General features: G+C 38.4%; 10 protein-coding genes, 1 long non-coding RNA gene, 1 other non-coding gene and 1 pseudogene across 18 annotated transcripts in view; 9 read left to right on the forward strand and 4 right to left on the reverse strand.

Moving 5' to 3' along the window:
• The window catches only part of arsib (arylsulfatase family, member Ib), a 14,210-nt gene extending 8,307 nt beyond the window's left edge, over positions 1–5,903 (reverse strand). The window contains exon 1 of the mRNA XM_088604387.1: positions 5,035–5,903. Within this exon, the coding sequence (XP_088460513.1) occupies positions 5,035–5,357 (323 nt within the window). The 5' untranslated portion in view covers positions 5,358–5,903. The remainder of the gene's footprint in view (positions 1–5,034) is intronic.
• On the forward strand, positions 139–233 carry LOC148650517 (U6 spliceosomal RNA; annotated as a pseudogene).
• A 20,303-nt stretch (positions 5,904–26,206) lies between the features above and the next one.
• Positions 26,207–37,901, forward strand: LOC148650518 (uncharacterized). 5 transcript variants are annotated; one of them, XM_088604391.1, is made up of 21 exons: positions 26,207–27,018; positions 27,596–27,651; positions 28,010–28,146; positions 28,224–28,391; positions 28,700–28,794; positions 29,187–29,378; positions 29,480–29,695; positions 30,343–30,534; positions 30,626–30,841; positions 31,409–31,609; positions 31,717–31,885; positions 32,089–32,213; positions 32,797–33,061; positions 33,712–33,806; positions 34,183–34,405; positions 34,735–34,832; positions 35,169–35,403; positions 36,019–36,660; positions 36,978–37,111; positions 37,324–37,381; positions 37,652–37,901. In XM_088604391.1, exons 1-20 carry the CDS (start codon positions 26,893–26,895, stop codon positions 37,348–37,350), a joined length of 3,612 nt encoding a protein of 1,203 aa, XP_088460517.1. In that variant the 5' UTR covers positions 26,207–26,892; the 3' UTR covers positions 37,351–37,381; positions 37,652–37,901. The 5 variants fall into 5 exon arrangements, with proteins under 5 accessions (XP_088460517.1, XP_088460516.1, XP_088460515.1 ...); XM_088604390.1 differs by having other exon boundaries at positions 32,092–32,213; positions 34,732–34,832; XM_088604389.1 differs by having other exon boundaries at positions 26,209–27,018; positions 34,732–34,832; positions 37,324–37,371; positions 37,643–37,901.
• Positions 37,902–40,586: 2,685 nt separating this feature from the next.
• tmco6 (transmembrane and coiled-coil domains 6) lies at positions 40,587–48,430 on the forward strand. The gene is made up of 14 exons (XM_088604393.1): positions 40,587–40,727; positions 41,302–41,413; positions 41,800–41,909; positions 42,175–42,284; positions 42,655–42,838; positions 43,124–43,228; positions 43,803–43,888; positions 44,212–44,328; positions 44,710–44,824; positions 46,047–46,227; positions 46,680–46,774; positions 46,858–47,025; positions 47,354–47,479; positions 47,736–48,430. Exons 2-14 carry the CDS (start codon positions 41,323–41,325, stop codon positions 47,754–47,756), a joined length of 1,509 nt encoding a protein of 502 aa, XP_088460519.1. The 5' UTR covers positions 40,587–40,727; positions 41,302–41,322; the 3' UTR covers positions 47,757–48,430.
• A 58-nt stretch (positions 48,431–48,488) lies between these two features.
• Positions 48,489–50,067, reverse strand: ndufa2 (NADH:ubiquinone oxidoreductase subunit A2). The gene is made up of 3 exons (XM_088604395.1): positions 49,909–50,067; positions 49,369–49,475; positions 48,489–48,711 (listed from the first exon to the last, which is right to left on the reverse strand). Exons 1-3 carry the CDS (start codon positions 50,007–50,009, stop codon positions 48,620–48,622), a joined length of 300 nt encoding a protein of 99 aa, XP_088460521.1. The 5' UTR covers positions 50,010–50,067; the 3' UTR covers positions 48,489–48,619.
• A 219-nt stretch (positions 50,068–50,286) lies between these two features.
• ik (IK cytokine) lies at positions 50,287–60,175 on the forward strand. Its single transcript, XM_088604396.1, has 20 exons — positions 50,287–50,481; positions 51,383–51,449; positions 52,112–52,204; positions 52,470–52,529; positions 52,729–52,896; positions 53,214–53,328; positions 53,929–53,999; positions 54,441–54,487; positions 54,618–54,781; positions 55,448–55,556; positions 55,768–55,807; positions 56,003–56,210; positions 56,716–56,734; positions 57,128–57,204; positions 57,719–57,804; positions 58,262–58,319; positions 58,566–58,654; positions 59,080–59,188; positions 59,384–59,418; positions 59,865–60,175. Exons 1-20 carry the CDS (start codon positions 50,466–50,468, stop codon positions 59,890–59,892), a joined length of 1,659 nt encoding a protein of 552 aa, XP_088460522.1. The 5' UTR covers positions 50,287–50,465; the 3' UTR covers positions 59,893–60,175.
• Positions 60,176–61,780: 1,605 nt separating this feature from the next.
• On the forward strand, positions 61,781–61,853 carry trnam-cau (transfer RNA methionine (anticodon CAU)). Its single transcript has one exon. It is a non-coding gene; the product is annotated as a tRNA-Met (tRNA).
• A 1,036-nt stretch (positions 61,854–62,889) lies between these two features.
• wdr55 (WD repeat domain 55) lies at positions 62,890–72,203 on the forward strand. The gene is made up of 9 exons (XM_088604397.1): positions 62,890–62,936; positions 63,238–63,309; positions 63,491–63,624; positions 63,902–64,002; positions 64,354–64,441; positions 65,446–65,625; positions 66,107–66,206; positions 66,672–66,841; positions 67,553–72,203. The coding sequence occupies exons 1-9, from the start codon at positions 62,922–62,924 to the stop codon at positions 67,875–67,877; spliced, it is 1,185 nt and encodes a 394-aa protein (XP_088460523.1). The 5' UTR covers positions 62,890–62,921; the 3' UTR covers positions 67,878–72,203.
• A 5,415-nt stretch (positions 72,204–77,618) lies between these two features.
• On the forward strand, positions 77,619–91,863 carry LOC148650524 (UDP-glucose 6-dehydrogenase-like). The gene is made up of 12 exons (XM_088604398.1): positions 77,619–77,770; positions 82,483–82,660; positions 82,995–83,096; positions 83,435–83,635; positions 84,084–84,281; positions 85,137–85,284; positions 86,060–86,154; positions 86,843–86,973; positions 88,260–88,399; positions 88,874–88,965; positions 89,083–89,193; positions 89,928–91,863. Exons 2-12 carry the CDS (start codon positions 82,493–82,495, stop codon positions 90,030–90,032), a joined length of 1,491 nt encoding a protein of 496 aa, XP_088460524.1. The 5' UTR covers positions 77,619–77,770; positions 82,483–82,492; the 3' UTR covers positions 90,033–91,863.
• A 1,025-nt stretch (positions 91,864–92,888) lies between these two features.
• LOC148650525 (uncharacterized) lies at positions 92,889–94,969 on the reverse strand. Its single transcript, XR_015925843.1, has 3 exons — positions 94,808–94,969; positions 94,035–94,119; positions 92,889–93,626 (listed from the first exon to the last, which is right to left on the reverse strand). It is a non-coding gene; the product is annotated as an uncharacterized LOC148650525 (long non-coding RNA).
• Positions 94,970–96,958: 1,989 nt separating this feature from the next.
• hars (histidyl-tRNA synthetase) lies at positions 96,959–105,904 on the forward strand. 2 transcript variants are annotated; one of them, XM_088604399.1, is made up of 14 exons: positions 96,971–97,119; positions 98,040–98,370; positions 99,260–99,349; positions 99,457–99,576; positions 99,669–99,764; positions 100,508–100,633; positions 101,244–101,351; positions 101,483–101,581; positions 102,356–102,449; positions 102,921–103,048; positions 103,493–103,759; positions 103,984–104,100; positions 104,729–104,875; positions 105,565–105,904. In XM_088604399.1, the coding sequence occupies exons 2-14, from the start codon at positions 98,260–98,262 to the stop codon at positions 105,622–105,624; spliced, it is 1,563 nt and encodes a 520-aa protein (XP_088460525.1). In that variant the 5' UTR covers positions 96,971–97,119; positions 98,040–98,259; the 3' UTR covers positions 105,625–105,904. The 2 variants fall into 2 exon arrangements, with proteins under 2 accessions (XP_088460526.1, XP_088460525.1); XM_088604400.1 differs by lacking the exon at positions 98,040–98,370 and having other exon boundaries at positions 96,959–97,119.
• Positions 105,905–106,433: 529 nt separating this feature from the next.
• On the reverse strand, positions 106,434–112,655 carry dnd1 (DND microRNA-mediated repression inhibitor 1). 2 transcript variants are annotated; one of them, XM_088604403.1, is made up of 5 exons: positions 110,762–112,655; positions 109,195–109,324; positions 108,114–108,150; positions 107,469–107,930; positions 106,434–107,033 (listed from the first exon to the last, which is right to left on the reverse strand). In XM_088604403.1, the coding sequence occupies exons 2-5, from the start codon at positions 109,225–109,227 to the stop codon at positions 106,774–106,776; spliced, it is 792 nt and encodes a 263-aa protein (XP_088460529.1). In that variant the 5' UTR covers positions 109,228–109,324; positions 110,762–112,655; the 3' UTR covers positions 106,434–106,773. The 2 variants fall into 2 exon arrangements, with proteins under 2 accessions (XP_088460529.1, XP_088460527.1); XM_088604401.1 differs by lacking the exon at positions 108,114–108,150 and having other exon boundaries at positions 110,762–112,647.
• A 514-nt stretch (positions 112,656–113,169) lies between these two features.
• zmat2 (zinc finger, matrin-type 2) lies at positions 113,170–118,822 on the forward strand. Its single transcript, XM_088604404.1, has 6 exons — positions 113,170–113,265; positions 113,934–114,024; positions 114,671–114,794; positions 115,275–115,348; positions 115,712–115,857; positions 117,502–118,822. The coding sequence occupies exons 1-6, from the start codon at positions 113,191–113,193 to the stop codon at positions 117,643–117,645; spliced, it is 654 nt and encodes a 217-aa protein (XP_088460530.1). The 5' UTR covers positions 113,170–113,190; the 3' UTR covers positions 117,646–118,822.
• Positions 118,823–142,030: the final 23,208 nt, after the last annotated feature.

A 142,030-nucleotide genomic window follows, 5' to 3' on the forward strand; every position in this document is an offset into this window, starting at 1 on the left:
GAGGAAGAAATTGCTTTCCTGAGAATCTTAAAAATGGCAGCACCATTATGGTGATGCTGATTGATGTGCAGTGTCTACTGAAAATTTCTACAATCTCTCCAAAGCGTCTGGTTTATGTTAGAACTATAACTTGTTTTTATGCTTCGCCAGCATATATACTAAAATTGGAAAGATACACAGAAGATTAGTATGGCCTCTTAGCAAGGATGACATGGAACTTTGTGAAGGTTCTTGGTCTGGAACATATATTCATATTCTGAGAGTAACATTTACACTATAAAACCTGACTGGAATCAATCCCTTTGTCCTTCTCATTCCTGAAAGATTTGTGTTTTGTGTAATCTGAGCTAAAATCATTTAAACACACTGTTATGACAGCTTTCAAAGACTTTCTTTGAAGACAGAAAGTAACTTTCTGGTCTATCACCTGTTAGCTAGGATTTACCTTTAGTATCAGAGGCCAAGAGAGGTATGTAATCGAATTTGAATGCCAGCGATTTTTATTGAATTTAGTTTTATAGATTACTGATAATCATTTGTAGATTCTTCACATCAAAAGCAAAATGCTCTAACATTTGCACTATTAAAGGAAACCCCCTTAAACTTCCTGCCCTGTATATAATAAGAAACTAAAGAGTTACACAACATATAATCAGTTTTAATATAAACCAGTTATATATTCAGTTATTTAAGTTTGTGTTAACTGTTTTTCCTATCCTATATATTAATGTGCTTCCCTTGAGCAGATTGGTCTTGTCATGCCTCTTCAGAAGCTGCTTTTAATTAAACATTGGGTTAGTCAGGCGAACAACAGTCTGAGGAGAAACAGTACTGAGAATCAAGTGGAACACACAGTAAGACACGCAAAACTAAATAAATGCAACAATGGGAAAAGGTGGATGATATACACTTGTCTGTTAATTATGTTCCCAATTCCCTCTCCAAGGTTTGTCCACTGACAGTCACTTCAATTTACAAATGATTGATTCATTGATTAATTAAATAAACCCAGCAGGAGTCTTTGAAAAACAACTCCACATCCATTCAACTGAGATAAAGGAAAAGGATTAAAACAAACTGCTCCGTTTTAAAGTGAACACTAGAATAGTCAGTTCATTTTAGTTGCTGCAACAAAACAATTCCTGGCACAATGGCTGTTGATATGTTGCCAATTTATATGATTACATTGAAGTGCCTTTTGATGGAAAGTACTGCCAACAGCTATTTCTCAAGTAATTTAAATATTAAGGAAGATCCACTTTTTTTTTTCACAATATTTAAAGTATGTGTGGTTTAAACTCAGTCCTTGTATTAAAATATGGTTCATTTACAAAGTTGTATCAATGCTATGCTTTCCTGCGTAGTTTGTCAAGGATAGATACTATTCAGTGGACTTAATTCTAACCACACCTAAAAGACAAAAATTTTAATCTAATTTAAATGCCCTGACTGTTGCCAGTTTAGAAATTTTATGTCTGGCTACCCAGGTTCATATCCAGTTTGGGTACATGAAATGTTTTTGAAAGGATAGTGGTAAGTAGAGATTTTGTGAAGAATGTATTTCAAGTGTAAAAACAATAGTTTTTTTTTTTTAGAGATTTCTACCATACCAAAAAATTATGGGTTTACATTTTAATGTCTGTGGGAATTATGCCCGTCCCAAATTACTCTGACTTCCAAATTGAAAATGTTAAAGATTAGAACCAACACCATCATCTCCACTGGTTGAATCTCAAGAGTGTAGGGCACAAACGTCTCAGGTCTCATTGATATTGCTTGGAGAAAGTCATTAGCATATTAGTCTGAATAAAAACAACAATGCCTTCGATAGCCTTAACAAATGTTAACATAGCAAATAGATAAACTAATATGATCAACATGCACATTTTCTCACTTACTTCTTCTGTAATAATACTTTTTAGGTCTTTAACGGCATGGCAGAAATAAGAATTTAAGATGTTCACTGTCACTTGGATTGGGTCCATGCTATTTAACAGGCAATCTCAGAAATGCATTCATCTTTTAGGGACTTCTGTTCTTAATGCTCAAATCTGCATGTTGGTTTCAATCCTCTCCTCTTCAATGCCTTATTCGTGCTTTTTTATACTTCATGTTGTTTCACTGTTGTAACAAGCGACTCAAGTGTTTTCCAACTTCCCAATTTGTTCACTTGCACTACAATCTACCCTCCTTTAATTGGTATGTCTATTTTTTGGGGCTTCTAAGTGCAATGAAATGAATTTTACATTCCTACCATCTCATCCCATACTCTTTTCCCACGCACTTCATTCTGTGCCACATACACGCATCTGTCATGAGTTTTCTATTACTCTTATGGCCATTCATTTTTTTCTTTGCATAAACACAGTGTGTGTAGGTCCTCCTCTTCCGGTCATGGTATGGACAACCTGCTTGTACACCCATCTGCATTTTACTGAGCAGCACTTCTGAAGATTTTCTGAAGGAAATGGTGGTCTTGGGTGGGTGGGGGGGGGGTGTTGGGAGTCATTAAACCTTCCTTAATTTAGTTTAGAGATTTCATGAGGAGGCACACAAACATGCAGTACCTAATTTCAAGGAAACTCAAGTTTGCATGTCAAAGATTTGAGAAGAATGTTAATGCTCATTGGGTCACCATCATGGTGATGTCCTGTAAGTGGGATGAGATTTCACGAAGACAGAAGATTATGTGACTATTTAGTTTGGGGTTTTTTGACTAAATGTTTAAAGAATTCTGCAAACAACTATAACAAATAAAGTTAGAATTTTCATGACAGAAATTTCTGAATTGCATTGATAGTACTGTAATAGCTTTGATAGTGTTTAAATAATACCTCAGCTGTTATAATGTAGTGAATAACTGAATGAATAACTGCTAACAAACTAACTTCAATAGTTTATGTCTTACTTTGCCAAAGTAAGCTCTGATTATGATGTGTCTGTGGTGTTGCCTTGATCTTTTTCACACTGTTAACACCAAAGTAATGTCTGGAAGTATTGCTCTAGAGATAAATGGTGATACTCCTGACATTTTCAGGTAAACTGTGAAAGAGCTTCTCTTCATACGTCAGTCACTTTTACATCTGGTGCCAAGAGGATTATCACTTACCACACATTTTGAAAAGCAGTCAAATTCCATTCAAAATAACAATCTCACAGTACCATGCTTATCTCTGGGCTTTTTCAAATTTAAAAGACAGAATCTTCTGCTAACTACAGCCAAAATTAAATTTTGCTGTTCCTGAATCTCTTGTCCTTGCCAAGAAATTAGAAGCTATGAAACGATGTTGTTTTTCAGCTAAATGTACCATACAATTCATCTTTCTAGTGATGAGGCTGTTTTTCTTCAGTGAAACTGCTGCCAGTGAATGTATTTTAAATGTGTATCCAGGCATGCTTTTCTTTTGCAGCGAGAGAAAGCAATATATTGTTGGTGTCCATATCAGGGATCTTTTTGGAATTTTAGTTTCCACCTGAGGATTTTCCATTCTTAATGACATACAGTGCAGTCCGATGTTATTTTGCCCTGATGCAATTAATTCACGGTTTGACAAAATGAATTAACTTCACAGTCTGGGGAGAACACAAGCCTGAAATAGACAGGAATTTCCCTTTAAGCAGCAGCTGGAAAAATTAAGCTTAAAAATATCTACCTGATGCAGACATTTTATGCAAGAATAAAACAATTGCCCAGAAACCATGAGATATGTCAAAATCCTTTCCCTGTAAATCTTTGAAAAATGGGTAAAATGTTTTATGTGATGATGATACTAGAATGCCCTGCTATAGGAAAGGCTATAAAAAGAAACACTGAAAAACAAACGGTTTGCTTGGAAATAAAAAAAAAATAGCAAAAAGTATCACTGTTATACATTACATATGCCATAGCATGATACAAAAAACAAAGAAACGAAAACAAAGTAAAAAAATGTAAAATAAAAATAAACATAAATGAATAACATATTCCAAATAAATTATATAATTTGATATTTTTCTTGGACTATTTTGGTGAGTAATAACTTCTGATTATATTGTCCTTGGCTTTATAACGTAAGACATATGTAAACAGTGATGTAGAAGCATTGTTTAAAATCCCACTTAAGTCTATTAAGTGGAATTTGGCACAGCCTTTTGAATGTCATTATGGACTGCTTTAAAGCTCTTTCAATTCTAAGTCAAAAGGTATTCACTAGGTTAATATGCACCACTGATAAGTTGCAGCGTATTTTCTGAGAAAACACTCCTGCCAAGAGGCGCTTCCAACATCATCTTGGTTTATGACAAGAGATGAAACACATGCCAGGATGCATAGTTTGGGAGAACTGTTTGCATACATAGTTTATTCATATGAGGAGATCCACCAGATAATTACATTTACAAATAAAGTTCAGTGTTTAGTGTTCAGGCAATTACTAGATCATGTGAGACAGGCACGGAGATATTTGTAAAGTAGCTGAAACCTAGATCATCATGGCTTCAGGGCTTTTTTAGCTTGGCAAAGAGTAATAAGTAATGTGAGAAACTGCTGATTCAAACAATGACATTTTTAACCTTTTATGGACAGAAAAAGGAAAAGCCAAGCCTGTTTTTCCTTTACAGAAATGTCATGTGTCTAGCCATTATTTTCCAATGCATATTAAGCCTATTTTAGCATCACCATTACATTGTACTTCATAATTTGGAAGGGGTGCACCAAATTCAAATATTTTGACCCTGGCGATACAATATTCTTTTTTTACCGTACTCACTTTTTTTCCCCCCTGAATCATGTCCATGAAAAATACTATTGAAGGTCATGACTGTTATCGTTTCAACTGTTATTTTGCAACGTTATATTTGAAACTGTGTGTACCGGTACTGCATTCCGACTTTATAACAGGCTATATAAAAAGACACTTGGATATACTTACACTGAAATGTAAACGTGCACAATCACATCTAGTTTTCTCGGTTTCCTGCACATTTACAGTTGTTAAATCTTTGTGTACCTGTTCGTGAGTAAATATAAAAGGACCTGGAAAGGTTAACCCTTACCTGCCCGTGATCAGCTGACTTCGCGAAGGAGTACAAATGGGTTGGATGTAGTAGTTCTCCAGTTTGACACCTTCGGAAGCCAGTTTATCCAGAGTCGGAGTTTGAATATCCGACCCGTGGTAACCAACGTCATGAAACCCCTGGTCATCGGTCAGTATAAAAATAATATGGGGTTGTTTTCCTGTTGTTGTTAAGGTCGAGCTTTTGTCGTAGTCTGGTGCCGGCTCGTTCTCTACTATGCTGGGTTTCATCCAGTCCCAGGACAAATAGCCAAAACTCAACAGACTCACCAGAGAGAATCCGGTGAGGGCATGCACTGCCATGGCTCTTTATATTGATTTTTTGAAAATAAACGTTAAAGACAAATCATTGTAAAAACGCTATAATTCCCTCGTTAATTTGTGTAAATCAATAATTAAAGATTAATAAATTATAAAATATAAATAAAACATACATAAATGATCTATAATATTGAATACGTGGATACTTGTGAAATTAGGCATAGATTCAAAGGCCTTTTTAACTTAAAAACAGAAGTAACCATTTTAGTAGATAAATGGGAACGGCTGTTATAGTTGTTTCCAACAAAAAGGTATCAGTGCATTCATATAATGTTATGTCATTCAATATAATAATAATAATAATGTATTTTTATTCTAAGTAGAAGACGATTTGAAAAAAAAAAGTCAATGATTCAATTCACCCATGATGATGCGTCCAGAAAAACGCTGTCATTTACAACAGATTCTGATGCAGAAAGCTGATCTGGCTACCTCTAAGGCGTCCATTGCCGTCTGGACTAACTTTTATAACTTTTTAAAAGCTGCTCAAAAGTTTCTTCCCTCTGCGATTCTGTTAACCCCGCCCGCTTGTCTTCGGAATAACCAATGGAAATACTGTGTTGAACGCCCTCGGGATTTAAGAGCAAATGAAGCTCAAGAGCAGGAAAGCGTGAGTCTTCAGAATTCTTGAGGACTAAGCAGCAGCTGTTGCACATGCAGAGCGCGCAGATGCATTCATTACAGAACATTCCACAAACACAGAGGACCTGCACAACGCCTACAGGTTATATAAACTGAGCACTGTGCACAGAACTGTTCTTTATCATTGTAATTGTTATTTACGAAGACACTGTTGAAAATAGATTGTAAAATAGATATGATATATAGACACTATTATTTATCTTCATACACTATCTGTAAAGTCAGAAAAAAATGCAAATATTTAAAGGATTCCTTCAATTGAAAAATGGATCAAATAATTATTGCGGCTGCAGAATACTGTTTGAAAGATGCGTAGAATCTAATTCCAAGGGGTTACATCTGTTGTTGTCAACCATACTTTAGTTACCTTATCTCCTTTTTTAATCTGTTTTGCAAACAACTGGGTCGGCTTCTTCCAAAGTGATTATCTCTTGCCAACAGAAAGAGTCGAGCAGTCTGGCAAGGACAGACGCAGTAATTTCCTGATGGCTTGTGTTTTTGGTGTGCGTGTGCTCTGCATTTGCATCGACTGGCAGGAACGCGTAGTTCATGAAGGTCAACACAACCACATGAGACGTTTTGTGCGTGAAAGACTAACTTTCCATTTAAGGTTATTTTACTTGTAACAGGGAACAGAATATCTGGTTTTAAGGTATAGTAATTATGTATTAAATTCAGCAGCTTCAGTTATAACTCGAGAGACCTCCTGTGTACATATAACAACTGTCTTGGCACCACTGCACTGGTTACATGAGAATTTCAATCTTGATTTTTAATGTCTTTTGGTGTTTATAATGCAGCCATGATGGTACAGCATATGTATGGAAATTATGGAGATAGTTATTCCTTGAATTTACTTGAACTCAGATTTTTCTAATCTCTTGAATTTATGTGTGACAAAAGCATTTTCCAGCGCAACCCCATGTAGAACAGAGAAAACATTCTCTATACAGCTCATCCATAATCTCAGACGATCTTAAATTTGCCCTGCTAAAAACTCAACCCTGTGCCCTAAGGGTCATACTCACAACTGTATCTACATCGACACTACAGCTAAATGCTCTCCAGATCTGCTAAGTACAAGGAGCCATTTATTGTTGTTTATTTGTACAGGAACAGACTAAGCACTAAAGACCAGACCGCAAACACAGGCATTCCTATTAAAAGCTTACATTTTCACAAGCACTTCAGATGACACTGAAACAAAATGTCAAAGTGCATCCTGTAAATCACCAGAATGGCATTTTTATCACTAGTTTGTTACACAGAACATTACATTGAAGTGAATTTACACATTTTATTGGATAGCACTTACAACCCAGGTGTCTTTAACAACTTTAGAGATATGTGATATCTGCACAGAATAGGATTTAAATTAGAATGCATTCATCTGCTGCTGAACAAAGCTGGTATCTGTTCTGTAATTTATGCAGCAATTTTTCAAGCTTTCAGTGGAAGTACAATAATTTTGTAGGCATCTCTTTGTTTCTTGTTAAAAGTGCAAAGTTCAAGGTAACAACACATTTTAACTGAAGTATTCCAAGTTATAATCTTAACAAATTTCGTGAAAGGGTGCTGGAACATTCAATCTCAGAACAGATTATATTTAATTTAAAGAGAGAGATGTTTACTCATAGCTGTATCCACATCAACATTTAAAAATGTTAACATACCTACAGTACATACCTAAATTGACAATTAACTAAAATATTTTTTATTATTTTCTTGATAGGGAGAGACAATACCCCAAAAGTAAAGATTTAAAGGTTTAAAAACTTGGCACAGAAACAGAAAAGTTGCTGAAATATTTTCATTCATGTGAAAGGTGTGTTTTGGGAACTGTAAGTCATCCTTGTTCATTCATCTTATTTTTACAGAGTAAATACTTGACAATTAGGGTTTAAACCAAAGAGCAGAAATGAAAAACAAAAGCCACTTAAACCTACTGTAAATTTAAAAGGAGTTAAAATTTAAGGAAAATTAAAAGGTTAAAAGGTAAGGAAATTAACAATTGTAATATAAAGAATCAAGCTGGTTAAAAAAATCAGATTCTCTTCAGAATGAGAGTGAGACGTGTCCTTAGCAGCTGGTGAACCTGCAACACATGATTGCGACTGCACACAAGAAACCAGAATAATATTCAGCAGTTTAGTAGTATATATTAGTAATTTCCTTAAGGTTTATGAATAAAAACAACAATTTGTCCTCATTCATGATTAAATCAATTAGTACAACACTTTCATTATATACTAAGTGACAGTAATTCATATTAAATTATGTTATTTTACAGTATCCTACATGTTGCTTGTTTGAGCATCTCTGGCTCATTACTTGTGTATTGAACTCTTTCACTTTACTGTAAGGTCTATAAAGTAACACTGAATAATTCTAAAGGCCTTCATGGGCTCCCTTAAAATAAGACAAGGCTTCCGCAGACACCATCACCCAAACGCCCTCCTGATAAACTCATAATTTCTCAGCTAAAAGTAACATATCCATCATGATTGATGTAAGTATTTTAAACAATAGTTATCCTTAAAGAGATCTTTTTGAAAGCTCCTAGTGTCATGAAAACATCCTGATTTATAAGGAATAAGGTACAGAGAAAGCAGAAAATTGATGTTGTTTAAATATGCCAGATTTGGTGGCATATCTGGAAAAGGTGCTCGGCTGAAGACCTGGCAGCTGGTTTCATGATTTTGAAACATCTTTTATCTCTCTGTTATGTGGAGGAAGAAAGTATATTTATGTCTGACTAGTATAAATAATTGAAAGTGAATGGAATTAAACTGGAATTTCAATCTTTCTTACAGATTAGACTGCTGTAAATCTTTTTAAAGTGCTTTAAAATGTCATAAACTACTCTATGTAGTGCATATGTACTATGGCCACTCGTGTCGTAAATCTGTCAGAATTTACTAGCTTAACTCTGTTGAGAAAACAAAGCTCTGGCAGCCTTTTCCTTTTCCGTGTGTTTATGCCTCTTTAGCAGTCTGCAAAGTGCATTGGTAACTGTAAATTATGACATTATGTATGAAAAAACTACTGTGGAAACTCAGTTTACTATTAATTAAAAATTCCTTAGATACTGTAACCTGAAACTGTAAAGCATTAACTTTTAAAAGCAATTGTTCCCAATACTAGAACCAGTGATAATTAGCTTAAGAGGTTGCATCTCTTCATGTATTGATCGTTCTACTCTTAAATTTAGACTCATATTTTGACCATAACAATAATCAAAAGAGAAAAGGAAACTTAAGTAGTTTTCAAATGTGTCTCTTCAGCACAAACAAAAAGGTTGAAAAGTAGCTGAAAGTCCAAATAATTATTTACATTACAATATCATTATACCCCAGACACAGGTCTCATATGAGATATGGTGCTTTTACTTCATGTCTGACACTAGCTGTTCAATGTAGTCCATTCCAGTTTTTCTTGCACCTTTTATTGAAATATTCAATATTACAGTATAATAATTTGCTCAATATAATAACAATAAAAGGTCCAAAAACTGGAATGGCCTTAGTTGAAAAGGCTTTTCTGTAGATATTGTTTTATGAAGTTGAAAGTTAGAGTGCCTTTTCCAGACTTTCAAGATTAACAACATTGATTTAAAGATGTTACCTCCCCACTCTCTACTCAGGATGGGACATTTATTGGCCAAGATGGCAGGCTTATGACCATAAAAATAGCATTTAAAATGTACAGCTAGATACTTAAAATACATTTCTCAATTTGTAAAATCTAATTATATCACTTGCAGATCTTTGCAAAAGTTTGATTTTACATTTTATGTGTTTTTTCCGGAATTTAGTGACGCAAAGCCAAAGGTGTTGGTTAATTACACTTGAGTATCATTTTTCTGCAATTAACATAAACCTTCATTAGCCCACCTGGTTACTGTAAAAGGGTTTTTGCAAAGTACTCTAATAATCATTAAATGGGACACTGAAGTTCCATCAAGGCTACTTTTCAATAATTATAGAAACAGAGCAAAAGAGGCAGCTACACTTCTCATTAAAAATCTGTCTTTTATACCTCCCAAAGGACCCTAATTTTGTCATCTTTTTAAATCTTTGTCATGTAGTGAAAATGTGCTAGGGTTTTTAGCAGATAATTGTATACCTTCTTTTCTTGAAAGGGACCAGGGATATAGTTGTTTATGACAGTATAGGAGCTTTGCCAGTGATAAATGATCATGATTTTTCTTTTAAATTTTCTTTTCCCCTCAACATAAAAGCAAAACTCAGGCTTATTTGCCATATAAATTATAAATGCACCTTATGTTGCCAGAATTGAGCAGATTTGACAGACTGTTACAAAATGAAAACTATTTATATCTAAAGCAAGAATGAAGATGCATGCTTTTCAAATGGGTATATTTTTATTTGGCATATTTCATAAGATAAGCATAGTTTTGTTCACTAGGATCCATCCATTCATTTCCTAACCACTTTATCCAGAACAGGAATATGGGGGAACTCACAAGCACCCCACACAAGGTGGGAGACACCCTGGATGGAAACCGAGCCCGTCACAGGTTTTGTTGACTACCTGATTTAAATTCCAAGATGTCTGTTTATAAATGTACCATTATAATTAAAAATATATCTTAAAATCATAATAATAACAGGGCAATGACCGGTTTTATTTCAAGTCACAGCTATAAAGTTTATTTTACTAAGAAAGGATGTCAGAGCACTTACAGTACAGTGCAGTACCTGGCCAAACCACCAATAATCCACTAAAGAGCATCGACATTTGTGGTACAAGATGACAGCCCAGTCAACACCACAGAAACCCCTGCCCACAAATACACACAATGAGAAATAGAACAGCTAGAATTAGCCAGGATATGGGCAGTTTGGGCAGGCCACAATTTATTGAGCCTGAATGCAGTTTAGCAGGTGCAAGAATGATATAAAAGAAGGAGCGGTTTCATAGAAACTGGCCTTTTCCCAACATTTTTTCTCTCTTATTCATAGCTATAAATCATTGGCACTGGTGAAGCATGCTAATGCATTCCCACTGGTATGTAAACAGTGACATTCAGACACCAAGATGATCTCAGAGTCATTCGTTCATTCCACGCTTGGTATCATTTACTGGAAATGTAAAATAATTTCAGTTACTTTTTTCGTGCAGGGTTTTTTTTTGTTTTTTTTTACAAACATCCACTTTCAACACATCGTGATTTTTTCTAAACAAATGTCTCCAGAGGAATATTTTTAGTTATAACTATATGCGTTATAATTCTGAAATATACTTTGTGGAAAATAACTGAATTGTTTTCCAAATTATATCAATTCCATATATTGAAGTTGATCACATACAGTGGCATCCTGTATAATAAATGTTGCTTCAGCTGACTATTTTATGATCTTTTCTGCAATTAACAAAATGAAAGAATCTTGAGTTACAAGTTTCAGGAGTACCCTACATTACTTTCCAGTCACTAATAGATGACTTTATTATTAGCCCTTTACAATTTCTTGCATTAGGAATTTCTTTTCACCTACCCCAGCTTGCTCTCCATGAGACACACAGACAGGGAGAGAAACACCTGGGGTCAGAGCGCAGGATCAGCCATTGTACAGTGTCCCTGGAGCAGTTGGAGTTAAGGGCCTTGCTCAGGGGCCCAATGGAGTAGGATTCCTCTGCCAGCTGTGGGATTTGAACCAGCAACCTTCCAGCTACAGGTGCAGATCTTTAGCCACCACTCCGCCCTAATCAGGTTACACACAACCTCCAGACATCTTCTATGCTAAGGACTGTGCTTATTAAAACCAGAAAGCCACATGAGGTATTTCATACCCCAAGCTTATTGTTGATTTTAACAGTTAATGGTGAGAGGTTTGACTGAGCTCAGGGATCTGGTTTAAATCAGCACTGGTTTTATTACCTTTTACTTGAATTTTATTCCTTTTTTTGTGCATAGCCTGCATACATTGCAGTAAATGGCTGCCAAAACACTGCAATCAATTAATCACTCAGCAAGTGACTCCTCCATTATTTCCAGAAAGATTTCTTTGTGGGAGAGTACGTGAACTTAAAATATGAACTGGTACTTTACAATAGAGGAAGCTTTTCAGAATAAAACAATTCTTTGCTTTACTTGTAAAATGGATGGTTAAATGATATGTTGGAGTGCAAATTGAAGTTCCTTCTGATAACAAAAATGTACAGTACTGCAATACAGTAAAACTGCTCTTCAGTATTAAAATTTCAAACTTTAAAATGATATAGTTCAAGTAGGTAGCTGCGTCAGCATGCGTAGGCTGCAAAGGAACAGGTAGCGGGTTTATTCCATGCTGAGAAGAAAAGAAAGGAAACACAACGTTTCGGCTCTGGAGAAGGCTCGTTTCAATAAAAACACAATTACAATATACAGAGGAGGCTGTGGATGGTGGTACTAAGAAAAGTAGAAGCAGAGGGGTAAAGAACGGAACCAATTAAGTAAATCCTGTTCTAAAGAAGAAGGTTTTGAGTCTGGATTTGAAGGAGTTTAGAGAAGGTGACTCTCTGATATCCTTGGGCAGAGTTCCAGAGCTTGGGGCCATAAAATGAGAAGGCCCTGTCACCCATACAATGTACACAGGCTTGGGGGACAGTTAGGAGACCAGAATTAGAAGAGCGAAGGTTGCGAGGTGGGGAGTAGGGCAATAATAGTTCAGACAGGTACTGAGGTGCCAAGCCATGCAGAGCCTTATAGATGAGCATGAGGATTTTAAAGTCCACACGGAATTTGACAGGAAGGCAGTGCAAGGACTCCAGGATAGGAGTAATGTGATCACTTGCACTAGACCTGGTCAGGATTCTGGCTGCCAAATTCGGACATACTGCAGTTTGTTCAGAGTAGATTTAGATACCCCAGCGAGTAGAGCATTACAGTAGTCAATTCGAGAGAACACAAATGTGTTGATGAGCTTTTCAGCCACAGTTAGTGATAATATAGGGCGTAGTGTAGCGATATTTCTGAGATTAAAAAAAAGATGTTTTGACAATGTGCTGCACATATGGGTCGAATGTTAAGCCAGAATCGAATATCACCCCAAGGTTTTTCAAGTACAGAGGTTCAAGTACAGAACCATCTACAGATAGGGTTACAGGACTGGCTTTACGAAGTTGATGGGGGGTGCCAATAAGCATGACTTATTGTCTTGTCACAGTTAAGATGAAGGAAATTTTAAGTCATCCAAGTTTTTATGTCAGAGTTGGTATGGATGTATATTTGAGTATCATCTGCATAGAAATTATAGCTGAGGCCATGTGAACTTAAAAGCTGACCAAGTGGAAACATGTAAATGCCGAAGTGCAAGGGGCCCAGTATTGAGCCCTGAGGAACACCAGACTTAACAAGACCAATTTCAGCCCTGTACCCATTAAGACAGACAAAGTGACAGTGATCAGTGAAGTAAGACTTGAACCATTTGAGAGCAGTGTCAGAAACTCCCAACATAGTCTCAAGACGAGAAAGTAAGATGTCATGGTGTCATGTTAAGATGTCAACAGTGTCAAAAACAGCACTGAGATCAAGAAAGATGAGTATAGAAAGAGAACCAGAATCAGAAGCTATTAGAATATCATTAGTGACTTTGACCAGGGCAGTTTCTGTGCTGTGAAGCTGACGGAAGCCAGATTGGAGGGGTTCAAAAAGGTTTTTTCCATGAGATGGTGATGTTACTGAAATGTGACAGCACGGTTTAGAATTTTTGCAAGAAAGGGTAAGTTGGAGATAGGGCAAAAATTTGTTTTTGATTGATTGTCGAGAGCCATGTTAGGCTTTTTTGGCACGGGGGTAATGGCAGCAGTTTTGAGGACTGCTGGTACAACGCCAGTGCTCAAGGATTCATTTATAATATTGAGGACAATGGGACAGAATAGAACAGGACTGAAATAAAGTGGTGGGAATGGGATCTAAAAATGATGTGGTGGGTTTCATGTATGTAACTAGTTTATTGAGGGATGCTAAGTCAAGAAGAGAGAGGTTGGAGAGAAGGGAACCAGAAAACTTGGATAAGGAGGGAGGAGGTATGGAAATGATATGCGTAGTGGAAAGAATGTGATGCCGGATGTTAAGAGATAAAGAAATCTAAGAATGTGTTGCAAAGTTGCAATGAGGCAGGTAATTTGGTGGGGCAGTTTGGCTTTAGCAAGCTGTTGATGGTGGAGAAAAGATGTCTGGGGTTGTTATGGTAATTTTCAATTACGTGAGAGAAGTAGGTAAAAAATCAGAACAAAATAGCAATATTCTTTTCTCTCATGATTCTTGCTGAAAAACATTCAGAATAGTTGTTAATGCCTGAAGAAAAAAACACATCTTCAGCACTGGGATCTATAAGGTTAGGGTTAGGGTTTGTGAATCACTGATCCCAGCTGGCTATAATTGTCGTTAATGCATTTAAAGTCCATGGAGAATTAAGAATTGAATGGAAATTTTGAGTTTCATTAACGTTTTTATTTTTTTACTTTTTCCTGATAGTGAGGTTAAGTAATATGTTATGCTCTGCTACAAAAACACCAGATCAAAATTTTCCTTTTGTGTGCATAAATACAATAAAAGTCTATAAATTTGGACCCATTGAAATACTTTATTCAGATTATTTTCATTCAGACATTACTAGAAATATAATCTCGACCTAGGTAGACCCTACCTCTTTTACTACTATCACTAATGTGATCACAATGATTTGTGTGCCAGGACCTGCAGAGAGTGAAATCTTGAAACTTCTTTCACATTATTCATAATGTTGTGCTTGTAGCAATGTGACTTCCCTGAAACCTGGATAATATGTATTTTGTCAGCAGTATGATGTTATATATCACTTTTTCATGCCAACATTAATATTGTGGGGGAGAATACTTCTTGATATGGAAAATAAATCTTGATATTTCTGGCTGAAGTTTAAATCATTTTTTTAATGCTTTCCTTTTATATGTCTTTTCTTATACAATGTATTCTTCAATTACATAAGCTGTCCACTTGTTTGGACATTAAAATCATTGCTAGTGTTAAAACCTTAAGAAATATTTATTTAAAAATACTGTACATGTATTTTGCATTTGATGTGTTGGCTAACAAAATATTAATATAACTATTTTCATTGATAATTAGCTTCATGTATTACTCTATTGTACTCCGTTGTCCTAGTTTTGTGGACTACCCATGTGAACAGCTTTTATTAATAAAATGAACATTTTTAAGATAGAATGGTGATATTCATCAAATTTAATTTATTTCCATCCTTTTATAATGGTTTCCTCAAATCTTTCCTTTAGTACGGTTTTACTTCCATGTTTAACTCTCCTTCTGTATACTGTCCACTTTAAAACACCACTGCAATTGACCATCAGCATTCTCACCTACGGTAGCATCATTTCTATAAAATACTGTGATTATGTTTTCAGTTTGTCAAATTACAAGTCGTATGAGTATATTATAAAAAAAGATGTATATTTGTGTAATATATGTGCCAGTATCAAATCATATATCAAAATAATCTGCTTTGCTTGTTGACAAGGACGAGTGCAGTGGGTTTATGGCCATTTTTAATAATTGTGCACAAACAGTATTTAGTGCTCACACCTGGATTTCTCTGTCTGTTTTAACTACCTCTTAAAAAGCCAAACAAGTCATGCTAAAATGATTTGGTCAGTTTTGTGGAAATATTGTTTGTATAATGGACTTCATCAACTGTCTCTCTTTTAAAATAATTCCCAATTTGGAACTGCCAAATGTTAATCAACATTGTTTACTACTGTGACCCAATACCAGTAATTGAAACATACTCTTGTCAGAGTCATCTGCTATTTCTCATGTTGTGAGTCGCACAGTGCCTATGGGTGTGTATGAGTGCTGTGACTACATTGAAAGCTAACAGGTATCTCAGAAGTCTCAGGGGTAAGTCATTGCAGCCAACTGACACTATGCTGATTGACTCAAGCCCCGAGCTTATTTAGTAACATATTTTGCTGTTGACTCTTAAAAAGTCAACAATATTATCTTTTGTCAAATCTGTTACTACAAGATTATAACAGTGCTGACTAGTGTCAGACCTTACACATACAACAAAACATGACCTCTATGTTCTCTGATTTGTACAGTGCATGAGAATATCTTTTGTTTTTGGCAAAAGTCTCTGCAAAATAAAAAAACTAAATATAAAATCTGTGGAAAAAAAGGCTGCCCAATGTCCAACTGTGGACACTCTTGTATTTGTTCCCTGATTTCTGCAAGATAAGTGAGTTTTAGAAATGAAAGAAAAGAAATGCTGGGAGTACTGTATTTGATACATTGTCTGTTCGTCAGAATTAAGGGTAAGCAAGCTGGGTAGAGGCTGCTAGAAGACCTACAGTATATTCTGAAGGTGTTGAAAACAGTACATTTGAAGTAAAATATTTTTTAAAACTTAGCACAGAGCACAGAAACAAGTTAACCAAAGGCCTAAATAAGCATGCAGATCAATTAAAATCACCAATTAGCACTCAAAATTTAGAGCTCAGCTGAATGAAAACCAGCAGATACAGCAGCCCCTTAGGAATGAGGTTGAAAACCACTGCTTTATGGAAATCATTGGGTGATTATATTGAATCAAGGATTATTTAAAGCATACCTCCTAGGTTTTACAATGAGCTCTCTGTGAACAAAAATCAGGATATTGCACAATTCGCTAAGTATTTCCCCCACTGCTGGTGAAAAGAAAACAGAGCAAACGTATTCCCCAAAAAAACTGTGTACATGCTTAGCGTCCCTCCTAGTAGAATGTGTGGGGAGCGGAGAGGGGGAGCTTTCAGCTAGAATACAATCTGGAGATGAAGAGTGGAGAAAAATCAACGTTGTGCACTTCATGATGTCCTCCTACATGAAGTAACCATGGCAACAACCATAGGTTATTATAACTACCACCCCAACTTGATTTCAGTGTAGTTTTGGCTCAGATAACATTGTATAGTCCCACTGTAATTTAATAAAGTCATATTATCTTATTTGAGAGCTACAGAAAGGAACGATCACCACTCCGGTCTATATAAAATTATATAGTACCAATATATATTAAATAGATAAGACATTGGTTATTACATTCAAAAGTGTATATATGATTACATAGTAATTGGATTGGAATAATGTCTTGACAAAAAACTACAACACTGGAATATATGTGAGACACATCCCTTGAATTCCTGAATTCCTCTATTTCTGAGTTATGTGGAATAATTTGAAGAGAGTAGGACTGAGCTGGAACATAATCCTTCGGATTATTGGTTTCCTAAAGCTGAGTCCCTATATTAACAAAGCCCATACAAAGTGCTTTGTGTTAAGCACTTTGGACTTGTAAAAGCGATTCATTGCTGTGGGGAACTTGAGGTATTTTAACTATAGTAGAGGGATGGTAAAGCAAACTGTATTAAGTTCTACATTCAATCACATGGATGAACATTTTTAGATTAATTGCAGCAAAAGTAGAAGTAAAACCAAATCTGCTTGCTGCTGTCCCTAAATGAACAATGGAGTCTTTGGAACCCACAACCAACAGACCCTTCTGAGGCACAGTATGTGTTCCTCTGTTAATAAGATAAGATCAGATCACTTTATTGCCCATATACAATTTCTTGCATTAGGAATTTGTCTTTTCACATATCCCAGCTTGCTCTCCATGAGACACACAGGGATGGAGAAAGAAGCTTGGGGTCAGAGCACAGGGTCAGCCATTTACACAGCACCCCTGGAGCAGTTGGGGTTAAGGGCCTTGCTCAGGGCCCAACAGAGTAGAATTCCTCTGCCAGCTGCAGGGTTTGAACTGGCAACCTTCCAACCACAGGCACAGATCCTTAGCCACAGTGCCACTACTCCCCCTCTGGCTCTGGCTGACAATGATTGTCAGCCTCAAAAAACATTTACCATTGTTCCAATCCATTATTGTGAAACATGCAAGTACATTGGTTTAAATAAACACAGAAACATACAACTGTAATATTTTTCATTTATCTGCCAACCAATCCGTGCATTTCCTTTTAAATACTCGCAACAGGAGATTTCTCTGAAAATAAGCAATAAAGCATGAAAGATCTGACTACATAAAAGCCCAAAAGAAGTCAACAGTGCGTCTGCACCAGATGTTGCATTTGGCAGAAGTAAAGACCTCTCAGTTAAAACTAAGCTGTCAGACACTGCCCCTTTCTAAACACAAGTAAACTTCCAGTAAAGCACTACACTGCTTACATTTCTTGCACACATTGTTTGCACTCTGAAAGTCAGTGAAGTTTACCTGGTTGAATGCCAAGTTTTACAATTCAGTGATCTGTTTATCGCAAGTTCAGCTTCATTTGGTCAGCGATTCATCTTTCACCAAGTGTTCTAATTAAACTTACTTTGAACCTAATGAACTGGATTCTTTTTCTCAGAAAGCTGTGGGCGAGCATTAATCTAGTGTTCCTGTGCAAGAGTAAAAAAGGTGTTTGCCAAATCAATCAATGATTTATTATTTTTTATTTCAAAAGATATACATTTCCTTAAGGTTTTAAAATGCGAAACAGGAGGTAATTTCTCATTTACGCACGGTTTTGAAAGCATGCTTTCAGTTCTCAGTCTGTACTTACTCAAATAACTGAAAGCAAACTAGCAACAGCATAACATTAAAGAAAAGTTCTGTAGTGTTAGGAACCATAAAACAGACAACCACCATAGCTGTTTTTATAGGAAACTGGTCATAAGGAAGGTAATATACTGCACCTTCAGGAGATGTTCACCAGCCTCCATTCAAAAGAAAGGTTTTCTTTTATATACCTTTCAAATGGCTTCTTGAAAAGTCAAATACATCTGAATACATACAGTATATTAAAAAATCTTCCCCCACCACATGCTGATTCCTCAGCTTGCACCTCCTAAATGCAGCAATGACTGTTCCCAAACACGTCCAGAAAGAAGAATCAATGTCCACCATGCCTCTCAGTACTGAGGTAATAATAAATAATCAATTACTATTACTTCATACTTTTAAAGTCACATTCAACAGCATCTATCTACATCATGTCCACACGCAACTGAAAGCGAATTGTAAAGACTGAATTCTGAATTATATTAATGCACAAAGATATTGTATATCTAAAGCTTCTAAGTGAACTTAAAATTTAAATATCTATGGGGGTTCTCGGGCTTTCCAAATCCCTTCACTTACACTAGTTGGGTTTCATTTAAAATATTTCTGGATTTTGATTTTATTTTTATTTTTATTCCAACAAACAGGTCAGGATCCTCTAAGCATTATTTCTGTGTTTTTCAAACTAAAGTTAATAAAAGCTCTAGATCCCAGAGACCTCATACGCAGATGTGAAACAGCATTGACAGCACTGAACAAGGATGTAGCATTCAGTTTCTGTTTGAATTGGCAATGATTTAATATTTACAACACGCCTGGGCATTGGGGCTAGACATTAACCAAGCTACTACTATGTTCTTGGATCACTGACTGTTTGAAACTTGGAGCATTACATATACTGTAGGAGACTGTATGCACCACTCCGTTTCAGCAGGTGTTTTGCGAAATGAGGTGTTAATTTTTGCTTATTCAGTGTTTGATCTCTAACCACTTTCTCTCCAGATGAAGAACATTTAAGAGGAATGGTTTAGCCATTTCAGCTGCCCATCTGCAAATAATTATTTACAGACAGGACTTGAGTCATTTGGTTTTCATTTTTGTGTCACAAGGTGTCAGGAGCACCAGTAGTATTTAACAACAGTTCTGTGAATCTTCATAACATCGATTGAAAGCGGCAGTGAATGTTCAGTACAACGTACTCTTTCTATTAGATATTCCACAAGCTTATATGACTGATCAATACTCTTTATGTAATGTCTACATTAAAGAAAGAAAGCTGCTTTCTAAGGGGAATAATATATTTTACAGGACACTGTTACATTATCATATTGTAAAGATTTAGAACACAAGTGAGATTTGATCAATTTGGTTACTTAATTGTTTCAGTTAAATTATGAATGGTCAGTTCTGGTCCATCGAAGCTACAGAATGTTTTCATTTCAAATAATCCCTACACTAATTGAAACAATTACTTGCTTAAGTGATCAGAACAAAATTATTCAATATGTTTAGAAACGAATGAGTTATGAGTATCCTATTGTATATGACCTACAGGACTCTGGGTACACTGCATTTTATCACATTAAAATATTAATAATAAAAACAAAGTTCCTAACAGATATTAAATATACAGTATAAAGCCCTATTTACAGGACAACAGAAATAGTAATAAGATATTGTGTGATCTAATGATTAATATTAAAAAAATATGTGATAAAGTATGCTCTACAGTACAAAAATAAATTTAGTCTGGCAGTTAAAGCTGAATACATAAAAATAAACCAGCCTTAAATGCTGACCAGTTATGATTTTTTTTTACCTGAGATGATTTCAAAGTGGAATTAAAAGCCTTGGGAGGACAAATTGGAAGTAAAACAGAAACACAAATCTGAAACTCACATTCCAGAACGGATTTTGTCAAAGTATAGGTTTCTGAAATCAAGGAGTGTTAGGCGAGTTTATTTTTGAGAAACAAGCCATCCATTCTGAGTTAATTTAACCTAAATAAATACCTCTAACCTCCTCTTAAAATCACTGTTCCTTGAAGTATTTCCCAAAAGGATAAAATGAATTGCAATGGTTCTATTTTCAGGGCGCTATCAAATCGGAAGCAAACAACATTTTTGTGTCAGAAATAGTCAGCTTTCTTCCCTGTTTTCACTTGAAATATTATGAGAAGATTTTTTTTTAATGTGTGTGCCCTCTTTAAAGAACATTTTTCAGATTTGTTTTTTCAAACATTTTAAAAACTAAATATGACCTGGTTACACTAACAACATTATTCATTTGCATAGATTAAAGGATGATTTCTTATTCCTGAAAGGTCCTGAAATAAATACTTCTAGTTACTCACTCAAAGATTAAAATCACAGAAATGTACATAACTATAAATATAAGGTGGTTGCTAGACTTCCTAACTAACAGGTCTCAACAGGTCAGATTGGGGGAAGTGCTTATTTGACATTCGCTACACATCCGTTGGATCTCAATCTCCAAAGGGCTGTGTTTTGTCCCCTCTTCTGTACATTTTGTACACTAATGATTGCATAAGCAGACACACAGATAGACATCTCATTAAGATTGCGGATGACACAGCCCTGGTCATTTTATTAAAGGACACAGAATACCATCATGGGCCCACTCTAAATGATTTTACTAACTGGTGCAACAAGTTCTCCCTAAAGTTAAATGTTTCAAAAACAAAGGAACTGGTTATTGATTTTAGGAAAATACCGCACCCCCTCAACCCACTAAAACTGATGGTCAGCCTGTTGAAATTGTCGATGACTATAAGTACTTAGGACTGGTCATTGACAAAAACCTAAAATGGGACAAATGTTGTGATGCTATCTATAAACAAAGGCCAACAGAGACTCTTCTTTCTTAGGAAACTCAGCTACTTTAAAGTAGATAAAACTATCCTTACACTTTTCTTTAAATCATTCATGGAAAGTGTCTTAACATACAGCACTGCTTCACTTGCTGGTCTGGCAACATAAGTAGCGGTAATTGTAATAAGCTGGGTAAATTAGTGAATATAAGTGGCAAAATAATCAGGAATAATCAAATCAACTTAACTAAAAGCATGTAAAAAATCTCATTAAAAAGTCCTTGCGTGTAGGAGAAGATTTGGTAAATATATATTGATACAAAGAACTCCAATTGTGTTGTTTGTTTCTCAAACTGAACTCTCATTTTCATGTTTTTTTTTTATTTTAAGAACTACTGGACATATTTTTTGACCACTGGACTGAATCCATCTACCACCAACAAATTAAGAGACAAAACTAATAGGATATTAGGACATTTACCTCGCAAGAAAAGTCAATCTCATGAGGAAAAGCATATTTTCTGCCCGGGAGTAATTGGAAACATTTCAGAGAGGTGATGAAATAAATACTCAGCAAGCACTATAAAATGATGTACACAAGCCAATGTTAATTATTCTCTTCGTGGACTATGGTGATGTGATTGAAATGATCTCACAGCTTCCCTACTAGAATAAAAGTACTGTTCTCCACTGTTCCTTTCTGATCTTTACAATTTGATGTTATTTCCTCAGCAATTATTGAATTAATAATAATTGGAGCAAATGTTATTAAATAATGTTTATACATAATAAGTGGTATATTAAATTATATTACTAAAAATTATAATTTCAGCTCAGTTTCCATTAGTTTTCAATATTATTTTTATTTTGAGCCCATTTTATGCCTCCATGCCAATTTTTATATTGTCTTGAGCCATTAACTTTACTGTGGCAGACTTTACATCATGTTTGTTGGACAGCCGAGAGTGTTTATGAATGTTCCACTGTTCACAATTGCCTTAACAGCCTAACCTAACGCATTCGACGTACTGTCAAAGTTGAGAGACGGCATAGGCTGCCATTGAAAACCTCTGAAACGAAACATTGCATAACTTGTAGGGTTAAACTAGACTGACATGCATACCATTAGTCCTCAAACTGAAAAGACTGGGCATTGAATTTGGAATAAATACTGTTATTCTTTCTGGTTTCTTAGATGAATGCTCCCTTTTAGAGAAGCACATCGATGCTGCCTTCTCAGACCTCCAGGACTGCTGTTACATGAATCCAGGCTACTCTTACGCCTGTTGCTCTCTTCAGATTAGGTTCCAAAAAGCATACATGCTCCTTATGGCCACAGCACACTGAATGACTTGTGCATATCCGCAACCTTTCGTCCTCTGTTTTCACCAGAGCAATTCCAAACACACCTGCTCCTTTAAAAGTGGCTGCTCTTTCTCCTTCTCAGAGTCTGTGTTTGTCCGGAGCTTGGAGGGATTTTTTTTTCTCTGCGGTTCTACTTCCACCATTTTCATGTGACACAGTATCTGCCTGAAGAATGTATCTGTAACCAGAGATCACAATTTAAGCAATGTTTTTGTTAATATGTTTTCAAACATCTTTAAATCTTCTTGTCGATTAATTTCATCCTTCTGATAAGTAGTCACTGCATGCTGTCCACACAAACCAGCATACGTTTGGAGATTTGGTGAAGGGCTGCAGTCTCTTTTTACCTTTTCTCTTCTAGATTTTGACAGAAAAAGTTTAAAATTCGCATTTTACTGCTCTTGTTCAGCACAAACTGCAAGACATCTTGCTTTGGAGTGTTTTGTTGTTGTTTTTTTTGTGCACATACAGAAAGCTAACTGAAATAAAATAAAGGCAATGGATTTAGCTCATGATAGTTGCTGTTTTCACACTGCAGCCTGCCCAAGATTTGCCAAAGATTGGGAAAGGGCTGTAAGAATAGAGAGATAGAACTGGACTTTACAGCTGGACTAAATTATTGTCGAGGAAGGCACTCTGGGAGATATGCCAAATTTATAAGCCCAGTTCACCTAATAGCGCAGAGCTTGTGGCATAATTACTTACAGATGGCCTTACAAAAGTCTTTCACTTCTAAAAGTCTGTCAAAAACCTCTATACTGGAGGAGAAAAAAATGAAAGAAAAAAATCAGGTAGGGCCAGACTGCACTATTTCAAGATCTGTATTGTTCTGCCGTTCTCTTCCTAATTACTGTAGGTTTTCTTTTGGAAGAGTAGTTCAGATTATTTTTTAGGAACCAGATGTTTTGTGAATGTTTTCAAGCCAGTTAACAATTGGAGCTGTACTTTCTAATAAATATAGATGTTAGGATAGATTAAAAAACTACCTTTATTCATGAAAGTAGCAGTATCCAGTAGCTCCAAACTCTTACTCCTAACAATTCATCAAGAAAAAAGCTGTGAACATAATTATTTAATGATGCCCTTCTTTAAAATAATGACATCATATGGTAAAAATGTTTAATTAACAAAGATTATCAGCCACAGGGTTAAAATGAACTGTGTTGGAGCTTTGCGACTACAAAACGAATGTGTAGAATATGGTAGAGTCACAGCAAAGAAGATCTCTAACCCCAGAAACACAGACCTCAAGTTAAATGTGAATCTGCGGTGTAGATGGAATTTAAACTCATTTAGACAGGGATGCAAGTGATAAAATCCTATACTGTTACGATATAATATCATTAGTATCATCTACGCGATATGTTCATTTTAGTTTTGTTCTCAAACTCATTCCCAAGAAATTAAGCAAGCTGAGTCTGCACTCAGATGGGAGCTGTTACCACAGAATCTGGTAAACATCCCATCACCACCTCCCTTGTCAAGAATGATATTTGTAAATTCATTAGCTTTGTAGTCTCTCTCTCCCTGGTACTATTTCTGTTTCCGTGTCTTATATTGAGTGTCTCTTTTTATTTTGTTGCTCTCCGCACTTGCTCGTGCCTAATTTCCATCCGAATTTTCATCTGAGCAAGGGGAGTTACTTACTTGTAGGTCAGACTAGTCCACCGTTAATACAAATAACAGAGCTTCCAAAATTCTGCACTGGAGTGGAATTCGGAAGGCCATATAATTGTGTACTGCTTGTCAATTAGAGTTCTGTTCTCTAATCACCAATCTTTCCAAACTATGGAAAGACACTGTTTAAGCTAGTGCCTGAATTTCACTGGGGCCCTGCTGAAGATGAGTTTCCTAGACCCTCCGAAGTGTGTCAGAGTGGACATCTGTTGCCAACGTACAGTAGCTGCCCTTGTGAGATCTTCAAATGGGTGAGACGAGTACTGTACATACAGTACAGGACAGTTCTCTTTCAAGAAACACCCTTTTATTCAATCGGTATGATAAGAAAGTTTAACATGATCTTCATTTATGAATAACAGATTTGTTAAGACTTTACTGGCCTTTAGTCATACTGTTGATTTGCTTTATCGATAGTTTGATCTCCCAGTCAATGTGAAGGTGGAGGGGGTAGTAGTAGCAAAACCATTAGTTATTCACTGTGGAGTAAATATCAGCTTCCTGTGCTGGCTTGTTTTTGCTGGCAGATTTCCACCATCTCCCCACTCAGGTATTAGGTGTTGAATTCAGGGAGGCAGATTTAGAAATTTGAGTACACAGTGTTCCATAAAGATATTTAATTCTGTGCACAGAGCTGCACTCTTTTTCAACTCTTATATTTGTTTGCTGCTAGAGCCCTCTCGGATACCAAACGCAAAGTGAACTCAGAGACAATTAAATGAGATTTCCATCTATGAATATCTCCAAGACAGCATCATGTTAAATACATATAAAGTATTTTATTAAATAAACCGTGACACTGTGAGTAATAATAAATGTAACAAATGATAAGAATGTAATAAACATTTGCAACAAGAAGTGTTTAATAAAATCCATCTGTAGGTAAAAATGTTCTGTGAACCATTTATTAAAAATAACCAGTCCTCTAAAATGATTTAGTTAGGCTGCAATTTCATTACAGTGACATTTCTAACGCAATATCACCTTTAAATAAAGTGCAAGTGAAAACATTTATATGCTATACACAATCCTAATAAAATTCAAGACGTTTAAGTCCCTTTATAGACTTTTATACATCTAATGCATCGAAATATTGAATTGGTTTAAGTAAGCTCAAAAATATAAATTATATGTTCAATTGGCAATGTTAGTGCACAGCTGCAAAAACAAAAACCTTGAGGCCTGTAGATGTGCACACCTGTATTAACATTTGTACAGCGTTTTATCTTGGAATTTAATCTAAATTTTCTCAGAGCAAGTGGCTCTGATTCATTCAAGTCTTTTAAGATGATCTGAAAAGTATTATAAGAATGACATGCAAATAATATTGCCATCACCAAACAGTCATAAAAAACCCGTTTTCTCAGACATTTCAAATATTAGCCGATGACAACTTGTCAACCTTTTACACAAATGCTACTAAAGCAGAGGTTATATACAGTAGCTTTTCTTTTCACAGTGAATAACCTTTTAACCATTGTCAATCAGAATAAAAAACTTGTTTTTTTCCTTGTGTTTCCTTCATTGTCTTAATTATTTCCTTTATTATCTCTTATCTTAAAAGTGAATTATTTACCAGATTGTACTTTTCAAATGTGCATTTGGTTTGTATATAAAGCGACAAAACGTAGCTCCCGTCAGTTTCAGTGTAAACGGAATAGTGAGTGACTAGCGCCACCTATTGGGCCTTTACCTGCATGTCAAAGGAAATCGTTTGTTGTAAAATAGTGCGTTGTAATACTGTACATATGAAAGTATAGAAAGCAAGGTACTATGTCGAGAGCTTATGTCGAATAGGGTGTGTAGGAATGGTTATGTGGTAATGTGATGATTCGGTGAAGTTCGACGTACGTATATTCTCAGTGTTTCACAAGTGTTAAAGTATAGTTTCTGTTTTCTATATTTTTTCGTTATTAAGCACTTGCAGTTAGACTGTTGATAAATTTCATTTATCGAAGGAAGAAGTATTTACAGGGAGAAGCGCTACGTCTCCCCAACAAGTAAATTAAATTCAGACATCTATAGTTTACTATAATGATGACGTTTTTACCTTATACTGTACATGAGAGTGTGAGCGCCTAGTATGGAATAGGTTTTGCAAAAATAACGTTGTTATAGACAACGTATTCGTATATTTGCACGTAACTCCTTTCCTGATTCAGCCAGGGCTCTGGGAGTTTGAACTTGTTTGGGAAAAAAGACATAAAGCTCACTTTTTACTTGTTTAAATCGTTAATAATCAACGTTAGTAATACGCAAGACTACATTTCCCAGGATGCACACTGATAAAGGAGCGGAATAGTTTTTTCGGTCAAAGGTGAAAGTGGAATGCGTGGAGTTTTACGAGAATGCATGATGAGAGTTTAATAATTTTATTCAGATTTTCTTAATATTTGAGTTATTACTGATGCCCAACATGTCTTCAAAAGACAAAGATTCGTTAAAAAATGAGTTGTTGTATTTGATTTATCAACATCTTAGTGAAAACGGTTACAAAAAGGCTGCGAATGAAGTCAAAAAACATGTTTTACAGGTAATACGTTACAGTATACATATGTAGATTTCTTGCAATAATACTTTAAAGTAATCTCAAATAAAGCTATTAAATACATTTATTTGAAATTGTTGATGTATGGTTTACGTTTATTAACTTCACTGAATCGCAGTTTCCTAGTACTAAAAGCTCTGTGATCTCGTGTGAAATATTTGCATATTTCTGTGGATCATCTTTAACATTGTCTTTCTTTAGTTACTATTGGTGTATGGTAGTAACAAATTTAGCAGATCTAATATGTATAACTACTATATCGACATAATGTATTATATGGCCATAGAAGTTAAGGAGATTTTGTGCTGTTTCGCACCATCAAAACACTTGAAAAGTGTTTTCTCCATGTCTCGCAGGCGGTTTTGAGAAACCTAAGCAAACTTCACAAATCGCCACGTTCAAAAGATAAAAAAAATATTTTAACAATTAACTAAGTATTTTTAAGATGAGCTTCTTTGTTAATTGGTGCCGTGTACTGTTTTCTATTTTAGTGCACGTTAAGGGGTTTATAATTTTGTTTTTCAATCACTGGCACTGTATCTCGTTTTTTTTTTCCCTACAGAAGGGCAGTCCTGTACTGTCGACATCGCTACAAGATATCTACACGTCTTGGATTAAGTAAGTGCCGCACCTTTTCAATATGCACCCATGTGGTCCAGTGGAAATTTAAAAAGACACGTGCTCACCCAAATTAGACAAAGTTTTACTTTTTAATCATTGTAAAAAAAAATACGTCCGTTTAAAAGAAAAATAACCCCCCTTATTTAAATCATGAAGCAAGGCTGTTGGCAAATTATACGAGTTTGGTCTTTGTAATTAGGATCATTATGCGTTTATAGAATATTTTTATGGAAGGGACTGTAATTTTGCTTTTCACAATATTTTTTTTTAAATCAAAGTAGTTGGAAGACATACTGTAGCTGACTGAGGGCAAGCCGGAATTGTGACAGATCAAAAAGAAAATCGTTCATTCCAGAGCCCCCGAGAACCTAAATAAGAGAAAGTCGGAGGAAGGCGCCCTTGGATCACCAGTTAAGAGGCCTCGACAATCAGATCCCGTGAGCAGCAGTGAGAGTTCAGAAGACGAGAAAACTGATAAGAAACCTGTTAAAGGTATTGACAGGCGTCTCTTCTCTTCATGTATTGTACTGTTTACTGGGCAATCACAATTGATGTTTTTTTTTTAATAGAAACAAATCTTACCAAGAACGCTTCAGGAAAAGTTCATCTTTCCAGTCCTGGAAAGCCTGCAAAAAAGCCTCCCAGTCCTGGAAAGAAAACTCTGAGTTCGGAAAGCAGCGACACTTCTGACAGTGAAGCTGAGCAGAAACCACCTGGAAAAGCATCAGACAAGCCTGGTAAGATGACATGGAGCCTTATTTGTAAGGGAAACTTGGCTCACTGGGTTGGAGTTTTGAAAACTGCTGATTTAAAAATATGTAGTGGTTTGTAATTTTATGTATTCCTTTTGATTTTGAAAGCACTTGTGAACAAAGCCCGTGTCTGTCTTTCCTTTGAGGAGTTTGGATGCTTGATCCACGTGCTGTTGTTGTCTTTGCACAAGACTGGAAAGATTAATTACATTTCATGGAGCTGAAAATGCAGCAGTGAAAAAGTGTAATGTGTTCTTTAGAGGATGTCCATTATTACTTTTTGCTCTTTTTAGCTCCTGTACTTTCTGCTTCTAAAGCCACAAAAGACTCAAGCAGCAGCAGTAGTGAGGAAACAGACTCAGAAGAGGAACTTCAGAAGGTGCCCCAGGTCTGGTCCTTTAAAGTTGAGGAGATATCCTAATCACAGCAAATAATAGTTCAATGAATGTGGGGGTCTTTTGCCAAACTTATCAAATTTGCACATAAAGTTATATGTATATTACATATTACAACGTGACTCCAAAAATGCCTTTGGTATGAAGAGTTTTCCATATGCATTTTACCATGTTAATGTTGTAAAAACCAGCTTCATTTTTATGTACTGCGTTCGAGGAACTTTAAGATTTAAGTAGCTAAATAAATGTAGTTTTTTTCTTAAGGCTTATTTTTGAATAAATTCTTTTAGATTATAACTTTTCTGTACTGTGCTTAACAGTAGATTAGTAGCAGTTTGATAAAGATAAATCGTTGTGCTCACTGAAAGATTGGCCTGTGTTACAGAAAGCTGTGGGCACCTCAAAGACAAGCGCTCCATCAGCAACACCAGCTAAGACAGTGAAGGCTGGGCTGGGTAAGACGCTCTCTGCTAAGCCCACTCCCACCCAGGCCAAAGCCACACCTGTGGGGAAGCAGCCTGAGAGCTCAGAGACTGACAGTGGTTCTTCAGACAGCGAGGATGAAGCCCCTGCACAGGTTGGTCAAATGGCAGGATTTCACTGTGTTTGTTCTGTTAAAACTATTTTCTTTATTTATTTAATTCAGCTGTGAACTGGACTGTTTTGTTTTGTTTTCAGAAAGCTGCCTGGGATTCGAAGGCTAACTCGGTGTCTAGAGTCCCAGCTAAGCTGGACAGTACCAAGACAGCCCTTGGGAAAATGTCTTCTCCGGGCCTAGTGAAATCAGCCCGTCCAGCTCCCAGTCTGGCTCAAGCTACGCCCAAGACCCCAGAGAGTTCAGGCAGTGACAGCGAGTCCTCGTCAGAGAGTGAGCAGGAGGCCCCAGCTCCACAGGTGTGTTCTTAAAGTGTGTTAAGTGAGTCTGTTTCCTTGGTTTTCAGAAAACAGGCCTCAGACTGAGATTTTCAAATTATTACTGTGTTATTAATGAGCTGATGGTTCATGGTGTACTCAAAGAGGTATATAAAACTGTGATGCTTTTTTCTCATGTACATAAACGATTGTTTAAATAACAACACCTAATTATTATATCATCTTAAATGAAAATCTTCCGTTTGGTATTGCAGAAACCAGTTTTCGTCTCAAAGGCTGGCACAGGGCCAATGAGACTTCCCGCCAATTCGAAGACGATAGTCATTTTTATCATTCTGTTTGTATTTATTAGGTAAACTGCCTTTCAGGATTTACATATTGAAACACACAAAACCTATCTCTTTTGAAATGCAAAGGTCTATGCTACCTAACAAGTTAAGTGGTCAGGGCTTTTCATATTAAACAGTTTCCATTTTTGTCATCTCTTTACTATTTTCTCCTTTACACGAAATCTGAGTCGTGAAACACATATGTAGTTTTTTCAAGGTATTTTTTAAAGAAATTATTTTAGATGCTGAGCTTTTCTGTGCTGTGCTTTACAAGTAGTTTAGTAGCAATTTGATAATTGTTAATCGTTGTGTTCACTGAAAGATTGGCCTGTGTTACAGAAAACTGTGAGCACCTCAAAGACAACCGCTCCATCAGCCACACCAGCTAAGACAGTGAAGGCTGGGCTGGGTAAGACGCTCTCTGCTAAACCCACTCCCACCCAGGCCAAAGCCACGCCTGTGGGGAAGCAGCCTGAGAGCTCAGAGACTGACAGTGGTTCTTCAGACAGCGAGGATGAAGCCCCTGCACAGGTTGGTCAAATGGCAGGATTCCACTGTGTTTGTTCTGTTAAAACTATTTTATTTATTTCTTTAATTAAACAGCCCACTGTTTTGTTTTCAGAAAGCTGCTCGGGATTCGAAGGCTAACTCGGTGCCTGCAGTCCTCGCTAAGCTGGACGGTACCAAGACAGCCCTTGGAAAAATGTCTTCTCCGGGCTTAGTGAAATCAGCCCGTCCAGCTCCCAGCCTGGCTCAAGCTACGCCCAAGACCCCAGAGAGTTCAGGCAGTGACAGCGAGTCCTCGTCAGAGAGTGAGCAGGAGGCCCCAGCTCCACAGGTGTGTCCTTAAATGTGACGGTAGACATTCACAGTACTTAGTGAAAGCTCAAATCTATTTCTTTACAATGCGGTGTGCCAAGTGTGTTAAGTGTTTTCAGAAACCCAGCCACAGACTGAGATATTCAGGTTATATTCAGGTGTTAATAAAGAGCTGGTAAATCATCTCCTGTATACAAAGAGATATATAAAACCAGATGTATCCATTCTGTGATGCATTTTGTGTGTAACTGATAATTTAAATAATAACACCCATTTACTGTATCATCTTAAATGAAAGGGTTCTATTTGCTATTGTAGAGACCAGTTCTCATCCCAAAGGCTGGCACAGAACCAATGAGACTCCCATTCAAACCAAAGACAATGATCATTTTTATAATTCCATTTGTATTTATTAGCTAAACTGCCTTTCAGGATTTACAGATTAAGGCGACAAAAGATGTCTCTTTTGAAATGTGAAGTTCTTTGCCACCTAAGAAGTTAATAGGTCAGGACTTTTAATCTATCCCTCTATCCTGTATCCTGTGATGTCATTACTAGCGATCTTTATTGTAACATTCTTTCACAGAAAACTCTGGGTTGCTTAAGTGCTAAGTCTCAAAGCTCATCGAAACCAGTTCCAGGAAAAGTGTCCACTTTAAAATCCCCCTTAAAATCCACGAAACCAACTTCCAGCCTGGCCAAACTTGCATCTGCAGTGGAGAAGAAGCCTGACAGCACAGAGAGTGACAGTGGATCCTCAGAGACAGAGGAAGAGGCTCCCAAACAGGTAACTGCAAATCTCTCGAAAGGAGATCCATTGTCTATTGTCCGTTCCGGCTCAACTCAGTATGTATTAACCTGTAAACCATGCTGATCTGATCTTTTGACTTCCAGAAAGCCTTTCGAACTCCAGTACCCAGCTTTACATCAGGGTCCCCAGCTAAAGCGACGCCCAAGACACCTTGGGTGGACAAGGAGGTCAAAAGCACAGAAAGCGGCAGCAGTGACTCTTCTTTGGAAAGTGAGGAGGAGAAGCCAGCTGCCAAAACGCAACAGAAGCTTGGTATGGATGGTCCTTTACTTTTTCAGATAACTTGAGATTTTATTGCTGTCGGTGCTAGAGCCCATTCCACTACAAATACACCAGAAATCACACTGCAAGTCATCATACGGCCTAATCTAGCCATGCAAGCAAATGTCAGGTTCTTGGTTGTCTTGTACTACCTAAAACTGAAGGAATATTTTTTATTATTGATCTGTCTTCAGCAGTGAAGAATTCCACGACCAAGTCACCAGCTGTAAAACCAGCTGCTGTCACCCCAGAGCTGACAGGCTCTGAGAGTGAGGAGTCCAGTGACACAGAGCAGAATGTCTCACAGAAGACTCTCCAGGTAAACCGAAGATAGAGATTGTTATTGTCCTCAATTTTAATACAATTTTGGCTTATACTATTTGCCTTGCTTTCCTGTGCAGAAAAATAGTGAGTCGGGGAAAACAACAAAATTTTGTCAAGCCAGGATCAGAGTGTTATGAATCATCCAGCTGATTTTGCTCAGCAGATGTGTTCAGTCTCTGGTCAGACCGGTCTATGGCTGATAGGTTTCGTCTCTATTGAAGGTAACTGCAGAGCTTGCCAATGTTTCAGTCCAGACAGCCTGAGGGGTTTACAGGCAGTGGTTGGAAGATAAATCCACCAAAAGCTGAATTTTTCAGCAAGAAGTAGCTGAACTGTTACCCCTGAAGAGCTGCATCAATTGTCTGAGTGTTCTCATATGTCCACACACATCTAATGAATCAGTGCTGTGACACGTTGCAAATGAAATTGTTGCTGGAAGTCGACCAACAGACTGTAAGGAAAATTCTCAGATTTTGTGGTATTGTATCTTCCAGTGACTCCTTGACATGGATTAGTATTACCTGATGTTTGCTAGTATTTGTCAACAGTGAGGGATATGTGTTTTTTTACAACGACAGAAAGCACAAGCAGTGAAGACTCCTGCTCCTGTTCCCAAAACTGCTCTGAAAACATCCACCAAGAGCACTCTGGGTAAGCCAGAAGCAGTGAAGGCACACCTAGGCAAGGTTTCAAAAGCCACAGACATGAAGGCCCCAGCAAACCTGCTCAAGGCAACTGCAAAGTCTGCCGTTCAGAAACAGAGCTCAGAAAGTGTGAGCAGTGACTCATCGGAGAGTGAAGATGAGGAAAAGACATCACTACTGAAGACTCCCCAGAAAACGGGTAACCTTCTCTTTTCTAAGTGGTATTTTTTGTTTGTGCGTTCATGAGGCATTGGGCATCATTTGTCAGAGGGGATTTTCCAGTTTCTACTTACCATGAATAATTAAGTCGATTCTGGTTCCCAATATTTGCCATAGGTTTTTAAAGAAGTGCATTTGCCTCTTTATCATATCATACTTGTTGTATCGTCTGTTAATGCTAACGTGACAACATGAGGGGCTGATCAGCGCTTTTTGTCTTGTGATCTAGCATCACACCCGAAGAAGGCTCCACAGCCGAAACGTTATGTTTCCTTTCTTCACTTTTCAGAATGGAAAAAGCCTATTACTTGTTCCTTTGCAGCCCTTAATGACTGCTTATGCTTGCTTATACTATGCTTAAAACACCTAAGTTAAATGACTCTACACATTAGGATTTTTTCATAGTTACCTGAATTATGACATCAAATTCATAGTTACAGTTTTATCTAGCAAGACTTACAATATCCACCTATGATTATTTAATATAAATCCATTTCCAATTCATTTTGAGATTTTCCCCTCAGTATCTTCACTGATATTAGTTTAGATTAGCAAATTTGATCATCTTTCTTCTATGTATAGAACAAAATGTCTGAAGCTCAGCATTGAATTTTGGCTCTTTTTATTTAGCGATAACTCCAAAGCAGTCAGACACATCTCGTGCTCTTCCAGTGAAGGCTTCAGCTGAAAGTGACAGCAGTTCCAGTGAAGACGAGCCTTCGCAGGTAAGCAGGTCACATTAAATTAATTTGAATTAAGTATATCCTTAGTATTGGAAACATGTACAAGCATATGCTCATATATGACACTTCTCTGTCTGTTGTGCAAGCAGTCAAAAAATACAGTGCTGCAGCAGCTCTAGTAGGCTAGAAAATCGTCTCTGGTGTCAGTTCGTCAGTATCATACATGAAGCAGTATCAATACAATTTTAATCACATGTACTATCTGCTAATCCTTACTAGCGCTCTGTAACAGTTCATGAGATTTGACTGTTATTGTGTGAAACCTGTTATAATCTGATAAAAACGAGTTGCATATAAGGTTCACACTTGCTGTGGAACTTTGTTTTGGATTTGCTGCTAACTAAAACATATATCTTAGTCTCTTCTAGCCTCATATCCTTTGGCTGTTAATCCTGTGGCAAAATCGACTTTGTTAAAACGTCCTGCAACACAAGCGAAGAGAAAGAAAGCAGGCACTGCAGAAGAGAGCAAGAGTAAAGATCCTGACCCACCTGCTTCAGCCAAAGCAAAGAGTGAGGACAGCACCACGGACAGCAGCACTGACCTTGAACACCGGCAGCCTCCAGCGAAGATGCCCAAAGGTATTGTAAACACAGAGAGGAGATAAATGTGTGAGTGATTACTCTACAAGAAATGATCAGGTATACTGCAGTACGCAATTGGGTTAATAAATGTGATGTATGAAATAAGACTGGATCTGATCAAATACTGTACAAGATACTTTAACAACCCCAAAATTTCTTGAAAACCTTTCTTTAAAAACAGAATCAAATGCATAAAGGACATGGATTATATGTACTTGATCTCTGTTTTTTCTGCACACAAAAAAGAATAGAATCATTCTTCTGTCATTGTACTGTCTGGATGATCTGTCCTAACTTAAGAATGTGCTTTTCTGTTGGTTTAGTAGCTACTCCAAAGAAGATATCTTCCCCTGCCGTTCCCAAAAAGAAAAATACATCCAAGAGCGACAGCAGTTCAGAGGACTCCAGTGACGACGAGGAACAGGTGAAGGCAAACTGAAATTAGACAGAATCTGTTAATACTTATGGAAAGACTTTTGTACTCTTACTTGAGAGTGTGAAGTTTTAAAAACCTGATTTTATGAAATCTCAGAATTTGAGCCAAACTGAAACATTTTTAATGACAGAATAGTCATAGTCACCACTAGCTGTGGTGGTTCATAGTTTTATCACAGAGTATACAATGGTAGTATTCCTTGTGGTTTAGGTATTGAATTCCAACTCAACATGGACAGTAAATTCCCAAGATCCTCAGCAATCCATATTGACAAGTTATAGCTTTTTATTGTTAACTGATATTTATTTGTCTGTTGATTTCTAGCCCGTTTTGACGCAAGTTACTGTCCAACCTTCTGTACAAAGCAAGCTGACACTGAAATCCTCTCTGTCAAGAAACCCGGCAGCAAAAGCAGGGCATAAGAAAACTGCTACTGCGGCCAAGGGCACGAAGAAGCCTTCCCCACTGGCGGTGCCAGTCCCGCCAAACAATGAGTCTGACTCCGACAGCAGCGGCCCTGATGTGGAGAAGTGGAAACTACTGGCAAGAACACTCACAGGTACTTTAAATGGCAAACAAAGAGAAAGGGGGTTTAGGCATTTGCTATTACAAAATCGAACTTCAGTAACTTTACTGACCAAGATTTAGCAAACTCCAAGCCAAGGTGATTGCTGTAATTACAATCCGATATTGAACTTAAATAAGTAGTCATTCTGAAGCAAAATGTTTGCTTGAACATGGAAAGTGTTCAATCTATAGTAGACGCTAATTAAGTGTTGATACTGTGTATATGCAATTAAATATGAAGTGAATTTTTTTTATAGACAGGAGACTTTCTGCAAGAAAGAGGTATAATTGCATTAAGAGGATTTTGCAGACAAGACATTAAGCTCTTGACTTCAAACTACTCTTACACCACCTCTTTGAATATGTTTCCTGAAGTTAATGAGCTATAATATAATACCTTAACCCTCATTAACTGCATCAAAGAAATGAGTGCAGGCTGGAGTAGGGGAACATCTAAAGTGGTCTGAAATGCAAAACTATAGTGACTATAACAGTTAGAAAGGTGCTTGGTTTCCCTTTGAAAACTGTGTTTTTGTACACCCGTGACCTTTCTTTCCTGTCTTTTGTTTTACATTTGAAACCTTGGGGCGGTCAACTATTTACACAGAAAAAGTCATTCAAGCGGATGGATATGTGAAATTAATTCCGAACTGTTGGTCGTTCACAGACAGTGACATCTCAGTAATGGCCTCCTTCCAAGAGCCTGCCGTCACCACTGTAACGGGGGCTGCAGAGACGCAGAAGAAAAAGGAGAAAGAGAAGGCCATGTCTAATGCATCTGGGCAAAAAGCGAAACAGACGCCAAAACAGAAAGCCCCCAAGCCTTCGGCGAGCAAAGCCAAGAAGACTGAGCCACCCGCGACCATCGAGGACCTCCTGTCGCTCGTGGACCACCATTCGTCCTCGTCCGAGAGCAACGCAGAGGACACGCTGGTGACCACCGCCTCCAAGGCCCAGGAGAAAAAGAAAGTGCTTTTGGCAGAGCGGCCTAGGAGTGCGTCTTCGGAGGAGGAGGAGGAGGAGGAGGAGCAGCGAAGGGTAGTGGAAAAGAGGAAAGCAGCAGCTGACGTGGGAGCAGCTACGCCGGGCAAGGACCCCGTGGCCAAAAAGAAGAAGAAGAAGAAAGACAAAAAAGAGAAGAAGGAGAAAAAACTGAAAACGGCCAGTGAGAACGGCGGCCCTGTGGTGCCTATCATCACGAAATCAAGCCCAAGGGCAGACAAGGAGAAGAGAAAGGAAAATAAAAAAAGTAAGTCTTAGCACAAGTATCCAAAGAAAGACAGACATACTGTAATGTATTTCTAGCCAGCTGGGGGAAGATTAATAAGGAGTCCGTCATTAAAAGCTCTCCACTAACTGATTGGTATTATGGGAATTTTGTGGGTTTTTTTTGGGAGAGGATACGTCTATTAAATACTTCCAAAGGCTTTAACCTCAAATATATTGGAAATTTACTTCAGGGGAAATCAACATTAAGTACATTCTTAGATATGACATGTTTCTTGTTATTCTGTTTTTTTTTTATTATTATTATTATTATTATTATTATTATTATTTACCGTACAGGTAAAAGTAAATTGAAAGGCAAAAGGAAGACAAAAATCAAGAAGACCCCTTTCCGTCCTTCTCAAGGGATTCCTTTTGACACGCCCTCCTCCATGGGAACCAGCCCGGCACTGGTCAGTGCTGTGTCGGACAAGGTGACCACTGGTTTCAATGTGCAATGTAGTCCCATGTGTGCTTTTATTTTCACAACTATATCTATAATCTTGTCTTTTTTTTTGGTACTGCTACATTTTCTACAGCTGTTCGGTACTTCTAGTGTTATCTGTAGGACTAGGTTGATTAGAAGTGCAAAATGCAGTTTTGTTTTGTACTGGTGAATGAAGCAACTTTTTTTTTTTGCTTTCAGAAAAAGAAGTCTTCGAAGAACAAATAGCTCATTCGAAGTGAAATGCTGGTGAGTGAGTCTATATAAAAGCCAAATCCTGAAATTCTGATAGGAGCTCTTGCAGAAGAAGGTGTTGAGATTGAGACACTTTCACACTTGAATCTCTTTTTTGTAGTTCTTATATGTTCATGTGGTTTTATGCTTTTACATCCATCTGTTACTGACAAGGTATTGACTATTCTGCAAATATTTACTTTGAAATGATGACAACACCTTATTTCTCGGAATAGTTGCTTGTGCAGACTTTTATATAAAATACTTTTATTTTTATTTTTTATAGGTGAGGTACTTTTTATGCATCTCATGGAACAACAAATTTGAAAGAAAGGAGAATCCCATCCAACAACTGCTCTTAATGCCATTTTCATTTAAGAAGGAAATCTGTTCAGATCATTGAGAAAAATATTTTATCCTTCTGTGATTTTTTTTTTCAGTTTTGTAAATTACATTGAGAAAGCTGATGTCAGGTGTCTATATTGGATTTTATAAATGTATTTAAACAACATGAAATAGAAAATAAAGATTTACTTAATGTGTAATAGTGGCTGGAATCTGTTTGTCTAAAGATGTTTACATTGACAATGATATTTAATATTAAATATATTTTACTTGGGACTCTATGCATTTACAAAAAAAAATTAAACAATTTTCAGCCTAGCACTTAATTTTCATTGACTGAAGATGATTTTTTTACATTACCTTATTCATCATTAATAAACTCAGCAGCTATTTTTGTAAAAAAATAATTTGTCAGTTTCAATATCTGTCTTGTTTTTTCCTTATAAAATGTTTTAATAAATATTTTTTCAGAATATTTTTTGAGTTTTTTTATTTCAGTTGAGAAAGGTAGAGAATACACACAGGGAAGTGGAGATCTATTTTGAATTTGGTTTACATTTGAAGATGAATTGAAATAAATTTAAGTGAAGATTAGGCACCTGGCGGCTAAATTGGGAGTCTGTTTTCTTAACATTAAGTTCTTATTTTTACAACAGTAAGAACATTTTCAAATTTACCTCATATATAAATTATAAAAAATCAAGACACAACTACGTAATTTCTGTGTCATTGTGATGCAAAGTAATATTTTAATTGTTTTAAAAGGAATATGTAACACATACCATTCACTAATTGTATTGGGCATGTTGTTTAGTAAGAATTCTCAGTTCTCGGTTCAGTTCTATTGTCACAGCCACAAGTGCAGTTAAAAACATAAACACAGAACAGCAGCTGCAGCCACATGTTATATAACATACTGTACAACTTAAAAAAAACATCAGTGTGAGCCAGTGGTAGGGGTTAAATTCAGTAATCTGACAGTTTGTGGGAAGAAAGTTTCTGAATCTGGAAGTTTGTGCCTTTATGCTCCTATAACACCAGAGGGAAGGGGGAGACAAATGAGAAACCAGCATAACTGGTATCTGATTTCAGGAAATATTATAAATTAAATGATCCATTTGGCCCATCTAGCCCATTTGTTTATATTTAGCGAATTGATTTGTCCAGACATTTCTTCTGGTCTAGTTTGTTGCAGACTCCCACAACCTTGTACAAGGGAACACAGCCCTGAGTTGCCTCTTGTGTCTCAGGTGGTTTGTGTTTTACTGCTCAACAGTTTACTCAATACTTTGAGGATTTTGACACGGGCCTCCTAATAGATTTTTTTTCTTTTGATGACCAAAAAAATTCAGTAACAATTATTTTCACTTGCACAGTATTTTTCATCCCGAGTGATCCCAGAGCACTTCACAAATGGGAGGGGAAATACTTCATCCACTACTTTCGTGCTGTACGACCTTGGGTTATGCTCGCAACCATTATGCACCCGCAACAAAGCCAAAATGACAAGAAATTAATTCATCCAACTAATAAAGGGGAAAATTAAGGCAGGTCTGGTTAGCAAAGCCCAAAGTGGATTTTAGGACACCAAGGTTAAGTCTCTTACCTTACCCTGTGCCACAGGATCTTTAATGAACTAATAATCACAATCTTGGTTTAACTCATCGTCTGAAGGATGGAACCAGCTAAAGCACACTGTCTACAGTCACCATACTGGGACGTTGCCTGGGAAATTCTGATCCTTAGGGAAAAGTGAAAACGTCTACCAACACCGTTTTCTCAGCAGCAACTTGGTTTTCCTGACAGGTCTTCCATCTCAGTTCTGACCAGGCTCAATTAGCCTTTGAGATCAGATGCAAGAAGCAGCAAGGTAGTTTTTAACTTGTCATATGAGACAAACCTGATAATGTGTAGTACATTACTGTTCTGATTCCAGAACAGCAATTTATTTTTTCTAATAATGTGGTACAGTCATCTCTATTCAATATTCTTAATTAGATTTTAATCATGTTACTTACATTACTGCTTAATCTTAAATTCTAGACTTTTAGCTATGTTCCCCAACATTTTGTCTGGATTTTGGATAATATCATTCACCTCTTCCAATTCAGTGCCAATTTTCCCAGAAACGAGTTAACCTACCAGTATGTTTTCGGACTGTGAGAGGAACTGGAGCACCTGGATAAAATACAATCTTCACGTAGTGCCCCAAGAATTGAACCCCTGTCCTTACTTACTGCTGTGCCATACAATAATACACTATTTCTTACATTTATAAGACATTTTTCTAACATTTAACAAGACACTATTATTTGCGTCATTCCCTTTTCTGACTTTTGACTTTTAAAATTCTTTGGAAGATGTGAATGAAAGTTTACTTTTTGACTAAACTGGTAGTCGTAATTTGTTTGCATATGAAACTGGCTAATATTCCCCTAGTTATTTTTAAGATAAACACAATTGTCAATAGTGCCGGTTGTGCAACGTACCTAAGGGGTTTTAAAAATATTTTGGCTCAAAAATAACGACCACATTTGATGATAAACTGATTTCCAAACCACAGGCACCATATGGTCTGAGGGAATTTTAAAGAATTTGTTTCAAAACAGAAGTGTATCTGGTTCCGCTCAATAATAATAAAATCATTGGGTTATAAATAACATGGATGGCTTTTTTTCCGAATGGATGATTTGTAAATAGCACGGCAATATTTATAAATAAACGTTTACATTTTTCTTAATAGTACCTAGTTTAAATGTGAGAATAGTAGTGTTATTCATATTAGAATAAAAATAGGTTCTGGTATATATTTAAAATCGCGACGCTCACTGGGACAACAGACCCTTTTCAAACATAAAAATAGGCCACTTACAAACATTTATTTGTATTTCGGTACATTCAGTAAATAATTTCATTCACCGCTAGATGGCGTCTTGAAAGATTGTATTATCAATTTGAGCTCATAAACCTGCGACGCAGACTGGGGTTTGTGGTTAGTTTTGAAGGATTAGGTTTAATCTGTGAATGTAAGTACAGCAGTCGTTATCTGCCTGTTTTTCTACGTGTAATTTAGTGTAATAGGAAACCAGTCAACACAAATATCTAACCACAGCAGCCTGAAAACATTCGTAGGAATAATCGTATATAAATTGTATATTAATCGTCCTAAGAACCCTTAAAAGTTATCAGTAACACCAAAATCTTATTCTATGTCGTATGTATCAAATGTATCTGTTATTGTTTTAATCTTTTGCTTAGTTTTAATTTGAAGTGATGAGTCACGGAAAACTTTCTCTTCCAGAATGTATTGTTGTTTTGCCTGATTGTAGTGATGAATGTCGCTGTTTCACACACAACTGTATGTGTGTGTTTATTTTAACATTGGCTGCTGTTTTATATTATATAAAAAAACGGATTGTGATCTTTTGTGGTATTGAATATGTATTGTTTTAGCCACAATTTGCAAATATAAGTGACCGAACGTAATGGTTCTGTCTCTAACTCCAAACGTTGACCTTCGCCAATTTAGTGTAGAAAATGCAATAAAATAAACTTTGAATTAACGGATTAAATGAATATTTATTTTGTCTCTGTTTTCAGCTATCTTTAAATTTATAGGAAATGTGGAGGTTAAATGTTGTCCGGCATAAACTACGCCCTCAAGGGACCAACCTGGAGGAGCTTAAAATCAGTAGAAGAGAGCACGAAAAAGGTTAGTCCTGAAATTACCCGCAGTCTATTTACAGTACCTTAACACATTCCTCTATAACCGAATCGCGCTGTACTCCTCGGTCTGTGGCAGTGTTGTCTTTTGGTCTAAAACAAAAACTTTGGTTGGTTTGTAGTTCAATTAAGGTGTTTCTGTACATGAGCCAGCAGTCTGTTTGATTACAAAATTAAAAACAATACTGTGCACCAGTCAGAAAGAGCTGTGTTGTAACTATGGTTGCAATAAAATATATTTCAGTAGTCAGGGGAGGTTTGTGGTAGATACAATTTCAGTAGAATTAGAATCTCACACCATCTACAATTTTAAAGTAGGGCAATTAATGTCTTATTCCTGAGAAAAGTGTTCCGGCAACAGTTATCTGTTTTAAGCCCTAAGACAGGCTCGGAGGGACCAGCAGCTGGTCAGCAAGAGGAGGCTACAGGAAGCAGATGAAGATGACTTTGTGGAAACTGCAGAGGGCCTCCTGACAAAGGAACAGGTCAGCCATTACAGATCAGACACTTTGATGTACTGAAGCTAACCATAATGTACAATGGCAGTCTTACTGTATCTATCATTTCAAAGGTGCTTTCTCTGTGTAGTCTGTCCAGTAACCATTGTTGAAGCTGATTGCTGCCTCTGGAGCTACATGAAGATATGAAGATGTAGATCTTGATAGGGACGTCAATAAGCAACACTTTCGTTATGTTTTCATTTGAATTTGGTGACAATTCTAGTGAGTTTTTCCCATGTATCTTTATAAGATAATGCAGCTGTTCCAAGGGATCAAGCACAGCAGTGAGGAAAGAGTGAATCACCTGCGAACTCTGAGGAGGGCTCTTCGTTGCAAAAAGACACAGCTCACCTTTGTAAAGTAAGGCAAGACAGTGTCCAGTTGGTTTTTGGTCATTTTCATTTAAATTTCAAATTCACTTGAACAGAGCTAAGAAACTGGCTTCTGCTGTTTTTAATTTTAAACCATCTAGACCTGGTCTGTTTGCTTATTTGACAGAGGTTTGACTTTTTCTTTTTATTAAATAAAAAAAGAAAACAAAATTTGTTCAAAGCAAGAAACACAAGCCCTTTTATTAGTCAAAAAGGGACTTCAAGACAAAGCAAGGCCCCCACACAAGAGCTGAATTCTGTGGTATAAACCACTAATTTCAGCCATAATTGTCATCTTAGAGAAAGGAGTGCTGCTGATCTTCCCCTCTATTAACCAGTGGACTTCTGGACTTCTGCAGGCTGGAGAACAGTATGCATGTGTTGGTGGGCTTGCTCAGTGGATCCAATGCAGTACACCAGCTGGAGGCAGCCTACTGCCTGCATGAGCTATCTCACTCTGATGAGGCCACAGTCCCCCTGGCCTGCCTACCTGCCACCCCTTACCTCCTTACATTCCTTGCGGGTCAGAGTCCCAAGTTGACAGTAAGTATGTGCCTTTCACCTCTTGGGGTTTACAGCTTCTCCGTGACTGAGAAAATGCATCTCCTCCAGACCACAACCCTACCTAAAAAAATGCAAATGCAATTTTATCCGCATCTAGTTAAACGACTTGGTAAAGAAACAATGGGCGTGGGTGTAATAGTAGAAATTAATGTATTTAGTAGAGGTGTAGCTCAAAGAATTACAGTAATAATAATTTTTTAATGGCTGATTTCTGTTCTTTCTAACTGCATTCAACCGAAGCATATGTTTTCTGTATTTTGGTAGGAGCTGTGTTTATACACCCTTGGAAACCTGAGTGCGGAGAGCGAGGACATTCGGAAAAAGCTGCTGGCCCAGGGCATTATCCCAGCCCTGGCGAGCTGTATACGGGTACAGCGTCCCACCTGTTTTTTCAGTAATTCAGAATTCAGTAAGCTCTGCAAGGCCAGCTCAGAACTGTCTTTATTTCAGGACACCCAATTAAATCTGGCGATGAGAGTAGTGGTGACTGAGCAGGGGTGTCTACTCTACACCGAGTCAGATAACAGTGTATCTCTGCACTATTTTATGTATTAACAATGAAATTGCTAAAGTCTTAAGGATTGAGTTCGATGACATTTGGACTGGATCTTTTTTACAGCCCTTGCATGGTCATCTTTTTCATTAAATTGCTAGATGTTGGTAAACCTCATATTTTTTCTTCTGCCTTCACAGGGCTTGACATATACAGTCAATACATCTGTTTTCCTTCCTACTTTGGATCACAATTTGGTATATTTCTACTTCAATAAGAATATAGGCTGTTGGATTTTGTGGCATTTTGTTTAAAATGCAACTGTTGTGAAGCTTTAAGATGATATGGTTATTATCATGTTGCTTTTTAAACTGTAACATACTTTTCAACGTCGTTCACTTGTAAACGCTTACAGACAAGTTGTTTGCTCGTGCCTTTGTTTTGTTTCAGTGTCCTCATGTGGCCGTCACGGAAGCAGTGGGATATGCGCTCTCCCAGCTTCTCCAAGCTAAAGAGGCTCCTGAAAAAATAATCCCGTGAGCAACATTGATTCTATAGTCTATGACTTCCAGAATGTGACTTGGACAGCCTTCAGTTTGATGGAAACACTAGGATGTTTAATGCCAGGAGGTCTTCTATGATTCTTTTCATCTGAGCTTCAGGTGCCTTGATTGCACCTCTAATAGTATTTACCACTGATCCATGCCTTTTGTTTTCTTAAATCACCGTGTTCTCAATTTGGCCATCAGACAAACCCAAAACTGAACCAGTATTATATATATATAAATTTATAATTTGCACAATTCAATTACAATTTGATTCACTTATACATTGCTTATATATTTCCTCCTCCCCCCAGATTAGTCCTACAGTCTGGTGTGACCCAAGATTTGCTGTCAGCGTTGCAGTCTAATCCCGAGTGTGGGATTGGGACAGCTGTAGAATGTGCTTGGTGTCTCCACTATCTCATCAGCAGGTGAGTCTTTTATCATTTTAGCTGTACCTTTGTTTTTTTTTAAATGTGCAGGGTTATCAGAGGTACAGGCCTTGTAAACACTTCATTTATATATGCTCTGTGTTAAATTGTCTCTAAAAATGAACATTTTTTTAATTTAAGTGCTTTAGACAATCTTGGAAAATATGCAGTTTTAGAGTGTAGATGGTGTAGATGTTATTTAATTGACCAAATAAAGCAAATCAAAGTAAATGGTCAATATATTACTGTCATGGTAGCATTTGAGTAAGACTGGCGTGCTTATTTCTTAGACCAAGTACACCTCAGTATTCTAAATGAGTCTATGCTGTAAATTAATTCAAATGATTATGACCAAAGCTTTATCTCCTTCTATTTTTACAGCAGTGTTAATGTTGATTTACTGGTTGCCCAAGGTGCCATCTTTAAGTGCAGTTCTCTGCTGGTCACGCTGGGTGGTGCTGTAGCATCAGAGTTCCCGGAGGAAGGTATTGAGCAGGTAAAACAAGGATACCAAGTTGTCTTGTTTCTGCTAAAAGCAGAAATTCTGCATGCAGGTTTACATGTGGCTAGGGAAAATTTTACATGTAACTATAAGGAAATAGTATATTTCCTATATTTATCTATAAGGGAAAAGTATAAGGTCCATGAAGGAAAAATTATAAGATACCATGAAAGTTTGGGGAGAGGGGCAAGAAAAAGAAAGTTGAGGAAAAAGGAACAGAAATCTAAGACCTAAGGTGACAGGTTCAAGTTAGGATAGATAGAGAATAGGGGTATCAGTAACTGTGATTAAGGGGACCTGATGACCTGTCCTGATCCTTACAAAAAAACCTGATTCACTGATAGTTTTGTCCTGGAAGATGATGAGTACTGTCAAAAATCCATAGGTTTCATCAATCTAACACTAAATATTCCTGAAAAACATCTGTTTGATATTTATTTTTGGAACATTCCATTGTTTTTTTTCCCTCTTTTTAATCAGGATTTGGGATTAATCTCGATGCTAAGAATACATTTCCCACCACATTTTTCTTAATTACTACACTGATTTGCATTTTTAATATTTTTTGTTGTTATTTTGTTTTTTAAATCCCGTGGAAAAGCTGTTAACAGGAAGCTCAGCATTAAATAGCATAACAATTATTAAACTGCAGGTTCAGTGGGTTACAACTGGAAAATACACCATTCTTAATCTCCAATACAAATCCAGGTACAACAGTTTCCACTAAGTGTGGAGGTGGAACTGAGTCTTGGAGTCAGTACAAAGAAGTGAGGTCATGTGTTAAATGTAGGTTAATGAAAATTGAACATAACCTAGTACTAGAACAGATTTTTGTGTTTCTTTCCTTAGATATAGTGGAAAACATTTGCAGCATCCTTAGTATAATTATCAAGCAAATTCAAACAAGCTGGTATTTCTTTGAAAAAAAATCTGAGATGTGGGAAAACAAACAGAATGTTTTTAAAAATAAATGTTTTGCACAGCATACTATTCTAATTAGTTTGGCAATTACTGTGTATGGCTGATAGAGTTCTCTATTGATGTTCAAAACCCTTTGTTTGATTAATATTTGAAGGTTAAATACAGGACAAACTTTCAGAGTTTCAGTAAAGTGCTGTTTGTGTTCTTTCTGGTGAAGCATATATCCCTCATGGAAGCCAACAGTCCTGCACATTAAAAAAGTCCACTGTTTTTTGTTTTTTTGAAAATGCTGCAGCTGATTTCTCCCTTGCTCCGTTGCCTTGGGAACCTGCTAGCGGGCACTGGAGGTGAAGCTTGTAGAGAGCAGATCAGGGACAGCAGGCTGCTGGTGGCGCTGTGTGCCTTTATTCAGGCTTTTCTGCAGACGCGGACATACATTGCACGAGAAAGCCTGTGGGTCATGAATAATCTTACAGGTAGCAACCAACGTTTATATCTGAAGGAAAAACTTTTCTGGAAGTGAGTTATTATAGTGCCTAGTTTCCTTTTTGGATTTCCTGATGAACATGTAAGGTGATACTTGCTCTAGCAGAGTACACAGTCACCTGCTTTGAATAGAAATGTTTGTACTACGAGCGTTTCTGCTTGTTTTTACTTAAACTGAGGTTTTGTATAGTTTAAGATGGTATATGGTGTCGATTATGGCAGTTCAAACTACTCATAAGAAATCAGTCACTGCAGAAATTTGGTTTCTCTCTCAGATGAGATTAATCCACTGTTGAAGTAGAGTTTTTCATCTTTAAATTATATCAGTATCTTACCTACCAGTCAGTGACCCTGTATTCTCACGTGCTTGACTTGGGTATGCTGGGGAAGTGATACATCTGTATTAGCCCTACATGTTTTGTGTTCCGCTGATTCTGTCCAGCTGAAGATGCCATATTCTGCTCAGTGCTGCTATACTTAAACCTGGTACCTGTGTTGATTGAGCTGCTGCCATTCTCCAAGGGCATAAACATTATGGTAAGAAATGTGGGGATCGGGTTATTTCAAGCACCGTATTTTTTGTAATGCATTTTAAGGTTTTTATGCCTCTTTCAATTTAGGCCCTGCGTGTACTATGCAACACTGCTAAGAAAGGACCGGAGTACTGCCAGCAGCTGCACCAGAAAGGGGTGCTGTCAGCTCTTCACACAACGCTCAGAATGGCTGATCCTGAAATTATACATCTTAGTCTAGAACTGCTGCACATGATGGTGGCTGGCAGCTCCCAGGTAATGTGATACCAAAAGCCTAGATGATTTTTTTCCAAGTTATTAGAACTTGTTATATTTTCTCCATATGTGTGCTGTGACAGAAGATACTGGAACTATTCAGAATTGTCTTTTGTCTTTCTGGTAGTTGTATTTCCACACTAGGGCTGGTAGCACCTGCCCCTCAGAGCGTAGATGATCAAAGCCAGACTATGCCAGTGAGGCATGAGTTTTATTCCTGATTTTTCTGTTGATTTAAAACTCTTTTCTACTATTTATAGATTTGAACATGTATGTATTACACCAGCTCATAACAGCAAATCTCTTTTTCCATGCACTTTGTTCATAGGTTGCTTGTGAGTTTGTGAAGCAGGAAGGGATTTCACTGCTAGAGGCCATCCAGTATAACAGCCAGGAGGAGTTAAGGATTCGGGCCACTTTCATTCTGGATAGATATCTCTCCCCACAGGTCCTGGTAAGGACAGCTGCTTGACCAGATGTTTTAAGGAGTTTGAGAAGGAGGAACTGATTTCAAAATGTCGTTGAGTGCGTGGTTGATTCCACAGATGTGGAAACAGAACTTTATGTAAAATATCCCTTATTGACTTTTAATGTTGGTTGTAGAATTAAATCTAAGAAATGTGCACTACAGAAAAGTTATTTCCACTTATTCATGTATGCCTGTTGTTTGAGAGCAGTAAAATGAGTTTTATTTTTTTCCTGTTTTAAAGGCAAATACTCCTGTTGAATGACACCCCAACCATGTTGTGCTAAGTGGCAGTATCAAGAAGAAAGCTTTGTGTCATAAATGCCAAAGGTTCTCAGGGAACATACTTTAATTTTGCAATGCAAATTTCTTTTCTATATGGCTATTTTAGCCATTACGCTTATATGGAAAAGATTTTATGTTATAAAAAAATCAACTCAAATACAAACTGCTGCAAGTCACATTCATCAAAAACCCTGTTACAGAGAATATAATTTATAATTTTCTGGTTATAAAAAACTTTTCCAGATTGTCATCATGAAATAGAAAACTAATTATAAAATGGTAGTTTAAGGTAGACACCTTAATATAATAATAATAATAATAATAATAATAATAATAATAATAAACTTTATTTTATATAGCGCCTTTAAAGGTGGCTTCTCAAAAAAATGCAAATAATGCAAATTCGCAAAATGCAAAAAATGCAAAAAATTTTACCAACTTAAAAGAAATTCAATTATAATATAAACCCAAGAGAATCTGGTCATTTAGTATACCCCTGAATGTATTTTATAAAAATTACCCTTGGTTCTGCCTCCCCCCCCCCCCCCTTCTGCAATCCTCTAGTCCTTAAAAAATAGCAAATGGAACACTTAATTTAGTATGCATTATAATATGAAGTGTATTTGTTTTATTTTAATAAAATATTCTAATTTAGTTTGTGTGTGATTTATTGAAGTTATAGTTTTGTTAAGCAAGAAAACGCAAAAACTCATTTGTCATTAAATACATTTTATTGTACACTGGCATATCAATGCATTGGGGTTGAAACAGACCGTTCACCCAAAGTCCACAAAATACAGGGCACAGACACCACCTGCACAGAACTTCCTTTTCTGCTTCTCTTCATGGTTTAGCATTAACCACAGACTCCAATGCCTTGGCTACTTGGGCAGCATTCATGTTGTCCAGAGCTACACTCTTTTCTTTGCCAAACTCTGCAACACAAAAGCAGCAATTCAAGCCCCGCTCGGTCGTCCTATGAGTTAAAACAGAGGAATACCCTTATTTTGATACTTGTGATACATCTCCTTATGCCCCAAGTGTATGCCAGATGTTAAGATCTCCATGTTCCAATACAATTTCGACTTAGTAGACTAACTTGAGTTGTTTTCACTTCCTGAACAATCAAAGATTATATTTGTAGGTGGAATCAAAAAGGTCTAGTTATGTTAGTGTAGCAGCAATTTCTGTGCAGCATATTCTGTTAAACAGTGGTGTCACTAGGAACAGGATAGGCATGGTAGATATGCCTGGTAAATATGTCAGAATTTAAAGAATCCAAAACAGTAACCAAGGTTCCAAAGAACTATATTGATGTTTGGATTTCATTCCTGCTGAATTCTGAATGTCCTCAAACATCTATCATTCAGTTTTGATCCATTAACAAAAGCCACCCAAATATAAGTTTAAATCAGTACATCTAGCAAAATGACAACTGTATATTTTAGGAGTAAATTAAGTAAATGGCTCCCAATTTCCTTCTTCGTTATGGCCCAATGCCAGCTGAATTCCCTTACAACTGGATTTCAGTAAATATGTTTATAAATCCGCTGATCGCCGTACACCTGTTCAAGTACTGTACTCGGACTCACCGTATCGTGCCCACAATTTAGGCTGAACACCAGAACACTCCCTGATTAAGATTGGAAACTCAGGGTTAGCTTTCTTCAGCGTCACATAGTGCTGCTCGATGAAATCCCTAACGAAAGAATAAACAATCGTATATTTTTAAATGTCACTGTCTGCCATTAACCGACCTGTCCAGCATACTTTGCAAAACATTTAGGAAGAATTAGAAGGTAATAAATAAAATACTGCTTTTCGTTTTTACATATTATCCAAATGTACAATACCAACCCCGATGAGAGATATAATAAACTTATTTATTTATTTTTTATATAGTACATTCCTGTAAATTGAGAATCTGCTATACCTAGTTGAAACAGCAGCCAGTGACAGCGGTTCACAGACTGAGTGTTTATAAAAGCACTGTTTCCAATGCAAACAGGAGATACAATTTCGGCAAAACATAAAACATTCTATACTGTTAAATACAGTTGCACGACTTCTCCAAGCAATCAAATTGCGATAAAAAATGTCGTTCTAGCAATACCTGCTTTCTTAATACATACCTGACCCCTTGACTACCCGCCGAGGTCTGACACAAATGTAAGCGGATTTCTTTAAGGTTTCTCGCAAGATTTGACCCAATACTTCTTGCAACAGCAGCCATGATGTTCACCTTTAAAATCTTCAGATTTGCGATACTCTCTACCACTTCCTTTAGGAGCACCGCCTTACCCAATGAGTGCTTAAAGAGCATCCCATTGGAAAGCATCATAACCAATCACATATCACATTTTAGAGGGGCGTAAACAACTCACCAATCAGCGTGGGAACAAAGTAGATAGACTCTCAGCGATAACCAATTACAGTAGGATGCTTCTGACCAATGTCTTTAGGGTATTTCAAGGCAATCTTAGTCGATAGTCAGAATTGCGACAACCGTGATCGATTATTTTTCCTGTTCTGCCATTTCCGGTAGTGAGTTTTGTGGACGACGGATGGAGTAGTAATTTGCTGTGTTTAAGTGTCTAAAATAATATTTGCAGATTGATTTTCGGTTTTAAAACGTAAAAAATAGATGTAAGGATCCTCTTTGAAGCAGAGAAACGTAAACCGCTTCAAAATGCCCGAACGAGACAGTAAGTTTTGTTTTCGCATTTTACCTCAAGTACTTGAATGTTGCTGTTATTTTGTTTACGAGGATAAACGCGTTCTTTGTTATTGTATAGTTTCAAACGTACTTACATTAGTTAATTAAATCCGATCGCTTTTATGGCTAGATAAACACATCGATTGAATATTCTCTGTAAGCTTGGAATTAGGGGCAATGATTTACTTGAACTGGTTTATGTTGGTGTTCAGGGTTTTTGTTCTTAATTAGTACTGTCGCCCAATGTCAATTTTTTTTTGTCGGTAAATGTTTGTATTATTTAAATGCACGACTAACTATAGCCAGTACATCGATATGCTTGACAACTATCGTTGTAGTTTTAATAGTGGGCCTCACTAGTATTGTGACTCTGCTCCGTTGTCTATGGGAATGTACGTGTGTTCAGAAATTAATTTTTATGTCGTGACTACCTCATAATGTTTAATTATCTTATAATAGTAGGCCTCATAATTGTGTTGTCAAATTTTGTTAGCATTGATCTTCTCAGCATTGTAACATTCAAAGAAATCTTTCGATTTCAATCAAAGAACTTGAGTCATACACTATCAGAAAATCAATAATAGTTTTTCGCTGGGAAATTTGATCTCTTCAGAGGGATTCAAGAATTTTAAGATACGATTTCTAATTAACATCTTAATTTTAAGATTATAAGAGCATGATTTCAATCAAGTATACCATAAAGGGAGTTTGTATAAACCTCTTCCTTAGTCAGTCAGGCCTCTAGGGACACATTTCTAAGTGCTATTCTCTGGCAAATGTTATACATTTCTATTGTAATTTTTCATTAGGCAGCACCTTATTCAACTGGGGTGTTCTTTTTAAAACGTTTTCCTATAACCTTTATATTTGTTTTCCTTCCCTCCCCTTAGGTGAGCTGTACTCAAATCCCCTGGCTCCAGATGGCCATGAGGTGGAAGATCATCGGTCAGCTCTCCAGTGAGTATCTCCATATTGCTGTGTATTTGTCTTATGATGTCTTATGAACTTATGATTTCCCAGCTTTCCATTGTTAGCAAGCTCCTTGTTCTTGTCCAAAGTAATTCAGGAACTCAGAGCATATTTCAGAAGCATGGGGCACAAAGCGGAACTGCGTTGTGGACACACACACACACAAAGACTATAAATAGCCTGGACAGCATGTCATTAGAAATTTGGAGAACCTGCAAACTCCTTACAAAAGCTGTTCCAGTACAGAATAGAACATAGCACCCAGTAGCAGTGAGATAGTAGCACTGTTGTACCACTGTGCTGCTTCACTAATTATTTTATGCTCGGCAATCCAGATTAAATATGGAGACTCTAGTTATTTATCAAAATCACTCAGTTTTGCACTTTCTTCCAGTGTTATTTTGACAGTCTTATATAATCTTGTGATCAGTGCCCACTGAGGAACTAAAATAAACCCACCTGAAAAACTTATATTCTTAAAATAATCCAGTGCAAGGTATCGAGTACATTTTCATTTCTGTCATACTTTAGCCAAAGAGTTAAATATTACAGAGGTGGATTCAAATACGTTGAGTGTTTTTTAAGATGTTGTAAATGTGTCGGAAGGTTTCTGCTGAATGATCATGTTAATGTTCTTTTCTGCTGCTTAGGTCCAAGCTGACAAATGAAGATTTCCGAAAATTGTTGATGACCCCGCGGGCTACACCTTCAACAGCCCCTCCTTCAAAATCTCGCCACCATGAGTGAGTACTGATGGGGCACTTTTTTAGGACGGGAAACCTTAAGGTTTTCAACAACTGCGTCTCATAGAACGTCCACAGCATCGTCTGCTTGTTCCTGTATTTGTTACACCTTTTCTACGTCTGTCAAAATAGTTTTAATATGGTAGTAGAAACACACAGTTTGTCTTATCAAAAGCTACAAATTATTCGACTATCAATAATTGTAGTTATCTGCAAATGGAAGAGCCTCATGTTTCTCATACTAACTCGCCTTGTATGGTTCCAGAATGCCAAGGGAATACAATGAGGATGAAGACCCAGCAGCTCGAAGAAGGAAGAAGAAAAGGTGATTTTTGTCAATTTTATTCAACCACTATGCAAAGTTTGGTAAACTATTCTGATGAATAGCTTCACTAGGTAGTGCTGTAAATATCACCCAAGGTAAACACATAGGTAAAGGAATATAGGTTGAGCATAATTGCATAAATTGAACTCTTTTTTTTTCGCTCCATTTCATTGTTTTAACTTTCCTGCTTCACTCGCAGTTACTATGCCAAGCTTCGACAGCAGGAGCTTGAACGAGAGCGCGAGTTGGCGGAGAAGTACAGAGACCGAGCAAGGGAGAGGAGAGATGGTGTCAACAAGGACTATGAGGAGACTGAACTCATCAGCACCACAGCCAACTACAGGGCTGTGGGCCCTACAGCAGAAGCGTGAGTGTCTCTCAGCCCGTTCCTCACACACCTCTCCTGTTTCCTTCCACCCTACATGAAGAGAACTGCCCTTCTCACTAGCCCTCCCTTCAGAACACTTCTTATCTATCCTAATTGCTTGTCAGCCAAGAAGATTTATATTTGTGAAGTTCTGCAGTAGCTCTATACATCTAATATGACATTCCTTTGTTTCCATGTTCTTGCAATGGTGTTTTTGCATCGATGGAATTTTTAGATTCCAGCAGGTGTTTCTTGAATACATTAAAATGGTCTTTTCTAATGATCATTTTATATTCTCCTGTTTTGGCAATTAACAGCGATAAATCGGCAGCAGAAAAGAGAAGGCAACTGATCCAGGAGTCCAAGTTCTTGGGTGGTGACATGGAGCACACTCACTTGGTGAAAGGGTTGGATTTTGCCCTGCTGCAGAAGGTGAGTTTTGTATTAGAGTGTTATCGGCAAGCCGTTTCAATGACCTGTAATATGGTCTTTAGAACTTGGAGTCCTGATCATTTTGTTGGAGTATCAAAAAATGCTTCTTTTACAGGAGACTCACAAAGGTAACACTGCAATTTTTCTGATAGTGTATGACTCAAAACTGTGATTGTCATCAAAGGGTACTTTTGTTCTGACATGATATTGCAGCAATATTTTTATTATTTTATGTTATACGCTAAATTTGTAATTTTCCTCACAAAAATAAATTAATCTAGGCTATTTAACATTCTAGTACCTGGCTAGGAGGTGTGCTTTGAGAAATTCTTGCTCTTTTTGTGTCAACAGCTGCATTAGACTCAAAAATAGGGCTGAATTATTTTAAAAGAATCAGAAAATGTTGTATCTGCTCATGATAAAGTTGACTTATACGTGGGAGCTTCCAAATATTTAATAATGGCACAGGAATAAATGTAAGATTATGTGAGTGTGTCTGTTGCTAGAAACAGTGTGTATGAATTACAGCTGGGTGTAACAAGTGGGAGAGACTCCAGTCTCTGGACAGGTCACTAACATTCCTTTCCTTTGTGAATTTAGGTTCGTGCTGAAATCACCAGCAAGGAAAAGGAGGAAGAGGATTTGATGGAAAAAGTACAGAAGGAAGTGAAGTATGTGATCCAAACATGTTTCCTCTTCAGATATCATCAAATCTTGTGGTTGCAGTTATCCAAAATGTGTATTTTCACTTTAGGTGGGTAGCTGCGTCAGCATGCGTAGGCTGCAAAGGAACAAGTAATAGGTTTATTCCATGCTGAAAAAAAGAAGAAAGAGAACACAACGTTTCGGCCGTGGAGCCTTCTTCAGGCGTCACCTGAAGAAGGCTCCACGGCCGAAATGTTGTGTTCTCTTTCTTCTTTTTTTCAGCATGGAATAAACCTATTACTATTTTCACTTTAGTTGACAATTGAATGTGAAATGAATTTCCTTAAGGTAAAACACCCATCCTTTATAAGGAATAGACGTTTCAAGGGTAAGCAACACGTACTGTTCTATTTCATTTAAAATATTTCTTTCTACAACCAGTTACATCTTTGTTGGGTTTTTTTTAGGAAAGATGAAGATCCAGAACAGAAAATTGAATTCAAGACCCGTCTGGGTAAGAATATTGATCTTACCGTTGGGATATTTTCAAATGATTAACAAGCAATGAATGATTTCATTGATGGATTGAGCTGACAGATGAGCGATTGTGGCAGTTTTTTTCAATGACAGTGTATCTTTTAAAGGGAGGAACATTTACCGCATCTTATTCAAGAATCGTGCACTGGAGAGAAACGAGCTTTTTCTGCCTGGCAGGATGGCTTATGTAGTGGATCTGGAGGATGAGTATGCCGATACTGACATTCCCACAACGCTGATCAGGAGCAAAGCTGACTGTCCCACAATGGAGGCAAGAAAACTGTAGTTGATTTCATCCTCATCGGTTGGAATGCATTCTTAAGTAAAGCTGATACTTCCTGTTTAGTTTTAAGGGCCTGTATTCGAATTAAGCAAACACACTTAAAGTTGGAGTAAGATCTTCTTTTTAGTCTATTAGTGATACTTAATGTGTTTATTTACATAGGATTTACATAAGACGTTGCCCAGAAGATATTTTCTGCAAAATAGCATTTCTCATTTGAGCAGAGCTAATTCATTTAAAAAATTCATTTAAAAAATAATGCAGTCTGGTGATTATTGAGTTTCTACCATTGTAATTGAGTCACAGAGCTGTAAGGTTGCTTTTCTATTTTTTATCTAGTTCTTACGACCTGACACCTTCATGTACATTAATATACAGTGTGTAAAGTGTCAGTTGACATGTAAATAGTTATTATTTGAACCATTTCTTCATTTGTGCTAAAGTTTTGATATCTGAAAACAGCCCAAATGATAATGCTGCATTTATTGTTCGTGTGAAAACAAGATTTACACTGATTGAAAAAGTGCATTTTTGCAGCTTGAAACATCCGATCATGTACATTTCTTTTCCGTTTCCTGAAAACAGGGATCCCCACCTAATCCTTTTCTGAAGTTATCTGCACTTTTCTGATTTTTTTTTTTTACTTTTTCTCAGGCTCAAACCACCCTGACAACAAATGACATTGTAATAAGCAAGCTGACTCAGATCCTGTCCTACCTTCGGCAAGGCACCCGCAACAAGAAGATGAAGAAGAAAGAGAAAGGTATGGCAGATATTCCATATTTACATCGCACGACTTATTAACTTGTTTCCCATTCAGATCAGTTTGGCGTAATACTGTTTATTTTGCTAGCAGGTGTAAATCGAGAATTGTTGTTGGAATTAAAGTATTTCCGTGTCCCAAACATACATTCTGAACTAGGGAATCACGTCAAGCGTGGAATATGAGAGATTGTGATTTTGTCTGTTTTCAGGAAAACTTGATGAAAAGAAACCCCCAGAGGCAGATTTGAAGTAAGTAAAAAAAATATCACCAGTGTCCTCTCCTTTTACAAGTCGATACATTTTGTTTTTCTGTTTAGCCACGTCTACTGAAGAAAAAAATAATTCTCCAAAATGCCATGTGCACTTTCCTCCTGTCGCCGCCTGCAGCACAATTGACTTGTGTAGATGTAAAGGCCTGTCTCTTACTGCTTCTCCGATTTGTAGTATTTTCGATGACATTGGGGACTACACCCCCTCCTCCTCCAAGGCCATGCGCGAGAAGGAGAAGGAGAAGGAGAAGGAGCGCCACCGCGAGAGGGAGCGGGAGAGGGAGCGCGAGAGAGACCGGGAAAGAGAACGAGAGAGGGAGAGAGACAGAGAAGAAGAGAAAAGGAGACACAGCTACTTTGAGAAACCAAGGGTTGATGATGAGGTGAGATGAGCTGTTGGCTAGCATCCGCAGTAAACATCTTATCTAGTATTCAATAATAGAGAAATGGCATAAAAGATCATTCTTCACCAGAACAATGTAGCTCACAAACGTTGCTTTAACATGCATGACTCTAAAATACTTTTCAGAGAATAAAAAAATCTTCCTTATGCTTACCAAAACAGAACATGGGGTGTGGTAGGCTTTTGTGCAAACTAGTTGCTATGTAGTTCAACTGGGTTTTGAAGGAAAGGAGCGTGCTAGATTTCTTCAGCAGTGTAAGTTACTGAGATTTGTCTTCCGAGTGTCATTTGGTTTAAAGTACTGCATTTTTTCGGTAAAATTGGCTTTCAATTTTTGTTCCCAAGAAAAGTTAGTTGCAAGAAGCACATTTTTAAACTTTTAGTATTACTTTCTAAACACTATGCTGTGCAGTGGTGAAACTAATGGTAGTAAGAGACAAATTCATTGTATTTTGTTAAAAAATACATTTTCCTTTTTTTGACAGGTTGTGGAGATGGAAAAGGGTAAGAACTTATTTTTAATTATATACTACGGTTTAAATATATTGCATTGTGGTAAATATTTGTCAGTGGTCAAATTTAATTTCTTTAAATAACCAGAATTTTCATCTACTTAAAACTGGTGCATGTAAATGTGAAGTAGATATATGATTATTAAATTTACTGGAACTATTAATGTTTATCATTTTAATCAAAATTTTAAGTTTAAAGTTGAAACCAATGTATGAGGTTTAAAAAGATGTACAATGACATTTAGGAGCTTCAGTGAATTTCTGGGGTTCTTATCTTTTCTTTATGTTGCAGCTTACAAAGGCACTGAAACTGACAGCACTGGAATGTCCAAGGATTCAAGAATATTGCCTTGAGACTGACAAATGTGATTATATTTTTTATTAGGTCCTGCGTCTGTGAAGGATCAAATTAAATTGATCAACGAGAAGTTTGCTGGAAGTGCACAGTGGCAAGGCCAAGAGACATATCCTTTCTTTGCTCTTTGTTTACTTCCACTATTTCTGTATCACGTGATTGATTTGTGGCAAAACGTATACTGAGAGATTGTTATAATATGAGAAAGTATCCTCTCTTTTAAGATGCATACAGTTTACATTGAATTATCTCTTTGTGATACTGTATATACTTTTTAAGTATAAACTACTTAGTCTTATTTGCCACATTTCCTTGCAAGAAAACATAGCAATTTTCTACTTGGTTAAATAACAGATTCTTAAAGCCTTTTAGAGTAAAGTTGAATTTCCTATTTATTTCAGTGAGGCTTAAATGTATTTTGAAACACTAGTTGGATGTGCAAAAGTTTTTGTAAGCTTTGGAATGGAGCAGAAAAAAATTGAAAGTAATTCTGTCCACCTTTGCCGCTTTGACTTTTAAGTCTGGGTTATTACATTTTCAGATTGCAAGTTTGATCTTTATGGACCGCTTGCAGTGGTTTTAAATGTTACTACTCATATTGTTCTTCCCTTAACCTGGAATACTGCTGGCAGTAGAAGGGAAGAGAAGAAACATGTTGGGGACTTTTTTGGGATGTCTAACAGCTACGCTGAGTGCTATCCTGCTACGTAAGTGACAGATTTTTTTTTTTATTCTGTAATGTATTCACAAAAATGTAAGATGTTCAACCTCTTGCATGTACTCTTGTGCTTTTAAGTAAGGACTTCACAGTTTTATCAACAGTTTATCAATCACAAGGAGGAGTGTTGAACATGGATTTTGTTTATGCTGCAGTTTCCGGACAAGGGATATTGTGCATATTTATATTTTGTTTTTAGAGAGAGAATTTCTGCAGTGTAGGTGTTTGATTTAAAATAAAAAAAATATTTATAAAAACTTCTTAAAGATGTATGTAACATGATTGATTTTTTACTGCATTCTACATTTTGCTAAGTCTCTTTATGAAGATTCGAGCAAAACCTTTATCACTATAGTCACTATTCATTATCACTTTAAGAGTTACAGTGCCTTAATCCTTACACTTCTAATGGCAATCTAATTCAATTGTCATTTTATATTTCTCAGAATGGATGATCTAGCAGTGGACAGCGATGAAGAAGTGGACTACAGTAAAATGGATCAGGTCATATATTTAAATTACTTACATCATCTACTTTTATGTATTCCTTTTGCCTTCAGATTTCTTTTAAATTCTTAGTTCTAAACCAATTTGGTCTTTTAATTTTTCAAACATTTATTCCTAACATATTAATTTGAGTTTAAAAGGAGCTGTTAGAAAGTAGGCAGTTCCTTTTCCTAACTGTCAATAAAGTGACATTTAGTAATTGATGCTACTTGCTTTTTCATAGATACTTTTCCTTCCTTACAGGGCAATAAGAAAGGACCATTGGGACGCTGGGACTTTGACACTCAGGAAGAGTACAGCGAGTATATGAATAACAAGGAAGCCCTCCCTAAGTAAGGAATATATATTTATATGTTGTAAGGTGTCCTGTCTGAAATAGTTTTATGCATGACATGAATTTTACCCTGCTTTTATCCATTCAGACAATTCTGGGTCTCGGGGATACTCGAACCTATCCCAGCAAGCAACACGCAAATGGCGGGGTACACCCTAGACAGGACACCAGTTCATCACAGGGCAGAGTCTTAGACAAACACATTCACACCAGAGCCAATTCTTCTAGAATTAACCGACCAGTAGTCTGTCTTTGGTCTGTGGGAGGAAACCTACGCAAACACGTGGAGAACGCACAAACTCCAGGTTCGGAGTTGAACCCAGGACCCTGGCACTGCAGGGCTTTGCAGCCCACAGGTTTTACACGTTGATTAAATGTGACCAAATATCTGACATTTTCTTCTGGTTTTGCACAATAATTTAGGGCTGCCTTCCAGTATGGAATTAAGATGTCAGAGGGTCGGAAAACTCGCCGCTTCAAGGAGACCAATGAGAAGGCAGAGCTTGACCGGCAGTGGAAGAAGATCAGTGCTGTAAGTGTTGATGAGAAAGATCCATGGCTATACGTGGGCTTTTTCAATTCTATACATCGCAGAGAAGTGCCTGTATAATCTAGTGGAAGAGGTATATTTTCATCTTGCACCCCACCGTCATAAACAAGGTTTAAACTTTTTTTTTAAACGTTTACCTGGTTTTAACTGATCTGTATTTTTGTATTTATTTTCCAGATTATTGAAAAGAGGAAGAAAATGGAAGCAGACGGGTGTGTACATTTCCTTCTTCATTCGCAACTTGACTGCAAACATAGGACATGGGAAATAACTTGCGGGAAAATTTAGAAGCGCAGAAGTCCCTGAAAAAAATCCATGCCCATTGGTTGCCGATATTGGCCTTCCTAAAGACTGGGATCAGTAAAATCAGGCTTGGTTTCTTTTTTATTTTCCTCCGCTGTGCTGTCTTAGTTGGAATCTTACACTTTAGGACTTTGTCAAGTATTAAAGAGTCTTGGTGGGGGAGGGGGCATTGCTAATGCTGATCCCCGAAGACTTTGGCTAACCTGCAGTTTGCATGATTGAGCTGAGTTTAATTAAAATCTATAAAATCGGACAGTTCTGGAATACAAAAATTTCAAGAGATTAATGATAGAAGAACTGTTATTTTACCATGGAGTCTGGTCCACCACACTAAAAAGTTTTTTTTTCATTTCAGGGTGGAAGTGAAGAGGCCAAAATACTGAAGACTTTCCTTTTTTAGTTACCATTTTATTCTATTACTGGTCTATGTTTGTGCTCTTTCTTTAATGAGTAATTTGAATTGCAGTATATAGTATGCTAGGATTGATTTGTGTTTTTAAAAATGTATCAGCTTTTTTTTTCCTTTTTAATCCTTCAAGGAAATAGGCTTCTGTATTGCAACAAGTTCAAAGGGTTGATGTTCTGTACATTAAAGTTAAAGGTCTTCTAAAACTCCTTAGCATATCCTGAAGTGCAACCCCAAAATAAAGTGTTGCTCTGAATAAACATGCATTTTATTGATTCGTCTGTATTTTTCATAACAAATTGATTTTTTTTCACATATAGAGTACCATGTTGTTTGAAGTTTGTGAGTAGTTACGAGTAAATAGATGAATGCTTTTGAGGATTTTCAATACTTGTATCAGGTCCCCTCTTAATCTTCTCTGTTCAAGACTAAAGGTTCAGTTCCTACAGCATGTCAGTTGAGGACATACGCTTAAGCCCCAAAATGTATCTTGTTGCTGTTCTCTAGACCGATTCTATCGCAACAATGTCTTCACACTACTTTAAAAGATGCTTTACTACTGTATCATATAATTTTAACAAATCCCTTATTTAGATTTATACTTTTACCAATACCACTTAAGTATTTTTCATAAGATGCCTCTACTTTCTCATTCTTATTTTTTATGTATAGTTTGGTTTTGTTACCTCCACTTTCTGTGCACTGTTTACATTAAACCTGATTTACCAAGTGTTTGCCCAGTCTTGAATTTGACCTAAGTAATGTGAAGTTTCATTTAATGCTTCTGGAGTGTTGACCCTCCGCATTTAGTGTTTACTGCAGGATTAGAGATAATTGATAAAAATAAGGACCTAGTGAACCTAGTGGTACTCCACTGATTATAATCCTCCAGTTTGAGCATTAACCCATTATCTGTACTCTGAAGGGTCATGTCAAATTTCTTATTCTCAGTCTGCTTCCAAAGTACACAGACTAATGTACTGACACTATGTACTGGGCAGTAAAGGACAAATGATGTTGTGAAGACAAGGGTAGCATTAAATATGTGCTAAATCAACCTCAACTCTGAGATAATATTTTTGATTAACACCTGAAGTACTATAAACTGAAATTTATTCTGTGGCTTTCTAATTTTAATTTTTATACTTTAACATTTAAGTATCATTTACAAACAGAGGGTGACTAAGAGAGCCAAAAGCATCATGGAGTGTGTGTCTCACCCCCTCCATTGCAAATTCACACTTCTCCCATCTAGGAGATGCCTCTGTGCCACCAGGTGTAAAACCAACAGAATCAGGAAATCTTTCATCCTCACTGCAATTACACTGTTTTTTTTTATCTTCTGTAACACTACTGTATTCTCTTCCCTTTTGATGACGTTTATTTGTCATTGTGTTGTGTTTGACTGCAGTAAAACAAATTTCCCCCAGGAGACAATAAAGCTTGAATTGAATATTTCTCTTGCCTTCTGCACACCTGAAGTCTGTAAAGGGTATGATTATTGACTATTGGCCATTTACCAAATTACCATATGCACATTGACAGCACTGTATGTCTTCTGACGACGGTCAGGTTTAAAGTTTAAAGAAAATCGTTCCAGGTCCTGTGCCTAGTTCTACAATAAACAGAAAGCTGGTTATGGTTGTGAACATTTTTTTAAGCGACTGATAATATATATATATAAAGTGATGATGGCAACAAGCAATCCCGATTGATTTTCCATGCGTACCATATAGCAAGATATCGCATCGCCTAGGATTCAGTATAGTTCACCTTGATCACAATATTGAAATATTTACCCAAATCCATTGTAATTGCTGCTGGAGAGGCAGAAAGACCAATATAAGAGATCATACGGGACAGATGCCTCGTTAGCGCAGTAGGTAGCGCGTCAGTCTCATAATCTGAAGGTCGTGAGTTCGATCCTCACACGGGGCACAATTTTTAACACTAAGGTTCTGAAAGAAAAAAAAATAATTCAATTATAGCTACTTATAACTAAAGCACGTAAGAGAATACTGTCGGGGGATATAAGAACACCCGTGTCAATAAATTTGTCTTCTGATGTAGTTTACTGTGCGTTCTTGGTTTAAAGCATTCTTTGAATGTTTGATTACAAGGATTTCTCCTCACGGTTGTCTTTCATCAGTAAAATACACCCATCCCTTGTTAAACAAGCACTTTACTCGCGAGTATACGCTAAAAGGAGATTTACATTTTTACCATAAATACTATTTTTGTCAAACGAGTTAACATCTCCCGCTAATTCAAGCTCCATGCGTGTAGCTCGTTTTCCTATTTTAATTTTTCGCTTCTCTCTGCTGTTGCATCGATGCCGCCACACGGCTTGATTCGAGTTTGCAGCGAGGGGTCTTTGACCGCACAGGATTTATTAAATATCATAACAGACATTGGTTTTTGTTGTTGTTGTTGTTGTTGTTGTTGTTGTTGTTCTGGAATCAATTCTTATTGGTTCGTGTCATGTTTACAATAGAGAGCATGTTTACTGCTTCATAATGCATTCAAACATAACGGCTTGTATAAAATAGAAGTGTTAGTAAATTGAACTTGTACCACATACTTTGCAATTTATGGTGCCAAACTATTGAAATACATCCGAAAAGTACCAGCATTTAACTGGTTTATGTCCTGTTACGAGCACTTGGAACGAATCGGAGACTTTTACGTGTATTTTAATGGTCAATTATTTAAGTTTTGCGAGTTTTTTTTCCTAGGAGGTGAAACTTCGGTCGTATAATGACAAACGAGCACTGTTTTCTCTGTGCTTTGATACGATTATTAATGTATTAGGTCCTGGAAGCTGGAAATAAATGTTAGTTTCCAAAGGCTTAAATTATTGACATCAAATTTCCGTATTCATAGTATTAAATTCATTTAAATATATGTATACATATGTCTACTAATATTTTCCTCACATTACAGAAATAGTGGCCGTATTTATTAAGGTTACTGATCAAGACCTGACGTGACGTAAAGTTTTTAAAGATGGCCGCGTCCATGGTAAGAACACATGAGTTTCTAAATATTATTTTAGTTTTACATATTGATATTTGAAATTGAAATGTAATGTTTGTTACAGTCTTTCCCTCATGAATGCGGATCATACAAGATGCAATTTTCATTTATGAAGCTTGCAACCTCTTTTTTTAGAATATTCACAATTTAAAAAACAAACTGTCCTTCTGATGCTTCAAATGGTTTTATAAATCAAGTCGTTCCTGCCGCGCGATCACTGCTAAAACAGAAGGACCATTTCTGTCCCATAGCAACTTTTATCGAATAACTTTTATTGTTGTTACAGCAAGACGCGGAGACAACGGCGGTGTTTGTGGATAACAACTCTGAAGCTGAAGAAAACGACGAAAGCGAACAAGTAATAAACATTTTTAAATAAGTCGTTCAAAAGTGTATAAAGGCATACCCCACTGTACCTCTGATGTAACTATCTGAAATCATGAAATGTTAACCAAACTGGTAAAGCTACTACTTAAAAGTATTTGTGTTCTAATGACGCACAAATGGTAAACTTAAGACGTCTTTTCCCCATATTGCAGGAAGACCATCCAGCGGAACCCAAGATCAGAGAGACCCCAGAAGACATACTGTTTGAAGCTGCTGTAAACACAGTAGCATTCCATCCCAGCCGAGACGTCGTGGCAGCAGGGGACTTGGATGGGGATATTTATGTGTATGCTTTTCATGTTGGCGTCTACAGACATAGGAAATGATCATTCACTCATCTTGCATTTGTTCATTCGGAAATAAGAAATCTTTTCGGAGTAACATACAGATACAATACCTGTCAAAAGTCCTTTTACATTGAATCCAAGATTAGTCTTTTGCTTTGTTGAATACTGAAAATCTGTCTTTATCTCTCTGTTTGTTCTAATCCCACTTTTGAATCCTTGTGTTTTTCGGGGATTTCATCTGTTGGCACCCACTAAAAATCACATTTGTGTTCTCAGTTACTCGTACTCTTGTACAGAAGGGGATAACAAAGAACTGTGGTCCTCTGGGCATCACCTCAAATCATGCAGGGAAGTGGCTTTCTCATACGATGGCCAAAGTAAGTTCACAAGTACTTTGCTTTCTCTTGTGTTTACAACCACTGTGTGTTATCTAACATATTAAGTATCAGTTTATACTGTATACATACACTGTAATGCTTTAAAGGCGAAATATTATAGCTTGTGACAAAGTGAGGAACAGAAAAGGATGTTAATAAAATGCGTGATCTTAACTAGACAGTTCTTTGGATTAGTAGTAAAGTACTGGAGACTTTCTAGTTGGATTCAACAGAAGATATCGTATCTTTTGATTGTCTGGTAATCGTATCCATTCAAAATGTTGAAGTAACTGCTATTGACATGCCAGGTATTCACAATCTCTTCTTTGGTGCCTGCTTGTATCTCTGCAGAGCTATTCAGCATATCCAAGGACAAAGCTGTCCATATCATGGATGTGGAGGAAGGCAAACTTCTCTCACGAATATCAAAAGCCCACAGGTAGTAATCTGTGAAGATCTGTTGCTGATGAGTTGCTAATTTAATTGCAAAGTGTCTTGCTACCCTTTGTATGTATATTATTATTATTATTATTATTATTATTATTATTATTATTATTATTATTATTATTATTATTATTATTATTATTAATTCCTTACACTTACATAGTGCTTTTTTGGACACACTACTCAAAGTGCTTTACAGGTAATGGGGACTCCCCTCTGCCACCACCAATTAGCAGCCCCACCTAGATGATGCGACAGCAGCCATAGTGCACCAGTACTCTTACCACACACCAGCTCTCAGTAGCGAGGAGAACAGAGTGATGAAGCCAGTTCATAGATGGGGATTATAAAGAGGCCATGATTGGTAAACGCCAGGGGATATTTGGCCAGATCGCCAGGGTTACACCCCTACTCTTTTCAAAAAGCACCCAGGGAATTTATAATGACCACAGAGAGTCAGGACCTCGGTTTTATGTCTTATGCAAAGTACAGTGTCCCCATCACTATACTGGGGTGTTAGGGCTTACACAGACCACAGGGTGAGTGTCCCCTACTGGCCCATCTAACACCTCTTCCAGCAGCAAGCGTAGTTTTTCCCAGGAGGTCTCCCATCCAGGTACTGACCAGGCTCACACCTGCTGAGCTTCAGTGGGCTGCCAGTGGTGAGTTGCAGGGTGATATGGCTGTTGGCCCTATCCTTCAACCTGGTTAGATAACCCAAAATGTTGTGTGCTTCACTCACTTTTTTACAGTGATATTTACCTCTAGAAATCTGAATATTTAAAAAAGTTAAGTTTTATTTTTGTTTAGAAATGTCATTTTCAAATCTTGAAGTGAATGACAGGACATAATGTTTTGAGGGCAATAGTTTGCTTCTTAATCCATATAAACTCTTAGGCATGGCTAAAAATGAATATGCAAATCATGGACTGATAACTGTTTGTTCCGCTTAGGCAAATGCCCCCATTCATTGTAGATTTTGTGTTTGTGTCTCTCCAGTTACCCTTTAAATAGCATGCTGGTGATCGACGAGAACCTGCTGGCGACAGGAGATGACAACGGCATTCTGAAAGTGTGGGACTTGAGGAAAGGAACGGCTTTCATGGAGATGAAACAGCATGAGGAGTACATTAGCGACATCACCATTGATGAGAGCAAGAAAATCCTGCTTACGACAAGGTGACACCTTTATAAACAGCCAGAATACATTTCCCTCTGGGGATCACGTGGGAATTTGTGGAACTGGAGCTTTTCTAGAGACCACACGTCTTACTTTCCACTTACTTTCTATTGCCTTTAGAAAGTACGTTCAGCTAGGTCATTTTAAATATCCGTCCGCGTTTTACCTCTCATGTTTCTGTTTACATGTCTCATAACCTTGTTAGAATAAGGTTGTGTCCAATTAAATGAGTTCAAGTTGTGTGGCAGGTTCACTGTTTTTGGCACATGGGTGCATATGTAGAAGTTGGCAAACATGAGAAAATTACAAAATGTTACAAAAACAAATTGGGACCGTGTGGAGCCAGCATTACCATCTAGTAAGTCTGGAACAAATGTTTTTTTTTTAAAAAGAACACACATGAAGCTGACAAAAAAAAATCAGAACTATTTTTGTGCCGCTGATAGATTTGTTTCTTATTGTATTCTCTCTTTTACGCAGTGGAGATGGCACAATGGGGGTGTTTAATATTAAAAGGAGGCGCTTCGATCTCTTGTCGGAGTTCCAGAGTGGGGACTTGACCTCTGTTGCCATCATGAAGGTAGGTGACTGAAGGAAAGGCATACATTTTCAGGCAGGGCTTCACGAGCCGGACTGGAGTGAGAGAACATACAGGAGTGTTGCAGACGAGTTATTGATGCTAATTTTCCTCAATCAACTGGCGCATCTATGAATGTTGTTCAGTATTGTGTACAATGGAAAATGGTGTTGATATTCACGGCCCTATCGAATAACAACAGATGTCCTGACATTTTACACATTTGTCTTTTTTAACACAAGGAAATGTGCTTTATATTTTAGAAACATTTGAGAGCATTTTAAGATTCCCATCTCTGTTGAACTGGAGTCGTGTTTAAAGTGGCTTTGTTTTCTTTGCACTTTATTGATGCTGATTTTGTACATTAGAGGTTTACTTGTAGTATCTGCTGTTGAAGCTTCAGGTTAAGGGTTTATGTTTGGTCTCACAGTTTTTATCTGCATTTCGATATTGACCATGTCCCAACAGAGAGGAAAGAAAGTGGCGTGTGGTTCCAGCGAGGGGACGATCTATCTGTTCAACTGGAATGGGTTCGGAGCCACCAGTGACAGATTTGCAGTACAGGCCGAGTCTGTCGACAGCATTGTTGCCATTACTGACAGCATACTTTGTGCTGCTTCAATGGATGGAGTTATAAGGTGAGAAGAGTGTAAAACTACCAATACATAACGTTTACAAATCAGTTGTTGCTCAGATTCTGAGCTAAACCTGTCCATGCTTGCTTGACATTTTGCAAGTTACCCACTCATCAGCAGTTACCTCCAGTAGAAAATAATTTGTTCCTGCAGAACCAGTTAATATTTCTACTTATTAGCCCATGAAGCACAAATAGTGTGCAGGCTTCTAAGCTATAAGTCCCGTCATCGTATTTTAAATATATATTGCAATATTCGAATGTAGTTACAAAACACTGCAGTGTGTGTTTCAATTAAACTTGTGTATTCCTAAATGACAGCTATATTTTTAACAGGTTTAACAAAAACAATGGCAAATCCAATGGAACCTTTCCAATGCAGAAATAACCATGCTTTTTTTTTCCAACAACCTTGAAGACTGGAGGAAACACAAGACCTAGTCAGAATACCTTGTCTGACCAGCAGAGGGAGTGTTTTTTTTAATGGTTTTTAATTAAGAATCTTTATTTGTGTGTACAAAATAGATCACCTCCTTACAGAGTAAATACTGAAAGAAAAGGATTAGGTCGCAATCATACCTTGCCATTCATTAACCACACATCATACTTGATAATAGCTAATGTTCGCTTGATAGATATGGTGTAACTACATTTTTTCATTGTTTAGAATTGGAAAAATAAATCCGTTCTTTCTGTTTTTTTTTTCTGTCTGGAGGGCTATCAACCTGCTCCCGAACCGGGTCATCGGCAGTGTGGGCCAGCACGTGGGGGAGCCCATCGAGCAGATCGCCAAGTCGCACGACAGGCGCTTCCTCGCCAGCTGCGCCCACGACCAGAAGGTGAAATTCTGGGACATTTCCTCCCTGGGGGACATGGTTGTCAGTGACTACCGCAAGAGGAAGAAGAAGGGGGGCCACCTCAAGTCTTTGAGCAAGAAGGCCTTCGGGGCAGGGGATGACTTCTTCTCGGGGCTGATGGAGGAGTCGGCGCCGAAGGAGGAGGAGGAAGAGGACGACGACAGCGATAGCGGCAGCGACTGAGTACCAAGCTTTTCAAAAGCGTGGAAGACTGTATTATGTACAGAATGCTGGAGAGGTTGGGGTCAGTGAATGCTTTTAAAAGTATCTAAAAACTCAGAAGTCCCAGGCATCAGCTCACAATTTAATAAACGTTAAAGAAGTGAGGTATGAGGAGGAGCTTGCTTCTGGCATGTTGGGACTGCTGGACATGCCTCCACATCGAAGAAAAAATAGAATTTTGTGTCTAAATAAAGTGCACATGTTTAGAATGAGGCTGTCCTCTACATTGAAATTGCTTCATGGACTTTTTTATTTGTTTTTAAATGAAACGCGAATTAAGATTCAATACTATTAGGACTGGAGAAGAATGAACATTTTTCAGGATGCTGAAGTGTGCTGGCTTTTTTATGGATTCTCATAGCTTAGAAATGGGAGAAATCCCCCAATTTAAAAAAAAAATAGTTATATTTGGAGGCTTGCTTATGAGACAGGAACTTTTTTTTTATGTTTCTTTGTTTACATGTCTCTTAACAAGAATAGAAAACATTTTTTCAGCCCTGGCAATCGGAAGTTTGAGATTTTTAAATCTGTATAAATTATATAATTCTGTTTTAAACTGGTGGTCTGCATGTGCGTTTTGTCTTACAGTGATTAGTATGTTTCAAAATTGTGTGTCTGGTGTTGGAATCATGTCAAAACATTATTTTCTGAAATATGCCTTTAAGATTTGAAATATCAAAGTGGGTCTCAAGAAGGTCATGCAGCAACAGGCTACTCCCAGATAGTTATGTCTCAGAGTCTGGAGGGCACCAGGTTGATCAGGAGCAGGAATTCCAAGTGCTGGAAAAAGATTAAGTGGAATGGGTTCAGTCTGAAGATCCACAAGAGTGCCACAGTAATTCTGAGATATCATTCCACCTCCTAACCCACAGAACAGTTTTACTTTTTGTATTCAAGATGGTAGGCCATTTGAGATGCTACAGTATGTGTTTCTCAGTGCACATGGGGGAGAGAGAGTGTTGTCAACAAGGCTGGACAAAGCTCAAATCTCAAATCAGGCTTAGTAAGAAGTGCTCATTACACGTTCATTAGCAGAAAACAATATTCCAAATTACTATAACTAAAACATGAATTTAAAATATCAAACATCATCAAAGAACATGTTTATTTTTTTCATTTCGAGTTAGATATAAAATACAGCTGTGTGGTATACTAAAATATTCAGTTGTAGCATTTGGAAGTAGCAGGATCTAAAAAACATGAAAGCATCCAGTGCAGAGGACTAAAAATACAGCTTTTCAATTCTTTCACTTATATGTTAAAATTACTGTTAGAGTGACTTTTCCTTAGCCCAGATTTTGAGAGCCTATGTCTGATTTAATGGGGAAGCAAATGTACCTTTAATGTTTCTGATGAAAGATGTGAGAAAGACATGCCTGATACACATGTATCTGGCATGGATCACAGTTACAGGGACAATTTAGAGACACCAACTAACATTGGAAGGAAAAGGAAACTGGAGCTCCCAGGAAAAACCCAAGCAAATACACAGAAAATAAACAAACTGGGAATTGTATTGTGACTGGGAACCACTCCAGTCCCATAGGGTACTGAGACAGCAGTACTAACTGTCTTCCCACTAACTGTGGAGCAGTAACACAGACAACCTGTTCACAGCTTAACAGGCATTACACTGTTCTTTCAGATTATTTGAGTATGCCAAATTGTGAGATGTATTTAAAGGAGTGTACATTCCTTTCAGAAACCCTAGACAAGAAAGGTAGTGTTCAGATTTTGAAAGATGCATATGTATGAGTGTTTGCTTTACACTACAGTTTGAATATAAAAGGGTTAGACTCTTTGGATCAGCTACCTACTGGGCCACCAAACAAACTGAATGGCCTCTTCCCTCTTAAATTTCCACAAAGGTGTGAAAGCTCTTAATAATATCCAACTGATGTGCGTGTTAGAGTGGGTATCATGTCTTTGCTGTAACATCACAAATGTGAGGTGATGAGCTGGTATATTATCTCTGAAGCTAGACAGGCAGAGTTGAAGCTAAAGTCACTGTTTCAAGGACAAGAAAAAGAAGGCATTCCATGCAAAAAAGTTTCGCAATAGCTGTTGTGTGAATAAAATAACATTTAGTTTAAATCACAGCATGGAAATCTAAACAGGCTTATTTTAAATTGTGTCTTTTATTGCTGTCAGCCAGCCTGCAGCTTACTATATGGTTCTTCATTGCTGAGTAGTCAAGAACAAGAGCAGGATGGCTGTTTTCCCAATGGTGAATGATAATTAATTTGCTTGATTGCCACCTTAATGTAAATTACAAACTTAAAAAGGGGATGTTCTGTTTGCCATACCACTGCAGAACTCTCTCAGTCCTGATACAGTGGGAATGTCTGTGTTCTGTGCAGGTGAGACAAAGAGCAGTGCCCTGTGGGATGTCAGATACAACCAGATATAAGCAGTTTTGCTGAGGAGTAACAGTGTCCTGATAGAACAAGCCCAGCTCTTTTCTGTCAGAAAGCAATCATGTCAAAATGCTTAATCTGAACTAATAGGCCTACTGTTGTGAAGCATTAATAACACACATAACCTTCTAAGTAAATTCTGCAATTTCTAGTTCAACAAATGAGCTAATCTGCAATGCCTAATTCACAGACCTGTAGGTCACTATGAGGCGGGCCAAGTGTGAGGACAACTCTTTAATAAATATCTGGCCAGTATTCTGCAGCACAGACAATGTTTTGGGGTCAAATATACTAGCTTGTGAAAGCTATTTTCAGTATACAGTATATTTATTCCTAAATGGCATAAAGTGACTCCCAGCCTCCTCATTTGTGCTTGATATGTAAGAAGATAAACACAGGACTGATGGTGATGTGCTGGTCAGCACTGCTCTCTCACATTTCATGGGTCCTGGGTTCTAGCCTGGGGTGCTTTCTGTAGAATATATGTGTTCTCTCTTTGCTTTTGAGGCGTTTGTCTGAGTGCTTCAGTTCAGTTCAATTCAATTTCAATTCAAGGTGCTTTATTAGCATGACTGTTGGGTACAATCAGTGTTGCCAAAGCAAATAAAAATAATGAAATTCACAGAACTGTCGAAGGTGTCTCTAAACAATCTCAGTGTTTTGGCTTCATTATGACCATTTTTAGAGACTTCTATATGATTAATTGTTATGATGTACTCATTACTTTTTAAGTTGTTTTTTTTTTCAAAATTAAATGGTTACTTTACTGTTGCAACTTTGTAGGAGCAAATATCCAGCAGGTATTTAATTCTAAATGTCTGCTTCCTGTTCTACTGTAGAAAAAGGACTAGAAATGTTTTTTTCCACAGGTTACTTTTAATGATTTCTGCATTCCGTTCTGTTGAAGGGGGACGTGTGTGAGGGGGGTGGTGCTGGGTAAATGATTTCATGTGTAGATTTAGCCTCCTTGGGTGCAACTGTCTTGCTGTCATAGCAACAGGCACCACAAAGACAGCATTCAGGATAAAGAGGCCTAGTTAGGGGCAGTGTAATCAATGAGTGTTTTAGCTGTAAAACCAAATTGTGGAGAGAGAGGGTGTTACTCTTATACTAAGTCACGGACTACAAGATACCTAGAAATACTTAAAATCCTAATAGAAGAAAATTAATACTTTCTTATGACAAATGAGAAATAATCCAACACTTGAAGTTGTGACAGCTATTAATGCTTGGGTTATTTATTTTTAATCTAGCATTTTGTTTACTTTTACCATTTCACTCACAGCACTTACCTGTGGTATTTCTGTTTTTTTAATTAAAATCAGCATGAAGTAATTTCCAGTTTTTATAGATTAAATGTAATCATGAACAGCACGGCCATTTCTCAAACAACATTAGATGTACTGTACAGACAAATGTACTTACATCATAGTTACTGCTGCACAGCCCATATGAGGCTTTTTCTTGCAATACAAAATCGTAAAGAATCCCAGGGTGGGTCACTGTATGCGTAATGGTTAATTAGCCTTGCTCCTGCAATGTGTGTCCTGCGCTGTGCTGAATGTCCCGTCTGGACCTTATCACCCTGACTGAGTTCACCCTGTGGTGACGAATCGAGACTCACAACTTGGCTAACGTTCCTGTTGTGAAGCCATAACAAAAGCCAGTGATGAAGCAAGCCTTGACGTTACACACACACTTACTCAACAGTGTCCTGGCGTCTGAGTGCCATATTAGCTCGGAGGTTTTGGAGGTCCTTTGAGAAAGTTACTTTGGAGATCTGCATAACATTAGTTACACTAAAGTACTGATCCATAATGTCGCACTATTTCATCTACTACGTGTAATAAAGTTTCTTTGTACTTGTGAATCCACAGTGGTATTAGTAACAGTTATTGAGCTTTAACAGTGGAAAACATGCCAAGGAACATGTGTCTTGTATTATGTGTACTGTATATCATAGCTTCAACAACAGGGATTTTAAAACAAAATGTTACTGTGCTTTACTTCTCATTCTGCACCACTCTAGAATGGCTTTTGCCCAAAATGTCCATCAGATTATTTTTCAGTATGTGTCTACGTCACAAAAATGTCCTTTGTTTTTCTATCAGTGTACAGTATATAAGTAATTAAGGAGGTGACTGTCAGAGTCACTCTCTGTGTCAGGAAACTGGGTCATGGGTTCATTGTGGCGAGATGAAAAGTACTTAAGTGAATGAAATGGAAAAGTGGTTTTCTTCCACTCCCAAATCCTGGATCTTATATTTAAACAATGCTGTACTTGGGTTTATGTAAGCCTTGTGGCCTACCAAAATTCAAAAGCATTTAAAAAAAAATTGTAGGACTTTTGGTAGGGTGCTTCCCTAATCTTGTCTACAGTGTCTTGTCTACAGAAAAAGTTCATACCAGTTGAAAGAACACTCAACTCTCTCTTTCTAAGAGATAGATGTAATTTGAAGCTGTGTAATGGGATCTCAGAGGAAATGTACTCAGTCTGCTCTTTGTTAGGTTAAGTTCTGGTTTCAGGAGTTGCCAATTCAATCAACCGAACGCCCATGTTTAGTAATTGTAAAATTCTGGTGATTACTTTCAGCTGAAGCAAGAGACAGTTGCATTGTGGCACAACTGAATATGATTTCCATTTCAATACTAAGGCTTTTTCACCAGAATACATACTCTTATATAATACATTTAGCAGTGTTCATGGTAACCATGCGTGGACTATTTTCTTCTTTTGCTATTTATTCTACAACCTTCATCATTATCATTAAGAGTTTGTATAGTTTCCTTCATATCACAATCACAACCAAACAAAAAGATCATTATCCAGCCCAGAGAAAATTGTAATTTTCTGTTTTAAAGGCTTGATTAGATGAAGTCAGTTACATACTGAGTTTGGAAAAAAAGACAACAGGGTGGGAGAAAAAGCAATGGGGAGGAGGGGTAAAATATCATGCAAATATTGACCAGTTTAAGAAGTAGAGGAATGAGATGTTTCCATAAGGCGATTGCTAACCTCCTGTGATTTGTGAAAACCACAGCAAAGGCAATCATGTCTGAAAGATGATAAGGTCACTTACTTGAACAAAGTGAACAAGACCACATGAAAGACTTTAATGGCTGTCAGAATATATTAAGCTTTGTGTTTTCTGAGTACATATTCATGCCAACTAATCTTTCATATGTTCAGTACCTTCCACAAGTATTGGGACAATGAAGTCAACATTTGCCAAATTGCAAATCGGATCTGAGATGAAAAGACAAATGTGTCATAATTACAGAATATCACCTTTTATTTCTGAGTATTTATGCACAAAATTTAAGCTTTAAATATAACCACTATTTTTGTGTTCCATTCCCCCTTTTTAGGTGGGACAAATCTTGGAACAAATTAACTTAAAGTAAATTAAAGTAGTATAAAGTTTATACTTACTTAAAGTTTAAACTTAGAATAAAAGTAGTATAACTGCCTCACACCTGTGACCCATTGACATCACCAAACACTTGGTTTGTTCTTTTGAGATGCTAGGCTAAATCTTTGTTGAAGCCATTTTTAGTTGCTGTTTGTTTTGGGGAATTTCTGATTTCAGTCTCCTTTTTCAGCAAGTGAAATTGACACTCGACTGGATTTAAATAAGGAGATTGATTTAGCCAGTCTAAGACTTTCTACTTCCCTCCCTGACATGATGAAGCACTGGCCGGTGAATCTGGAGACATTTTGTTGTGCATAGGTAGTCAAGATGATCCTGTGCACTTTGGAAGTCATTTTGCAGCTACAAACATTAGTAACATCATCAGTAAAGCTGACTAAGCTGGTTCCAGAGGTGGTCATGTGTGGCCAAGCAAAGACACTACCTCCACCATGAATGACATCTGTAATTTCTTCCTTTCTCCAGTCTCTATCCTTGCCATCACTTTGGTAGAGGTTTATCATTGTCTCATCTATCCATAACACATTTTTCCAGATCTCTACTGGCTCATCTCTGTACTTTTTAGCAAATTGTAATCTGGACATTCTTTTACTGGTGCTGTTGAGAGGTTTGTATCTCACAGTGTAGCCTTTATAATTTGCTGTCGGGGTCCTCTGTGAGCAGTAGATTGTGATACCTTCAACCCCGCACTGTGGAGGTTGTTTTGTGATTTCAGTGACAGTTGTTTTAGTGATTTTTAAACTGGTGTTTCACAGATCTGATCAGTTTTCTTTCATCAACTGCAACTGTTTTTCTCGGTTGACCTGGTCTTTGCTGATTGCTAAGTACACCAGCGGCTTCTTTCCTTTACAGGATATTCAAAATGGTTGATTTTGCTAGGCCTAGTTTCTGTGCAATGGTTCTGATTGAATTCTTATTTTCTTTCAGCAGCCAAACTGCTTGTTTTTCTTTCGTACACAGTTCTCCATCTTCCTGTTGGTTTAGGCCTACTGACTCCAAGGGCTGACATGAAAGGGAAGAGCAAAGGCTAAATCCAACACTATACATTCACAGCTATTATGTAAGCACAATCACTGAAACAGGAAAAACCTGACCAGTACACAAAACCTGGCAGCTAATTGTCCAAATACACCTGAAATTGGGAAATTGAACACAAAAGGTGCTATTATTCTAAAATGATATGACATATAAGCACAGAAATTCCCAGAAATAAAAGGTGACATTAATACTTTTGCATCATATTAATCTTTTCACCTCAGAACTGAATCAGAATATACGGCAAAAATAGCAATTGTGACTTCCTTGTCTCAATACCTATGGAGGGCACTTTATATTATTCATTACAAAACTGGTTGATATGTCCAACCTGTGTTCAAACAGCTGAGGATGTCTCATTTTGCATTGAATTTAATAAATTTCATTTCTTTATTATGTCAATTATGTCAGAATTATGTCAGAGCTTTTGGGCGTTTAGAATATTTGTCAAAGTGACAGAGGAACGTCAGATGAAGAATCAGGGACTCCAGTTGCTTATTATTGGATTTTTTTTTTTTCAGATAAAATGAGGACCGCTGTGATCTCAAAGCTCATCTCCAGTCAGACAAAATAAAAAGTGCTTGCCTCTCTGTAGAGTTTGAGATAAAACAAGCTTGGGGTGCTAAAATGTTTTACTTCATACTTAAAATCCAAAACAACAAAGAACAGTCCAGTCAGGGGAGGATGCAGATACAATCTTTGTTGTTTAAAGTGTCAGAACAGCAGCTTTCACATGCAAGTTTAAAGGTGTTTATATTAGCACCCATCCCCTTCCATCTAAACCTCTTTTCATCTGTCTGACTTCCCTATTGATCCTCCCCTACCTCTCCCCCTGTCTCCATCTCCCCCTCACCCTTCCCAGCTGTGTGGTCCACACCACAACCTTGCAAGACACACAGATACAAAGCTGCTGTGACAACAGAGCAAAAAGAGAGAGGCTTGAAGCAAGAAAGGAACTCTGCCTGTCCCTGTAATGAGATTCCACTTCTCATATGTTGTTGTTTTCTCAAAGAAATAATCTCTGAGGTGATCAATCTGAAATGGCAAAAAAGAAACCAAGACGGTCAGTCACAAGGGTCATTGTAACCTGAGACACACATGTCCTGTCAACAAATAAAAGGTTAACTCATTCCCCACCTCCCTGTGAGCAAGATTTCCCCTTAGGAAGGAAAACAAACTTCAAAATCTGATCTGAAAAATACAGACAGCACATGTATAGAGTCTTCTTTTTTTTCTTCACAATAAAAGTGATTTAAGATTCATTCTGAAGTGGCCAAATAATGGAATAGGGGATCTAATTGTACTAACTTATAATTCCAATCTTTGAACACACCATTATCGAGTCTTCGGCTGCATTTGTTTTGCAAGTACAACAATACACATTATCATGTGTTAAAAAAAAGTGTCAAAGTATTGGCACCGAATCGAAATCAAGCCAACACTGGTCCTTCAGGGAAAATGGAGTATGAGATGTGACATTTTTATAACCATTGATTTCTCTTTAGTACTAATAATATTTGTAACAGCTCATTTTTAAAATGAGTTGTTTTGTGTTCAAAAGAACATTACATGGTCAAAAGACTACATAACTTTACAAAAAAACACACATTTTAATTGCAAAGGCTTAGTCAAAGGAGTGATCTGATTGCCACTCCTAGTTTCCTGGTTATGTTTTTGGCACACTTCAGCCAACTCATAAGGATAATCCTCCCTGCCCAACTCTTCTGCACACAAAACTTATGTTGGTGAGCAGCAGAGCTGAAAGTCTCACACACACACTGTAGGCATGACAGATGATAACTTGGACACAAAACTGAGTCCAAAGCATTCGGACTGAAGTGCAGCCTTTATCTCCGAGTTGTTTGGATGGATGAGGAAGCAGGCATTTCACACATGCATGTAACTCACTGACCCAACACAACTAACCTTAACGCTGCAAATACATGTTTGTAAACAGCGAAAGGGGGAGATTGAGGTACCATTGCTTTTGTTGGACATTTCATTCCCCTGAGTGGAAAATTTGTGGTAACAGGAATGTTGTTGTAATCAGGGAAATCAACTGTAAAACAAATTTGTTTTATTCAAAATTTGAGTCTGTTTATAATAGAAAGGGAACTCTAAAAAAGTCAAGAACTTGGCTTGGTTTTCTTAGACATCCGATAACCTGAAAAGGAAATGTTGTGGATAAAAATGTTGGATTTGTCTGAAGTTTGATGAGCTTTGCAATGGTGCCTTACATAGACCAGAAACTTATATTTAATAGAAACTCTTATTTCAACGTAATGTACTTTGAATATTCACTATTTGTATTTGTTTCTTGAACCAAGGAACTGGCAGAGGAACAAATACTCTTGTGAAATAAAGCTGAAAATACAACACAGCTTATCAAATACAGACGGTAAAGGTAAAGGTAAAAACTAAGAAATACAACAGAAAAACATTCAATATCACGCAAAATAAAAAAGTTATAGTGAAGATGCTTTCATAGGAGCTGCCGACAGTGCAGTTTTGCTGGCGAATTACACCTAACAGGGCAGGCAGCGCAGTTTAAAAATAGAAATATTAAAGAAGGCGCATAGAAGTGTCCTGTTGTATTTATAGGTAAGAGCCATTTAAAGAATTTAAATCAATGCAGTGAATTTCAGGAGCTGTGAAAAAGAATTGAATACGCCGTGCAGATTGTTTTAGATTTGAACGTCAACAACACTGATTGAGATATAACAAACGTTAGAAAAGCACGATGCTTTTTCTATTTATGTTTGTAAAAAAGCAACAGAAGAAACATAATTCTCTTCGCATAAACCCTTAAATTTAAGAGACGACCAACCCAGTCCTTACGCAGGGACCATTGAGGAAGTGATGTCAAGATCCCACCCCTACCCCTGCTGCTGCAGGCGTGTAGAAAAGGGAGAACTGCCCTGAGCTACCTTAAATCTTCCGAGGACTGTGAGCAGTTTACAGTAAGGAGAAGGTAATTATTATTTTTTAAACACGTTCGGATTTGAATTCGTCTGATTATAAAGTAAAGCAACACATAGCTTTGACTTCTGAGATGGAATCGGAGTATTTATTTTCGTGGACCCAGCCTTTTTATAGAGAAGCAATTGGTGCCGAGGCTTTTTTTTTTAACTGTGCTTTCTGTGTTAACGGTTGTAATATTTGTCTTGTTATTACAGTAGTAATATTGGACATCGCCGAAAGAGATGCAGTGTACTTTTTGTCTCTTCGCTACTTTTTGAATAATAGAACTGGAACAACCACAGAGCCGGTTTTTTTAACGGAATGCCTGCAATTTCCTCTAACTAGTTTGCCAGCACTGCCCATTACTTGTATTAATGTCAGCAAACCGCAGTGATCTTTATTTAAAAAAAACGCACGGCACTCTTTTTTTCTCATCTTAATCGAAGGGTCAGTCCGAAGTGTCCAGTTGGCAGTAGTGGTTTTTCATTCAGTAGAAACTTGTCTCGTATTACTACCTTAAATCCCGTCCCCTCAAGGTCTGATTGGATGTTAGGGATCGCTGCGACTTTCTATTTGGTTTGCAGGGGTATTTAGTCTTTTCGTTGCCACTTGGGTAAGAAATGCAGAAACGCGAAGTCCGACTTCTTTTTAAGTACTCCAACATCCTCTATAAAAACGTAGCGTTTATTAGGACTCAGTAGATACTCACAGCAGGTTATTTAACTAGCAGCTGATTTTTTTTCTTTAATTTAAAGCATTTCATAAGTAGCTTGTGGGTACGCGTCTTTCTCTGGGTGTTTTCTTGCATGAAGTTAACAGATTTAAGATGATCCATGATCAAACTAATCATAATCTCTTCATTTGTTTTTGTTTTTAAATAAAGACCTTAATTTAATAAATACCTTTTTTTGGCACTTCGATCATTTACAGTAATAAGTTCTGAGAACACGGTAAAGCCGGGTATGCGTATGCGAGGTATTTAAAATAGTTAATTTTGCAGCTCGTAACCTCTTGTGTTTTCCCCGCCTCCTGAAAAATGCCTCGCTAAAATTTAACACAAAATTAAAGACATGAATTAAGATCTAAATATAATGATCCGTCTATGTTAAGTTTTTAGAAAGCATGAATTAATGTTGTCGTTACTTAGTTCTGTCGGTTTACATGAGTAGGATAATTGATGTCTAAGGCGGGTGAGTTTTTAACCCAGTGACTAAGAGTGGGATTTTAATTTTAGACTCCTAAAAGATCTCTCAGTATGCGTCACATTTGTGTGGGATTTCTTACTTTGTCTTTATTCTGTGCTGTGATACATTTGGGAAAATCTGTAATCAGTTCTATGGCTTTATTATCTTGTGATATATCTATAGCACCCATGTCTCAAATGTACCCCTCAATTCTGATTTTGTTTTTTGCAAGATCAGATGTAGAAATGAAAACTTAGAGAAGTATTGTACAGAAAACACATTTCAGTACTATTTTTAAAGGGGAGACATAGGCTTATTAATGGGTTATACGTTTTATAAAAGCAACCTATGGCTGTAATTGTCCATAGATGCCTTGTGTGAGATGTACTGTAAACTATATTGTTCAGGTTGTTTTTTATTTTGGTAAATTCACATGGTATATGGGGAAGATGAGCAATTCCAACCTCACCCTTGGTACTGCTGCTAAATCTAGCAGTTCAAGTAATACATAATGGGAAGTATATGTAATGTAATACTTACTGCAGACGGAAGTCCACGCAGACAAGCCATTACAGCCTTTGGGGACCCAGCATGGAAGAGATGGCGTTGTGACAAATCAAAATATAAGAAGCCTGCAGATAATGTGTGGCCACTAACACTGTGAGACACATGCCTCGTAAAAAACCTAGATACACCTAAAAACAAATATGGTTCTTAATCTTTTAAAATTTAAACAGAGCCTTTAGTGGTGATTCCTTGTCACTTCTGTCTGAGTGTTCCACAGAGATTGAAGTGGGCTATTCCCACTGATCATTGTGAAACCTACTTGTAACACTACTGACTTCTCACAGGTACCTGAACCAGATGGCACAAAGAGAAATTAAGTTACAGTCAGTTTCAGTATTGAGGACAGGAGGCCCTTATTAACACACAGGATGTAGGACATGTAGAGTACTTAGTAATGATGTGGAAACCGTTCCTATACAGTCTTTCAGGATACAGCCTGATAAGGTTGTAGGGAACAATGAAATGCTATCATTAAAATGTCAACCTAATGGCTTTCCTTTTTCTGTAGTTTGTTCTTTCCACTTGCCAGTGTGTCTCATTTTAATGATAATGTTTCTTTATTAACCCTATACAATTTCTTGCGTTAGGAATTTGTCTTTTCACATACCCCAGCTTTTCTCCATGAGACACACAGAAAGGGAGAGAAGCTTGGGGTCAGAGATTGTACAGCACCCCTGGCGCAGTTGGGGTTAAGGGCCTTACTCAGGGGCCCACCAGAGTAGGATTTCTCTGCCAGCCACAGGATTTGAACCAGCAACCTCCCAGTCACAGGCACAGATCCTTAACCACAGAGCCACCGCTCCACCCTTACTGTTTTCTTACCGTTGTGAAGATTTGCTTAAATACTTAGCAGAATTCAGTATTTTTTCAGGTTACTCTTGAAAAAAAAAATCTGCCTTTTTTAAAGCTTTTTTTAAGCCACTATGCAGTACAATATACAGTACAGATACTGAACTTTATTTTTTATTAAATGATACTAAGCAAATAAAGATGGCAATATGGTTCAGGTCTTAAAGTTGAAGATTGTTCTGCTACTGTTGTATGCAAGTTGAAACATGTTTACATGCTCAGCGAGTGCTATTAGAATTCCCTCACTACCTCTTAACAAAGTCTGTGAAAACACCTGGACTGAACAGAACATCTTAAGGCTTCGGGGGTTTTGATCTATTCAACAACATTAAAAAAACCACAATAATCATTTTCCCCACACCAGCTACAAATGACTATCAATTATACTTCTCTTTATTTATCAGAATTTTACTTCTGCAAAATCTATTTCTTGTGCATTGTCTGCTGAACATGTAAATACCATGATTTCACTATTATTTTATTAAATAAAGCAAAGATGCTATGTCCTTATTACTTTACTAAGAGCATAGTTTAAAAAAATCTGTGATTTTATTTGTTCTTACGCTTGCAACTAATAATGATACACAACAGTGTATTGTAAATACCCCACAACAGAGTACAAAGGAGCCTTTGAGTTTGATAGTGCAGCAAGCCACTGTCTTGAAAAATTACACTAATAGTTTATTTATTTTTTTTGTGGTTTAGCTGTTGTGTTTCATGGTGCTGGAATAATGATGCAATTGTAGACTTCTTGATTACTTTTTGGCTCTCTTGGATTGAGCAGGCCTGTGGAATGTGTAGAGTCTGGACCAGTCTGAGTAAGTTAGGAGTCGGATACAGGGTGCCAGTGTTAAACTCCCAGAAAGAATGCACAGAGGAGCCGCTCCAGAAATCAAAGCAATATATTTTGGGAGATGTTGGTTATCCCTGGCGAAATAGGGATTACTCTAGTCTGAAGCATTAATTGTATTTATATTAATTGTATTTATTTACTAACAGAGGGAGAAAGGTAGAGAAAAGTAATCTGAAAAGTTTGAAAGGAGGGTTGTGGGTCATGTTTTATGTTTTTATTTGAAGCACAAAAATCCATTGGATAAAATTAGAAAATGTGCTTGTTTTATAGATACCAGTTCTACACTCCTGACATGTATCCAATTTATACAGTCTCTGCTGTGGGAAAGAAGCACAAATGATTTGATCTACTTGTTTTTCCTCATTATTTCGAAAATTAATATATGCTGTATATCCATTCTACTAAGTAGTCAAAATATCCTATTTGCTGTAACTTGCCTAATAAGATGAATGAGAGATGTAGAAGGGAGCTAATTAAAGATACAGTTACTAGGGTTTTGTTACAAAGGTATATGAATTGTACAGAATTTATTTCCTTTTAGACTGCAAAATACCTAAGTACACAGAAAATAAGTAAATTGTGTAAAGTAATCTGTGGCCAAATATAGAATTTATTTTATGATGGAATATATTCAGACTTAGAATTATTAATAGAATAGAAATATTCAGTTTCTTGTTGAGCCAAGATATAGTTTATTATTCATTTTACTGTATTTACTGTGGCAATAATATGACCACTGTTAATCATATAATTACTTAAAGTTTCTGATATTCTGTTATTTGGGGTTAACTGGGATTTTGTATATGGCTAAGGTTTTTATTTAAGTTTTATGTTTTCATCTTGGTTGTACCTGTCTTTTGATTTGAATGGTCTAATGTCACACCTCCACATCATAAACACTACATTGCATGGAGTCAAGAAAATAACAGGTAATCTTGGTAGTCTCCCTAATTACTGCTATAGCTCTAAAATCAGAGGAACATTGTGAAACTAATACTTAGGTTAATTTGAATATTGTCTAGTACATTCCACAACGGGATAAGCAAGTTTCTGGCTTTAATCTGCACTTTTACTGGCTAGTAATAATCAAATCAAAAGATGCACACACTCATTAAATAGCTACAGTAAATTACTTGAGATTCAACATGTATGTAAGTGTAGTACTATAGTGCCCACAGCCAAGAATCTTTGTGCTTCATAAAAGACTGTTTGTTCAAAGTTTGAACCTTTCAGTCTCACTTGATCCTTACCCTTCCATTTGCCTTTCAGCAAGGGGTGAATGAAGATGGTTCAGGTGAAGAGGATCTGTTGTATTGGGGCTGGTTACGTCGGTGGACCCACCTGCAGTGTCATTGCTCAGATGTGCCCTGAGATCAAAGTCACAGTGGTAGATGTGAATGAGGAAAGGATTAAAGCTTGGAATTCAGACAGTCTTCCTATTTTTGAGGTAACAACACAGACATCATCTAAGGAGATTCCTAAATTGATGTCAATAATTTGATTATACAGAGGTGTTCGTGTGTTGAGGTTTGCTTTTACTTGATGCAAAGAAATATATTTTTACCTTTACTTTAGTTTTCTGTTGCTACCGCCTACTAGGATTTTCCTAATATAATGTACTTTAAATGTGTAATTTAGGTGTCAAACCTAACAAGTTGAAATATCCAATGTTCTTATATTGGCCAAACATGGGCTAGGTGTTTGTCAGTTTTCTAAGAATAGAAATGGCTATCAATAGTATTGCAGAGATGATATTATTGTTTCTTTGGGTTTCCTTTCAGCCTGGTCTCCAGGAAGTGGTGGATTCATGCCGAGGGGTCAATCTTTTCTTCTCCACCGATATCAACAGTGCCATTAAAGATGCAGACCTAGTATTCATATCAGTAAGAAAGATATCTGTGTTCACTCACTGCTTCCTTTCCACTCACTGTATTGGGTGTCTTTCGTAGACTTCTTTAATGGAGGTTCACCTAAAGTTGAAAGCAAAGCTTCTATCAACTAAAAAAATGGGCAAAAATAATTAACTATGTTTAAAAGAGTTCTGTGTCATGCTTTACAAATGGGGCTCATCTGTGTATTGATTCTGAATGATCTGAGGGCGTCAGGACAAGTACAAATAATATAATTGAAAGAATGTTAAACAGTATGGAGCACAACCATCGGGACAGGAAGATGAAGATGAGAACGCTTTAGAAATGATTAGTTTGGATTCTGTTTTCAGGTCAATACGCCCACAAAGACGTTCGGCATCGGAAAAGGGCGAGCTGCTGACTTGAAGTACATCGAGGCTTGTGCACGGCGGATAGCAGATGTGTCCAGTGGTTGCAAGATTGTGGTGGAGAAGAGCACAGTTCCTGTCCGTGCCGCAGAGAGCATTCGGAGGATATTTAATGCCAACACTAAATCTAATCTCAGCTTTCAGGTATCACAACATAGGCATCTTTTCTTAACAAGTATGTTGCCATGATTATAGTCACAGGGACTGGTCAATGCTTAATAAGGAATTATGAATATGTAAAAGTTAAGAAAATTGTATACATAAAGACATTTTGAAATTCTACTATATATGGTACATCATGAAGCAGCTACATTTATAGTAAAGATGATGGCCCATCCTGTAGATTAACCTTATTGAGCAGCATTGGTATGGTGTAAAAGGGCTGCTGTAGCAATACTCTGTGTTACCTATGTATTTAGTATAATTGCATTTCAAGATGTATTATTTTTCCTAAAACATTGCATTTTAGAAAGTGTTATTGTACTCCTGAATCTTATTTTGTAATGAAGGCCATCGTGTACTTTATTTCAGTAGCTTTAGTTTCTTATTATTAGTTCCCTGAATGAATATGTGTTAATTCATTTTCCTGTAGGTCCTCTCCAATCCAGAGTTCCTTGCTGAAGGCACCGCTATTTCTGACCTAAAAAATCCTGATCGAGTTCTCATTGGTGGGGACGAGACTCCCGAGGGGCAAAGGGCAATTGAGGCTCTCCGCAACATCTATGAGCACTGGGTACCCAAGAACAAAATCATCACCACCAACACATGGTCCTCTGAGCTTTCTAAACTGGTACATAACCTAAATTTCCCTTTCTTCAGATAGAAGTTCCAACATTACTGTCTGAAAGCAATAATATACACTGAAAGGTTTTGCAGCTCCCCACTCGAAGTACTTTACACATTAATGCGTTCTAGAAAATTCAACCACCTGGTGGTGACTTGATACTAAACGTCTACTCAAGGGAAATTCCAAATAACATTTGTGTGGTCTGTGGTTTCATTCACTGACTGTAGGAGTCCAGTCAGTTGAAGTTATCAATTACAGGCTTCAGATTGCCTCTGTTTTACAAAAATGAATAAATGTAAGCATGAGCTTTATTTCTTATTTGATGGTCTTTGTTTGTTTTCTATTTTGTAGTCTTCCTTTACTCTTGCTGAATGTTTACAGATTTTTATCTGCCTTTTACTATTGAATCATGGGTGTTACTAATAAGCCATATCTTTGATTGTCAACATAGACCTCAAGAACTACTGTTTCAGAGTGTCTTAGAATATTTGTACCCAGTCATTGAGCAGGTGTTTCTGATGGATTTATTTTTGCCGTTAGGCTATCAAATATTTATTTGTTCAGTGTTCGTGCATTTGCTTGGGGACAAGAGTACCTTACTCCATTAACGTTTTGTAGTTGTCATTTATTTACAGGCTGTATCAATTCACTAATGAAAGTGTTTGCTGCTTATTGCTGTCAGTTTTAATCCCGATTCATGGATGACCTCAAACACCACTTCATTTCCAGAATAGAGCTGGTTTGAAAACTGCACTTTTAAAAAAAAAAAAAACAACAACTGGAGGGCACTAATTCGATCACGAAAGAATGGAAGAGTAATTCTGGCACACTGCTCTGCATTGACTCTTTCCTCTGCAGGCTGCCAATGCCTTCCTGGCCCAGAGGATCAGCAGTATAAACTCCATCAGCGCGCTCTGTGAAGTGACGGGGGCAGACGTAGAAGAGGTGGCGCATGCGATTGGCACAGACCAGAGGATCGGGAGCAGATTTCTGAAGGCCAGCGTGGGTGAGGTGGCAGGATGGGTGGATTCAGAGTAGGGAAGGACAAGGAAAGCTCAAGGAAGACAGTGTTTTGTCTCCTGTTCTGACTGCTGAGGGAAATATGCCAGTAATGGCATCTTATTGTTTTAGTCACTGTGCCATTATCAGTCTGTTCACATTTTCCTTGCTTTTGCTGGATCAGCAGGTTTTTAAGAGCTGACAGGCAGCAGTGCAGTGGTTGCTTAGCAGAAGCTCTTTATAAAATCCCTGGCTGCTTATTATGGAGATTTCTGACAAATATGTACTTAATGAGCAAAATATAAGAGGAGAATTTTTTCTGGTAATGTGTTTGATACAGTAATCAAGGTACTAAGAAATGTACTGCTTGCTAATGTGCTGCTTGCACTTTAATGAAATTTAAACAAATTTAAACCAGACAGAATGCAGGAGGTTTGGTCAATAAGATTTTAAAAAATTGGAAAATTGTTTTACTTATTGCTTAATTATTGTAGTCAAAGGAGAATAACTCAGGTGTTTAAGTTTAAAATTGAAATTAATATCGGGAAAACTTGTGGTTTGGAGTAATATCAGGAGGAGGTGTGCCAGTCCTCCAGTCAGCTGTAGAGCTTGTAGCTTGTCAGGAAAGAGTAATTGCTCTCATAGGAGAGTGTGCTTGCCTTTCCTTTTTCTCCATGCTGGAGTCCCATATATTTTTGAAGAGTAAATATTGTGTAGCAACATTGAAAGCTTGTTGTATTATCCACTGAAGTGTTAATTAAGCTGAGTTTTAATTATTCCAGGTTTTGGTGGTAGTTGCTTCCAGAAAGATGTTCTTAACCTCGTTTACCTCTGTGAGGCTCTCAACTTGCCTGAAGTTGCAAGATACTGGCAGCAGGTAGGGTGGTCTTTTAAATGTGTTGTGCAAAATGTGTTCCTTATTATTTGCCTGCGATTACATAACGTAATCTGGCTTCCATATCTATAATAGTAATAACAACAACAACAACAACATATAGCACTGTTTATCCCAATGGGCTGCAAATTACTTTACATATGTACTAAGAAACATCATTCATTTGCTGCCCCTACTTCAGTGATGTGTAGTAGGCATTTTGTGCCAGCAGCCCCATTACATTAGTAGATCAGGAAGTGAAGTGAGAAATTACTTCCAATTGAATTTAATAAAATTTAGGTAGGCCAAATTGAGCAAAGCAGAATTGAGCCAGGACACCAGAGTGAATGCTTGTACTCTTATGCACAGTGCCATGGGGTCTTCCTAACACCTCATCGAAAGGACCACAAGACAGTGGCCCCTTTCACATTGGACAGTGGTATTGAAATTGTAGTTCTAAGGGAAAAGTGCCATTCACTCACCTAATGTTTGTTAAAGGTCATATGTCCCAACTGATTCTGAGTTCTGACTGCAAGGTGATAATTCTGCTGTCAATCTACACATCCCTTGTGTGCCTTTATTTGCATAACCTTTCTTTTAATGTCAGTTTTTTTGTACAATCTTTTTGCTCAGTTCAAATCAATCAGTCTTTCAATGCAAAACCGTTTACATGTGCCCTGAAATTTCACAGGTCATAGAAATCAATGACTACCAACGTCAGCGGTTCTCCTCCAGGATCATTGGTTGTCTCTTCAACACTGTAACTGACAAAAAGATTGCTCTCCTTGGGTTTGCCTTCAAGAAGAACACGGGAGACACGAGGTACATAGAAATAATGTTGCTCAAAAGCTGAAATGGAAAGTCGACCTCTTAACTTTTTCAGCTGTGAGGGTTCTACGTGATTAAAACAGGGGGAAAAAACATGGATTCTTGTTGCTTGCAGTCCAGTAGGGATTATAGGGATCTTGAGTTCATAAATTTTTAAGACCTTAAAAATGTCAAATTCATTGACACAAAACAGTTTTAGTCTGTCCACCCATGTTCATTCAGTCCTGTTAAGGGTAACAGCAGCATTATGTGGGGAGGACCAAAAATCTTTTTACTGTGCAACATTTCAGGACTTGGGGTATTTACAGGCCATCTTATAAACTAGTTATTTGTCCCTCTAATATGTCCTGAGTCATCTCTGATGTGTCCGCTCATTGCACAAGTGTTGCCGATAATCATTCTTCTCATCAGGTGCTCAGATCTCCCGAACTTGCGTCTCTTGATCTAGCAGCGTAGCACCCTTAACAAAAGGCTTTGCTGGCCAAGCTTTTCACCTTGTCGCAGAGTAAGCCCATCAGCGGTGTGAAGAAACCTCACTACTGCTGCTTCTTCCTTCTGAAGATCAATGTCTTGTAGTGGTGGAGGGTCTCATGTATTCTGATCAACCCCAAACCCACGCCATCTAGAGCCTTCTGATCCTGGTAAGGTCTCCCTTGAAGAAGGGTAACCTCATCATACCTGGTATGAGGTACCAGACAAAAACGATCCACCCCAGAAACCTCATGACAGTTGAGAAGATGACTGTGACAACCTTATTCAAATCAGAAATACTGGGATCTACCATCCCTGCAGCCAAGCAGTGGGGTGGAGTTTGCGGGCATGTGTCTGGTGGCTGGGCCACCCCCATAACATGGCCAGGCTCATCCTGAAATGGGTATAAAGAGAAGACCTGTGGGCTCATCACCCACCGGGAAAAGGGTGAGGGTCAGTCCAATGTCCACGTGGCAGCAAGAAGGATGAAAGTTACATTCAAACTGTCTACATGTTTACTTGCACATTGTCTATTGTTTGTTTGTGCATTGTCTTGATGCACTGTTTGCACTTTGTTTTGTTTTTTACACTTGTTTTACAATCGAGAGACTTCTGTATGTAAGAATTCCATTGTACCAGTACCGGTTACATATGGCAATAAAGTTCAAGTTCAGAAGAACCTGCAGATCCAACTGGATCAGACTTGTTTATCACTGCAGTTTCAAAATGAAAGGAGGAGAAGATATAATTATTTCACCCTAAAAAGTTATTTATATATGTATAGTTACATCCCTGTCTTATTTTTGCAGAGAATCGTCCAGTATCTATATCAGTCGTTACCTGATGGATGAAGGGGCTCGTCTGCATATTTATGACCCCAAAGTAAAGAAAGAGCAGATAATTCAGGACCTGTCTCAACCCACCGCCTCAGATGATGACCCAAATAGAGGTACACCTTGTGTTGCTCGTTCGTATCGGAAACAAAGTACCCCACTTCCTCCAACAAGTATTTTTCAAAACCTCGGTGTGAATATAAGGACCTGCAATGCTTTTACAATTCACATAATAGACTTGTCGTAATTTTCCCTTAACCTGGATAATGCTTAGTCATTGTTTCAACAGGAAGCCATTTATAAACCCTAATTTACTCTATGTCAAACATTTAGATGTTCTGTTTTTAAGTACAATCTGCAAGACAGCTGTTGACGTTTCTTTTTTTTTAATGTGCCAGTAAGGCATAGATTTTTACATATGGTTACCATATGTGCTTTAATTACATTTTTTTTCTTCAAAATTATCCTTTAGTTTACATTTAAGGGGCTTAGAACCTGTTTGCTGAACACGTTGCCATTGGAGAAGCCCATATGTAGGACTTTTAAACTGTTTCTGCTTCATAATTTGTTCTTTCTCTGTTGCACTTCAGTGTCTCGCCTGGTCACAATTTCCAGCGATCCCTATGAGGCCTGTGAGAATGCTCATGCCATTGTGATTTGCACAGAGTGGGACATGTTCAGGGTAAGAAACATGAGTCCAGACTTCAGTCGAGGCCAGAACTGTATTGCTCGTGTCAGTCCTAAATATTGCAGATATCTAAGGATCCCTTGAGGTCTAAAGGTGTTTTATCTATTACAGGAGCTGGACTATGAAAGAATATACAAGGCAATGCTGAAGCCCGCCTTCATCTTTGATGGCAGAAGAATCCTGGACAGTTTGCATGACCAGTTACAGCACATAGGGTTCCAGGTAATTTGGGTCCTCTTTCATGCAATTATCACAAATGCATCAGAATAATTTATCCCACAAAGTGTTACATACAGTATGTTGTACATTCTACACAGGAAAAAAAGGTTAATACCTCTTTTAAGGATTGTTTCTTTATTCTTGTGGAATCATATATTGAGGATGGTTAACATTTAAATTTAAATAGCTCACAATGAAAGATATGTGTGCTTGTGTATTTTGGTAGTCTCATATTTTATTAAAAAAGAAGGTAGCGCTTTGTTGTTTTTGGAAGAAGCAAAATTTTGGAAGAAACCAGTGTATCTTTGAAGAGATGAATATCTTTTAAAAAATCTGTTTATTTTGGGCTTCCTGGTTGCTTGAATGAAAATGGTTTCCGAGGCAACCTACATCATACATTCCTCTAGGGCAGATTTTTTAAAATAAGAACACTGTGCAATCCAAAAAATAAGACTGAGTGTTCATTTACCAAAATTCAGAAGTATACTTGGGTCAGCTGAGGAAATCGGTAGTACAATTTACTGTAAAAAGCTCAATTTGTATCTAATCTGTCAAATGTCACATTAAGCAATATGTTAATCATTTTTTGTCACAACATAAACATCTTGATATGATACAAAATACTTTTCCTATTGGAAAGAATGGTAAATCTGTTTTCCTTTTGTACTGTGAGTATAAAGTTTAATTACGTCATAAATAGCCTTATAATTGCTTCTCTGTTTGTCTTGGTTTTATAGGTGGAGACAATTGGCAAGAGAGTGAGCCAAAGAATTCCATTCACAGCCAGTAATGATGTCTCAAAAGCTGATCAGGCTCCTCCGTCCAAAAAAATCAAACTCTGAGTGTTTTGGTTTCAGGATAGACAGTTGCTACAGTGAGGGTAACTTCATTTTATTTTTACTGAAACCATATTTACAGTATTATATTGCTTTTTTATTTTTATTCTGAATATTTAACTTAATTTTATACTGTACTAAGCTAGCTTCTATACTGCAATTATCTATTAGATAAAGGTTCTTCTTGAGAAGTTTCCAGTTTTTGTCGTCAAGTAGGTTTTTGTTTGCCTCTGTATTTATCTTCTTTCTCATACGAGGGGGTGTTGTAACTATCCCCATTATTTTTTAAATTCAGTTTAAAACATTCCATGATCTGTATGTATGGTGTTTGTGTAGGGAGAACTACTTCCAGTTGAACACTGAACTCCTTTTATGTTTCTTCTGCAAGCTAGTGTACTGTTTACTTAAAAATACTGTTATTTCCATGTAAATAACTGTATTTTATCAGCATTTCCTCTCATGAAGGTACTTCTTAGGTTTAATCAGTGTATTGGGTCACAAAGGATGGAGGAAACTACAAACGTAAGATTTGTAATTAAGATTTGGAGCAGTTCTGAACCTGCCCCTTTAAAACTGCTCGCTATATATATTGAGAGGCATTAAAAGGTGATGAAAGCTATAGTTTCCAATACTCATTTATGTACTTCACAATGCCAATCCATACATTTCTGAAAATGTATAGCTTCACGCTTGTTGAAGCAGGTGAAAGCATATGTTTCCATGATAAAAAAATACCATTTGCAATATTATTACACATATCTTTCAGAAAGCTGTGATGGGACTTGTAGAGAATGTATAATAAAAAGATATATGCTATTTTTACATGTGTTTTGTTAAGGAATTGTGTTTTTTGAAGCGTTTTTTTGAAACCATTGCCTAATTTAAAACAATTATAGAGTAATCTGGAAGAAAGACAGTCTGTATTTTTTTTTTCAGAAACCACATATTATAATTATAATATTAAGAGATCCACTTGAAAAGTCTATATAACATAATATTTGGTCTTAAAGATTATTTAGATATATAGCTGAAGCTGTCTAATCGAGAACCATCTTCAAGTCTATCACTTAAGGATGGAGTAGGCCATATTTTATGCAAACAGGCTGGGGACATAGATGGAACCTGGTCAGTGTCCAAACTGCCATATTGGGAAAAGTTAAATATTCATTAGTTATTTTCTGCAGACCTGTCTCAATTCAAATGTTTTAAACTTATTTTGCTGTGTGAGCTCCTTGGTGCACTGTTGTGGATGAACAACATAATTAAAAATGAAGTCTTATTGCTTTAGCAGTGTACTTTTTCTGGTTAGTATAACTATTATGCAACTACACTGAAAGTAGCCTAATTCGGGACATTTTATGTGTTTTCCCTTTTGCTTTGTTTTTTGAGTCCCCGTTGTACCAAATCACCAGCGTGTTTTGATTGCACTTATTAATTATTCATCCATGCATTTTCTGACAGCTTCTTCCAATTCAGGGGTGTAGGGGGGAGCCATAGTCTGTCCCTGCAAGCAACAGGTGCAAGGCAGGGTACACCCTGGACAGGATGCCAGTCCAGGATGCCATCGGAGGGCAGACAGACACAGACACAGACACACTCACACCAGGCCAGTCAACCTACCAGTATGTCTTTGGACTATAACAGGAAACCGGGGCACCTGGAAGAAACCCACGTGAACATAGAGAGATCATGTAAACTCCACACAGATAGCACCCCAGGTCTGGAATCGAACCCAGGGCCCCAGCACTGAAAGGCAGCAATGCTAATTACCGCGTCACTGTGCTGCCCATTCTATTGAATGCAGAAAATTAACAAATCATGCTAAAAACCTCTAAAATGAATCATCTACAATCCTTTCTTGATTTTCTGTGGGCATTTTACTTAGTCTTTACTTTATTTCCTTTTTGGTTAAGTGAAATGTATTACTGTTTTGTTTGCAAAGTATTTTTCTCTGTAGAAATGTGTAGAATATGTTGGAAACCAAGTGTGCCTGACCAGTGGAAACCAGAGAACATCCCCACAATTGACCTCAATCTACTATAATGCCAAACATCATAATCTAGGAGGAACTACAGGACAACTTTCAAACCATTATATTCAGCTTTTACTTTCTGAATAAAGCCCATCAAAATATCGCCAAACCTATATCCATCCATCACATGGGGGCAGGAGTTTATCCTGGCAAGCAATGGGCAAAATACATACTGTATGTATCTACTTGTTTCCCATACGCATATCACCATTTTTTTTAATTAACATGTTCATACTTTTAAACTATTCACCTGCCCATCCATTGTAAGAAAGCTGCTAAGTCTGGAGTATCTCAAGGAACCTAACAGTGCAGGACTACATCCTGGATGTTGTGCCAGTCTCCAGCCTAGTGCACAAACAAGCTCACTCACAGACAAGACAGGTAGGGGAAACCAATTAACTGGGCTAGAATGTCTGTCAGGAAGAAACTTGAGCAACCACTGAAAACCCACATGAACAGAAGGATAATGTATGGTCTCTCTTGTACTGTAATTAAAAGAAAATTCTGTTGGAATATGAGCAAATAATATTTTATGTTTATGAACATTAAACTAAATAGACTTTAATAAACTTTGTATTGTGTTGTAGAGAGAGTTTACTGCCTATCATTAAGATTTACTGCATTTATTTCATGTCAGTTTTTTTAAACTACAGTACAATTTGTTCTGAACTAATCAGAATTATATGAATTATAATAACCAATAAGTAATTATCTATGGCACTAATGGTTTGAACATACAATTAAATAATATATGCAAATTAGACAAAAAATTAAGAGACTCAGTGTAGAAACATAAGTCACTGCAAAGATTGAGACAATGATGTCAGTACTTACAGTTTTAATGAATCTGTAAAATCGACAGTAGTAACACCTTTACAAACCGAGAGAGATGAGCTGCTCTCTCGTCATGTTTCAGGATTAGGGAAGGAGGTTCCAAAGGAGTGCAGTAAGAGGCACGTGCTGCTTGAGTTCTTCCTCAGATGACGAAAACTACGTTCTTGGCTGTCCTCTCATCAAGCCTAAAGGATCGTTTTGTATGTCAGAAGAGCAATCTGTGTACTACCATCGACTTTCAGACAGCAATCTATCAAAATGGGACAGAAATTATTCTTTCAAATTTCATTTGGGGAGGTTTCATATTTTAAAGATATTTTTTAATTTAATGACAAGACGGTTTCGGTCCAGTTATCAAATACGAGACTCAAGAAATACATTCTTAGGTAATGACATCTGCAGAGGGTATTATTTAAATATGCTAAAGAATGTTCAATGTAGCTGACAGCTGATCTATGCTTGCCATTAGGGACTTAATGGTAGTAATTATTTTCTTTCCTCATATTCCCTTTGAGTACCTACCATTTACACATAATTGGCCAACACCTGCTGAACGGCAGAGGGAGGTTAACAAACAGCCAAACCCCTAGTCTTTCTGGGTAGTAGTGGGATAGGAGCCAGATCATACTCTTAATGAAACAGTAGTCCAGGCAGTTAACTGAGAAGTCTTTCATATCAAAAATGATGCAAAGGGTGTCACAGACTTCCTCATCACACCTCTCTCCTGCCATCTCCTGCAAAAACAAGAAAGTTCATACTCCTTTGTTTTGTATATACTTTTTTGTTACAATGTTCTAGTCTGGATTGGGAAAAAAAACTTGGTTTTTCTATTGCACACTGGTTAGTGTAACCAGTTGCAATTGTACAGTAATAGAAAATGACATGTTAATCTTTACAAAACTGTCAAAAAATGAATCTATTTGTCCTTTGCTTCTAAAAGCAGCTGGAAGCCTCTTAGAAATCTTCTTTAACAGGGTCAAAATCACTAACTTTATTACAGTACTGTATTCCCATTTTAATGGAAAATGTGTCCCTTTCTCTTCTAAAAACATGAAGAATATTACATAATATAAGTTACATGTTAAGTGCTATTTTCAGAATTTTCATTATCCTATCTTACAATACTCAAATAAACAACCTACCAGCAAGTATACAATGAACCTTGTAAGACTGTCCTGGGTCGCATCTTTGTTATTACAGAGGCTGACTGCAATGAGTATAATTGGCCTGTGGGAGGCAGTAAAACGAGACCCTAATTTAGTACAGTGTTCTCATAATTAAAAAAAAAAACATATTTTAGGACAGATACAAGTTTTGAAAATATAATTTGAAATTCAATCTAAGTATTCATATTACTCATACATGTACTGCTGCCTTTTACATCAATTCTTTGCACCAGATTTAAACCCCACAAATAAATTCCCCTTGCAGTGGAAGTTATTCAACAGTAAAGTGTGTGCACATCTACTCCTGAATTACCCAGAGCTCGAGTTTGTTCTACAAAGTTACAAATTCTTCCCCATGTGCCACTACAGCTTAGTAGTGCTGTAGCAGGAAAATGCAATTAACTTCTTGGACATGAGCTTAACTGCCTTCAGGGTTTTAATACGATTACAGAGCTGTCTTGTCCCTAACCATGACAGATGGAATAGTTCTTGAGCTGTCATGCTACATAAAGCAATATCACACAGCTCAGGTTTATATAACCAAACCCACTGCCCACTCGCAGTCTGGTGTACACAAGATAATTAACAGACTTAATATGCTAAGTCTCTGTACACTTTGGAGATATTAGAGAAATTAGAGAGACTGGGTTCCAACAGTGTTCAGTTTTGTTGTAAAATAGTAAAGATTTTATATACCACAGAAGCTCTGATAGGATTAAATCAAAATGGTGAAGAAGCTACCGGCCTACCTTGGTTGTCTCTGTCTTCCAGTATCAGGGCTTTCCCTGTGTTCTGCAGGGAGATGATTTCTGGACTCCCTGCAGTGATTGATTCCACCCCAAGGTCCTGCCTCCACTGGAGATACTGGCAGAGCCCCACCAGTGCATCCTCCAATGTGCCAAAGCCTCTTAGGCCCTAAATTCACAAACAAGAGGGTGTTCTTAGCACAGTCTGTCCACATGGGACCACTTGTGCATTACAAACGACTGAAGCATGTCTATATACACAGCATGTAGTTTTGTACACGTGAAGCACAAAAGGTTATGCTGTACAAAGAATACCACATTTTCAGTTCGTGAAAAAAAGGTAAATACATGAAGACATGAGTATTTACACCCATGTCGCAGTGTTACTGTGTCCAACAATGAAGAAAGGAAACTGACCCTGGGCAACTGAATGAGGTGATGTAATTTTACTCTTATTTTCATCTCTATGATCAAGTCTTCATATAAGAAACAAGTAAAGGTTTATTCCATGCTGAAAGAGAAGAAAAGAAGCACAACGTTTCGGCAGTGGAGCCTTCTTCGACCCTTCTACTTTACCTGAAGAAGGCTCCACGGCTGAAACGTTGTGTTTCTTTTCTTCTCTTTTCAGCATGGAATAAACCTGTTACTTGTTCCTTTGCAGCCTACACATGCTGACGCAGCTCCCTACTTGAAGGTCTTCATGTAGGTTGTTACAAGTGTTACTTGCATTTGTTTTTGTTGGTCCAGTCAACAAATTATTTCACATCTCTTTTTTTGTAAAATGGATTGGAGTTGAGAATTAGCCTGGAAGCTTTACCTTTTTCTTCAGCACTGCCCTGTTTTCTGCTGTGTCTACATTGTCTGTGCACATCTTATCTGGGACACTAGCATGTGCCCTGTGAGAAGACAAATCACCAACTGTAATTTTTTTACGTTCTATATTAATATATCAATGTATCTATTTCTCAGTTAGACTTCGAAGTCTTGCACATGTTGAAATCCTTAAAATTTATACATCATGTATTGGTATAGGAAAGACAAATCGTGATTAATCCATGCAATCATATGAAGCAGGATTGTATCTTGAGTGGAATGCCTTTCTGTCACATGGAAACACATGAACACAAACAATTTACAGATTCCAATTATCCAGTATGACTTTGGAAGATGAGATAAAATGAGCACTTCGACAATCTGTCATATATAATGGGAGTAGGGGGCAGATGTACACACTTCACACAGAAAACCTAAATTAAGAAGTGAAAGGGGTCAGCATTAACCTCTGTCACTGTGCTGCTCTCAATTGTGTTTTAGTAATACTGAATAAAAATACCATTAAAGAATGTAAGAATGTGCCATTTTGCCCACATAGCACAATATATTGCCATCTGCTGTTCAGAGTAAATAAAAGCATGCCATTACTAGCAGACTCAAGCCCATCTTTTTGCTTCACAGCCAACTAGTTTTAAAGTTTTAATAACTTACTTGAGATATAAAGAGTTCACAGGGCCTATTTTCATATACTAATCTGTAATACCTGACAGTTCGCGAATACTCTCAGATGAGTCTTACCACAGAAAATGAACAAAAACTGAACCTGATATACTGTTTTCACATTAGCGTATAACTAAAATGTAATTCCTAAAAAAAATTAAAAAATACATTGAAATCTTAGAAAACAAATCTTAAAATAAAAAGGCTACATATATTGCTTTACAGTTGTGAATACAAACAACCCAATATATCTACAGCAGAAACATCTGTTAAGTTCGAAAATCACTTGGCTCTGACGATGTCAGTTGAAACCTCAGAACCTTATCTATTACATCATAAGTTCTGAGTAATGATAATGTATAATTCCTCACATGCGTTTCCATGACAACACATATTCATCGCTGTTAAAATCAGATTTTACTTGTTATATACCCTTCAGGAAGACGGAAAAACAAGTTTTTCTCCGTTAAACAGCCTGTATTACTCATTACTCATAGAGGAAGGTGACACGATAAATGCGTTGCAGTATCTTTCTCAACGCAAAGTGCAAATGCCCAAATCACGTGAAAAGAAATTCGCCGTGGTTGTTGCTAGAGTCAAAATTTAAACTATGCAGGAGCCGGGCCGGCGGAAACGCAAAGAGCGCTCTGTCAATGCGGATGTGCTCCCTGAGCGTTTGCGTCAGTGCGCGGACTGCAATACAGTACACGGCACCGGCTTAGGAAAGCACCATGGCGGACAAGGCACAGACACAAGAGGCTATTAAAAAGCAAGGAGAGGTTGTCAGGAAATTAAAAGAGCAAAAAGCTAGCAAGGACCAGGTCAGTATGGGCTCTTCAAACCTATTATTTAATTACAGAAACCACATTTCGTAACATTAATTTTGATTAAGCTTAGTGAAGCCAGCAAAGGAAGGGGTGGGTTCAACCCTGTCATAGAATAGAGAGAAAAATGAAAGGCCTGCGTGCTTGAACCACACGGTAGGACCGTAAAAGTCTAATTAAACACAATTAACGGTGCAGCGTGCACATAGCTAATTGTGCTCTAATACGCGTCATTGCAATCTCCGTAAATAAGGCGCTCACGGTGTTTTTAGAAACAATGTTCATGCCTGATTTGAGAAGAATTGCCGCAAAGTCCTTCTCACATAGAACTGCTCTGCGTCCATTATAAAGAGACATGTATTCATATTTGTCGCTAAATTGAAACCTTTCGAGGCTTGTGGGGGGTAGTTCCTTGCGGTACAGTACTGCATCCCTTTTTGCCCGGCTGATGCAATCAGCTTGTAAGGTCCGTGGCTGCTTTGTCCTACATAGAAACTGAAAGTTAACATTGAATATAAATAAATAAAAAAAACGAGTTCTTATGCTTCACAGCACGGGTATACAGGCTATGCATTTTTTTTTGTCGGGTGGGATCCGGTGAGGGAGTTCATTATACCTTTATTTTGGCAGAGCCTGACAATATTACGTATGTGCAGTAACTGCTGGGGTGCCTATGGGCTTTACTGTCGTAGCCCGTTAGTATTGTAAGAAACTTTGGCGGTCTGCTCGTTTTACATAGAAGGCTTCTGCCCTGGGTCTGGTGTTTGGGTGCATATTGCAGTGTTATCCGAGTGACCCCTCATTAAGCACACCGTTCTGTTGAAGTGTTCCACTGTCCTGTGCGAGTCGGTTGATTTTGACTGTTGCTCCCCCTCCATGTTTTGCCTCCACGGTGATTCTGCGGACTCGCGTGCTAGGGTTGCTGACCAGTTTTCTCCTGTTCTCCCTGCACGTGCCACCCGGGCCTCCGCACCGACTGCCCTCTGCGCCCGGCCGTCGCCCTCGCATAAACCGTATACCGGACCTCTTTTTGTTTTTCCTGGACGACACTTTCACTTTCCTGGGGGAAACGCCTGGGATGAATTAACGCGGGGGATTATTTTTTTTTTCTGGCCCTCAACTCATTTCCGGACGACCATGAACAAATTGGGGGCGTTTTCTGTTCGACTCTGGTCGGGACCTCTTGTTCACCGGTGTGGTCCGTTCCCTCATGTTCTGCGTGCGGTGTCCTGCAACCCTAACACACAGGTATGCTGATGGGGGGGGGGAAGGGGATACACATTATAGAAACAGCACTCCACGGTGGCACAGTGGTGAGCTTTGCTGCCCCACAGCACTGGGGCCCTGGTTTCAGTTCCAGACCCGAGGTGCTGTCTGTGTGGAGTTTGCATGTTCTCCCTGGGTTTGTGTGGTTTACCCCTAGGTCGACTGGCTTCCTCCCACAGTCCAAAAACATATTGGTAATTAATTGGCTTATGGGAGTACTGGCCCTAGGTGTGCATGTCTTTGTGTCCTGTCCAGGGTATATTCTGCCTTGTCCCTTTTACCTGCTGAGATAGGCTTTCTCTCCCCTGATACCCCGAATTGGAAGCGAAAATTGTCTGGATAGATGACCTCATGACACCCTTTTTACTCTTTTGCAATGCCCTGTACATATTGTAGGACCATTTCATCCGGTATATGATTTTGATAGATTAACATTCAAATGAAGTAGAATAAGATTCAAAAGTTCCGTTGTTCAGTGTCAACTTAGCGTTTGAGCTATCAGGCAGCAACATTCAGTAGTAGTTAAGGTTCTGGACTCTGGACCGGAGAGCTGAGATCCCAGCTGGGACAGTGCTGGTACTCTTGATCAGGGTCCTCTGATCACTCCTGTAAGTGCCCTGCTGTATAAATGTGTCTCCAGCCTGTCACCTGGCAGAACAGATAACATTATCTTGGTGCTTTTTACTTATTTTCTCTATCTGTCTGGTTGTATACTGGAGCCCAAGAAGACTCTGGTAGAAACACAAGTCTTGCCACATGTCATACCCAGTTTTTTGTATCATTGTGTAGTGTATGAGTGTCGTTAGGTCTTGTCTATACTATACTATAAAGATTAGTCTTTTCATTTTAAAACCATTGATGTCTTATGCAGATTGATGAAGAAGTTGCTAAGCTTTTGCAACTGAAAGCACAGCTGGGGACAGATGATGGCAAGCACACCTTTGTTCTCAAAACCCCTAAGGTATATGCACGGCCGACACAAACATCTGCTTCCTTTTGCTCCTTCCTGTTTAAAGCATTCCTATTGCCAGTCTTTCTGTAATAACTTTTAAACTGTTGTCTGTGCAGGGTACAAGGGACTACAACCCCAAACAGATGGCAATCCGAGAAAAGGTGTTCAGTACCATCATCGGCTGCTTCAAACGCCATGGTGCTGAGACTATCGACACGCCTGTCTTTGAGTTAAAGGTAGCAGGGGGGGGAAGAAAGGGTTGAGGTGGGTTTTTGTGAGTTACTTGAAGTGCATGATTAAAATTTAGACTTGTTGTTTTTTGTTTTAGGAAACTCTAACTGGAAAATACGGTGAAGACTCCAAGCTCATCTATGACCTGAAAGACCAGGGTGGTGAGCTGCTGTCCTTGCGCTATGATTTAACTGTATCCTTTCGGCCGGATTGCATTTCAGAAAGTCAGTAGAAATGTGAGTCAGCAGCTGAAGGCAGAACAGATCTACACACTTGTGCCCGGAGTCCCAGATACTGGCTTTGCCAGTGCGGAAAAGTACTTAGACGGTAATTAGAAATAATCAATAAAAACAATCATCATTCTCGTAGACTCAAAAAAGCTGCAAGTACAGCAATTGAGTGCAGTCAGTTTTGTTTTAAAGGAGTGACAGTAATGATAATTGTTAAAAAAAACTTGCTTCCACCTACATGGTATCAATAAACTCAAAGAAACACCCATGGTGTTCTACAGTATATACTCAATTACCTAATGCATGGAGCTCGCCACTCTATTGGAATGATGATTTGGAACACTCCCTTAAGGATCAGCTGCACACTGATCATGGCCCATATGATTGTTTCCTCAAGTCAGGGTTGGTACAAAAGAAGCAGAAACTTTCTCTTGCATGTGCATGCTATATACTGACTATATAATGACAAATGCCACATACATAATCATTTAACTTTCCCAGAGGTTTCTGATGTAGCTTATGTATTCTTTCAGGCTTAAGAATTTGTATTTTACTGACTATCTTTCGACTGTAGGGGACAGGCATAATATTAATTGTTGAGGGGGAAAAATACTTGCATGTGCACCAACAGAAAATGTCCCATTCCTTCTGAACAGATGGCAACTCTGTAGTCATTGTTCTTGCATTCTTAACTGAATTCCTCAAGGTTCCTTTTGCGCGCTATCTGGCAATGAATAAAATAACGAACATCAAGAGATATCACATTGCAAAGGTTTATAGGAGAGACAATCCTGCCATGACCAGAGGACGATACAGAGAGTTCTACCAGTGCGTAAGTATGAGTTTGTGATGTTTTACTTCCCTTTAAAGGTATGACAAGCATAGTCAAAAGATAAGTTGCAAAAAGGAGGAGACTGTTGAGTTGATCTACACCAGCTCATGTGGTTGTGTGAAGCTAATTGATCTGAGCCAATTGAATGGCTCATCTAGCCATTTTTTTAATGGAGCCAGGGTATGAGCTTCACAGCTGTTTGTTGGCTGGGTAGCTTGTTCCAGATTCCCACAAATCTTTGTGTCAAACTTGTGCCTCCTTTTATCATATCAGCTCCTCGAAACGTCACAAGGTTCTCAAGGATTAGAGTCTTATTTTGCACAGAGCATTTAAATGGCTTTTTGGAGGTTATAGTAACAGTTCCTGCGTTTAGCTAATTTATATTGTGGTTGTACCTGTTATATATATTGTACTCGATTATCATAGAGAATGCACTTTGCGTTTTGAATCAATTTATACTAGTGTTCAATAAGATACTTTCATATTAGTATTAATCAGATATATTTTTAATTGAAATATTTCTGATAATTGCATTTACAGTTAAAATATTATGACAACATATGCAATTGTCTTGTGCCATACAGTAATATAATCATCTCTTGTATCCAAGGACTTTGACATTGCGGGCCAGTACGATCCCATGATACCAGATGCTGAATGCTTGAAAATTGTTCATGAAATTTTGAGTGAACTGCAACTGGGGGATTTCCGCATTAAGGTAAGGTGTTGTTCAGAATGCAAAAAAAGGGAAATTGCTTGTGTTATGTGCTTTGTGTGTCTGAAAGAGAAAAATCCTGACATGGTCTGTCATGTTAATGTGTGATGTTCTTTTCATTCTTTCTCACACAGGTTAATGACAGGAGGATTTTAGATGGTCTGTTTGCAGTCTGTGGAGTGCCTGATGACAAGTTCAGAACCGTTTGCTCAACTGTTGATAAGCTGGATAAGGTAACTTGGAATGAAAATAATCAGTACTAAGCATTTACAACATGAAAGTAGTTAACACATGTTAGTTAATTGATTCTGAATCCCTTCAATGTCTAGTAATTGTTCTGGTTCAAAAATGAATTGTGAGATGAGTCTTGTCATTTTTTTTCCTGTCCTGCGACAATTTTATCTTGGTCTGTTCTACTTCTCCTTTCTGCCTTATCTTTTGAATACTGCATGGTCACATAAGGTCCATCTTTGGGAATTTCCAGCTTCAGAAATTATCCCTGTTCTGGTTGTAAGCTTGTTACTTAAACCCTGAGTCTCTAGGGTGGTTATCTAATCTAATGCTTCAGCTCTCCAAACATTTCAGCTGATATAGTCTTCCTCCACAGAATGTCACAGGATGAAATACAGTAAAATCACCAGCCTGCATAGTCAAACACAACCTCAAAGTATTATTTACTTCAGTCAACTTAAAAAAAAACTTACAGCACACACATACATTTTGTATGAATCTTTTTTTAATTTGCTGCACTAGGTGTGGATTGTGGTTTGGGTTTGAAATGTTTTTCGTTCCAATTCAATATATATGAATAAACAATGCTTTGGAAGCTGAACTGCTCCTGGTGTTTTTAGAAGGTAGTTTGTGAAGTCTTTTCTTGCTTTTCTGAAACATTTTATGCTGCCTGAAAAGAGAAAAAATGCATGCACATTTGAGAAGAACATGTATGTGCATAGTGCATAATGTGCAGATACAGAATGGGAGTGAAAGCATGTGCTGTCTTTCTGCAGGTGCCCTGGGAAGAGGTGAAGAATGAGATGGTTAATGAGAAGGGTTTGGCTGTAGAGGCTGCTGACCAGATTGGAGAATATGTCAGCATGCATGGTATGAAGGCATTGTAGTAGAATGAAATTCTTTGTTTGCCCCTCAGGACACGGATAAAGTATTTTGAATTGAATTGAAAGCAGTAGAGGGAGATTAACCACTAGTTACAAACTGAAGATCCAGAACAAAAGAAGACAAGTTCCTTCACACCTTTTCTTAGTAGATTGAAGAGAATACTTTAGTGTGGTTCCTAAGACTGAGGAGATATGAAGTGAAATTTATTAAAGTATATACTTAGGAGTGATCTGGATCAGACACAGCTCTTTGTATGCAGACCTCCATCATAAAAAAAAACTATAATGAGATAAGAGTGTGCCTTAAGACAATTATGTCAAATGTGTAACCCATGATGTCTGAGATCTTGTCTAACTGGCATATGAAGCAACAGTGCAGTTATTTGGTATTGTTCTGTGATCTTTGCTTTCTAAACGATTTATAACATCATAACACAATGTCTGTTTGCTCTTGCAGGAGGTCTTGATTTGGCAGAAAAACTGCTTCAAGACCCAAAGCTTTCTCAAAGCCAGTCTGCCCGTGATGGGCTCACTGACATGAAGCAGCTCTTCAAATACCTGGAGCTCTTCAAAGTCACCGATAAGGTACAGCAGTCGGTGTCTTAAGCATCAAACAGTGCAGAATACCGGAAATAAGCCAGAGAACAGTCTCATAACAATATTACCTAGTTTGATAGAATTTGATCCCAGCCAGAAAGTTGTATTTAAAAAAAAAAGATCCTCCTGTAATCTGCATTTCTATTTTGTCACCAGACCCATAGGTTATTTATGAACTATATTTAGTGTTCTCCTCAGCATTTTGACTGTCAGAGCCTAAGGACTAATATTTCAGTACAGATGCTTTAATACACCTTCACGTTCTCTAAGAGTCTGTGTAGGGATTGTTGGAAGTAAAATACCACACGGGAGAGGAAACGAACATGGGGCTGATCCTCGTGTTGTTCATGACTGTTTAGTGGCTTTTGAAGATCATCATTCTCTAACAACTGCACCGCTGCCGACTTAAAATTATATTATTTTGATGCGTAGGTGGTGTTTGACCTGAGCCTGGCTCGTGGCCTGGATTACTACACAGGGGTTATTTATGAGGCCGTTCTAGTACAGACTGATCCAGTGCTCCAGAAGCAGCAGGAAAACAACGCCTCAGAAGAGCCCACCAGCGTGGGCAGTGTCGCTGGCGGGGGACGTTATGATGGCCTGGTGGGGATGTTCGATCCCAAAGGCAGGAAGGTGCCTTGTGTGGGAGTCAGTATTGGAATAGAAAGAGTCTTCTCCATCTTGGAACAGAAGGCTGAGGTACAGCTCTTTGATCTGAATTTTAAATCATGAGCCATAAACAACACCGTGTTTCATTGATTTTAAAATAAGAAAGTTCCAGGGTACACGTGCATTTTAATGGTGTCTCATATCGGGGAAGGGAAAGGGTAACAATTCTTAAACTGCCTTTGAAAGTTAACAGAGCTGAAGTCCAGTTTAGATCCTGTTTTGGTAACATCATTTATTGTTCTTATCAACCGTAGGCCTCAGCAGAGAAGGTCCGTACCACAGAGACACAAGTCCTGGTAGCTTCAGCACAGAAGAATCTGCTGGAGGAAAGACTAAAGCTCACAGCAGAACTCTGGGATGCTGGAATAAAGGTTGGGTCAGACGCAGTAGCCTACTTTCAATCTCTTGTGCACATGGGCACATATGCAACTAGATGCTTTCGTCATAAAATAATATGTATTTCAAACATGTTCTAGTAGACTGATACTGTGCTGCTGTTATCGTCTGCAATTGTCCAGCTTCACACCTCCATTTAAACCATAATTACTGTTTTAAGAGATCTCTACTGAAATATGTTAAATGGTACTTGGATTTTGATACAAGTCATTACAATTTTAAATGTTATAGTTGTGTTTTTCAAAAAGTGTACAGGAGCGGTCATTGAACGCTGAAATAAGATCTCATCTATAAAATGTATCAATTAAATTAAGCACGAAGGCACACAAGTCAAAGTTGGGAAATGGGAAGAACAAAATGCATGTTGGAGAGGTAGGGGGAAAAAAACGGATTAATCAGCTCTAAATAATTTTAATGGGGCATCACTTGATCTAAAACAGAGAACGTCAATTATTATCTGTCTTTTAGGATGTTTAAATATGGAATTTAGTGGTCAACAAGGTTCATGAAATACGTTTAACAGACATGCAGCATTGGACTGCAATTTACCTTTGAGGTGACTGGACTGATTCTGTATTGACCATCCCTGGTGTGAATTTCTAGGCAGAAGTCATGTATAAGAAGAATCCAAAACTGCTGAGCCAGCTGCAACACTGTGAAGAAGCGGGAATCCCGCTAGTTGCTATAATTGGAGAGCAGGAACTAAAGGATGGGGTTGTGAAGCTCCGAAATGTAGCTACCAGGGAAGAGGTGTGTATGATTCACGTTTTCAGTGTAAGTTAACATACAAAGGAGATATGTAAAACATGAAGCTAGACTGAAGGTCGATCTTTCATTCCATTTCTTTACATGCCATTCATTTTATACAAGATAACGACAGATTGTTTGAGGTATCCGGGTCTGTATAGATATCAGACAAGGTTGAACTACAGTTTGCAAAACAAAAAGAAGGATCATTTTTGAAGGTTTAAAACCACAGGGCTTCAGTCCTGGTCCTGGAAGACTAGTGTGTCCGCAGAACTTCTAAAGTCTGTTTGAAGCTTTTAAACCTGAAGCACTGGGAGAAGTTGTTAAATTGGTTTAACAATTAAGACAGTGAACACATTAATTAAGAACTGATTTTTAATAAAAACCTGGTTCAAAACTGCTTTTGCCAGTTCTCAAGTGTTGAGTTGTAATGACTTAAGTTAGTGATTATAACATTGATTTTACATACTCAACTCAAATATTTGACAGAAAATCCAAGTGTTATCTTCTACAGCTCTTATAGCTATTAATATCTCTAATTAACATAATAAGCAAATATGCAGAGCATGGCTACTAAAAACCAACAAGCTAGATGGTTTGAATGCCCTCTTCTGGTTTAAACACAATGCATGTCTGTGCTTCATGGTTTTGGTGTTGCAGTGAGAATATTGTACTTTGTTTTCTCTCATTAGGTTGATGTGAGCAGAAGTGACCTAGTGGAAGAATTTAAGAAGAAAACTAGTGAGTTCTAGAGCTGTCCAATGTCACATACTGCCCACCTTCCACATCTGGATTTTACAGTTTTGTCATCTGGGGAAGCTGCTGTCACAGACCTTGACCTGTGTAATGCAAAATATGGAAATGTAAAAAAAAAACTTGTAGATGTCCTGTATTTATATAATCCAAAGGAAAAAATATTATGATCTCATTGCATTCCAGCTATTTGACTTGTGAAACTCACAGCACTGCAAAGGGTAATTTGCTTTTGGAGGTTGCCTAGGTCATTCTCATAAATAAAATGTTTGTCCCATTCTGAAGTGTGAAGTATTTTTTTATTGTTGTAGAAATAAATAGGACAAAGTGACATCTAGGACTTAAGTATTTTTATTTTATTGTTACAGTCTTCTGTCAAATATCTCAATTTTGTAATTAACGGTAAACTGTACTAATTAGGTTTTTGTAAGATAACATGTTAGATAAAAGATGAGTCTTGTTAAAGATCAATAACTGTGGGAAAGAGCAATCAAATCAAAATCTAATTAAACTGGACTTTGTCTTTAACAGTGAAACTCAAACTATTGAGTATTACTGAAAAGTAAAGTACTTCAGTTCTTAAAGTACTGAAGTTAACAGCTTTTAAAAATAAACCCATCAATTTTCCAAAGGGAGAAGCATTCTGTCCTGTCCCACAGGACATATTCTAAAGCCATGGCATGAAATCCTTCTTGAGTTATAATCAACACTTACCCGAGCAATTTGCTTCAAAAAGCTAGGTTTAACATTCTGAAACTATTATTAAGCTATAGTTTACGTCATTTGAATTGAAACTTGAAGAGGCTGCTTTGATGAAAAAGTTTTTATTGCGCTGAACTATGTCACATTATAGAAAAAACATATATTAATACTTTGCTCTTAATAATGTATACACCATGTATTTGTTTTCACTTTCATTCCTCGTTGTGGATAAGAGTGCTATTGCAAAGATAATGCTACTTATTCCAACAATTATAACTATCATGCCAACTGAATAGCAATAATTAAAGTAACCAATGAGAACAAAGCCAAATACAGGCTCAATACTGTAATTATGCATATTTTGCTTTTTCAACAGCAAGATGAACCAAAAACAATTGAGAAAACTAACAAGGGAGACAACAAGAATTTTAAAACATACTCTGGACCTACACAGGCTGCGTATTTTCACATAATGCGGTGAAACAGCTCAGCCTCTTTTTGCCACTGCCCGAGAGATGGGATGGCAGGGCAGGCCGTGCAGCTCTCGGGCTGCTCCAGGCAGGCTGCCGTTCGGCTCGCAGAAGCCGAGCTGGGACCGGACAGGCCTTGGAATATGGAAAAGCAGCTTCAGCTGGCGGTGCCTTCGACTTGGCCCACTGGCTCCACCACTCCACCCGGACCGATATGCCAAACATCATCTTGAAGCCTGCAATGGAAAATAAAAATAACACCCAAGGAAATGGATTGAGAAACAGGTAGAAATCATCAAAGGCATTGACAAAATCAAAGCACTGGGCATCTTCAAAGTGGAAATGTTTTTATATTCGAGCACAGGAGGCACATCTTTACCTAAAGGGTCGTGGCAATGTGGAACAACTTACTCAGCCATGTGGTTGAAGCCGACACTTTTGACTTCTTCCAAGAAACAGCTGGATGAGATCACTGGATGAATTAACTACTCATTACCACAGGCCAGATGGGCCAAAAGCCTCCTCTGGTTTGTAATGTTTCTTATGTTCTTATTCTGCAATGTATTAAAATGGAAAGGATGAACAATTCTGCTTAAATGCTTAGACACTGGTAAATCAGATCAGGTGCCTGTCCAACAGTGCTAGCATGTATACCTCGCAAAAACTGGTACCTTCACAGATGACTTTTTTTGCCAAAGATGCACTGTGATGTGTGAAGTATTCGACTGTGGCGGAGACATCCTCACTGTCCACGTTTCCAGATATGATGGTTAAGTTCTTCACTCCCTCCGACATCTGATGCAGTGCCATCTGCACTCTGCTCCTCTCCAGCGCCCTGGGCAGGCCCGCAACAAACAGCTTCCTCTTCTCTATGCTCTTGACAACGGTTATATGGCACCCCTTCTGCAGCTCGTAATGGTGCAGCCACAGCACGGCCGTCTGCGCGGTCTGGGGATTGGCGTACTTGGCGAAGGCGAAGCCGCGGTTCTGCCCGCTGAAGTTCATCATCAGCCGGAACTCGTACAGCTGGCCCACCTTCTCGAAGAGCGGGATGAGCTTGTCCTCGAAGACGTCCCGGGGGATGTTGCTGATGAACACCTCGCAGCCGTGCGGCGGCGCAGGACCCCTCCAGTCTGGGGAGACACACGCGAGGCGGAAATCTCAGTTCCCGAACGGGATCGAGTCAAAGTCACCCCCCCACCCCCCACCCTGAAGAGCAGAAAGAAAAACGAACGTCGCAGCTGTCGAGCCTTCTTCAGGGGTGACAAAGACACGCAGATATAAAAAGCAAGAGGACGGAGGAGGTGACAAGAGACCTTCCAGACGAAAGGAGATCACAAGGGGAGCTGGAATCTATAAATGAACGGAGAGGTTTTAAAAAGAAATTAGTTAGCGCACCCTGAATTCTCCAATATCTGTCACACCTTTTCTTACTGCATCAAACCAAACTGTTTCCTAATCGGTTGAATCACTTAATTGGAAAACTCCAACACCTCTTCAGGCCTAAATAAATTCAATAAAATAACACACTTTAGCCCCTCGGGGCTGTAGCAAAGGCTAGATCAGTGAAACTCAACCCTGGAGCTGGTGGAAAAAAAAAAACATTTCATTTTTATGAAATGTGTGCTTTTCGTTCTTTTTTTTTCAGGCAAAGCTGTAGGATAATTTTACTGTACGTTGGGACAGAAAATACATTCATCAACTACAAAAAGTTGTGTTAATCATTGATCCTGTTTAAATAAGAAAGCAATACATGTAATAAACAAAAGGAAAGCAGGATTTAAAAAAATGGTACTTACTGCTCCGAACATTCTGATTCATTAGCGTCAGTCTAATCCACCCCCACCTCTAGCAGGAGAACTTAAACCCAGGAATTTCACAAATTCCCTAAATACTTCCAGCAAAATGGAAATATCCATGGTTATACACTATACTTGGTTTCAAGTTCCTAGTATATCCATAATTTTAATTTTACATGCTTCATAAAAATCATCATGCTCAGCTCATGTTGAACAAAACTGTCAAATCTTAAACTCCTAATTAAAGAATGCATGTTAATAATGCCTTATCTGTGTTCATTACTGTTGTGCAAAAATCTGCACCATTTACATTCACCATCTAGGAAGAATTGGACATTTAAAAAAAACACAACCACAGCTTTTCACTTGAAATGAGTTTCTGTGAATACTGTAGATGGGCTGTAGAGTAGACTAAGGACATGAAATTACCTTTTCAGCCACAGTAACTTTAACTCAGCTATTGTTCCAAAAGAATTCTTAATTGTTAAGTGATGCAGTATAATAATTAGAAAACCATAACCATAAGTCATAAGTTTATGACTTCCCTATCACTTTTTAAAATTACTGTTTGGATTCAGGATGAGAAAACATGGCTTACCTGCTGGTGGACCTCCATATATTCTCTGTCCATTGATCTGCACAAGAGAGACTCCTGTGCTGTTTTTCCAAGCCTGCAGGGATTCCCAACTTTCTTTGTTCACAAAGTTTAAAATACTATGGGAGCTATCCTAAAAAGTCAGAAAGGAAACATCACTAATCATCTTTACAAGGCACATCTGTACTTAGTATGTCCTGTGTACAGGAGAAATAACTAATGTAATAAGTATATAAGTAATAATAAGTATATAATTATACGAATTCCTTGCCTATACAATGTATTGTGCCTTTTAGCCCAAAGTGCTTTACCCATGAAAGTGTGTGACAAGTAGCCCCACTACACAGCAGTTCAGGTATAGAAGCAAGAAACAGTTTCACCAATCAAATTACGGTAAGGATGAATGTTAGGAAAACAAGATTGTTTAAAACCAAGATACCAAAGTTAAAAACCCTACCGTTTTGAACAGTTCTATGGCTTCCCTCAGAAATCTACAATCCCAGCATTGTACCGACCAGGCCCAGCTCAGCTTAGACTTTGAGATCAGATGAGATCAAGCTCTAAGGTGGTAATAAAGCTGTATTTATCCAAGACTGCCAGAAAACGTTCTCAATTTCTTTAAGTGCTGTTGGCTTAGAAAACAGTCAACACTAACAAATGTTTACATTATGCTGAACGACAGTAACGTACTGTTATAAAGAATTAGAATAATTCCTTGCTTAAACAAGGAATTCTCACTTCATTTTTTAAAGAAAAAATCTACTTGAACCAATAATTTAACAATCAGGTTGTTCTTTTGTCCTTCTCAACCATTGTGAAAAGAGTAATTACTCTATTAATCTGGAACAGTATTCTTTTTGATAACCAAGTAGATTTTTAGTCTATTAGAATCTTATGGAAACTCTTCCTCCAGTACTGACCCTTATATTTCATACACTGGCTATTAAGCCATATATCACTTAATAACTAGAAATGTACCAATTAAATCACACATCTCCGCACTCATATTCAAATATGTACAGATACGTGGGTAGGTGTGGTTTGCCATTTTAAAAGTATTTAAGTGATTTAGTTCTTAGTCTTAGGGGAATGTGATAGGATAATGTGTAAAAGCTTAAATATAGCAAATAAATCACTGTGCAGAGACGGATATTTTATTGATAGTGATAGCAGTTTCAACAACAAATACGACGCCCAAAGGTTATACACCACTAAAAACGACATCTTAAAATTAAAAATCTAGAAAAGGTTAGGATAAACTGGAAATCGTTTCAGTAAATTAGGATATATAAGAACAACGATTCACAAACCTAACATTAAAAAAATGGAATATGCAAAAATAATTAAAAAAATATTAATGCATAAGCGTTTTTGAAAACCAGAACCTGCACAAAAAGTCAAATTAAATGAAAAAGTCTTGATCATTAACAACGTTTTACGTAACTGACCTCTGGGAAAAAAGTGTCGGCAACACCTTATTTTAGCAGATTGTAACGATTTTGATATTACTGAAATAAAACACCTGCGTATTTTATTTTTCCAATGAGAAAACGTCTAACCTAAAACCTACCGTTGTCGACTCCATTTATAATTCTTTTTCAAAATCTACTGCAACACAAACTGTTCTCAGCTTCGCAATCACTTTTGCGTACAACTTTTGACTTCTGGAAACTTCTACAAGCGAGAAAGTATCTTTCTGAATAATTTGCATGTTGTAGGCGGTGCTGCAATGAAGGCGTTGAAATTCGTAAATAACGCACGAATTGGTAAAATCACAATTCAGGGAAGAGTTCTTCTGAAATGTAAAAAACGAATCACAGCATGGTCACAACAGCAAAAAAAACAAAATCTTACAACATTAGAAAAACGACGTTAATCATGTTCTTAGAATTGGTCTGTGAACGTAGATTATTTCCAAATTATATACGAGTATTGTGCGATGTTTTATGACAACGTTTTAAAAAAGTACATGACATAAATAACTTATCACTTGACTGCCTTCAGGAATTTCACTATAAAATGTTACAAAGCAGAGATCGTCGCGTTTCACGCTCCTCTGCGTCAGTTACACCAAAACACGTTTTCCGGAGAAGGTGCGATCTGCGTCCACGTGTTGTTAAGACGCACAGCCCATGCCGGCCGGCGCTGGAAACGTGGTTACAGACAGCGGGCGTCCACACGAAAGCAGTTATTACGTTTTCCAGAATGTTATATATTTGCTGCTGTCGAGTGATAATCCGTTCATTCTGTGCCTGCAACGGAAGATCGAGCGTAGGGTTTTGCATGAGCACGATGAGACGAGCACGAACTGAATTTGAACTCAAATGCGTCAAAGGCCAGAATCCTTTTCTCTTAGTCGTTTTTTCTTTACTTTTTGCTTCTTCTAGGACTTTCCTCTGAAGCTTTTCGCTCAGTTTCGACCTTCTCGGCACTGGCTATACAAAACGCGGGCTATATCAGCGTAAGCTGCTGTTATCAAATCGTCTTCCTTCTCGCCCGACGTATTTCTGGACCGTAATGAAATTCCCAAATAATACATTTGGAAACCACCGCACTTTTTCGCCGTCGTCCTGCGATCGGAACGTTAATGCCTTGGGCAACGCGACGTAGGCTGCAGGACGCGTGCCTGAACTCGAGGTCAGGAGGAGCTGCGGTGTTGATCCGAAAAGACTTCAGCAAGAAGACTGTCGGTTTGTGCTGTTGCATACAGTACCACCAAAGGGAGCTGTCAGTGAGGGCTGTGCGCAGTGTTGTTATGAATCAAAACTACCTTTTTCTGTTTAATGTTGTTAAGAGTTTTCGTCTTGAGAAATACGTTTCGGTACAGTTTTTTTTTAAAAAAATCATGGTTTCAAGTACAAACGAGAGACCATACAGCCCTGTTTAGCAGCTTTGTTAGTTATTAAGTTAATAACTTATAATAAAGTTAGATCAACTTAGATTGGGTATTTCGCAACTGTGCTATGGATCAATTCCCTCCCATAATAGAAAGGAATAAGAGCTGATTGTTACACTGGGAGCATTTCTACTCTAACATAATCAAATTATGCACAGATATTTTTTTTTACAAGGAACTGCAAGGCGTTTACTTTTTTTCGACAAAACCTTAATTACGTCTGCTTGAGACATCCTGTAATATTGTCTATGGGGTCTTATTAATTAAAAGTATATAAGAGTTCATGACCCTTATATGAGACCGGAATGCCCCCCCACGACAGGCTGTAGTGGGACTGGGATGATAGGATTAAAATGGATGTTAATGTTTACACAGCTGCAGTGGAAGTTAGATGAAATACTACAGTGGAGACCTGGTGGCTTCACTACTTATCCTGGACACTTACAGGAAGAGAAACTGCAGATCATGCACTGTGAAATACAATAGCCAAAGAGAAAGCAACAGTAAGGAAGTATATAAAGAATATATAAGGTGGTAAAAGAGACAAGACACAGAAAAGTGAGTCACAGAATAGTGGAACTATTACGTTTAACAAGTAAAACTATTTAAAAATTAAAAATGTTCGAAGTACTTACTCCTTTTGTAGAGCAAATATTAAATTACATCTTGTGTGTGTTAGTTTCTGTAAGAAATAATTCTTTTGTGAGATATCAGATATCTGTCAATATCTGCACCACAAATGCTCAAGGAAGATTCATGAAGACGAGGGACTTTGCCCGATATTTCCTGCCCAGTGAGGAGTGCTATGATTATAACTTTATAAAATTTATTGTACAAATGTTTTGAAAAACTATAGTTTTGTGGTAACTGATTTTAAACGTAAACTGTTATTTAATACTACTTTTATTACACAAAAATGTTTTTCATCCGTTTATTTTGTACACTGTAGCCCATCCTCATCGGAAATGATGTAAATACTGTGTGTTTCGGAAAAACAATGATAATTGTTCCCCCTTTTGGAAAGAACTCCTGTCCAGAGGGTGGCAGTAAGGTTAATGGTTAAAACGCAGGAAACCCCAATGAACTCTAGGCAATACAGAAACATGGGTATAGTTTTACGTCTACATAATTTACGACAGCCGTATTCTGTTATGAGCAAAATGGCGTCCGGTAGCGGGGTAGGTTTTGAGTGTTCTTTCTTTTTATTTAAAAAACTGCAAGTATCAATAGTTCTTCAACAAAGAGTATTTCCGTTTTTAAAATGTCTACTTCCATTTATCGCGTAAGCGGTTTAATTTGATTATAGCCGCCTTACTGATAAAGTAGTTTAGCTACCAGACCTGATGGTTTAACTAATAATACCCCAGACTGGTGAGAATGTTTTGTTGGTTGAGTATTTTGTAACTTGCCTGAATTATGTACAAATTGTAAGATCATTTCCTCGGGGGTTTATTGAGATGGAGATGGTGTTCTTCGAGATCGTGCTATGTGATATCTAAATGTATTTTTTTTCCAAATACTTTCATACATATATGTGGACAACCATATACATTTTCTATACATCAGACATCTAGAGCAGAGTGACAGTTTGAAGTCCATGTGCATTTTTAAATGACACCTGAAAAGCTATTGCCTGGCTGAAGTCGATTCGGTGTTTTAAGTTTCTGTTCAAGTCGTTATTCTCCTAGGAAAAAAAGTAAAAAGTAAAACAATTTGCTCAAATGACTGTATAGCATTTTTTTATTAACTAGTTTTAACTTCGATATCGCATATATGTCGCTGGACTTATGGTACCTTCTAAAGTTATCGTGTATTTAGTATTGATGCAAAACTCTTTTATTACTAGACAAAAAATGACTTCCGAAGGAAATGGGATAAAGATGAGTATGAAAAGCTGGCTCAGAAGCGCCTCACGGAGGAAAGGGAGAAAAAAGATGGTAAGATAGCCTCTGGCATCCCCTTAGTTTTAACTTTAAACACATTAAAAGTTTTTTTTTGTGTTTGCGTCTTACAGAATCTTATAAGGTGCTAATCATTTTGACTCCTGATGATGTGATAGGAATAAGTACTTTGAGCTAATATAAATACTGTTAAAATAACAGAAGCATGGTGTAGTTTTGAGTCAGATTCCTCCTGGTCATTGTGGTCAATGAGAATTTGTTCTCATTTCACCATTCCATAAAATGCACGAATAATGATTGTGTCATGTAACGGCCCTTTGACTGTAAACTCACAGGTTACAGTTACCACACACACTGAAAATTGGATGACTAAATGTGTTTGATAACTTGAGCATGTGGGTACAAATACTATGTTTAGCCTTATTATAGAGGTCCCAAATAACATATAGAAAATCTTCACAATGTGTATTAAAAAGTACTGTTGTAGAAACATAAAATCATTTTTTTAGAGCTGCTACACTAAATCTCACTCAGGTGTAAATAATAAAACCTACATATTTGGGCTTCAGTATGTAGTGGAGGTATGAATAAAAATGTTCTGGCGCCATTTACTGCATTTGTTACATTACAGGCTCATTTAGTGAAGTTTGGTTCATGTCTGGTTGTTTTATTTTTGCATCAGGAAAACCTTCTCCGCCTGTTAAACGGGAGCTTTTACGACACAGGGACTACAAAGTGGACCTGGAGTCTAAGCTCGGGAAAACCATTGTCATCACTAAAACCACCCCGCAGGCGGAGATGGGTGGGTGAGTACTTTCAGGCTCGTCGTCCCACCTGATTGCTCATTCAGAGACAAAATCTTGTTCTAGGTTTTGGTCTTTACTGTTTGTTTGAGATTTCTAAGTCCTGAAACTTATTGGACAAGTGTGTGGTATGGTGATATTCAAATTGTACATACACATTGTTCATCTGTAGCTCGTAACAGAAAAAACAATTAATAGTTCACTACTTTCCACTTTTCCACAGGTTTATGTACACCTGATAAATTCTCTTGCATTCAGTTCTTTTAATAGAATACTCTGTAGAGATGGCAAGTTGAAAAAAAGCGAGCTTAGTACTGTCATTGTTAAATGGATTAATCTGTTATACCACAATATAGGAATGCATTAGCTTGAAACTGAAACCAAAGATTAAGAAATGTTATGAGCTGAAAAAGGTATTTTTGGTTGTTTTTTCAATGAAATCTTAATTTAACCCCCTTTGTTTGTTTTTCTTTGGGTTTCCAGATACTATTGTAATGTCTGTGATTGTGTAGTGAAGGATTCAATCAATTTTTTGGACCATATCAATGGCAAGAAACGTAAGTACAGACTTTGAGGAACATACTGCTATTTAGCATGAAGGTTTATCTCAGAAATTCTTGCTTTTGCTGTATTAATCTAGATGGTTCTGGTTCTATAGATGTCCAAGACATTTTGCAACACTAAAATAATTTTAAGAATCTCACGTTTGCTTCCTGTACTCATCTTTCATTTTTAATTAAATGTAGTAGAATAATTTACAGAACTTTACAGTGTCTTTACAGAGCAGTATAATTCTGCAGTGCCAATCCTCTCCTCACAATATTATGCTTGAGCATGGATTTCATGTCTTATTTTGCCGCTCTGAGGGAAATTCATTTTTATGAAGGTGTCGGAAATCTTGTCGCTGGCTCTGCTTTCAGATCAGAGAAATCTTGGTATGTCAATGCGGGTGGAACGGTCATCCCTTGATCAGGTGAAGAAACGTTTTGAGATGAACAAGAAAAAGCTGGAGGAGAAACAGAAAGAGTATGACTTTGAAGAGCGCATGAAGGAACTCAGAGAAGAGGTAATTTGCCAAGGGCTTCCAATCACAGTACAGTTTGTTTGCCTTATGCAGTGCAAGTCTAGGACCTACCCTTGATCCCGGAGAGCTGCAGCACCTACTGTTTCAAATGGTAACCAAGCCCCTGGTACCATAATTGAACAAACTGTTGCTCTACACTGGTTAAATTTAACTTATTCAGCCACTAATTCTTAGGTGGCTTCAAAGTGTGAAATAATCAGTGCCCTACAGAACTGTTGTCAGTAACCAGTGTTTTCAGTATTTATTTTTTTAGTCTTAATTCTAATCTGGTCTGTTTACTTTGGCCTTCAGGGTCTTTCCGCAACAGTTTGACTTTAGAAAAACTCAAATGGCTTTTGGTGTACTAGTAACTTCACAACAATTTGAAAAAGAAAAGAATAATTGGTGGTGGTGGTGGAGGGGAGTCCCCATTACCTGTAAAGCGCTTTGAGTGGAGTGTCCAGAAAAGCGCTATATAAGTGTAAGCAATAATCATCATCATCATCAAAATGTAGCTTTTCTTATCAGCATGCAAGCTTAACCTCTAGTTGTTCCTTAGCAGCCCACATGCTGACATCCCCCTCCCACTTAAACAGCTATTACATTAAAGGGACAGCTTTCAGATTTCTAGTTTGTGTTAAGAAAAAGGTGGAAATAGAGGTTTCTTTAGACCTGGGATCCTAAATCTTGGTTCTGTAGGGCCAGTGTGTCTGCTGTTGAGTCTAGCTGGGCTATTAATGACCTGAAATCTTAGGTTTAAGCTAGCGTTATGTGTTGTTTCCTAAGCAAAGCAGCAGTGCATGCATGCAAATTTCTGATGTTTTTTTATAAGCTTTTGCACATTTGCACTTACTCACTCACTCACCCCGTTCTTCATCATACACGGTTTTGGTCACAGTAATAGAAGGCAAGAAACGCGACAAAATTCTTCTGACTGTGATACTCCTCTGGGACAGGCACAGTGTCGCCCCTGGAATTAGGCAGTTTGGATATTAACATCTCTCTAGTGAAGAAACATAACCCTCCTGGACACACTGACAAAGGCATCATATGTGCTTATATACATCAGGGAAAGGTAGTATTGCACAAGAAGTGACAAATGTGGTCTCACTTTTTTAAAGTTTATGGGCAGTATGTTCTCATGAACAGTGCAGTAGTTTCTGTTGTTGCATCTAGGGATCTGTTGCTAGGCTCACATCTCATCTCACCTTGCACTTAGCAGGTGTTTGCTGTGCTGGCAAGAGTAATTCTGTCAAATGGAAACTTTGATCCTAGCCCAGTAAAATGGGGAATTAAACAGTGTTTTCCCCATGTAAGGCAATATATTTCAGCTTATCTATACATAGCTTGAAAAAGGTAACATGTTATATGTGGGTTAGAGCAAACCAAGTTCTTCTGCTGATCCAGAATTTCTAGTAGTGTCAGTTAGATATACCTCATTGTAAGCAGCATGTGCACTTCAAAGGTTTTAAAATATTAAAAGAAAATATAGAAATATTACTTATGTAACAATAGCACAGTTTAAGTTATTATTATTTACACTCTTGGCATGTCAGTTGTTAATGTTTTTACCTGTTGTGCTGAATTGTTTCAAGACCGGAAAACATCCATGAGTAATCCACAGTGTTTGTCCTGCTGTTTTGCCAGGAGGAAAAAGCAAAGGCATACAAGAAAGAAAAGCAGAAGGAGAAGAAGCGCAAGGCGGAGGAAGAGCTGACCTTTGAGGAAGACGATGAAATGGCAGCAGTGATGGGATTCTCAGGGTTTGGCTCCTCAAAGAAGGGGCATTGAACCACACCCATTACAGCTTTATCACCGATCCACACCTAGTCCTGTTGACTCCTTTATCTAACACAAGGTTGGCAAACCCTTTCACAATTCAGTGGAGGGACATGGCAGAACCTCTCCATCTCCTTGAAACAGCCTCGGACCATTGTTCTTTTACAATCGGGCTAAGCACAGGAGTTTCTAAGTGACATTTAAGTTCAACCCAAGTTGTAAGAAAAAAAAGGACTTCAGAGATGCCCACATTCCACATCCAACTAGTAGCAGAGTTTCATTCTAAAATGGCTTGAAGTGTATTATTTTAATGTCTTTCTTAATAATGCAGGTTGAATGAGAACTCTTGTACCAGCGCATGAAAGTCGATTTGCTCCCAGGTTGTTTGTTCTTTTTATTGGTGCATTTTTAGTTTAAAAATAAAAAAAAAAGTCAGATCCTTTCTCTTGCTTTGGTGATTCCCATGTACATAAACAGATTGCTCACGGGGGCTCTTTGTGGAACATAAAATGATTAAAACAATAAAGTACTCAAGTTTACTCCTTGACAGTTGCATGCTCTAGAAACATGTGGAGTGCATTGCCAGTTCTTTGGTAGTAATGCTATGTGACTGAGTAGCTGTCAGTCCATGCTAGGTAGTCTTTCTGCTGTCCAGCATGATGAGCTTTTGATCTACAGATTCATGGGTATAATCCATGTCTGTCAACCTGACTCTAGATTGCTGAAGATTTCCTGAATTTCCAGTGGATTTGATTATAGTAATATAACAACATTTATATTCATAAAAAAGTGACAGTTGCTTTGAGAGGTTTAAATGGCTAGAGCAAATTTAAAAAGATACTTTTGATGTATTAAAATTCAGTAAATATTGAACTTTCTAAAATATGAAAAAGTTGTAAAACAAAATGACCTTGCATTTTCCATATGCTCTGCAATCCCGATTTTGGCAAATCTGAAGCCTTTGTGATTAATATGTAGCTTTTATATAAATCAATGATTGGTTTTGGAAACTTGGTTAACCTACATGTATCTTCACTTAATTGGTCAGTTTAAGTTACTCAGATTTTTGTTGGAGTTAACACTTTTTAGACCATCTAACTGTACAGAACCTAGAGTACAGGCAATATGTTTTCTGGTGCATCACTTTCCTCAGCAGTGGTATTAAATAAAGAACATTAATGATTTCCAATGGTCTTCTCACCTTCAAGTACTTGTAACTTCTATCCGCAGCTTTACTGAGGTTGAATTTATTTGTCCAGTCATTCCCAGAAAACAGCTTGTTTCCAGTAAAAGCAGCGGCAAACTGGAGCCTATCCTGGAAGCATAGTGCATAAGGTGGGGATATAGGCTTGGATGTCCATTGCTAGGCATTCAGAGAACTTAGAGACACTCGACTAGATAACATTCTTGAAAGAAAAGAGAGAAGTTAATCACCCAGTGAATGTTAACACAAGCCTGGGGAGAGCCAACAGACTCCATACAGAAGCTTCTCCAGCCTACAATTAAACCAGAAACCCAAAAGCTCTGAGGCAGCGGTGCTAATCCCTGTGCTGTTGTACTGTTCTGTGTTCATTTATATTTCAACATAAATAGTGGTGGATTGGGAAAGGATAACATCTGCATTAAATACTGGCAATTCTTAACAAGTCTGGATTGATGTTTAATACTCTGTCCCATTCGGAGCCACGTGCTTTCTCTTGTGTGAGACTTTAGGAAACATACATTGTTTATTTCTATTCGTTTTTACATGCGTTTCTCAACTAGACTTTCTCGTCTTAATGTCATTGTCCCATAACAGCATTTCGTCCATCACGAAAGTTTCAGATGGAAATAAAACAACTTAGGCTTTTTTAAGAACACGGTTATATTATTAATGTAATTTTACCTGCTTATTGGTTTTCTTTTTATTTGCCGTATTTTTCTGAACAGAACTCGGTACAACGTTCTATTTAGAAAGATGGCTACTGTATATAGTTTGTTATATACTCCCACTAAGGCTTAATTAGAATGTTTTCTGACGAAGGAATCTTACACTGATTAAATTCAACATATCTCTGTTATTACTGGTGTTGTTTTGAGTAATAATACCACAAAAATACTGTTGTTATTTTACAGATGTAAAATAGTTTAGACTGCACACAGCGCACGTGTGTATCGTAACCAGTACTGGTTTGTGTAGTGCTTTAGTTCAGTTCAGTTTGTCACAAGTGCAACGATATGCTTATTTGCATATATGATCGAATACAACGATTACGAACCATGGGAGCTGTCCGTCGTTTTCGTTCTTTTATATAAAATTTTAACCATCTGTGACATACACCTGTGGTTGTAATGTATGTAAAATCACCGTGATTGTCAGATCTATAGTTTTTATTTTCTAAGGCACGTTTTCCTTTGCTTTCCCCACCGTGACACGCTGTTGCCAAACGCTTAACTGCGGGATACCATCGCGACTAATTCTTCACAGCATGTCATGATAGAGACCCCATGTATATCACATGTATATCATGGCAGTGTAAATCACGACTGGCGTCTTGCCACCCTGGCACCGCTGTCGCAACAAGGGTCTCATAGCAGGACATGATATACCCTGATAGTACCTGTCACCATATGTTGCAACAAGGGGTCAGTATATCCTGTAAGGGTATGTACTGTCGCAATATATGGACTCCATGTCGTAACGTGGGGGTGTGGCATTTTGTCAGGGGTATGTCATATCGCGATATGCGGGGCTTCATGTCGTGATATGGGCGCGGCAGTTTTTGTGATATCGCGATACATAGACTCCATGTCGCGACATGGGAGGTGGGCGTTTTGGCTGGACATGTCATATCGCGATATAGGACCATTCATGTCGCGACATGGGGTGGAGCATTTTTGCTGGGGTATGTCATATCGCGATATGAGGGCTTCATGTCGCGACATGGGCGTGGCAGGTTTTTTGTCATATCGCGATATGGGGATGGGCGTTTTGTCGGGGGGGGGGGAGCGTGGTACGCCATATCGCGATATATGGACTTAATGTCGCGACAGTCGCGCCATGACAGTGATGCGCCAGTCGCAATGGGTATCGCAATGTGATCATATGTGCGCACTTCTATGGTGACATGCTATCGGAGTCGTGAACGCGCTGTGGATGCCATGACATTTTTTTGTCTGCTTTTCCATTTTGACCTCAGTGCGACTTCTCTTATAGTGATTATTAATTGGAAACCAATGGATGTGTTACTGTATATCCAGGGTGCTCATACAGCACACACGGTTAACCAGGGCTACAGTATTTGGACCAAGAAGAACCTCCATCACCTGTGTATCTACATGTTCTCGGTGCTTCCAGGTGGCGCTTTACCCAATCAGAGTGTCGATTCTTACTCTTCACCCAATCGCGGCCCGCTGTTTGGGGGTTTAGCCAATCACGGGTCTGAGAGATATTCAAGCTAACAACACCAGGTGGATCGGGTTGTTTAGCGTCAATGAGAATATTTTTAAAATGCTTTACTTATTTGCAAAATAATTACATCGGCTTATTTTTTAACGTCTTTATTGATTCACAATGTCCCGTACTCTTCGAAATAAATACATTTTTATTTGCAATATAACTCTCCGCTGCTTTCTGTAATTAATACGTGGTATTTTAGCAATTGTAATCGTATATTTAAGGTAGGTGAAATACTTTCTGCTTTGTACTTTAAAAATGAATAGAAATGTAAAGTCTATGATCATTATATTATTATGCTCGGGCTTTTAATTTTTTTATTGTTAAATTATATCGATCTTGAAACTAATACCTAAAAATGTGAATATGGGCTCTCGTGTTGTACCAGGGTACACAAGCAATACGTTTTCGAGAACATGGTGAAACATTTAAAGAAAGCACCTATCCCAAAGAACTAACATAGTAACTCCTCCCTGAATGTAAGGCAGTTTATTCGTGTAAAGGCTGCAAACTCTGGGGTCAACTGATCAAAAGATCACAACTGAAAGATCTAGCGGGTTGTGACTTTGCTGTTTTGTACGTCACAGAGTGACATCACAGCCAGGAAAAGAAGACGCTATATTAAAATATATTGAAACATCCACCCCACCCAATCAGACAGACTCGGAAAACAAATTGCCCCCATTGTTTTCATCACAATCAGGAGCTCAAGCACCGAGTTGTTGGTACCTGTAAACTTCCTTGTAGATAGACACGTGATTACCCTAAAAAACAAGGTGCTATATCTCGTAAAGGAGAGCAGCACAAACGCTACCGACAGCAACATAAACCGACACAAACGCAGCAGTACCAATTGCGGTGAGTTTAATCGTTTGTGCTGTCTGTAGGGGGGGGCAACTTCACGGAGCTCAAGGTAAACCCTGCATGGGATTTTAAATACAATATTTCGGACGGATTTTGAAATCTTGCGTTTTGCTTTGTGTTCATTGTGTTTTGCAATAAAATATTAACTTCAGAGTAACTCGTAAAACTACTGAACATTCTAAAAGCAGGCATACTAAATACTTAGAACTGTTACAAGCAACAAGTGAAAATGAGCTCTTGTAGCCGTTCTTGAGCTAAAGACAAAGTCCTTATATGAGAGACCTTTGCAAACTAGCTATCCTTTGAAAGAGAATTAGCCGACTCTCTAGACAGGGACGAGATTATCGCCATATTCAATTCCAAGCCCCGACGCCTGCGTCTGGTCTAGAAGACCAAAACCTCACAACGGAGGTAGGCACTGGTTGTTTTTGTGTGTGTGTCCGCCGTGGCACAGTAGCGTTTGGCGGCCTAGGTAATTGTTGCTTAACCTGTGTGTGTGAGAGAGAGAGACAGTAGGTATATATATAAGGTTCCACTAATTCTGCTGTTTGATTATACCGCTCGAGGATTGCATTGTAAATTGGAGTGGTCCCCCCGTGCTGGCAGGATGATCAGTTAGAGCCCGGGCCATCCACTTTTGCACAGGCCCACCCAAAGATCAATACCTGGCTACGCCCCTGGTTTCGGGGTAGATCACTAGGTAGAAGCAACACTTTTACACGAATTTCATTTTTACTTGTACATCGATGCTGTGAATTGATTTTTGTGAACTGGGATTTAAAGGGGATATCTGCGCAGTCTAGAGCACCTACTACATTACGGAATGCTGCAAGCAATGTTTCTTTCATAGTACAGTACATGTGAGAATCTTACCTGCCTTTTCATGAAACCCTGTTTGATTGTATTCACTAATGCATGTTGAAGTATTTCAGGTGGATTTAAAAAACGAGATGGCTACTGCGGGTAGCTGCGTCAGCATGTGTAGGCTGCAAAGGAACAAGTAATGGGTTTATTCCATGCTGAAAAAAGGAAACACAACGTTTCGGCCGTGGAGCCTTCTTCAGGTGTCATATATAAACCTATTACTTGTTCACTAATGTATGGCCGGAAAACAACATCTAGCGTAAATAAAGTCTAAAGTCTAAATTCCATTTAACTCGTTATTCCATTTAACGTTTTTTTTTAAATCTTGTTTAACGCTACTTTCATTGTAGAAACGTGATTGTAAAGCAAGTTTTACATCCACGCATAAGCTGTGATGATTTGAACACGGCGCCTCTGTAGGCAGGAGGGGCGGGGGGAGGGCTTTGTGACGTATCGGAAACGTGTGCCTTTGTCAGCTGTTTCACTGCTGTGATCTCTGCACTGGGTTAGCTCAATGGTTACTTCAAACTTTGCAAGTTTCTCATTCCGCGGCCGCGGGGTTCGGACCATGGGCGCTGTCTACTGTTTTTGTTTTTGTTTTTTCTCCTTTTTTTTCTTTTAAACTAAAGAAACATAAATCTCCATCTAGCGCTCCGTATCGGTTTGTAGTGATTTAGTTTACAGTTCAAGGTTAACAGTTTAAGGTAGAAACTCCGTGCCTGTTGTCTTCAAATGATTTCCACGCATTTTGAAAAGAATTGCTTGAAGAGCCTAGCAATAAAACGTAGCGGCATAAAACAAGATAAAAACGAGTCACGAGACTCAGGCTATGTGACGTCGATGTAATAAAAACTTATTTTCCGCCGGTTACAATCGCGCCGGCTTAGCTCAGCGGTTACTTCTTGAACAAACCTTTCCCCTACCCGGGGTTTCGAACCACGGGCGCTGTCCGGCGTTTTTTTCACTTTTATCAAAAATAAAATGAGGTCGATATGAGTATTTTCTGCTTAGATTTTCATGTAAATGGAACCTTTAATTGTGAAGGGACGCGGATCGTGAATATTATTCTGTGTTTCGGGGTAGTTGGGTGTGGGTGAGGCACAAAGGGTACATCACATAACCCCATACAGTGCTTCCAAATCGTTATGGTTTTATAACACAGTGTTCACTTCTGTTTGTGGTTATTTAAAGACGCGTTTAAGTTGACTCAACTTTTTTATTTTACGAATGAATATATTTAAAGAATCATATTAGCCTGATGAACCGGTAGGTGTCGCTCATTAACCATGGAAAAACAAGAATCAGGAGATCTCCTATTGGATTCCCATACTCTGCTGCACTCCCCATATTGGTTACATATGGAAGTGTCCTCCTATTCTACTTCAACATTACTTGGTATGTTCCTCCCTTCGTCTCTCAATTTCCCAAATTTAGCAGTCATCCCCTGGTTAAGTGCTCTCTTAGGATTTGGGTTCAGTTTAGGAAACACTTTGGAATACAGTCTTTCAATGTTTGTGCTCCTCTGCATGTAAACCATTTGTTTGCTTCTTCTGTTATAGACCAGGCATTATAATAATAATAATAACAACAACTGCTTACACGTATATATGGACACTCCACTCAAAGCACTTTACAGGTAATGGGGATCCTCTCCACCACCACCACCAATGTGCGCCCCACCTGGATGATGTGACGGCAGCCACAGTGTGCCAGAACACTCACCACACGTCAGCTTTCAGTGGGAAGGAGGGCAGAGTAAACTTTCCCAAACATTGATCCTGAATGTGTGATAAGTGGAAGCAGGCCCCTGCTACTCCTTTCCACATGTACTGGTGTTGTTCCACACTGAAATCATTTTGCAAGTCTATATTTGAAACTCTTAAACAATTTTAGATGTGCTGAGCTCCCTCCTCTGATAGTTAACTTTGGTGTACCTCATAATGACGTTTTATCTAATATTCAGTTAGGCATGCTGGCCTTTACTAGCAATACATTTGATTTTGCTCCATTGAACACAACCTGTTGCACCCACCTTAACTCACTGAATAAGGGATGTGATGTACTTTCTCCAGCCTTGTTTTCCCTTTGTTGGCTCAATTGCAAAAATATATTCTGCCTGGCAGCCCTATTTAAACTTCTTTTAGAGCTTGCAGCTCAACCAGACCTCTGCAAGACCCTGAAGACTGTGGCTTCACTCTTCTCAGCCAGTAGCTATCTCGTTCTGCACCTCACAACTGGAATTCCACTGAAGCTCAGCGGGTGTGAGCCTGGTCAGTACCTGGATGGCAGACCTCCTGTGGAAAAACTCAGGTTGCTGCTGAAAGAGGTGTTAGTGGGGCCAGCAGGGGGTTCTCACCCTGTGGTCCATGTGGGTCCTAATGCCCTAGTATAGTGATGGTGATGCTATACTGTAAATGGGTGCTGTCCTTTGGAAGAGATGTAAAACCGAGGTCCTGACTCTCTGTGGTCATTAAAGATCCCAGGGCATTGCTTGAAAAGAGTAGGGGTGTCCTGGGCAAATTTCCCATTGGCTCTTAGCAATCATGGCCTCCTAATAATCCTCCGCTATAAATTGACTTCATTAGTCTGCTCTCCTCCCCACTGCTAGCTGGTGTGTGTTGAGTGTTCTGGTGCACTATGGCTGCCATGGCATCATCCAGGTGGATTCTGCACATTGGTGGTGGAGGGCAGTCCCCATTACCTGTAAAGCACTTTGAGTGGAATGTCCAGAAAAGCGCTATATAAGTGTAAGCAATTCTTATTATTCCGTCCTTTCACTACTTTTTTTTTCTCTTTTCCCATCGGTTATCTGTTTCCCATCGCAGGTTTCATTTTTTATTTGTTCTCCTTTCTTCCCATTTTTATATCAGTGTTGGATCCATCTAATTTGTTTAGATCCCAAGTCTGTGATGACATTACAAGGTCGTTTTCAGCAGCATAAGCTGTGATGATTTGAACACGGCGCCTCTGTAGGCAGGAGGGGCGGGGGGAGGGCTTTGTGACGTATCGGAAACGTGTACCTTTGTCAGCTGTTTCACTGCTGCGATCTATGCACTGGGTTAGCTCAATGGTTACTTCAAACTTTGCAAGTTTCTCATTCCGCGGCCGCAAGGTTGCGGGGTTCGGACCATGGGCGCTGTCCAGTGTTTTTGTTTTTGTTTTTTCTCCTTTTTTTTCTTTTAAACTAAAGAAACATACATCTCCATCTAGCGCTCAGTATCGGTTTGTAGTGATTTAGTTTACAGTTCAAGGTTAACAGTTTAAAGTAGAAACTTCGTGCCTGTTGTCTTCAAATGATTTCCACGCATTTTGAAAAGAATTGCTTGACGAGCCTAGCAATAAAACGTAGCGGCATAAAACAAGATAAAAACGAGTCATGAGACTCAGGCTATGTGACGTCGATGTAATAAAAACTCATTTTCCGCCGGTTACAATCGCGCCGGCTTAGCTCAGCGGTTACTTCTCAAACAAACCTTCCCCTACCCGGGGTTTCGAACCACGGGCGCTGTCCGGCGTTTTTTTCACTTTTATCAAAAATAAAATGAGGTCGATATGAGTATTTTCTGCTTAGATTTTCATGTAAATGGAACCTTTAATTGTGAAGGGACGTGGATCGTAAATATTATTCTGTGTTTCGGGGTAGTTGGGTGTGGGTGAGGCACAAAGGGTACATCATATAACCCCATACAGTGCTTTCAAATCGTTATGGTTTTATTACACAGTGTTCACTTCTGTTTGTGGTTATTTAAAAACACGTTTAAGTTGACTCAACTTTTTTATTTTACGAATGAATATATTTAAAGAATCATATTAGCCTGATGAACCGGTAGGTGTCGCTCATTAACCATGGAAAAACAAGAATCAGGAGATCTCCTATTGGATTCCCATACTCTGCTGCACTCCCCATCTTGGTTACATATGGAAGTGTCCTCCTATTCTACTTCAACATTACCTGGTATGTTCCTCCCTTCGTCTCTCAATTTCCCAATTTAGCAGTCATCCCCTGGTTATGTGCTCTCTTAGGATTTGGATTCAGTTTAGGAAACACTTTGGAATACAGTCTTTCAATGTTTGTGCTCCTCTGCATGTAAACCATTTGTTTGCTTCTTCTGTTATAGACCAGCCATTATAATAATAATAATAATAATAATAATAACAACAACAACAACTGATTACACGTATATATGGACACTCCACTCAAAGCACTTTACAGGTAATGGGGACTCCCCTCCACCACCACCAATGTGCAGCCCCACCTGGATGATGTGACGGCAGCCACAGTGCGCCAGAACACTCACCACACGTCGGCTTTCAGTGGGAAGGAGGGCAGAGTAAACTTTCCCAAACATTGATCCTGAATGTGTGATAAGTGGAAGCAGACCCCTGCTACTCCTTTCCACATGTACTGGTCTTGTTCCACACTGAAATCATTTTGCAAGTCTATATTTGAAACTCTTAAACAATTTTAGATGTGCTGAGCTCCCTCCTCTGATAGTTAACTTTGGTGTACCTCATAATGACGTTTTATCTAATATTCAGTTAGGCATGCTGGCCTTTACTAGCAATACATTTGATTTTGCTCCATTGAACACAACCTGTTGCACCCACCTTTACTCACTGAATAAGGGATGTGATGTACTTTCTCCAGCCTTGTTTTCCCTTTGTTGGCTCAATTGCAAAAATATATTCTGCCTGGCAGCCCTATTTAAACTTCTTTTAGAGCTTGCAGCTCAACCAGACCTCTGCAAGACCCTGAAGACTGTGGCTTCGCTCTTCTCAGCCAGTAGCCATCTCGTTCTGCACCTCACAACTGGAATTCCACTGAATAATAATAACAATAAACTTTATTTTATATAGCGCCTTTAAAGGTGGCTTCTCAAAGTGCTTTACAGGATGACAATAACAATAAATAAGAAGACTACAACAATAAATAAGAAGATTTCACAAGATAGGACACAATTATAATTACAACAATACAGCAATAACAATAGAGGAGACTGTGGAAGATGGTATTAAGAAGAGCAGAGGGGTGAAGAATGGAACCAGTTAAATAAAGGCTTTTCTGAAGAAGAAGGTTTTGAGTCTGGATTTGAAGGAGTTTAGAGAAGGTGACTCTCTAATATCCTTGGGCAAAGAGTTCCAGAGCTTGGGGGCATAGCAGGAGAAGGTCCTGTCGCCCATACAATTTAGACAGGCTTGGGGGACAGTAAGGAGGGCAGAATTTGAAGAGCGGAGGTTGCGAGGTGGGGAGTAGGGCGATAAAAGTTCAGACAGGTATTGAGGTGTCAAGTCATGTAAAGCCTTGTAGGTGAGCATGAGGATTTTAAAGTCTAAGCGGAATTTGACCGGAAGCCAGTGCAAGGACTCCAGGATAGCAGTAATGTGAACACTTGCACTAGACCTGGTCAGGATTCTGGCTGCTGAATTTTGGACATACTGCAGCTTGTTCAGAGTAGATTTAGATACCCCAGGGAGTAGAGCATTGCAGTAGTCAATTCGAGAGAATACAAATATGTTGATCAGCTTTTCAGCCACAGTTAATGATAGCATAGGGTGTAGCCTTGCGATATTTCTAAGGTGAAAAAAAGATGTTTTGACAGTATGCTGTACATGGGGGTCGAATGTTAAGCCAGAATCGAATAGAACCACAAGGTTTTTCAATTTTGATTGAAGCTCAAGTACAGAGCCATCTACAGACAGGGTTACAGGACTGGCTTTACGAAGTTGATGGGGGGTACCAATAAGCATGACTTCAGTCTTGTCACAGTTAAGATGAAGGAAGTTTTGAGTCATCCAAGTTTTTATGTCAGAGATGCAATTAGATAGAATAGAGACAGCCACATCAGTGTCGGGTTTGCTATGGATGTATATTTGAGTATCGTCAGCGTAAAAAGCTCAGCAGGTGTGAGCCTGGTCAGTACCTGGATGGCAGACCTCCTGGGGAAAAACTAAGGTTGCTGTTGAAAGAGGTGTTAGTGGGGCCAGCGGGGGGTTCTCACCCCGTGGTCCATGTGGGTCCTAATGCCCTAGTATAGTGATGGTGATGCTATACTGTAAATGGGTGCTGTCCTTTGGAAGAGATGTAAAACCGAGGTCCTGACTCTCTGTGGTCATTAAAGATCCCAGGGCATTGCTTGAAAAGAGTAGGGGTGTCCTGGGCAAATTTCCCATTGGCTCTTAGCAATCATGGCCTCCTAATAATCCTCCGCTATAAATTGACTTCATTAGTCTGCTCTCCTCCCCACTGCTTGCTGGTGTGTGTTGAGTGTTCTGGTGCACTATGGCTGCCATGGCATCATCCAGGTGGATTCTGCACATTGGTGGTGGAGGGCAGTCCCCATTACCTGTAAAGCACTTTGAGTGGAGTGTCCAGAAAAGCGCTATATAAGTGTAAGCAATTCTTATTATTCCGTCCTTTCACTACTTTTTTTTTTCTCTTTTCCCATCGGTTATCTGTTTCCCATCGCAGGTTTCATTTTTTATTTGTTCTCCTTTCTTCCCATTTTTATATCAGTGTTGGATCCATCTAATTTGTTTAGATCCCAAGTCTGTGATGACATTACAAGGTCGTTTTCAGCAGCATAAGCTGTGATGATTTGAACTCGGCGCCTCTGTAGGCAGGAGGGGCGGGGGGAGGGCTTTGTGACGTATCGGAAACGTGTACCTTTGTCAGCTGTTTCACTGCTGCGATCTCTGCACTGGGTTAGCTCAATGGTTACTTCAAACTTTGCAAGTTTCTCATTCCGCGGCCGCAAGGTTGCGGGGTTCGGACCATGGGCGCTGTCCAGTGCTTTTGTTTTTGTTTTTTCTCCTTTTTTTTCTTTTAAACTAAAGAAACATAAATCTCCATCTAGCGCTCAGTATCGGTTTGTAGTGATTTAGTTTACAGTTCAAGGTTAACAGTTTAAGGTAGAAACTTCGTGCCTGTTGTCTTCAAATGATTTCCACGCATTTTGAAAAGAATTGCTTGACGAGCCTAGCAATAAAACGTAGCGGCATAAAACAAGATAAAAACGAGTCATGAGACTCAGGCTATGTGACGTCGATGTAATAAAAACTCATTTTCCGCCGGTTACAATCGCGCCGGCTTAGCTCAGCGGTTACTTCACGAACAAACCTTTCCCCTACCCGGGGTTTCGAACCACGGGCGCTGTCCGGCGTTTTTTTCACTTTTATCAAAAATAAAATGAGGTCGATATGAGTATTTTCTGCTTAGATTTTCATGTAAATGGAACCTTTAATTGTGAAGGGACGCGGATCGTGAATATTATTCTGTGTTTCGGGGTAGTTGGGTGTGGGTGAGGCACAAAGGGTACATCACATAACCCCATACAGTGCTTCCAAATCGTTATGGTTTTATTACACAGTGTTCACTTCTGTTTGTGGTTATTTAAAAACACGTTTAAGTTGACTCAACTTTTTTATTTTACGAATGAATATATTTAAAGAATCATATTAGCCTGATGAACCGGTAGGTGTCGCTCATTAACCATGGAAAAACAAGAATCAGGAGATCTCCTATTGGATTCCCATACTCTGCTGCACTCCCCATCTTGGTTACATATGGAAGTGTCCTCCTATTCTACTTCAACATTACCTGGTATGTTCCTCCCTTCGTCTCTCAATTTCCCAATTTAGCAGTCATCCCCTGGTTATGTGCTCTCTTAGGATTTGGATTCAGTTTAGGAAACACTTTGGAATACAGTCTTTCAATGTTTGTGCTCCTCTGCATGTAAACCATTTGTTTGCTTCTTCTGTTATAGACCAGCCATTATAATAATAATAATAATAATAATAATAATAATAATAATAATAATAATAATAACAACTGCTTACACGTATATATGGACACTCCACTCAAAGCACTTTACAGGTAATGGGGATCCCCTCCACCACCACCAATGTGCAGCCCCACCTGGATGATGTGACGGCAGCCACAGTGCGCCAGAACACTCACCACACGTCGGCTTTCAGTGGGAAGGAGGGCAGAGTAAACTTTCCCAAACATTGATCCTGAATGTGTGATAAGTGGAAGCAGGCCCCTGCTACTCCTTTCCACATGTACTGGTCTTGTTCCACACTGAAATCATTTTGCAAGTCTATATTTGAAACTCTTAAACAATTTAAGATGTGCTGAGCTCCCTCCTCTGATAGTTAACTTTGGTGTACCTCATAATGACGTTTTATCTAATATTCAGTTAGGCATGCTGGCCTTTACTAGCAATACATTTGATTTTGCTCCATTAAACACAACCTGTTGCACCCACCTTTACTCACTGAATAAGGGATGTGATGTACTTTCTCCAGCCTTGTTTTCCCTTTGTTGGGTCAATTGCAAAAATATATTCTGCCTGGCAGCCCTATTTAAACTTCTTTTAGAGCTTGCAGCTCAACCAGACCTCTGCAAGACCCTGAAGACTGTGGTTTCGCTCTTCTCAGCCAGTAGCCATCTCGTTCTGCACCTCACAACTGGAATTCCACTGAATAATAATAACAATAAACTTTATTTTATATAGCGCCTTTAAAGGTGGCTTCTCAAAGTGCTTTACAGGATGACAATAACAATAAATAAGAAGACTACAACAATAAATAAGAAGATTTCACAAGATAGGACACAATTATAATTACAACAATACAGCAATAACAATAGAGGAGACTGTGGAAGATGGTATTAAGAAGAGCAGAGGGGTGAAGAATGGAACCAGTTAAATAAAGGCTTTTCTGAAGAAGAAGGTTTTGAGTCTGGATTTGAAGGAGTTTAGAGAAGGTGACTCTCTAATATCCTTGGGCAAAGAGTTCCAGAGCTTGGGGGCATAGCAGGAGAAGGTCCTGTCGCCCATACAATTTAGACAGGCTTGGGGGACAGTAAGGAGGGCAGAATTTGAAGAGCGGAGGTTGCGAGGTGGGGAGTAGGGCGATAAAAGTTCAGACAGGTATTGAGGTGTCAAGTCATGTAAAGCCTTGTAGGTGAGCATGAGGATTTTAAAGTCTACGCGGAATTTGACCGGAAGCCAGTGCAAGGACTCCAGGATAGCAGTAATGTGAACACTTGCACTAGACCTGGTCAGGATTCTGGCTGCTGAATTTTGGACATACTGCAGCTTGTTCAGAGTAGATTTAGATACCCCAGGGAGTAGAGCATTGCAGTAGTCAATTCGAGAGAATACAAATATGTTGATCAGCTTTTCAGCCACAGTTAATGATAGCATAGGGTGTAGCCTTGCGATATTTCTAAGGTGAAAAAAAGATGTTTTGACAGTATGCTGTACATGGGGGTCGAATGTTAAGCCAGAATCGAATATAACCACAAGGTTTTTCAATTTTGATTGAAGCTCAAGTACAGAGCCATCTACAGACAGGGTTACAGGACTGGCTTTGCGAAGTTGATGGGGGGTACCAATAAGCATGACTTCAGTCTTGTCACAGTTAAGATGAAGGAAGTTTTGAGTCATCCAAGTTTTTATGTCAGAGATGCAATTAGATAGAATAGAGACAGCCACATCAGTGTCGGGTTTGCTATGGATGTATATTTGAGTATCGTCAGCGTAAAAAGCTCAGCAGGTGTGAGCCTGGTCAGTACCTGGATGGCAGACCTCCTGGGGAAAAACTAAGGTTGCTGCTGAAAGAGGTGTTAGTGGGGCCAGCGGGGGGTTCTCACCCCGTGGTCCATGTGGGTCCTAATGCCCTAGTATAGTGATGGTGATGCTATACTGTAAATGGGTGCTGTCCTTTGGAAGAGATGTAAAACCGAGGTCCTGACTCTCTGTGGTCATTAAAGATCCCAGGGCATTGCTTGAAAAGAGTAGGGGTGTCCTGGGCAAATTTCCCATTGGCTCTTAGCAATCATGGCCTCCTAATAATCCTCCGCTATAAATTGACTTCATTAGTCTGCTCTCCTCCCCACTGCTTGCTGGTGTGTGTTGAGTGTTCTGGTGCACTATGGCTGCCATGGCATCATCCAGGTGGATTCTGCACATTGGTGGTGGAGGGCAGTCCCCATTACCTGTAAAGCACTTTGAGTGGAGTGTCCAGAAAAGCGCTATATAAGTGTAAGCAATTCTTATTATTCCGTCCTTTCACTACTTTTTTTTTTCTCTTTTCCCATCGGTTATCTGTTTCCCATCGCAGGTTTCATTTTTTATTTGTTCTCCTTTCTTCCCATTTTTATATCAGTGTTGGATCCATCTAATTTGTTTAGATCCCAAGTCTGTGATGACATTACAAGGTCGTTTTCAGCAGCATAAGCTGTGATGATTTGAACACGGCGCCTCTGTAGGCAGGAGGGGCGGGGGGAGGGCTTTGTGACGTATCGGAAACGTGTACCTTTGTCAGCTGTTTCACTGCTGCGATCTATGCACTGGGTTAGCTCAATGGTTACTTCAAACTTTGCAAGTTTCTCATTCCGCGGCCGCAAGGTTGCGGGGTTCGGACCATGGGCGCTGTCCAGTGTTTTTGTTTTTGTTTTTTCTCCTTTTTTTTCTTTTAAACTAAAGAAACATACATCTCCATCTAGCGCTCAGTATCGGTTTGTAGTGATTTAGTTTACAGTTCAAGGTTAACAGTTTAAAGTAGAAACTTCGTGCCTGTTGTCTTCAAATGATTTCCACGCATTTTGAAAAGAATTGCTTGACGAGCCTAGCAATAAAACGTAGCGGCATAAAACAAGATAAAAACGAGTCATGAGACTCAGGCTATGTGACGTCGATGTAATAAAAACTCATTTTCCGCCGGTTACAATCGCGCCGGCTTAGCTCAGCGGTTACTTCTCAAACAAACCTTCCCCTACCCGGGGTTTCGAACCACGGGCGCTGTCCGGCGTTTTTTTCACTTTTATCAAAAATAAAATGAGGTCGATATGAGTATTTTCTGCTTAGATTTTCATGTAAATGGAACCTTTAATTGTGAAGGGACGTGGATCGTAAATATTATTCTGTGTTTCGGGGTAGTTGGGTGTGGGTGAGGCACAAAGGGTACATCATATAACCCCATACAGTGCTTTCAAATCGTTATGGTTTTATTACACAGTGTTCACTTCTGTTTGTGGTTATTTAAAAACACGTTTAAGTTGACTCAACTTTTTTATTTTACGAATGAATATATTTAAAGAATCATATTAGCCTGATGAACCGGTAGGTGTCGCTCATTAACCATGGAAAAACAAGAATCAGGAGATCTCCTATTGGATTCCCATACTCTGCTGCACTCCCCATCTTGGTTACATATGGAAGTGTCCTCCTATTCTACTTCAACATTACCTGGTATGTTCCTCCCTTCGTCTCTCAATTTCCCAATTTAGCAGTCATCCCCTGGTTATGTGCTCTCTTAGGATTTGGATTCAGTTTAGGAAACACTTTGGAATACAGTCTTTCAATGTTTGTGCTCCTCTGCATGTAAACCATTTGTTTGCTTCTTCTGTTATAGACCAGCCATTATAATAATAATAATAATAATAATAATAATAATAATAATAATAATAATAATAATAATAACAACAACAACAACTGATTACACGTATATATGGACACTCCACTCAAAGCACTTTACAGGTAATGGGGACTCCCCTCCACCACCACCAATGTGCAGCCCCACCTGGATGATGTGACGGCAGCCACAGTGCGCCAGAACACTCACCACACGTCGGCTTTCAGTGGGAAGGAGGGCAGAGTAAACTTTCCCAAACATTGATCCTGAATGTGTGATAAGTGGAAGCAGACCCCTGCTACTCCTTTCCACATGTACTGGTCTTGTTCCACACTGAAATCATTTTGCAAGTCTATATTTGAAACTCTTAAACAATTTTAGATGTGCTGAGCTCCCTCCTCTGATAGTTAACTTTGGTGTACCTCATAATGACGTTTTATCTAATATTCAGTTAGGCATGCTGGCCTTTACTAGCAATACATTTGATTTTGCTCCATTGAACACAACCTGTTGCACCCACCTTTACTCACTGAATAAGGGATGTGATGTACTTTCTCCAGCCTTGTTTTCCCTTTGTTGGCTCAATTGCAAAAATATATTCTGCCTGGCAGCCCTATTTAAACTTCTTTTAGAGCTTGCAGCTCAACCAGACCTCTGCAAGACCCTGAAGACTGTGGCTTCGCTCTTCTCAGCCAGTAGCCATCTCGTTCTGCACCTCACAACTGGAATTCCACTGAATAATAATAACAATAAACTTTATTTTATATAGCGCCTTTAAAGGTGGCTTCTCAAAGTGCTTTACAGGATGACAATAACAATAAATAAGAAGACTACAACAATAAATAAGAAGATTTCACAAGATAGGACACAATTATAATTACAACAATACAGCAATAACAATAGAGGAGACTGTGGAAGATGGTATTAAGAAGAGCAGAGGGGTGAAGAATGGAACCAGTTAAATAAAGGCTTTTCTGAAGAAGAAGGTTTTGAGTCTGGATTTGAAGGAGTTTAGAGAAGGTGACTCTCTAATATCCTTGGGCAAAGAGTTCCAGAGCTTGGGGGCATAGCAGGAGAAGGTCCTGTCGCCCATACAATTTAGACAGGCTTGGGGGACAGTAAGGAGGGCAGAATTTGAAGAGCGGAGGTTGCGAGGTGGGGAGTAGGGCGATAAAAGTTCAGACAGGTATTGAGGTGTCAAGTCATGTAAAGCCTTGTAGGTGAGCATGAGGATTTTAAAGTCTAAGCGGAATTTGACCGGAAGCCAGTGCAAGGACTCCAGGATAGCAGTAATGTGAACACTTGCACTAGACCTGGTCAGGATTCTGGCTGCTGAATTTTGGACATACTGCAGCTTGTTCAGAGTAGATTTAGATACCCCAGGGAGTAGAGCATTGCAGTAGTCAATTCGAGAGAATACAAATATGTTGATCAGCTTTTCAGCCACAGTTAATGATAGCATAGGGTGTAGCCTTGCGATATTTCTAAGGTGAAAAAAAGATGTTTTGACAGTATGCTGTACATGGGGGTCGAATGTTAAGCCAGAATCGAATAGAACCACAAGGTTTTTCAATTTTGATTGAAGCTCAAGTACAGAGCCATCTACAGACAGGGTTACAGGACTGGCTTTACGAAGTTGATGGGGGGTACCAATAAGCATGACTTCAGTCTTGTCACAGTTAAGATGAAGGAAGTTTTGAGTCATCCAAGTTTTTATGTCAGAGATGCAATTAGATAGAATAGAGACAGCCACATCAGTGTCGGGTTTGCTATGGATGTATATTTGAGTATCGTCAGCGTAAAAAGCTCAGCAGGTGTGAGCCTGGTCAGTACCTGGATGGCAGACCTCCTGGGGAAAAACTAAGGTTGCTGCTGAAAGAGGTGTTAGTGGGGCCAGCGGGGGGTTCTCACCCCGTGGTCCATGTGGGTCCTAATGCCCTAGTATAGTGATGGTGATGCTATACTGTAAATGGGTGCTGTCCTTTGGAAGAGATGTAAAACCGAGGTCCTGACTCTCTGTGGTCATTAAAGATCCCAGGGCATTGCTTGAAAAGAGTAGGGGTGTCCTGGGCAAATTTCCCATTGGCTCTTAGCAATCATGGCCTCCTAATAATCCTCCGCTATAAATTGACTTCATTAGTCTGCTCTCCTCCCCACTGCTTGCTGGTGTGTGTTGAGTGTTCTGGTGCACTATGGCTGCCATGGCATCATCCAGGTGGATTCTGCACATTGGTGGTGGAGGGCAGTCCCCATTACCTGTAAAGCACTTTGAGTGGAGTGTCCAGAAAAGCGCTATATAAGTGTAAGCAATTCTTATTATTCCGTCCTTTCACTACTTTTTTTTTTCTCTTTTCCCATCGGTTATCTGTTTCCCATCGCAGGTTTCATTTTTTATTTGTTCTCCTTTCTTCCCATTTTTATATCAGTGTTGGATCCATCTAATTTGTTTAGATCCCAAGTCTGTGATGACATTACAAGGTCGTTTTCAGCAGCATAAGCTGTGATGATTTGAACACGGCGCCTCTGTAGGCAGGAGGGGCGGGGGGAGGGCTTTGTGACGTATCGGAAACGTGTACCTTTGTCAGCTGTTTCACTGCTGCGATCTATGCACTGGGTTAGCTCAATGGTTACTTCAAACTTTGCAAGTTTCTCATTCCGCGGCCGCAAGGTTGCGGGGTTCGGACCATGGGCGCTGTCCAGTGTTTTTGTTTTTGTTTTTTCTCCTTTTTTTTCTTTTAAACTAAAGAAACATACATCTCCATCTAGCGCTCAGTATCGGTTTGTAGTGATTTAGTTTACAGTTCAAGGTTAACAGTTTAAAGTAGAAACTTCGTGCCTGTTGTCTTCAAATGATTTCCACGCATTTTGAAAAGAATTGCTTGACGAGCCTAGCAATAAAACGTAGCGGCATAAAACAAGATAAAAACGAGTCATGAGACTCAGGCTATGTGACGTCGATGTAATAAAAACTCATTTTCCGCCGGTTACAATCGCGCCGGCTTAGCTCAGCGGTTACTTCTCAAACAAACCTTCCCCTACCCGGGGTTTCGAACCACGGGCGCTGTCCGGCGTTTTTTTCACTTTTATCAAAAATAAAATGAGGTCGATATGAGTATTTTCTGCTTAGATTTTCATGTAAATGGAACCTTTAATTGTGAAGGGACGTGGATCGTAAATATTATTCTGTGTTTCGGGGTAGTTGGGTGTGGGTGAGGCACAAAGGGTACATCATATAACCCCATACAGTGCTTTCAAATCGTTATGGTTTTATTACACAGTGTTCACTTCTGTTTGTGGTTATTTAAAAACACGTTTAAGTTGACTCAACTTTTTTATTTTACGAATGAATATATTTAAAGAATCATATTAGCCTGATGAACCGGTAGGTGTCGCTCATTAACCATGGAAAAACAAGAATCAGGAGATCTCCTATTGGATTCCCATACTCTGCTGCACTCCCCATCTTGGTTACATATGGAAGTGTCCTCCTATTCTACTTCAACATTACCTGGTATGTTCCTCCCTTCGTCTCTCAATTTCCCAATTTAGCAGTCATCCCCTGGTTATGTGCTCTCTTAGGATTTGGATTCAGTTTAGGAAACACTTTGGAATACAGTCTTTCAATGTTTGTGCTCCTCTGCATGTAAACCATTTGTTTGCTTCTTCTGTTATAGACCAGCCATTATAATAATAATAATAATAATAATAATAATAATAATAATAATAATAATAATAATAATAATAATAATAATAATAATAACAACAACAACAACTGATTACACGTATATATGGACACTCCACTCAAAGCACTTTACAGGTAATGGGGACTCCCCTCCACCACCACCAATGTGCAGCCCCACCTGGATGATGTGACGGCAGCCACAGTGCGCCAGAACACTCACCACACGTCGGCTTTCAGTGGGAAGGAGGGCAGAGTAAACTTTCCCAAACATTGATCCTGAATGTGTGATAAGTGGAAGCAGACCCCTGCTACTCCTTTCCACATGTACTGGTCTTGTTCCACACTGAAATCATTTTGCAAGTCTATATTTGAAACTCTTAAACAATTTTAGATGTGCTGAGCTCCCTCCTCTGATAGTTAACTTTGGTGTACCTCATAATGACGTTTTATCTAATATTCAGTTAGGCATGCTGGCCTTTACTAGCAATACATTTGATTTTGCTCCATTGAACACAACCTGTTGCACCCACCTTTACTCACTGAATAAGGGATGTGATGTACTTTCTCCAGCCTTGTTTTCCCTTTGTTGGCTCAATTGCAAAAATATATTCTGCCTGGCAGCCCTATTTAAACTTCTTTTAGAGCTTGCAGCTCAACCAGACCTCTGCAAGACCCTGAAGACTGTGGCTTCGCTCTTCTCAGCCAGTAGCCATCTCGTTCTGCACCTCACAACTGGAATTCCACTGAATAATAATAACAATAAACTTTATTTTATATAGCGCCTTTAAAGGTGGCTTCTCAAAGTGCTTTACAGGATGACAATAACAATAAATAAGAAGACTACAACAATAAATAAGAAGATTTCACAAGATAGGACACAATTATAATTACAACAATACAGCAATAACAATAGAGGAGACTGTGGAAGATGGTATTAAGAAGAGCAGAGGGGTGAAGAATGGAACCAGTTAAATAAAGGCTTTTCTGAAGAAGAAGGTTTTGAGTCTGGATTTGAAGGAGTTTAGAGAAGGTGACTCTCTAATATCCTTGGGCAAAGAGTTCCAGAGCTTGGGGGCATAGCAGGAGAAGGTCCTGTCGCCCATACAATTTAGACAGGCTTGGGGGACAGTAAGGAGGGCAGAATTTGAAGAGCGGAGGTTGCGAGGTGGGGAGTAGGGCGATAAAAGTTCAGACAGGTATTGAGGTGTCAAGTCATGTAAAGCCTTGTAGGTGAGCATGAGGATTTTAAAGTCTAAGCGGAATTTGACCGGAAGCCAGTGCAAGGACTCCAGGATAGCAGTAATGTGAACACTTGCACTAGACCTGGTCAGGATTCTGGCTGCTGAATTTTGGACATACTGCAGCTTGTTCAGAGTAGATTTAGATACCCCAGGGAGTAGAGCATTGCAGTAGTCAATTCGAGAGAATACAAATATGTTGATCAGCTTTTCAGCCACAGTTAATGATAGCATAGGGTGTAGCCTTGCGATATTTCTAAGGTGAAAAAAAGATGTTTTGACAGTATGCTGTACATGGGGGTCGAATGTTAAGCCAGAATCGAATAGAACCACAAGGTTTTTCAATTTTGATTGAAGCTCAAGTACAGAGCCATCTACAGACAGGGTTACAGGACTGGCTTTACGAAGTTGATGGGGGGTACCAATAAGCATGACTTCAGTCTTGTCACAGTTAAGATGAAGGAAGTTTTGAGTCATCCAAGTTTTTATGTCAGAGATGCAATTAGATAGAATAGAGACAGCCACATCAGTGTCGGGTTTGCTATGGATGTATATTTGAGTATCGTCAGCGTAAAAAGCTCAGCAGGTGTGAGCCTGGTCAGTACCTGGATGGCAGACCTCCTGGGGAAAAACTAAGGTTGCTGTTGAAAGAGGTGTTAGTGGGGCCAGCGGGGGGTTCTCACCCCGTGGTCCATGTGGGTCCTAATGCCCTAGTATAGTGATGGTGATGCTATACTGTAAATGGGTGCTGTCCTTTGGAAGAGATGTAAAACCGAGGTCCTGACTCTCTGTGGTCATTAAAGATCCCAGGGCATTGCTTGAAAAGAGTAGGGGTGTCCTGGGCAAATTTCCCATTGGCTCTTAGCAATCATGGCCTCCTAATAATCCTCCGCTATAAATTGACTTCATTAGTCTGCTCTCCTCCCCACTGCTTGCTGGTGTGTGTTGAGTGTTCTGGTGCACTATGGCTGCCATGGCATCATCCAGGTGGATTCTGCACATTGGTGGTGGAGGGCAGTCCCCATTACCTGTAAAGCACTTTGAGTGGAGTGTCCAGAAAAGCGCTATATAAGTGTAAGCAATTCTTATTATTCCGTCCTTTCACTACTTTTTTTTTTCTCTTTTCCCATCGGTTATCTGTTTCCCATCGCAGGTTTCATTTTTTATTTGTTCTCCTTTCTTCCCATTTTTATATCAGTGTTGGATCCATCTAATTTGTTTAGATCCCAAGTCTGTGATGACATTACAAGGTCGTTTTCAGCAGCATAAGCTGTGATGATTTGAACACGGCGCCTCTGTAGGCAGGAGGGGCGGGGGGAGGGCTTTGTGACGTATCGGAAACGTGTACCTTTGTCAGCTGTTTCACTGCTGCGATCTCTGCACTGGGTTAGCTCAATGGTTACTTCAAACTTTGCAAGTTTCTCATTCCGCGGCCGCAAGGTTGCGGGGTTCGGACCATGGGCGCTGTCCAGTGCTTTTGCTTTTGTTTTTGTTTTTTCTCCTTTTTTTTCTTTTAAACTAAAGAAACATAAATCTCCATCTAGCGCTCAGTATCGGTTTGTAGTGATTTAGTTTACAGTTCAAGGTTAACAGTTTAAGGTAGAAACTTCGTGCCTGTTGTCTTCAAATGATTTCCACGCATTTTGAAAAGAATTGCTTGACGAGCCTAGCAATAAAACGTAGCGGCATAAAACAAGATAAAAACGAGTCATGAGACTCAGGCTATGTGACGTCGATGTAATAAAAACTCATTTTCCGCCGGTTACAATCGCGCCGGCTTAGCTCAGCGGTTACTTCACGAACAAACCTTTCCCCTACCCGGGGTTTCGAACCACGGGCGCTGTCCGGCGTTTTTTTCACTTTTATCAAAAATAAAATGAGGTCGATATGAGTATTTTCTGCTTAGATTTTCATGTAAATGGAACCTTTAATTGTGAAGGGACGCGGATCGTGAATATTATTCTGTGTTTCGGGGTAGTTGGGTGTGGGTGAGGCACAAAGGGTACATCACATAACCCCATACAGTGCTTCCAAATCGTTATGGTTTTATTACACAGTGTTCACTTCTGTTTGTGGTTATTTAAAAACACGTTTAAGTTGACTCAACTTTTTTATTTTACGAATGAATATATTTAAAGAATCATATTAGCCTGATGAACCGGTAGGTGTCGCTCATTAACCATGGAAAAACAAGAATCAGGAGATCTCCTATTGGATTCCCATACTCTGCTGCACTCCCCATCTTGGTTACATATGGAAGTGTCCTCCTATTCTACTTCAACATTACCTGGTATGTTCCTCCCTTCGTCTCTCAATTTCCCAATTTAGCAGTCATCCCCTGGTTATGTGCTCTCTTAGGATTTGGATTCAGTTTAGGAAACACTTTGGAATACAGTCTTTCAATGTTTGTGCTCCTCTGCATGTAAACCATTTGTTTGCTTCTTCTGTTATAGACCAGCCATTATAATAATAATAATAATAATAATAATAATAATAATAATAATAATAATAATAATAATAACAACTGCTTACACGTATATATGGACACTCCACTCAAAGCACTTTACAGGTAATGGGGATCCCCTCCACCACCACCAATGTGCAGCCCCACCTGGATGATGTGACGGCAGCCACAGTGCGCCAGAACACTCACCACACGTCGGCTTTCAGTGGGAAGGAGGGCAGAGTAAACTTTCCCAAACATTGATCCTGAATGTGTGATAAGTGGAAGCAGGCCCCTGCTACTCCTTTCCACATGTACTGGTCTTGTTCCACACTGAAATCATTTTGCAAGTCTATATTTGAAACTCTTAAACAATTTAAGATGTGCTGAGCTCCCTCCTCTGATAGTTAACTTTGGTGTACCTCATAATGACGTTTTATCTAATATTC

Source organism: Lepisosteus platostomus, chromosome 13 (assembly GCF_059453375.1).
Source record: "Lepisosteus platostomus isolate fLepPlt1 chromosome 13, fLepPlt1.hap1, whole genome shotgun sequence".
NCBI lineage: Eukaryota > Metazoa > Chordata > Actinopteri > Semionotiformes > Lepisosteidae > Lepisosteus > Lepisosteus platostomus.

Coding starts and splice junctions, on each gene's coding strand:
- LOC148650524 (XM_088604398.1), top strand. CDS start 82,493: ATGAAGATGGTTCAGGTGAAGAGGATCTGTTGTATTGGGGCTGGTTAC. Junction 83,097..83,434: donor CAGACCTAGTATTCATATCA/GTAAGAAAGATA, acceptor TTCTGTTTTCAG/GTCAATACGCCCACAAAGAC. Junction 83,636..84,083: donor AATCTAATCTCAGCTTTCAG/GTATCACAACAT, acceptor ATTTTCCTGTAG/GTCCTCTCCAATCCAGAGTT.
- LOC148650518 (XM_088604389.1), top strand. CDS start 26,893: ATGCCCAACATGTCTTCAAAAGACAAAGATTCGTTAAAAAATGAGTTG. Junction 31,886..32,088: donor CAAAACGCAACAGAAGCTTG/GTATGGATGGTC, acceptor ATCTGTCTTCAG/CAGTGAAGAATTCCACGACC. Junction 34,406..34,731: donor TCCAGCGAAGATGCCCAAAG/GTATTGTAAACA, acceptor CTGTTGGTTTAG/TAGCTACTCCAAAGAAGATA.
- ndufa2 (XM_088604395.1), bottom strand. CDS start 50,009: ATGGCTGCTGTTGCAAGAAGTATTGGGTCAAATCTTGCGAGAAACCTT. Junction 49,476..49,908: donor GCGGGTAGTCAAGGGGTCAG/GTATGTATTAAG, acceptor TTCTTTCGTTAG/GGATTTCATCGAGCAGCACT. Junction 48,712..49,368: donor TAAATTGTGGGCACGATACG/GTGAGTCCGAGT, acceptor TTTGTGTTGCAG/AGTTTGGCAAAGAAAAGAGT.
- tmco6 (XM_088604393.1), top strand. CDS start 41,323: ATGTGGAGGTTAAATGTTGTCCGGCATAAACTACGCCCTCAAGGGACC. Junction 41,910..42,174: donor GCCTCCTGACAAAGGAACAG/GTCAGCCATTAC, acceptor TATCTTTATAAG/ATAATGCAGCTGTTCCAAGG. Junction 43,889..44,211: donor GCTCCTGAAAAAATAATCCC/GTGAGCAACATT, acceptor TCCTCCCCCCAG/ATTAGTCCTACAGTCTGGTG.
- hars (XM_088604399.1), top strand. CDS start 98,260: ATGAACAAATTGGGGGCGTTTTCTGTTCGACTCTGGTCGGGACCTCTT. Junction 102,450..102,920: donor AGAATATGTCAGCATGCATG/GTATGAAGGCAT, acceptor TTGCTCTTGCAG/GAGGTCTTGATTTGGCAGAA. Junction 103,760..103,983: donor TCTTGGAACAGAAGGCTGAG/GTACAGCTCTTT, acceptor TATCAACCGTAG/GCCTCAGCAGAGAAGGTCCG.
- ik (XM_088604396.1), top strand. Junction 52,205..52,469: donor TCAAAATCTCGCCACCATGA/GTGAGTACTGAT, acceptor GTATGGTTCCAG/AATGCCAAGGGAATACAATG. Junction 59,189..59,383: donor AGTGGAAGAAGATCAGTGCT/GTAAGTGTTGAT, acceptor TTTATTTTCCAG/ATTATTGAAAAGAGGAAGAA.
- wdr55 (XM_088604397.1), top strand. Junction 63,625..63,901: donor TTGGATGGGGATATTTATGT/GTATGCTTTTCA, acceptor TTGTGTTCTCAG/TTACTCGTACTCTTGTACAG. Junction 64,003..64,353: donor TTTCTCATACGATGGCCAAA/GTAAGTTCACAA, acceptor GTATCTCTGCAG/AGCTATTCAGCATATCCAAG.
- dnd1 (XM_088604401.1), bottom strand. Junction 107,931..109,194: donor ATATGGAGGTCCACCAGCAG/GTAAGCCATGTT, acceptor GTGTCTCCCCAG/ACTGGAGGGGTCCTGCGCCG. Junction 107,034..107,468: donor AAAAAAAGTCATCTGTGAAG/GTACCAGTTTTT, acceptor TTTCCATTGCAG/GCTTCAAGATGATGTTTGGC.
- zmat2 (XM_088604404.1), top strand. CDS start 113,191: ATGGGTATAGTTTTACGTCTACATAATTTACGACAGCCGTATTCTGTT. Junction 113,266..113,933: donor AAATGGCGTCCGGTAGCGGG/GTAGGTTTTGAG, acceptor TTTTATTACTAG/ACAAAAAATGACTTCCGAAG. Junction 115,858..117,501: donor TGAAGGAACTCAGAGAAGAG/GTAATTTGCCAA, acceptor CTGTTTTGCCAG/GAGGAAAAAGCAAAGGCATA.